General features: G+C 32.6%; 6 protein-coding genes and 1 long non-coding RNA gene across 9 annotated transcripts; 3 read left to right on the top strand and 4 right to left on the bottom strand.

The window, feature by feature from the left end:
* The first annotated feature begins 21,561 nt into the window (after nucleotides 1-21,561).
* LOC132721463 (dihydrofolate reductase-like) lies at nucleotides 21,562-28,192 on the top strand. Its single transcript, XM_060705770.1, has 5 exons — nucleotides 21,562-21,613; nucleotides 23,090-23,195; nucleotides 24,547-24,667; nucleotides 25,278-25,393; nucleotides 28,114-28,192. Exons 1-5 carry the CDS (start codon nucleotides 21,571-21,573, stop codon nucleotides 28,190-28,192), a joined length of 465 nt encoding a protein of 154 aa, XP_060561753.1. The 5' UTR covers nucleotides 21,562-21,570.
* LOC132721478 (dihydrofolate reductase-like) lies at nucleotides 28,117-37,315 on the top strand. The gene is made up of 7 exons (XM_060705786.1): nucleotides 28,117-28,183; nucleotides 32,305-32,435; nucleotides 33,819-33,877; nucleotides 34,764-34,881; nucleotides 35,452-35,581; nucleotides 35,988-36,097; nucleotides 36,700-37,315. The coding sequence occupies exons 2-7, from the start codon at nucleotides 32,308-32,310 to the stop codon at nucleotides 36,770-36,772; spliced, it is 618 nt and encodes a 205-aa protein (XP_060561769.1). The 5' UTR covers nucleotides 28,117-28,183; nucleotides 32,305-32,307; the 3' UTR covers nucleotides 36,773-37,315.
* Nucleotides 37,316-43,494: 6,179 nt separating this feature from the next.
* LOC132721477 (uncharacterized) lies at nucleotides 43,495-58,882 on the bottom strand. 2 transcript variants are annotated; one of them, XM_060705783.1, is made up of 9 exons: nucleotides 58,474-58,882; nucleotides 53,896-53,989; nucleotides 51,282-51,331; nucleotides 50,214-50,420; nucleotides 49,356-49,416; nucleotides 48,156-48,278; nucleotides 46,925-46,990; nucleotides 45,897-45,995; nucleotides 43,495-45,468 (listed from the first exon to the last, which is right to left on the bottom strand). In XM_060705783.1, exons 2-9 carry the CDS (start codon nucleotides 53,981-53,983, stop codon nucleotides 45,419-45,421), a joined length of 744 nt encoding a protein of 247 aa, XP_060561766.1. In that variant the 5' UTR covers nucleotides 53,984-53,989; nucleotides 58,474-58,882; the 3' UTR covers nucleotides 43,495-45,418. The 2 variants fall into 2 exon arrangements, with proteins under 2 accessions (XP_060561766.1, XP_060561767.1); XM_060705784.1 differs by lacking the exon at nucleotides 58,474-58,882 and adding an exon at nucleotides 57,537-57,650.
* An 8,918-nt stretch (nucleotides 58,883-67,800) lies between these two features.
* LOC132721475 (ankyrin repeat domain-containing protein 34B-like) lies at nucleotides 67,801-85,894 on the bottom strand. Of its 2 annotated transcripts, none has more exons than XM_060705782.1 (3): nucleotides 76,534-76,926; nucleotides 70,124-70,601; nucleotides 67,801-68,775 (listed from the first exon to the last, which is right to left on the bottom strand). In XM_060705782.1, the coding sequence occupies exons 2-3, from the start codon at nucleotides 70,572-70,574 to the stop codon at nucleotides 67,859-67,861; spliced, it is 1,368 nt and encodes a 455-aa protein (XP_060561765.1). In that variant the 5' UTR covers nucleotides 70,575-70,601; nucleotides 76,534-76,926; the 3' UTR covers nucleotides 67,801-67,858. The 2 variants fall into 2 exon arrangements, with proteins under 2 accessions (XP_060561765.1, XP_060561764.1); XM_060705781.1 differs by lacking the exon at nucleotides 76,534-76,926 and adding an exon at nucleotides 85,652-85,894 and having other exon boundaries at nucleotides 67,803-68,775.
* Nucleotides 85,895-89,389: 3,495 nt separating this feature from the next.
* LOC132721474 (deleted in malignant brain tumors 1 protein-like) lies at nucleotides 89,390-104,425 on the top strand. Its single transcript, XM_060705780.1, has 16 exons — nucleotides 89,390-89,506; nucleotides 90,523-90,562; nucleotides 91,731-91,902; nucleotides 93,311-93,489; nucleotides 93,912-93,976; nucleotides 94,484-94,566; nucleotides 94,948-95,114; nucleotides 97,219-97,369; nucleotides 98,203-98,387; nucleotides 99,151-99,298; nucleotides 100,343-100,518; nucleotides 100,967-101,117; nucleotides 101,886-102,058; nucleotides 102,573-102,723; nucleotides 103,603-103,775; nucleotides 104,316-104,425. The coding sequence occupies exons 1-16, from the start codon at nucleotides 89,480-89,482 to the stop codon at nucleotides 104,342-104,344; spliced, it is 2,070 nt and encodes a 689-aa protein (XP_060561763.1). The 5' UTR covers nucleotides 89,390-89,479; the 3' UTR covers nucleotides 104,345-104,425.
* A 2,997-nt stretch (nucleotides 104,426-107,422) lies between these two features.
* On the bottom strand, nucleotides 107,423-112,182 carry LOC132721473 (uncharacterized). The gene is made up of 4 exons (XR_009624465.1): nucleotides 112,051-112,182; nucleotides 109,103-109,237; nucleotides 108,407-108,607; nucleotides 107,423-107,572 (listed from the first exon to the last, which is right to left on the bottom strand). It is a non-coding gene; the product is annotated as an uncharacterized LOC132721473 (long non-coding RNA).
* Nucleotides 112,183-122,923: 10,741 nt separating this feature from the next.
* On the bottom strand, nucleotides 122,924-129,397 carry LOC132721472 (uncharacterized). The gene is made up of 6 exons (XM_060705779.1): nucleotides 129,240-129,397; nucleotides 127,013-127,150; nucleotides 125,937-126,113; nucleotides 125,101-125,193; nucleotides 124,348-124,481; nucleotides 122,924-123,726 (listed from the first exon to the last, which is right to left on the bottom strand). Exons 1-6 carry the CDS (start codon nucleotides 129,358-129,360, stop codon nucleotides 123,439-123,441), a joined length of 951 nt encoding a protein of 316 aa, XP_060561762.1. The 5' UTR covers nucleotides 129,361-129,397; the 3' UTR covers nucleotides 122,924-123,438.
* Nucleotides 129,398-142,343: the final 12,946 nt, after the last annotated feature.

Genomic DNA, 142,343 nt, shown 5'->3' with positions numbered 1-142,343 from the left:
TCTTGTCAGTAGCAATATTTCAAAAAATGTTTACCCATTCACTCAGTTATGGACCATTAATTATATAAATTAATGTATTTGATTGGCTTAAATTTAAATATGAACATGAACTTAATTGGATAATATTTATAGAACTGAAACAGTCACTGACATTTGGAATTATTTGTTTTAATGGTTTGAAATTTGTTATGCTTGTTACAAGAATTTGATTGGATGAAACATTGCCAAAAAATTGTAAACACAAGTTATATAGCTTGACAGAGTCATGGCATTTTATAATTGTGAAATATATAAGTTGCCAAGTCATTGCTATGACTTGTGAAGTGATAAATATTCAACTTTATCAAATATATATAAATGTAATAAATCTATACTTGGCACCCTTGACCTTGACCCACTGACACCTATAGTATATCATGCAAGTTATCTTCCTACCAAATATGAAATACACCTGTCAATAAATAAAGGCTGTATGGGCAAAAATGTTAAAATCTATTTTGAGCATTGATGACCTTGACCAAACTGACCCCTAACTCCATCCAAAGGAAGAATACCATGCAAGTTATCTTCCAACCAAATATAAAATAAATCTGTCAATAAATAAAGGCTGTATGGGCAAAAGTGTAAAAATCTTTTTTTAGCACTTGTGACATTCAGACCCAACTGACCCCTAAATATGCAAGATATCATTAAATAAATTAAGCAGTTAAGAGAAATTTAAGATAAATCCAACTTGCCGGAATAGGTTAACCAGACAAGGCCCTATTTTCAAAGTGAAAAAAGGGAAATAACTGGGAAATATGGATGACACAGTTATATTACTTGGCAATATCATGTACTTTAAATTGATAAGTAAGTGTGGAAATTATAAAGCCATTAGTATAGATAGAACTTAAGATATTTCCAACTTGCCGTTTTAGGTTAACCATTATTCATTTTCTAAGTGCTGAAAAGGGCAATAACTTGGTAAATATGGAAGCCATAGTTATGTAACTTGACCAGATCATGTACTTTGTATTGATTAGTAAGTTTGTAAACTAAGAAGCCATTGGTACAGGTAGAACTTAAGAAAAATCAAACTTGCCGTTCTAGGTTAACCTCGTACGGACAGACGGACGTTCCAACATTTTGGGTTTAGGGGCTATTTTCTTTGTTATTTTCTTTCTTTTCTTAAAGGCTACTAGCCCCCTAAACCCTTTGATCACGGAATGAACCTATTGTTCTCCTTTGTTCTCTTTACTGTTATATAGCCCCTAAACCCAAATTGTTTGCTTGGACAGACGGACGGACGGTTCAATTACAATATGCCCGGGGGCATAAAAACAGAGAGAACAAAATTACAGTGACGAATATAATCAATCAAAAAAAGATTTTCCCCTTTCCAAAAAAAATTAATTAACTTTATCAGGCATGATGCCTTTATGTTTATTTAACAGACACCCATTTTTTTTGTGTTTATTTTTATTTTCACGCTGAAAACTGATCAAATTTCTGTTTAGGACATGCTGCGTCATCTGCCTGCAAGATACCAATGTCACTCAATGAAAAAAATATTACAACTTTTCACTGATCAGTGACATTTGGTCTAATTAACCCACTGAAAATCCGTGGCTTTAAGTAAGAGACAATTCTAACTTGCATATAAATTAAGGATACAATAGGACACTTTCCCGCTTACTCTGAGGTGACAGATCTCTAAAATATCTTGTTCTTTGATGTCTGGTTTTTTTTCCCATAAAGCTGGCCTATTGGAGGCTTATATTGAAAATTAATTTGAATGGCTTTAATTGTGTCTAGACTTTGTGTGCGCTAGACAAAAGGGTTTAGTCTACAAGATCATGTGAACATCTAAGCCTTATATAATAATTATCTGTATGGTTATTCTGTTAAATTTGTGTAAACAGGATAAGCAGCATTATGCAACAGGAAAAGCAGCATTATTTAAAAGGATAAGCAGCATTATGCAACAGGGCAAGCAAAATAATAGAACAGGACAATCAATTAAATTCAGGCAAGAATAGGAATTTTTTTGAGTGTACACTATTTCAGGCAAGATAATTGGTCTAATGTTGGCATTCAATTGTCAGCTGATCAGTTGTAATGTTTAAAACATAAATTTAATTATTTATGCCCTTATTATAAAAGCTAAAATTCTAAAATCTATTAAATCTTATTATTATAAAAACTAAAAAATTGTAATCTTGGTAGATCTAATTCTTTTTTGATAAGTTCAAGTAAAAAACATTTAAATAATAAAGGATTTGCAGATTAAGTTGGACTTAATATTTCACAAATGTTTCTCTCAGTTTGTCATGAACAAAATACTATAATGATCAACAAGACAAAATTGTGACAGTTTGTTTTGTTTGTTTGTTTCATTTTTTGCCTTTTCCCAACAGTATTTCAGTCATATAGGTGGGTAGTTTCCTAACCATCGTTCCTGGAGAGTTTCACCAGTACTAGACTACCTTCCTCCGGCTGAACTACCAAAACATCTCCCTGGGATCAAACCCACACCAGAGAGGTACCTGGATTAGAAGTCATTGACTTTAACCCCTGGACCACGGAGGATGTTATAACTGTTTGAACAAAAAGGTAATGATGGCCTTTAGTTCAGCCTATCCCTTTATATTATGTCCCAGTTTGACTTTGCAACAGTCCAGTTGTAGTACTCATTTTGTTGGGTTTTTTTCAACTTAATGCTAAACTTTTTTAAAAAGCAAGCACATCTTACATTTTATTTGGATTTGTCAATGGTTATAATCAGAGCCTTTATATAAAGACAATACCAAATTTTAAAAAACTTTGAAAATTTCAAAAGTCTGATTCAAAGGAACTAGCTCACCTCTGTCCATATCTGCATTTTTTTAATGAAACAAAGGGAAATAACTTGATCAATCTCAGGAGTATTAGCTGAGCATTAGCTCCCTTGCAAAATAAACATCATACTGGTCATCATATAAGACAAATGATAGACATATTTGTAAACACAGTTCTATTGATTCCGACTTACATCAATGTAAAAAAAATACATGCTTGGGAAAAGATGCTATTTTTGATTGAAATTGTTCAAATATTTCCAACAGATGTGATACATAAATTGGACCTTCAATTTTATTGCATCAGTAAATGTACATTCGTTTTTAATCCAGATTGCTTTAAAATAAAAGTATGAGTCAATAGCAATTCTTTCATAATGAAATAGTTCAACTGAATTCTAAAAACCCTACCATAACTAAAGTTCAAACATAAATTTATCAACTTTAATATGTTCCAATGAAACCTTAAACAAATCGTAACTGTACAGCATTCGTTAGATTTTTGCTATTGAGTTTACAAAAAATATACAATAAGACAACACTATACCTTAAGTTGACACTTACAAAATGCACAAGCTTGTAATTTAGCGTCATAGTGATTTATCATATACCTCCTATTGAGGTTGTTATTTACCAGGCGTGAGCTCTATTATTCATGATGCATTATATTTTAGCTATAAAGACTAATGTCACTTTAATCTAGGTCAACAAACAGTAACAAGCCTAGCATCAAGATTTTAAAAGTTTTCTTCCGAGTTCAGTCTAAAATCACAGAATTTTTATTGGTCAGTGAACATTCGGTGGTAGTAAAATCTGACCAATCAAATACCTGAAATCTAGTTTGAGCTATTTCTATATAACCTCGTACCCAAATTAGCTCACTGCACAGATGAACAGGCTGGCTTAAGTCATTATAACTTTGGTTTATACAGAATTTATTTCAGTTTGACTGTGTAGGAAGCAATTTAAACTTATAGACACACTTTCAAATCCGTTCCCGGAACCAACCTGTACTGAGCAATGAGTGTAAAGCTTCTAGCTCATGAAAATAACAACTTGTCCCTAATGAGGTTAGAACCATGCGGCTAGCAGTCATTAGATTGCTAGTCCAATGTGTTAACAACTCAGCCATGCCGCCACTTTAAAGGGACTCCACTGAGGTTTTTTGACATGGCGGAACTGGAAATATTTTTTTGAGATTATTACTCCATTTAATCTAGATCTATACTAATAACTTATGTGCCAAATTTCAGATCATTAGCTCGCTCCGTTTTTCCAGAATAATTAATATAATAGTGAAAAATGACCAAAAATTGAAAAGCGTTTAAACAAATCGGACTGAGAATAGCACAAACATATGATTTTCAATGTATTTCTTGTATATGTCTCTATTATATTTTATTTATATTTCTGTTTAGAGTGTTCCTGTTTATCTATATGAAAAATTGAAATTTAATGTTTTTAGGCTTATAATTACCTCAGTGGAGTTCCTTTAAAGCTATCATAAGCTTTGAAATCTTGGTTTCAGAATCAAAGCAAGCGATTATGAATTAACATCATAACTTACCTTCAGACTGTAATTTCTGTAGGAAAGCAGCAAAGTTTGCATTCAGGCACATCCTGTTATTCATTGTCAGCGAAATTAAAATAGATTCACTACATATTGTTTTATATTGTAATTTTCAGTTACTAATGACGTTTTTCCTGTCTGCGATATTCACCAAATATACATGTTATTTTCAATGTAAAATTGTTCGCATAGTTTAACAAATTGTTCGCATTGTTTTGACACCAACAAATTGTTCACAAAGACCTATAATTGTCAATACAAAATATCTCAATCCAAGATCAAGTTGACTCATAAAGACCAGCTATAATAACTGGACTTTTGTCATGATGCAAAACTGGCCTTATAATGCAACCAAACTGGACTTTACATTGTAAAACTGGACTTATATGGCAACCAAACTGGACTTTACATTGTAAAACTGGACTTATAATGCAACCAAAGTGGACTTTACATTGTAAAACTGGACTTATAATGCCACCAAACTGGAATTTACATTTTAAAACTGGACTTATAATGCAACCAAACTCCATGGACTTTACATTGTAAAACTGGACTTATTTTCAAGGAAAACATGAGAAAGAATTACCTGCATTATAAACTATTCTTAAAAATTTTTCAGAATCTTACATTAATGCAATAAATTGAGTGTTTTCCCTAATTTTCTTAATTACATCAATTCAATTAATATTGTGTTGTCTCTCAATTTCTTACATTAATCCAGTAAATTGAGTGTTTTCCCTAATTTCCTTAATTATATCAATCCAATAAATTTTGTGTTGTCTTACATTTCCTTAATTACATCAATCCAATAAATTTTGTTATTTCCCTCATTTCCTTTATGTCATATATCAATCCAATAAATTTTATGTTGGCCTTCATTTCCCTTGTTTAACACCAACCACCTCATTTCTTTTATGGCTTATATCAAATAAGTTTTGTGTTGTTCCTCATTTCCTTAATTATATCAATCCAATAAATTGTATGTTGTCCATCAAGCCCCTTAATAACTACAATCCAATAAATTTATAGAATTAACGCAACAAACTGTTATAAAAATCTCTGCAAAAATAATCCAAGTGCAGTGTATCATCCCCAAAGTACCATTGTAATATCTATAATTAAAGTTTCCCTACAAAAAAACACAACACAATAAAAAAAAACTTCCAACGTGAAATACAAAACCATTGGCAGATTCTACGCGATAAACTGTCTTAAACGAGTTATTATTGATTACATACGGCTGCAAGAACAGATATTATTCTATCATCTATGTGTCTATGACAAATGGATTGAGGGAAAAATCAAACACTTTTCCTCTTCTTTTTTTTTGTACCAATGATATTTTTTTCATATTGATAATTCATACATAAAGCTTAGCTAATTATTTTTTATTACACTTGTTTTCCCTTGGCAATACTGATATCTTAATTTAAATAAGAATTGTCTTCTCTGTGAAACAAGCTCTTTTTTTCTTCTTTTTTTTAGTACCAATGTTTTTTTCCCTTCATATTGATAATTCATACATAAAGCTTAGCTAATCATTTTTATTACACTTGTTCCCTTGGTAATACTGATATCTTAATTTAAATAAGAATTCTCTTCTTTGTGAGACTTCTTTGTGAGACAAGTTATCTTAAGAGATGTCTCCCTTTACTATGTTTGTGGCATTTATTTCTGATACTGTGATTCAGGGATTTTTTTTTTTTCAGTTACAGGAAGGGGCTGGCCCAACCCTTAAATTTGGTTGAAAGGAATAACATAATTTTTGCAAAAAGGAGAAGAAAATACTTTGTGTCCATAGAATTTTACAGGAAAACGGAATATCTTTGAAAAAACATGATGTCATGCCTGGAACTAATTCTACACAATTGCCAACACTTATAACAGATCAAGATCTGCCAGTATATTATCTGATCATGGTCTGCACTGTTCACTATTTGGTCAGTACTGGTTTTTGAAATTTTCTCTAAAAATGATAATCAATTTAATAGGATAATGAGCATGATATTAAAGGTTGAAACAATACAATATTTACAATTAACAAATCCGCCTTAAAGGCACTCCTAACTTAAACGCACCTAAGGCTTGCTACAAACAGATATCTAAACAAGAGCCAATGCAAAATTTAGACATTTGACCTTGAAGGTCAAGGTCATTTATACATGAAGGTCAAGGTTAGTGTGGTCTACTAAAAGGTCCTGTCCCAAGGGTTGTTGTGGCCGAGTATGAAGACAATACACTGAGAACTAAAAAAGTTATGATTAAGGTACAAGTTTAAGGATGGCAATGGCAATGCTGCAAAGACTGTAACAAGGGTAACCTTCATTTTTTTTCCCCGAGCGTAACAATCATTGCACAATTCTACCAAGTTGTAAATTTAGAAACATTAATTAACTTTTGTCCAGCTGACAACAACAGACCATTGTATCGATGCAACTAGTACAGACCAAGTTGCGGCCAAGTACATCCATGTCATCTGATCATGGTCTGCACAGTGTTTGCTATTCAGTCTGTACTGAGTTTAGAATTTCCCCTAAAATTGATAAATCACAGGTTTTTGTTCAGAACAAAAAATTGAAAATTTACATTTAAGATATTTTATGGTAAGAGTTAAAAGGTTATAAGCAGCTAGCTACCGTAAAATTCCTATTAAATGCCCCGGGGGCTAAACATTTTCCAAAAGGGGGGCTATTATTACAATACAGTTTTTCCTTAATCCAAAAATCTCTGTAAATACATTTAGTGTTAGCAAGTGTTGTTAATTACATTAAAAATTGTTAAGGTTTTAAAGTTCATATTATACATATTTGTGTTTACTGTAAAATACTATGGATTCTGAATGATTTGAATAAAATTATGGCTTTAATTATGAGTTCAGCACTGATAGATTGTTTTCCTTATCAAAAGGCCTGGGGGGCCTTTATTAGGGGAGGGGCGTTATTAGGAATTTTACGGTATTTATTAAGTATTTCTTGGCCTGGATAGACAGTAGAAATGTTCTCCACTATTCAGGGTTTCAAAAATAGTGGAAGTTTGGAAGTCATTTACTCCTAGCTTTTGGCTTGTGATTTCCAGTATATAATGCTTTTCCTTTATTACACCTTTATTATGTGACTTCTTCCAAATTTTGAAACTTAACTGAATTTAAGCCCTGACTTAATTACTTATGGCAAAGGGTGTTACTTTATTCACCAATTAATCTAGATCAATATTCAAATTTCATCAAAAATTATCTTTTCCATAAAATTTGCTCTTTCCATTTATAATTCAATTTTAGCTTATGTGATGCTGACTTTTTTTTCCATACATGGAGCAAGACTAGAATGTGCTGCTCAGACACGTTTATTATCGGAAATGTATCGCCATGGCGATAAATAATTACAGAAATATAGGGCTGTCATCTCATCAGGCCAGTGAAGAAATAGCCATCATAATCACACTGTCTGCAGAGTAATAACTTTACTCTTTAATAGCACATGTTTGGTGCTAAACGGTTGTAACTCATTTATAACCAATTAATGCCGCTATTGACAGTTCAATGCTAAAGTTTTCCAAGAACAAAACAGCTAGAATTTTTATATTTACTAGAAGTGCACAGTATGTTGGACTAGGTATAATATAATTATATATATTCTTTTTGTTGGGCTTTACTTCTCAACAACACAATATAGGTCATAATGGCAACTTTCCTGCTGTACTAAAGTCTTGTGGAGGAATACCTCGGGTACCCTTCTGTGCATTTTTTGATGCTTAAACAGACACATCCTAAGTAGAACCACTGACGTTCAATGAAAGCTTGAAGCTTATACCTGATTCTTCAACACTTGGGGTCAACTTCAGTACATTTAAGTCTCATAATTATGTTGACATCATTAAATGTGGCCATGACCTATATACAGGGCTCATAAACCCACTACTCACTAGGTTATAAAGCAAACACCTTGACCCCTGGGTTGTAAAGCAAACACCTTGACCCCTGGGTTGTAAAGCAGACACCTTGACCCCTGAGTTGTAAAGCAGACGCCTTGACCCCAGGGTTGTTAAGCAGACACCTTGACCCCTGGGTTGTAAAGCAGACACCTTAATACCTGGGTTGTAAAGCAGACACCTTGACCCCTGGTTTATAAAGCAAACACCTTGACCCCTGGGTTGTAAAGCAAACACCTTGACCCCTGGGTTATAAAGCAGACACCTTGATCCCTAGGTTGTAAAGCAGACACCTTGATCCCTGGGTTGTAAAGCAGACACCTTGACCCCTGGGTTGTAAAGCAGACACCTTGACCCATGGGTTGTAAAGCAGACACCTTGATCCCTGGGTTGTAAAGCAGACACCTTGACCCCTGGGTTGTAAAGCAGACACCTTGACCCATGGGTTGTAAAGCAGACACCTTGACCCTTGGGTTGCATATAAAGTAGGGTTGTATGCAGACAGTTTGACACCCCAGGGCTTAAAGTTATCCTTTCACTGCACATGTTTTAAACTAAACATTCATAAAATGCCGTGAAAATCATGTACTCGTTTCTTGAAAAAAAAATTAGTGGAAAAGGTCACATAAAATTTCACGTGAATTATTTTTTTGTCCACAATATTTGAAAATTTATACGTTTGGCTTTGTAACACTTTTAAAGGGCTGATACATGTACTTTGTTACATTCAGGTTATTTATTTATTTGCCTGAATACTTGTTTTCATCAACTAATTTTAAGTCTTTCATAATTATGGAATTACATAATGTTAAAAATATTTTAGTATACAATATATAAACTCCTGATTATAATAACTGATTATAATAATTCTACAAGTTAATGATCTGAAATAAAAAAAAATAACAATCTAGTTAAATAGTAGTTTAACTAAATATTCCAAAGCAATCTAAATAATTTTAACTTATTTTTAAAACTGTTTTCTAAAAAAAGTCTCTACCTTTTGACGAAGAAACTCTAGGGGTACTGGGCGAATGTTTCAACGGCTTAAAATCCTGAAAACTTCCCATCTTACTTGGTGGCATTGTAAACTCCTGCTGCCCCATATCAGCAAGACTCGACGTTTTCTGCACAGGCGACCCTGACCTATTCTTATTACCATGGTTGCTATGGAAACCAAAGTTCATGGAACCAATCGAATCGCCTAATTCATTTTCTGCCGGGTCATCAATGGGAATTTCGTAGCTATACTCTGTCCCTTTACGCACTAACTGTGGCGTATAATGATGACTCGCACTTCTTTGAAATTTCGCTTTTTTCCTCTCTTCCTCGCTCTCCCCGCAACGGCTCAGATTCTGATGCGACTGGTACTTCCTGTTTATGGCGCCACCTTTAGTGACCTCTCTTGTATGATTTGAATTAATAATCTCACCTTCACCATCGTGACCTTCAATATCAACGTCATCTCCATGAGAACTTCTGTCATAATTATATGAATAATCATTCTTATTTTCCGCATGTTCTTCCGTGGAAGAATGAACATCAACTTCTGTCACAATCACGTCAGGGCCTTCACGCTTATTTCGATGCTTTTCATCCGCATGAGAATTATAATTCCGATCACCTGTCACATCTTGACCTGGTCGTGACCTCTGTCGGTCATGTGACCTTGACATATGCTCATGGTGTCCTTTCATACTGTTCATATCTGCTGCAGAATTGTTATGACTGCTCGTATCACTATCATCAAATCTATGTCCTCCCGAATTAGAATGATTCATGTCGTCATCATGATTTGAATTCACTTTCCTATAAAATCTATTGTCAATTTCCGCCACTTTTCTACCATATTCGTATTCGTCATCATAATAATGGCCCTCACTCGACAGGCGGGTTTCATCGCTTAATTCACGACTGTCAATTCGTGGACCACGCGTAACAGAAGGTCGTGCAGTTCGAACCTCTTGGGAACGTCTCATATTTTTCGGTCAATTTATGAGTCTATTATTACGTCCAATTCTATAAATTATTATATGCTATTCCAATTACTAGTTTTTTAAATTTGTTCCCAAACAGTTGTAAAATAGTAATTCATCAATACCAGTAATTTTCTGATTGTATTTAACAGTGGTGAATTCAAAAAAAATATATCATAATCTGTTATGTTAAAACACTCAGTAACACACTTGATTACTTTAAAATGATCTTCAATCCAGCATTGAAAATGAGTCAGTAAATTTTGTATTGAGTTTCTGTTCAGATTTAAAAAGAAGCACGGGTCCACACATTTCTAGCGTTCCAAAAGAAAATAATCGAAAACATGAAAAATAAGTCACTGAACATCTTTTACACAGCAGCAAAAGAACAATTAAAAGACCTTAGTGTAATTCAACATAAAAAAAAACCTGCGGCAATAAGAATCCCCAACATCTGTTCATTACATGTTGAATAATTAATGTTTCATTGAAATTTAACATTGTTCAATCTAAAATCACAATGTCACAAAAATCGCGATCTTTCAATAATCACAGTGCTTTAAATATAATCAATAAAATCTATATAACATCCTGGATAATGAACCTTTTGAACAAACTTCATGAGAATTTCTTAAATTTTTAATCCAACATTTTTTAAAATATTCACAAAAAAAGCTAGTCAACAATTGACCAGTTTTTTCCACCTCAAACAATTTATCTGAAATCTAAACTCTTCATCAAACAACCATCACACGAAAAAAAGTCACACGAAATTTTTTTTTTACTTTTTCCGTGTTTTATTCCTGACCAGATAGCTGGGTCGTACAATACAACAACAAAACCTCGATCTGCTGTATATAAAAAATAGATCTATATCACTCCATATGTATTCATTAATTCAATCATTTTTTTATCGCATCAGTCAATTTACCAGAAGTCACAAAACTCCCACTTCTGTGTGCCAAAGCGTAATTAACTTATTACATTTGCCGACAATATAGCCGTGCGACACGTCCTGAACTACCCAACCGTGTCTTTTATTGTATGAGAGGGAAAAAAAGAGCAACAGTGTAGTTATTCTCAAACTGGTATTAATTAATTATAATTACCACGTCTCATTCCATTGATACTGGTTGTGTCAGGCAAACACAGAAACTCTTTCGGGACTTTTTGGACCATGTTATATCTATGTGTTTAAAATTACATGGGAGTAACTAATTATTAGATAATTTTGATGTGTATTATATATTTCTCTAAAAAAACAACATCAGAATTAAATAAATAATACACATTTTTATGCATGAAATAAAAAAAAAATTGTACCAAGAATTATAACAATTTCTGTAACAGATGGGTAAGGAGCCTTTGCTAGCCATTTGGGACTCAAAATGTTGTACATGTAAGTCCCAGGATAGTCATTATGTCTCAATCCAGGGACTGTAACAGGGTACCGCAGTTTCCAGGGTATTTTTACCCTTATTATAATCAGGACACATTCCAAAATCCTGAGAGGCTATAAATGACCCCAGATTGATCATAAGGTAAAGTGCAACCAAAGCTGAAAATCATTTGACTCTATCTCAATCCATTGAAAAGTTGCAGCACTTTGAAATCAATTTTGATGGAAAAAATCAACGCCAAATAGTAATTTTTGGCAATTTTGAGATGTCCCCTTGTTGCCATGGTAACAGAAAATTTAAGCCTGAACATGTTGTTGCAAGGGCAATGGTCCAGTCAACATTTGTGCCAAGTTTGATTAGTATTGAAGCAGTTTGTAGCAATTTGAACTTGTAACAGGAGACTTTTCAATGAAAACATCCATTTTTCACAAAATGCTCATGAAGTAATGCGATAATGCAGACCAACATACATTTTTAGCAGATGACATTTTCCCAGCATGCAAGTTAAAAATTTCTACCAATGCAAACAATTAACCTGTAAGCTGCTGAATTTCTTACATAGACTCTTCCATCTTTCAATCTGAACAATACCATCCATCCAATTTAAGGGAAACTTCAAAATTTGTTTTGTTTGTTTTGGGTTTAATGTCACATCGACACAGTATAGGTCATATTGTGACGTTCCAGCTTTACTGGTGGAGGAAGACCTCAAATGCCCATCCGTGCATTATTTCAGGCACAAACTGGCACCTGAGTAGAACCACCAACTTTCCGTAAACTAGCTGGATAGCTTCCTCACATGAAAGAATCCAAAGACCCTGTCGGGATTCAAACCCACAACAGTGAGGGGCAAGTGGTTTGAAGTCAACGACTTTAACCACTCGGCCATGGACGCCCCAAACTTCAAAATACTGAATGGCAAAAAGTGCAGAACACCAATATGCCAGCTAATCTCTTTGTCTGCACTGGTCTGCAAGTGTTGGACTTGTTGCCACAAGTTGAAGCTATTGAGTTAAAAGAGCTCATCTGTTTTGAAATTGCACATCTAGCTATTTTTCTATTTATATACAAAAGCAACCCCTTGTAGTACTTAAAATATTATTGCTATCAATATAAAAAGGGATTTAACTTATTACAGGACTGGAGCGGAACCTCTTGACGCTTGCAGAAATCATCATCATAGATCATTAAGTAGACATTGTTGTTTGTTTTTTTTGCCGATTATGACATTTTTCATTCATTATCATACATAAATCAGTGTAAAAAGATGAATAAAGTTATAAATTTCATTCCATTGGGTGAAAATGCAAGATTTTAGCATTTAATCATTCAAACCCTTTGTTTTGTATGTACAGGAGTATGGTACTTAGTTTGGTGCTCCAATCCTTTTTATATTCTCACGACATAAAAAAGAATTCCTTTTATATCAAATACATTGCACTTGGTATTTATGATTTCACAGTAAAATACATGTACTAGTATTCTAATCGTATCAATAGCTTTACATATAAATATTCAATTTGAGAAACAGAAACATGGACAAACGCCTTCTGGGATATGTAACAATCTAAAATTCAAGCATCTCTTTGAACCAGATGAACACATATCATAATTCCAAGCTTCTAAGCAATGCAGAGCCACATGGCCTTCCACAGAGAGGTTTTGTCAGTAAAATATGCAATTTCAAACAACATCAATAGGAAGATGAGCAATTGAAAAAACCATCAGTGACTCATGGTGTGAGCATAGGTAAACATGTGATTTTATAATGCAAGAACATATAATTACATAGCTGCTGTATTAAAGATACAATTTCATGCACTTTCCAAAAAAAATTTTTTTGTTTGTTTTGTTTAATACAGAGCACCAAGATATTTAGGTCACACAAAAACAGGAAAGGTGATTTTGACTCCATTGTTACATTGAACTTACAGGAATTCCAGGGGTCCAAACCACCTCACCTGCTGGAGCTAAAAGATGCATAGATTCCAGTAATTTAAACCCATTAAGTTGTCTCTATCAAAAATTGAAAGCCCCTGTAGACAAATAAAAGAAAGATCAACAACTCCAATCAAAGGATTTAAGTGCTTAGCTATCTTTAAGTTTGAAACTTTTGACACTGTAACTTGGCATCAGTTAAGTCTACAATATAGTTACATTTGTACACAGTTTGAGTATTTAATATAAGAATGACTACTCAGAATTAAAACAAACTTTAACTTATGTACTCAGTATAAGAATGAAATACATATGTATAAGGATGTACTCAGTATGAAAATCAAGCATAAGTAAACCTGTAATGTACACAGCAAAGTATTATATATATAAGTTTGCACACAGTATGAGCACCAAATAAAAGTAAGTACTCAGTATGAAAATCAAGCATAAATATGTGCTCAGTACTTAGTTTGAACTTAATATGAAAATCAAGCATAAGTATATACTTATTATCATAATCAAGCTTAAGAACGTACTCAGTATGAAACTCAAGCAATAGTATTAACTCAGTTTGAAAATCAAGCATAAATATGTACTCGGTATAAAAATCAAGCATAAATATGTACTCAGTATGAAAATCAAGCATAAATATTAAGGCCCTAGTACTCAGTATGAAAATAAAGCATAAGTATGTACTCGGTATAAAAATCAAGCATAAATATGTACTCGGTATAAAAATCAAGCATAAATATGTACTCAGTATGAAAATCAAGCATAAATATGTAGGCCCTAGAACTCAGTATGAAAATAAAGCATAAGTATGTACTCAGCATGAGAATCAAGCATAAGTATATACTCAGTATGAAAATCGACCATAATTATGTACTCAGTATGAAAATCAAGCATAAGTATGAAGTATGAAAAACAAGCATAAGTATTAAGTATGAAAATAAAGCATAGGTATGTACTCAAGAGACTCAAACTAACAGCACTAATAAAGGGGAATGTACTTCATGACATTATATTCTTAATTACGAAAAATTAACAAAGGGCAATAACTCAAAAAATAAGAAATGAAGAGCAGCAGTTTCTGTGCACCGCAGTACTTCTTATCAATAAGATCTATCATCCTATGAAGTTTTAAGTCTATAGCTTTTATAATTTATGAAAAATGGCCGAGACAAAAATGAAGTGTGAAAATTAACAAAGGGCAATAACTCAGAAAATAAGAAATGCAGAGTACCTGTTCTTGTGCACTGCACTTCTTCTTTATTAGATCTATCATCCTATGAAGTTTCAAGTCCATAGCTTTTTAAGTTGAAGAGAAATGGCCCAGACAAAATTAAAGTATGAAAATTAAAAAAGGGCAATAACTCAAAAAATAAGAAATGCACTGCACTTCTTCTTAATGAGATCTATCATCCTATGAAGTATCAAGTCCATAGCTTTTAAACTTTTGGAGAATGACCCGAAAAAAAATAAAGTATGAAAATTGATAAAGGGCAATAACTCAGAAAATAAGAAATGCAGAGTACCAGTTCTTGGGCACTGCACTTCTCCCTAATGAAATCTATCATCCTATGAAGTTTCAAGTCATTGCTTTTATACATAAGGAGAAATGGCCTGGACAAAAATAAAATTTGAAAATTAACAAAGGGCAATGACTCAAAAATAGGAAATGCAGAGTACTGGTTCTTGTGCACTGCACTTCTTCTTAATGAGATCTATCATCCTATGAAGTATCAAGTCCATAGCTTTAATAGTTGAAGAGAAATGGCCCGAACAAAGTTAAAGTATGAAAATTTACAAAGGGCAATAACTCAAAAATTAAGAAGTGCAGAGTACTGGTTCTTATGCACTGCACTTCGAGTTATTGAAAGAAGCATGCATACCAAGTTTGAAGTCAATCCGACTTATAGTGACTGAGTTATGCTCTGGACAAGCTTTAAGGGATGCTGACACAGACGCAGACAACGACGCTGATACCGACGCCGCCGACGACAACAACAAAAGTAACCCTTATATGTCACCTTTTCAAGGCGACACAAAAATGTGGAGGCATTTAAACACATTATGTAATACAAAATAAAAAGACATCTGAAAAGATTTGCTGAAACTTACCCATGAATGAATCAGAATTTTCTGCAAACCCATGTCAGTGAGGCAGGACAATGTTTTTCCTTCTGTTTTTTTTTCAGCTACAGATTTGCTCTATTCGAGTTAAAAAAGGCTAGTATTGTAGATTTTGTAGACCAGTATCTGTGTCAGTTCTAGCAATGGTCAGACTCATGCAAGTGAATTTACACTGTGCCTGAGCAATGCTTATGGGACTGTTCTATATGTGTTGTTTAAACTTGCCATTCACTGTTCTACTTTGTAATAAAGGCAATAATCTTCACAACTACAGATATCCAGGTTTTAAATAGTACCTGAAACATAAAAAAAAAATCTTGTTAACTTGCATGGCTTTAAAAGTGCATTTGTATAAAGCTGCCACAGATTAATGAAAAAAAAAATCCTTGAATATTGATACTTAATCAAATACAACATTAAAATGTTAAATTTCATATTGTGCATTTTTTTTTACAATTTATCTGTTTCTCACTTTTGTTACTAATGTTTGTTGATCTGATTTTTATGTCCATTTTTACATATTATACTGGTAATATCTTGGCAGTCAGTCCACTTCACAGGCTTTCCTGGATAACTAACCAGTGATTACCAATTTCTCTGACCCAATACAAGTTTACTAATCCCACTGTTACAGCCACATGCTATGCGAGACAAAATGCACAGAAATTGTGATGACCTGACTTATAATCAAACCAACACCTCTATATAACATATCCTTAAATGATGCTCACCATTTTAGCTAACCAAGTTAATCAAAAAAGATTAAAATATTTACCCGTGTTGTTTATAACAAAACAGGAAAAACATTATGAAAGAATTTACTTGTGTTGTTTATATTATATGGGGAAGTCAAAGCCCCGGCCGGACTAGCTTTAGCTTGCCCGGCTATAGACTACACATGTATATTTAAAAGAAAATCAAATAAAAAACAATTATAAGAATATATAGACTTCTATAACTATCAATGAAGTTTTCAGTGTCAGTTCAAGTTGGGCGCTGCCATTTACAATATAACTCAATGATAATTAGCAGGGTATTCTGATAAAGAAATGAATCTCAACTCAGATTAACAATAATTAGTTGAGCGTTCCAAGTGAAAACGGAAGCGGTGCATGAAATACCAAATGACAGCGGAAAAATGAAAATATTTGTTTAACGACTTCCCCATTCATAGGCTTCGACTAATTTCATATAAGTAAATTATTCTAAAACAGGAAAAATATGGGTATTAACTCTTGTTGTCTGGGGAAAATGAGGATATTAACTAGTGCGTCTTGTATTTATTCAATTCAAACACACACATTTTACTACGTTAAATGCTTCTATACGTTACTAACATTCAAAACTATGAATGGGTCGAAATCACTCGAGTGCGAATTTACAATTGTAGAAGAGAAATTCACATCTGATTAGCGTATCTGCGGATTATTTACCTTCTCTATCAGCAATTAAATCACAAGTTATTGACAGGCTATATTTCCCCTACAAAAAGTCTGCATACCGATTCAATTATATTTGGTATTCACACGGAATTGGATAATTATCTCAGTCACTTAATTAGTTTGTTAGTGGTTTCTAGTGAAAGTATATCGCTTAGAACAATGAAAGTTAATTATTTTCAGTTTCATGATTATTGAATTATTTAAAGAACGCCAGTTAGTTTTTGCCAATCATATTATGCTATTGAATTAATGAATTTATCATTCGATGCCAATTAACATGTTTAAAAGATATAAAAAATATTGTATAAATTATTTTTTCATAAAAGCGTCTGCACGCGCTAAGCATCGATAATGACCGTCACAAAACGAACCGTTTCTGTGTTTTTTTTCGCGGGGCACTAACAAATATAGAGCCCTGATAGTTAAAACTTTCGCACAGAATGAAATACATGTAATCGATATCTCCACCATCATTTTTGCGCTATATTGATTGCATTGATTATCATATATCAAAAAACGGATGTAATTATTTGAAATTGGTGTTTTATAAGGAAAAAATATTATAACAATTTTATGTGTTTGAATTGGATGAAAGTGGTTTCGTCGAACTGGTCGCTTTAGCGAACATATCTAATATATGAATAATAAAACAGGCTGTGCTGGTTTTGAAATTTATTTGCCTGTAAAATATTCATAGTATATAAAGGGGTAACACATATATTTTCATAACAATACATAGCTAGATAGTTCATATATTCGAATTCGTTTACGTGTGATCTTATTGTGAAAAAGGGCCTAACTCCGATTCTAATTCCAAGTATCAAAGATTTCATTCATGGTTTTGAAATCACTCTTCTTACTAGGCAATGATATTGCCCAAAGTTCTAAGTTCAAAATGTTGCTTTCAGAATTATTAATGCAGGAAAAACATGTAACAATCCAAATACCATTCCAAAATAAGTTATTTTTGATGATGTAGATGACACCTACTGAGCGGTAAATAAACTTTTTACTGAAAATTTTGGTGAGCATGTTCCTATAAAATATCCTAAAAAGTCATCAACTCCAAATTCAGAAAAATAATTTACCAAACATGCACATGCATAACATATCTGAAACATAAAGCAAGCAAAAAAAATGGAAAAGTATAGGAAATAATTTAAGGCTATTCAGAAATTTCAAAACAAAATTAAAGTAAAACGGAAATCTATTACCGCCTACAATGTATTTCATGGAAAGGTGTAACGGAGGCCATAAGTCTAAAGGTTTCTGGCCAATCATCAAACCATTTTTAGCCAAAAATCCATTATAAATTAAAAGCTCTAGTTACATTATTTTCAAGGAAAATGAGTCAACGCGATAGCTGATCAATTTAGAGTATGTGAAATGTTAATTGACTTTTATGTAAATATAGCCAAAATATTCGGATAAATAATCAGATTGGTAATCAAAATGAACATCCAAGTATTAAATATATGAGCAAAACAATAGTGGTATACAGACTTTTATCTATTTCAGCTGTGAGACATGAGTCTCTTAAGAAGCATCTAAAATCAGTAATCCCAAAGAAAGCAACAGAATATGAAAATATACCAACAAAAAACTAAAATACTCACCATGCAAACCTATATCCAATGAAGTAAATTATATGATCTACACAAATTTATTTAAAGAAATTGGCTCAAGTCACTCCAGTTTTTAAGAAAGATGATCCTTGTATTAGTATTTTATCATCAATTTCAAAACTTTTGGAGAAAGAAATGAACAGTTAAATGACCATTTTGAAAATTTGCATAATTGAACATGTATTTTATAATTTTCTATTCGCTTTCAGACCGGGCTATGCGTGTGGTTGAGGACTAGAAGATGGCGCTAGGCAACAATCCTAATGTCCCTGTCCAAGGCTTTTGACTGTATACCGGATGATCTTAAAAAGCAAAGGACATATTGGTTGTCTGACAATTCCCATACCCTAGTTTCAAAATATCTTTCTAACAGTAAACAAAAATAGGAGAATATGGTGATAGCAAATGGCTTGAAACAATTAAGGATGTGCCTCAAGGCTTTGATCTTGGGCCTTTGATTTTTAACTTTTGTAAGAATGATATTCTATACTTTATAGATAAGTCAACCCCTTGCAGTTACGCAGATGATGCTGGAAAATATAAAATTGAAGCGATATACCTTTTAATTTGAACAACATTAACCAACTGCAAGCTAACCGTGACAAGTTTCAAGCTATAGCTCTTGGGAAAACTACAAATAAACACTTAAAACAATTCCAAATTAATAATGTCATAATAGATTGTGAAGAATGTGTAAAATTCCTTGAGAAAAAGTAAATAGGCCTACAATATATTTTACTTTTATCAAAAATCAAGCCTATAACCAAAGAAGTCCTTTCTGGGTGCACTGGTGTGGCTGTGTTCTATAAACGTCGACTTACCTGGTTTGTCTTCAGTGTTCTCATCTTTTAAGTTCTCGAAGGAGTTGCTATGAAAAGTCATCATCATAGTAAATAATTTAGTTCAATTTAAAAATTCCAAGTATTCTTTTAGGTGTCCAAAAGTGTAGATACACCAATGGTTGGAACAGTATCATATGGTAAAACAATTATTTTAGGTTTGAGGGCGCACAGATCTTCAGCATCCTCCCAGATATCATTCGCAATGTTGAAAATTACAAAGAGTTTAGGAGACGAATTCAGACCTAGAGTGACCAAATATGTAAATGTGCTATGTGTCTTTAATCTAATGTCTTATTCTCTTGAATGTTGATGTTTTTTTTCTCCTCTTTTAGCTTTGTTTTAAATGTTGTATATTATTTTCCCTGTAAACTTTTTCAAGATTTTTATACTTCTATGCGTTAAGTGCCGTGACTGTGGCAGCTGTACTAGTTGCCCCGTAATTCACTTCGGAGTTGTTATATTTTTCTGATCCTTCGGGACTACTAATGCCAGCAGTGAGCACGTTAAGTGTTGAAAATTACCGCTCAAGCCGGTGCTTGGTCCTGTGGGATGTTGCACTTTTTAATTACCCCTCATGTTCAGACTCAATCAAACCGGGTCCGAAATTTAATATTATTTTTTGTTTCTTAATGCGTCAGAGGAATCACTTTTTTCAGATTTTTGTATAGTTTTGTATGCTTATTTGTCCTTGCTGTTTCAGTTTATTTGTTTGTCTTTAATTAAAACCTCTTTTTTTCAAATCGCTACGAGTGTGCATGGAATTTCTTTTTAGTTAATATTTGCCCGTCTGGTTCGTTATCCTCTAAGTGTTTAATCTATTTTTTTTTCTTTTCATGCAGTTTTTACTTTATGTGCTAATTTCAGTTAACTTAATATCATTAATTGTAAGTGAAAAATATTTAGTAATGTATTATACTCTAGAAGTTAACTAGTACACAATTCTCCCTGTTGCTACGTTTGTGATTCTTTACTACAATTAAATTTTCAGGTTTATACTATATAATATAGTATAAACCTGAAAATTTAATTGTAACTGTATAGTATACAGTATTGGATTACATTTGAGCGGTTAGCCCCCCCCCCCCCTTACAATATGCACATGTACACATCATGCTTATTTTTGTTTTAATTGTCATCTTCTTGCATTTTCTTTATTTTCTGCTTTAAATTAATTAATGAATGCTTTAATAATTATAACTAGTAGTAGCATTAATTAAATGCATATATTACTTTCCAGATATGAAATATATTAGTTAAATTTGTATATTTTTATCACGTACTTGAATTACGTTATTAATTAATTACGTGGATTTATAGTACATGCATTTGTCAAATAACTTTTTTAAAATTTAGCTTTTATTTCAAAGTTTTTAGCGAAATTAGCTATTTTTTGTAATCAACTTTCCAAATAAAGAGGGAAAAAGTCCCGGTAAAAACCCGCTTTTACATTTTTCCCAGGCCCCTTTGAAAATTTTTTTTTTGTTCGTTGGGGGGAAAAAATTTGGAAATCAAATATGCTTTAAAAAGCTTCATTTGGTTTTTGGCAGCGTGTAATAAAAAGGGAATTTGGGTTAAATGGAAATTTCTTGCTGTTTGAAGTAATTCACTTTTTAATTTTTTATCATTTATGTAAAATATGTGATTTACATATAATTTTTACATGATTTCGCGATGTTACATGTATAAATTTTTACATGCTCATTTGTTTATGTGTCATGATTTATGTAAATTAACACTAAGTGTGACCAAACAGTACAGGATTTGAATATATAATTTTGTTACTGGTAAAAATGTTTTTATAATGTCTATTTTGATGAAATATGGTGAATGAATATATTTATTCTTAGAAATTCTATAATTTGGGTATATTTTGCTACATTTTGTTATTTTTCAGGAAAGATATGGAATTTTTCAAAAAGATGACATCAGATACAATAAATCCTGGTAAGAGCATGTGTTTTTCATGTCCTGAAGTTATTATAATTTCTTTTTCTTTTCCTAAAAGTCTTTACTGTAACTTGATTAACAATAATCGGCTAGGTCTTATACAAAATATTTATGGGATTCACAATTTTATTGTTACTGTGTTACTGTACATGCATGTATATTGTAGTGTTATGCAAGCATTTTAGACATGTATATTTTTTACGAGGTTGTCATATGACTAAATTATAATATCATATGACTTTACTACTGTACAACCATCATTATTTGTGGGGCATTTATTTTCATGGACTTCACGGATACGTTATTCCACAAATTTTAAGTCTCAACGCAATATCGCTGCTTGTTTTGTTCAGTGCAATATTAACTATAGCGTAACATTATTTAAAGTGAAATAATTTAGTGCAGCAATAAATTCCAGTTTATGTATAATAAAAGTGAATATATATTACATTTTGTAAGTCTTACAATCTGTTTGAAAGTTAATGATTTACAGTCAATTAAATGAGAACAAAATGTTTAAAATGTATAAAAATTGTAGTCAGGTATATTCAATTATATTGAATTATTAGTTTGAACTTGTGTAAAATACACATTAGAAATACATAGAAGACACTAATAGAAATTCCATGTGCCCAGAATAAAAAAAATATTAAAGCTGCATGCCTACAAATGAGCCAAAATATTTCAAGAAAATCAAACTTGAGAAAAGTGTACTAAAAATTTAAGAAAAGTAAAAATAATGAAGATTCAAGTAATGATTTACAAGTTATAAGTGATTAATGAGTGATTTTGCAGTATTCATCACCATATTTGTACTGGGTGACTTACTGCAGTAAGGACTTAACTTTTGAACATTTTGACTTCTTTTTGGTAATTTAATCATATTTTAAGTGCCAATTGCATTTTGTAAATTACTTCCTCTGTTCACTTCACAAAATTTTACTTCTAGATATGTTTTTTTTTTGTTGGGAAAAGGCGTAAAATGAAACAAACAAACAAACAAACAAACAAATTTTTTATGAAAATTAGCATGAATTTGGAGGCATTCTGGTTAACCCTTTAGTTTAAACAAATTTATTTTAGTTCGATTGTGTTTGAAGCTATAACTCTGCTTATTGAAACACTAGTAAGTGCTCGCCAATTTTTTTAAGCCAATCACCGACAAGGATTTTTCAAATTTTCAGGTTACAAATCTTAATAGAACAGATTTTATATAAACTGGATGTTTTATATTATAAAACGCAAGTGGGCGGAGCACTAAGCTGGTTAGAGTGCATATTGGATGTTCTTCGTAAATAAGAAAGCTACAGTCGCTTCGCAAGCTCCGCTCCTTTTTAGCTTTCTTATTTACGAAGAACACCCAATATGCACTCTAACCTATACTTAACCCTTTAATCATGAAAATTTGAATATTTTTGCAATCCAAAAACTTCAAATATACATGTATAGCTTTATACACTTTAATTTTTTCAGATAAACAGAATGCTGTCATAATGGGGAGAAAAACATGGTTTTCTATACCTGAAAAATTTCGGCCTTTGAAAGGACGTATTAACATAGTCCTTAGTAGAGAACTAAAGTAAGTACTATTCATAGCATAAGGTAAAACCACTGCCTCAAAATAAACAAACAGTAAAATCATAATATGATTAGGTAACTAAAATCTAATATTGCTTAGGGCTGTCATTGAATATTTCAATATCTATGTGTCATCAATATTTACCATTCAATACAATATCGCATTCAGTACAATATCCATGCACGATTTTGAATATCATTTCTCTCAAATCTTTTTTCTTCTTATCTTGTGAAAATATTTTTCCATTTTGTGTAAATAGAAAAGTCACTTCTTTTCATATTTTATGGCTAGCTTGAACTCTTATGTTCAGGTTTTAGTCAGTGAGAAATAAAAAGCAAAACAAAACAAACTTTCTTTATGTTAATTGACTCTGTGTAATCCAAAAAAAAAAAATACATAACACCATGAGCATGGTCTATAACATATAAATCTTGAAAGTATGATGGTGAAAAGTCAAAACTACAATGTACGTTGATGAAAAGTCGAAAGTATGATAAAGAAAAGTCAAAATTTGAATGTTCACCATCCATCTAACAAACATTGATGATTGATGACAAACAGTTCCACAAGTGGAATTTGGGACTTGTCCATTTAAGTAATTCAGCAGGAAATGGGTAATTACTATCATCTATGCGAAAATAAGAATTACTGAAGTGAAAATAGAATTACTGATATTTTCGAGCAACCATTTTGTGATACAGAGACTGCTGGTTCAAGCCTGGTGGTGAAATGCAATTTCTCTATGACATTTTATCTTGTATAATGCGTCTAATGAGGGGCGTTCGTGGCCGAGTGGTTAAGGTCGTTGACTTCAAACCACTTGCCCCTCACCGTTATGGGTTCGAATCCCAAGAGGGACTCTGGATTCTTTTATGTGAGGAAGCTATCCAGCTAGCTTACGGAACGTCAGTGGTTCAACTCAGGTGCCCGTTCGTGCCTGAAATAATGCATGGAAGGGCACCTGAGGTCTTCCTCCACCAGTAAAGCTGGAACGTCGCGATATGACCTATACTGTGTCGATGTGACGTAAAACCCAAAACGAACAAACAAAAATGTCCCTAATGGTCATTTGCCTTATAATCACTACTGATGGACAAGTTGTTAGTAATTTGCCAGGGGTTAACACTAACTTTTCAGCCCCAATTCTTGACAGGACATCTGTTCTGCAATTTTTGGAGTCTTTGAACCACATGACTGCGTTACATTAGAATTGGTAACTGAGGGTTATAGGTGGTTACTTATCCAATGCTATAACATTGTATAACCTAAAATATGTTCAAACTTTTGAATATAAACAAGTATCATCAGAAATCCACTATCTGCTACAAAAATACGTGAACTATATTTTCAGGGAGGTACCAACTGGTGTTCATATAGCTAGAAGTTTAACGGAGGCTTTGTCTCTGGTAGAAACAGAGTTATCTGACCTTGTGGAAAATATACATATCATTGGGGGGAGCTCTGTGTATAAGGTATTAAAATCGGTTTTCTACTTTAGGTCTGTGATATCAAATAGTAAGGTCTTATATTTGCATACTGTGCTTGTTGTACTTTGAATATGACCATTATGTAAAACTCATGTGTTTTACAAATCTGTTTTTTGGGGGAAAAAATGTCAATTCAGAATATATTTAAATAATCATGATTATGTTCTTTTTGCTTTATTGTAATTTGAAGCGAATAAATGTTTTGAGTGATTTATTTAAGAATCTCAATGATGAGCATTTTTATATTCAGAGGGACTCAGATGGCCAAGTGGTTAAGCCTTTAAGGTGTATTTGACTCGAGTGTTGTTGGTTCGAGTCCTACTTGTGTTATGGTTACCGTTTTTTACATAATTACGACAGAAGTATGAGCCTTAAGATTATGAATTTTAATTACCAATTTTGTTACCAAACTCTGGATTTTCATTGGTCAATGTTAATTCTGCACTTGTTTCTGACCAATCGAATACTAGAGATTTGAAATTCGAGCTTAGAACATTTCATTATAACCTCAGGCTCTAGTTAGTTTAAATGATTTATAATTTTGTAAGCTAGCATAATTTTAAAACTGTGTTTTTTGCTCCTTATGTTTCTACAGGAAGCTATGGCGGGACCATATCCCTGTAGAATTTATCTTACAAGGGTGTTAAAGGACTATGAATGTGATACTTTTCTGCCAGAAATTTCAGATGAAAAATTCACAAAGATTGCAAAGTAAGTACAAATGAAAAGGGAGACAACTTTGAGTAAGTTTCATGATAAATATCCGCACAGTTGTCTTCCTTGTGTCTTGCAATTTGCCATTCAAGTAGACTTTTTCTTTTCTTTGCATAATAGCCAATGTAAAGATGTTTTTATAATCAAAACAAATAAGAGTTGAACAAAAACAGCATCAATGTTCGGATACAAAAAATTTGATAATTGACTTTAGTTCAAAACATCAAATTTATTTGATATACTGATTATTATGTAAATTTCCATTTCTGTCATTTAGTTATTTCTTAAGTTTAGAATCTGAAAAAATGCCTGGCCATGAACAAAATCAATGTTTTTGTTTGACAAGTAAAAAAAATGACATACTGGCTGAATAGGTCACACTCAAGGTCATGTACAAGGTCAAATTTTGATTTCAGACGCAGATTCAAAATTAATACATTTACAATAATTGTACATGTATTTAAAAATAATTTAGCAACCAGAGAAATTCTTTGATTTATTTGGCTTCTGATATGTCGAAAATGTATTGTGTAACAAATTTGAAGTGGCTGGGTGAGGTTCCCATCCTAGTTGAAAATATTGATCCCTACTAGGTACTATTGAGTATGTATATAATTGCTGTATCCAGTTATATTCCCTGAGATGTCTTATATTTTAAACTATGGTCAGATGATGTGTAAGATTTGATGATGTTGATGATTTGTAAATTTTCAAAATTTTGGCAATCAGTGTGCAGTGGATATCAAAAATTATGGTCTATTACATGTACATCATTGTGTATATTGTGTATGTAAATTATTGTGTGTATTACACGTAAATTATGATATGTTACATGTAATTTATTGTATTTTACATGTAAACTGTTGTGTAATGCATGTATTACATGTAAATTATTCTGTTTTACATGTAAATGATTGAGTTTATATGTAAATTATTGTGTATTACATGTAAATTATTTTGTATTACATGTAAATTATTATGTTTTACATTTAAGTTATTGTGTTTTACATGTAAAGTATTGCATTTTACATGTAAATTATTGTGTATTACATGTAAATTATTGTTTATTACATGTAAATTAGTATGTTTTACCTGTAAATTATCTTGTATCACATGTAAATTTCAATGTCTTACATGTTAATTTTTAGCTCGACTATTCGACAAGAATAAGTAGAGCTATTGCAGTCACCCGAGCGTCGGCGTCTGCGTCCGCTTCGGCGTAACCACTTATGTTAAAGTTTTTGTAATAGTTCAAATATTTTCAAAGTCCATTGACATATGGCTTTGAAACTTTGCACACTTGTTCACCATCATGACCCCAACCTGTAGACAGGAGGAGGTAACTCTATCAAGCATTTGGACAGAATTATGCCCCTTTTTCGACTTAGAATTTACGTTAAAGTTTTTGTAATAGTTCAAATATTTTCAAAGTCCATAGTCATATGGCTTTGAAACTTTGCACACTTGTTCACCATCATGACCCCAACCTGTAGACAGAAGGAGGTAACTCTATCACGCATTTTGACAGAATTATGCCCCTTTTTCGACTTAGAATTTACGTTAAAGTTTTTGTAATAGTTCAAATATTTTCAAAGTCCATTGACATATGGCTTTCAAACTTTGCACACTTGTTCAACATCATGACCCCAACCTGTAAACAGGAGGAGGTAACTCTATCAAGCATTTTGACAGAATTATGCCCCTTTTTCAACTTAGAATTTACGTTAAAGTTTTTGTAATAGTTCAAATATTTTCAAAGTCCATTGACATATGGCTTTGAAACTCTGCACACTTGTTCACCATTATGACCCCAACCTGTAAACAGGAGGAGGTAACTGTATCAAGCATTTTTTTTACTATCAAGCACTAAGAATAGTCGAGCGTTGCTGTCCTACCGACAGCTCTTGTTGTATATTACATGTAAATTATTGAGTATTTATTGAAATGACTGATCACTCTGGGTTCTGGAAGGTTTAGACTTTTCCATGGTCTTGTTGAATTTAAGTTTAAAGCAGCACGCCTCTAGATTCATGCTAATTTTCATGAAAATTTTGAAAATGTATTTGAATGTATGATATTGTGAAATAACCAAAAGGAAGCAATTTACACATTATCAATGGCACTTTACTTACAACCACGTAAATTACCAAAGAGTGTTCAAAATATGTATGAATAGCCCTTACTGTGTTAGTAACGCAGTAGAAATATACTTGTAAATACCGAAAAATCAGTCATTAACTGCACATAACATGTAAAATATTACTTGAATCTTGAATCATTATACTTTTCCTAAAATCTTAGTACATATTTCTCAAGTTTGATTTTATTGAAATATTTTCACTCATCTGGAGGCATGCAGCTTCAAAGGACACAAAGCTTTATCTTATGAAATAATTTTGATATAATGTATCGGTAGTAAAATAATATTGATGCCATTACTTATGTCACGAAAAATGTTGTAGCACATAATGTCTCTGTTATGTAATACACATTGATATTGTACCTAAACAGAATAAAATATTCCTGAACAATGTTTTCAGTAGGGTATTATCAGTTTAGCAATTATGTTGTGCATGCACCATTTGCTTGTAAAGCGATTTAGTACCAAATTTATTTTTAAATTCAAACATGTATTTTTGTTTTGGGTTTGTTACAGGGCAGACTTTGTATGACTTTATACATTTTAAAAACTTGTATTTTTTTATTTTTGTTTTCAGTCCAGATAATGTGCCAGTCGAGTTACAGGAAGAGAACAATATCAAGTTTAGATTTGAAGTTTTTGAAAAGGTGTGCTAAATATATTTGTATTTTTATTGTCTCCCCTGACTTGTGTTGTAATGATATTGTAATGTTCAGTTTAGTTATTTTCTGCAATTATTACCTCCACTGGCGGCCATTTTGAGTGTCATTCTCAATATATATTATGTGCTAAGATAAGATAAAAAAATCGCTCATAATTCTATCATTTTCATGAAAACTAATAAAATCTTCATATACATACATATTTTCATTAAAGGAACTCAACTGCCTAAAACCTAAAAACTTAAAATTTGAATTTTTTCTTTGATCAACAGGGGCATTAAAAATGTGCTATTTTTGTGCCCTTTATATATATTATAATACATATTACTGCTATGATAATATTTTCCTTCATATTGTATAAAAGAACTTGACAATTTATCTACATCAGCTGTTAATATAAGATGCCAATGCTTTTATACACTCACAGCACTTGTATAAATTGCTTAAAGGAACTCCACGGAGGTTTCTTGACATGTCAGGATTGGAAATAATTTTTTGAGACTAATTTTCCATTTGATATTATAGTTCTAGACCAAGAAATAGTGTGCAAAGTTTTATAGATTATTTGCTCATGCAGTTTTTCCAGAAATATTTCTCTAATTGTGAAAAATATCTCAAAATTTAAAAGCGAATCGGAAGAAGAGTAGCACAAAAATAGCACATTTTTAATGCCCCTGTTGATCAAAGAAGAAATTCAAATTTTATGTGTTAAGGCTTTCAGACAGTTGAGGTCCTTTAATGAAAATGCATGTATATACAAATATTGCACATAATTGATTCAGCATATAGATTGCTACTTGCATACAGTCGTACAATACAGGGTGGGTGATCATGCAATGTTGTTTATTTATGTATTGAAAGATATAATGAAAAAAAATAGCCAAAAAACATTTTTAAAGTGCGGCCATGCTGAACTTGGACTTTATGTTACTGTAAACAAACGCCACACGCTGATCGCCCTCCCTGACAATAAATGTTGTTTAAAATATTATTTTAGATCTTAAATCTGCTGAATTTTTGACATCATTAATGGATTTTACCTATCGTTGAATTTAGAACAGTCCATTCAAAGTGAAAGAGATTTCAATACGTAAAAGTATCAAAATACAAAAATATAGCTTACACCAGTAAAGAGCCCGGGTCAGACTACATGGTAAAATGATGCATTATTTTGGTTCTTTTGATTTACAAGGATAATTATGTTTTCATTTTACTTGAAAATTTTGTTATTCTTTTTCTTTTAAGTAAGTTATTAAAAAATGGATTTTGTCTTTATTTGGAATTATGCATTATTTTGGCTTTTGTATCTGATCTAAAAAATAAGTAATAAGTAATCTACAAAATGTATTTGTTTTCAAGTTTACTTGAAATTTTGAAATACAATCAGATATAGATTTTGTGTGTTTTCATCAAGGTTTTCAAATATATTTATTTTCTCATACTCCTCCATTTTAAAATGTGTTCAAATATAGTTTGAAACTCACCTACCATAAGTGTTCAAAATGTTCTGTCTATAGTCTTAAATGTGTTAAAAAAATAATAACCATCAATATGTAAAAATTTGTTCAAATATAGTTGTCTCTCACTTGCCATAAGTTTTAAAAATGTTATGCCTATGGTCATAAATGTGTTCAAAAATAATTACGATCATCATGTTTAAAAGTGTTCAAATATAGTTGTCTCTCACTTGCCATGTGTTCAAAATGTTAATTTTTGTGTCTTTGCCTTTATATATACTCGCCACCGGTTGCCCATATGGGCGAGTCCTCCAGAAGAGTATTAGTCATTTTATACTTTGGAGGATAGTGTAATATACAGATACAAATAGATGCCTCAGTTTCTGAAGTTTCTCCTGCTTCTTTATCACTTCTCAAGCACTCATACACGGGACTTTGATTTAAAGTCTCATCAGAAATACTGATTAGTTATTTTAGTTGGCCAGCCCGGGAATCGAACCCACAATGTCGAGATTACAAGTCTCACGCTCTAACCGAATGAGCTATGCGTCAAAATGTTAAGTACTTGTATATTGTCTTATATGTGTTGACAAATATTTAAAAACACCATTTTGTTAACCATAATTATACCATACACGTGTTTAATAATATTTATCAACTGTCTTAATTTGATATCATAAAATTGATCATGCATGTGTTCAAAAATATTTGTTAATTGTCTTAATTTGTTATCATATAATTGAAATCGCCTTGCAAAATGTGTTCAAAATCAATTGTTGACAGTCAAATGTGTTCAAAAACAGTTGTCTTTCACATGCCATATATATTATTATATTAAAATTGTTTTTCTTCTTGCTGACCTATGTAATGTCAAATATCCTGTAACACAATATTTTTATGGTTTTATATCATAAATATAATGCTCAAATTAAGATTTATAAATTTTTTTAAGATCCAAAAAGCATTATTTATAAAGATATTACTGAATTTAATATTTCATGTAAATAAAGGGAGGTAATAAAAAACATATTTTCTATAAATTCTAAGTCAAATTTTTCAAAAAGAAATGAATGCATATGTTTTAATGATTAGTATAATATGTACAAATATTTGCAGTACATATATAACATATTCTTCGATGTTTGAAAATTGTTTTATAAGCATAATTATATACATACATAATTTCACTTGAGTGTGGTATGCAACCTAAATTACAACATACAGGATCTTTCATGTGTTCAAAAATAAATAATTGTAGATAAAATTGTGAATTTAAAGTATTTGGATGTTTTGACTACAATTATGCATATTATTATGAAAGCAACTGATAATACTCGTATCTTGATATATGTTTGGTGTTTAAAGGCCCATTATGCCATCATTTTTATTTCTAAAAAAACATCCTTTTATGATATTCTGTAACTGTCTCCAAAAAAATACTCATTTGCCATATAGATAAACTATTTTTTGCTTCTTTTGCTCTGTTTGTAATTGGTATATCTATTGTGAATAAGTATTTTGTATGGAAGTCAAAATACCACTTTGTTTACATTTTGCTACCTTTAAAGTTTTAAGACACATTACTTAACATTCACCACTACTTTGCTCATTTGTTAAACTTGAAATAAATAATGCTCTAAATCCATTATTATAACATTATTTAAACATATATTTGACAATTTCTAAAGAATTTAATAATAATGTATTTCTAAGGCATAATGTGCTTTTTTAAACTTGTAAGTTAGCAAGATATTAAGTTATTTTGGTTTCAAACATCAAAACAACATTGTTAAATCTCACACCATGACATGTAAGCTTGCTTTATTTTAAGCATAAATGTAGATTTGGTTTTCAATAAATAACTATTTTGACATTTTGTTTTCTGTACTTTGTTTTATGCTAATTTATTGTATTCAGTTTTCATTTTTTAAATGTAAATTTATGCTTTGCTATAAAATAAACATTGCACAGCTCGATTGTTGTATATACATGTAAAATGCACAATTTAGACTCATTCCATAGCAGCACACCTCTAGCTTTTAATGCTTCTGGTATAAGCTATGTAGACAAGGAGAAGTGGGATTTGCTGGTTAGGTTTTTGGCCTATGCTTTTATTTTGCTTTCAACCTTGATTGAATAAATATGTCATCCATTCTTGTGTCATTGGGCCTTAATCAATACTAAGGTCTTCTCATGTCAAATTTTATGGAACATGCATGTCTATGTTGATTCAAAAAAAATTTAATTAAGGCGATGGATTGTTATCAAGTTTTGCATCGGGGCAATAACATGAATAACTGAATAACTTGAAAGTGATGATTTTGTGTTAAGGGAGGTCAGTAACAAAATTAAGGGAATTCTATATCAAAATAGACAAAACTAAACAACCAGGAGTACAGAACCTAGTCATTCTGCACGGACATACAGGCTGACCTGGCTGTGTAATTTTAACAAAGGTTTGTCAGGACTATAACGTGAAATTTATTTCTATTCATGTATGTCGCTCCCATGAAACCCATAGTTACCCATTCACATTAACACTATAACTCACCATTGTAACAAGCCATTTCCAAATGTTGCTGAAAATAAACTGACAAATTTTAAATTCACATCTAATTTTATTTACATACCTTTTGTATTTACTAAAAGAGCATGCCGACAAATGGACCAGTTGAATGCGCAGCCCCAAAAGAACCAATCAAATTTGACATCATGGCTGCAATGTGTGACGGTAATAGAGGTATAGGTTACAAAATGAAACTTCCATGGCCAAGTCTTAAGTGAGTTTTTTTTTCTTGGTATTATCGTCTATAAGTAAAGGCTACAGTTATTATAATGGCATGTTATGGAAAACATAGGATCGCCTTAACATTGTTGTATTAGCTTTCTGAAACATTTTTATTTTATTGTCTCTCGTACCCTCTCAAATCTATCTAAAACTCTCACAATGAAGGATAAAACGTTTCCATAACCCCTTAAACTGGTGTCGGAATTCTGTCTGTCTAATTACCTCCCCTGGCAGCCATAGTGAGTCATAATTTCAAAATATCGTATGCTAAAGATAAGATAAAATCTCTCACAATACTATCATCTTCATAAATAGAGCTAAATGTAAAATAAAAATCAATATCTAACAAATTATTCTCCAAAACAACATGTAAAAGCCCTTAGATATTTGACATGTATCGCTTTTCCTTAAATTTCGACAATTATATCGTTGTGTTCTCTGGGGTTACCTTGGTAACATTGACTTAAAGGAGGCAATCAGTAGTCTTTTCCACAACAAAATAAAGAAATTAAAATAAATTTGAAAAATCCCAGTGCTTTGATATTTGACTTGTAGCATCACCTTGTGAATCTCTAATAAAAGTGTTATAACACATTTTCCCAGGATTAAACTGGTTCCATCCATGGATGATCTATAAGACATGGCATTTAAATCGATTCTGAAACTACATGTTTAAAACTTAAATATTTGGGATGAAGCATTGCCTAGGCAACATCTACAACAATAATATATATTTTGTCCCTGGGGTCAAAAATGGCCTCTCTCCGGGATGACTTTACGCATTGTCCATTTCGCTTATATGGAAAACAGACTTAAATCTCCCCAGAATCTGTTTTGCCATACGTTTTGCTATGTTACCTGAAGCGTCACCTTGTGGTCCCTTTATAAAAGTTAAAGCAGGATGCTGTATTGAACTTAGTTCTGGGCCACTTATTTTATATCAAAATATGCAGCAAGACACTTTGATTTTTTTGTGTGAACTATAAGCCTTGAGCTTTATATTTGCGATGTAGAATTATTCTTTTGAGGACCTAGAACTACAAGGCTAATATATATCATAGCCTGGCGGACCTCAGGTTAAGGACATATGTCTCTAAAGTTTCAATTGTCGTTTTGCATACGATTCATTTATTGGCTACCATGCTGTACACTTCCGATAAAAATGACAAATACTAGTAACTACTGGGGTTCGAACCTTAAATTACCAGTCTGACGTGTCAAGAACCAAGCCCCCACAATACCCGTACTCGATTCTTTAAGTCTGACTGTATTACAATAGAAAAAATTGATGACACTACAACGGCAAAAATGGAAAAACAAAGGAAACCACTTAGATTTCTTTCTTCTAAGATTTCTTTCTTTTGATTATATACAGGCAAGATTATGAATACTACACTACATGTGTTTCAACATTGAGGAGTCAGTCACGTGATGGTAGGTTATATTATTCTCCTCTTGTTTTAAAATTTAGACATTTTTCCGAATGACAGTTAATCTGAATACAATATTAACCTTATTAATTAAAAAATAAATAATATGAAATGCTGCTCGAATTACGCTTGTGCGTGCTGATAGTCATTTAAATACAAAACGTCCGTTCGTCTTACAATCTAATATCGGCTAAATTCTTCGCAATAGACCATTGGCGTAATAAGGCGTCATATTGGAACTACTTTCGGTCACATGATATAATGTTTGCCTCCATGGCCAAAGTGATAGAGATATATGTTTCTTTTAAACAGTGGAAGAAAGATTAACAGATATATTTTGAAATTGATGACTGTCAATTTCCATTCTAAATCTGGCATAGAAAAAAAGTGTCTTACTTTCTCGCGAACGAACACTTGCCTTATAACCGGTGCGACTTGTTTTGGCGTATTCGTACATAGACGAGTTCTCTTTCTCGAAGTATACGGAAAGAGCCGATGTTTAACGATCCAATGGTCATTTGTCTTTCACCACTGATTCGGAAATTATGCCGTATTAATTTTCTGTCACTTTCGATGAAATAAGTAATTACTGGTTAAATTCCTTCAAAACTTCACTTGTTAGTGTTTTTACCACCATTTTCAATTTGGTTCAATCCTTTTAACGTTAATTGTCATACAAGGCATGCATTCCGAGTTTTAAGTTATTCAGTAAAAGTTCAAAGGTAATAAAATCGTTACATGATGCGAAATATCGAAAAAAGGGTGCACAAATTGTCTTGTTCAATAGTATAATGTCAGCTAAATATTACAACATTTCTTGCAATTTCGTACCAAAAAAAAAGAGAAAAGTTTTGCAGAGTTGTTTAATTAAATGTCATTTATTTTGATAGCGGGAAATAAAAAGATTATTCAAATTCGAGGCAGAAAGACCTGGCTGGTTGCAGGTGAGGCTGAACGTAATGCTCCCAATGTGTACACCATTATTGTCAGCACCACTTGGACGGAAAAGTATAAGTTTTGTTTCTTTACCTTTTCAATCAGAAATATGAGTTGTACCAAACTAATTTAGTCAATAAGGAATCAGTTTTTTTTGTTGTTGTTTTTTATTAACCTTGCATATGTTGGGTTTCCCCATCTAATCCAAGGTTACAAACTTATACCGTTAATGTAAGGTGCACACTTGTTTTCAATAGAGTGGTCAACACGTTTTTAACTGAAAAGCTGGAACCTCTCCATATGACATATATTGTGTCGGTGTGACGTAAAACCCAATCAATTAAACTAACCAAACACACCAGAGCCTACGTAATGGTATCGAACATGGTACATGAAGTATATATAGGTAACCCGACAAAATTCATGACGGATGGCGTGCTCCATAAGCGCCCCCTTTTCTTCTGTCATACATTTTGTGATTATTGTGGTATTAATTTCCCCATTATGATTGGCTTAGGGCAGGCGGTGTACGGATATAAATGCTAAAATATTGTTAAGTATATAATGGCATGACAATCATCCCAAAGATTGTTGAATACATACGAGGTAACTATTTATATCCAATTGTTGTATACTTTGTAGAGATTGTAACAGTCCAAATGTTTTGAAAGTTGTACAAACGTTTCAAGCTGCCATGTCTGAAGTAAATCAGTTAGACAATCAAAATGAAGTCGACAGTGTGTGGATCATGGGAGGTGCTAGCATTTATGAGGTTAGATTATATATATAAGAGGTATATATTGCTGTAAAAAATTACGCTCCCTAATGACTTTTTCGGCCGCGTTTCAAAAATAAAATCAGCGTTGTTCTTCAAATGTTTGTTTATTTTGTATGATTTGCACATGTATTCGCGAAATCAGTGTTTAATTCGATTTTAATTGCTTGGGAATATATTGATATTTTGTTATCATTGTAACATGTTATTCTGTTTGAGTTGAACTTTATGTGTTATTAAAATATCTTTTAGGAAAGACCTTTTGGAAATGTGTTTTTTAATGTGTATGTATTGCATATTTTCAAGGAAGTAGCTTTCCATCAATTGAAACTTCAAAGACATTTCAATTCAAACTTTTTCCCATTTGACGTTCTAAATATAGAATGACTGGTTTATCCAATAGGAGGCTCTCCGTCATCCACAGTTTGGTCGACTTTTTCTAACACACGTGTACAAAGACTTCCCATCTGATGCTTTCTTCCCACAATTTGACGATTCATTCAAGGAAGTTCAGTAAGTAAACACCGGAAAACTTATATGAAATTATATTTAAATAAGAGAATGTTGTCCTCTCTACGCTGTTATCTATTGAGTGGTAATTATATTTGGTTTTGTAAGTCGATTTTTTCATAAAGAGTTATTGCTACAGTCATGTCGTTGACGTAGCCGCTGTTGTTGTTATTGTTTCTGTTGCCGATGCCGTTGCCGTCTGAAACATTTTCACGTTCAGCATATTCTTTTTTTACTTCTCAATGAATTGGCCTTATACTTGGACATATCAACCCTTTGAACAAGACTGACCTTGACATTCATGGTAAAATGTTTGATAGGGCAACTACCTATATATAAGTCTATTATTTCACAATGGATTGTCTTAATTGGACACAGGAAAGTTTAAAACCAAACCTTTAAGTGAATCAAATTAATATTGACTTGACTCATAAACGGTATTGACCTTGAAGATCAAGTAATTGAATTCTTCTAGACTTTTGGCAGAACTTGCTATAATTAGAAGTTGCAATTGATAAATTGATTGTCCACAACAACCATAAGGTCAACACCTTCAAGATATTTTAATCGTGCTTATCTTTTTACACGTATTTTTTTCTTTTCAGGAACCATCCTAATAAAGGAAAGATAATGGAAGAAAATGGTGTGAAATATGAATTTAAGATTTATTCAAAATAAGTCAGATAATTTAACTATTGAAAAAGTTGTAAGTGGAAAAAATTGACCGTCAATGTCTAATTATTGAAATTTGCTGAAGTTGTCGTAACTTTGTCATTTGAGGACAAATTATTCATTCTCGGATAAAATAATGCGTATTTCAAACCCAACATGATGCTTAATTCAAACTTGAGCTTGACCTTGAACTGACCTGTCCACCAGATCCAATATGAAATTTGTGTTTTTTAGTTACAAAAAAATCAGTTTTGTAGGAGTAGTCTTTACTACTATTTTTTTCTGGCGTGGTTGACTTTAGAAATAAGAAAAAGTCAAGGGTGGTCATTGCCTTGTAGTGGCTCCTTTTAGTTTAGAAAGGGTAATTTTTATTTACTTTCGATTAATCTTGAACCTGAATAAGACTTGTACATGATAAAAAATTTTTTTATTGAAGATTTACTTGAATACATCTTTACTGACGTTTTCTTAAGTTTGATGATTTCATATACATGTTGATGAATGCCTACTTTAGTTATAGCTAAGAATCCCGCTTATATATATATATATATATATTGCTTTATGTATAGAATTACTTTACCTAAAATGATATAGTATTTATCTCATACTCTGGGAGGATTAAAAAAATATCGGATAAAAATGAAGAAAACTTAATCCAGGACCATATATCGCCGGCAAAACCGAGGCTACAATTTTCATGTAATTGTGTTGCTTTCATTGGCTCCAATCGAGGAATCTCACATTTTCGAGTTTTTTTCTCACATAAGTATGTTAAGACCAAATGTTTAAACAAAAATCTATAATATCGAAAAAAACATGAGAAATACTTAAATACTGTAATTAATTGTGATAGTTCATTGGAAATACTAAGATACTGAAGAAACTGGATACAATTAGTATGATTATCAATATTAAATCTCAGAATTATAGCGGTGAACGACTCTGCGTGCTATATTTACCATTTTTTTCTTTATGAATCGTAAAAAAAAATCATGGACGCTTTCTATAATTTGATATTTTCTCCCACTGAGCTAAAAAAAATCCCATGGGTGTCATTTTCCATGGCAGGGATATGTCCGTCTGACTAAAACTCGCATCTTATTACATAACTGCATTTAGGAACAGATTTTGTTTAATTTGTGAGCTGTAAATACTCAACGCTGTATGCATATACACGTACTTTACGGGCATTGACTTAATTGAATTATTTAAGTTGTACATTGTCTTTCATTTTTATAATATGTGTAATTGTTTACAATCTCAAAACTTACAAACAATTTGACATTTATTACGATCTCAAAACCTTACTCATTATATGTTTGTTAACTTTCTTTATGCAATAACATTTTTACCATTTTATATGGAAATTTACGTGTTTATTTGACAAAATGTACATGCATTTATGTTATATTTTTGGATAATTGTTTTCGTTTATGAATGTTTTGACGTTGTTTTAATATTTATATACCTGTATATATTCAAGTTGATATGCTATTATGTTTGAGTATTTTTTAGTTCGACTATTCGATAAGAATAAGTAGAGCTATTGTAGTCACCCGAGCGTCGGCGTCGGCGAAATCACTGATGTTAAAGTTTTTGTAATAGTTCAAATATTTTCAAAGTCCATTGACATATGGCTTTGAAACTTTGCACACTTGTTCACCATCATGACCCCAACCTGTAATCAGGAGGAGGTAACTCTACCAAGCATTTTGACAGAATTATGCCCCTTTTTCGACTTAGAATTTAAGTTAAAGTTTTTGTAATACATGTAGTTCAAATATTTTCAAAGTCCATTGACATATGGCTTTGAAACTTGCACACTTGTTCACCATCATGACCCCAACCTGTAAACAGGAGGATGTAACTGTATCAAAGCATTGTATTTACTATCAAGCACTAAGAATAGTCGAGCGTTGCTGTCCTACCGACAGCTCTTGTTTATAATCATGACAGACAAAAAGATGCCAAAAGCATTACTATACCAGCTTTGAAATACTGCGATTTAAAGTGTGGACATGGTCGAGTGGTTAACATGTCGGACTAGCAGTCTAATTATCGCTAGCCGCATTGGGCTCAACCCCGTCAGAAGCAAGTTGTTGTTACCTAGGGCAGGAAACTTTACACTCATTGCTCAGTACTGGTTGGTTCCAGGAACGGGTTCGAAAGTGTGTCTATAAGCTTAAAGTTTCCTGCACAAGCGAACTAAAGTAATTCGGTATAAATTAACTTCTGTGATTTTTGAAATAAGTATATTTACATTGGACACTTATCGCAGGAACGAGATTCAATTCTCATGCTAATTTTAACTCTGGCTTTTATATTTCGCTTGCTCCAAACATTTAAAACTAAATGGACCGTGCTACTTTAAATGTCCCCATTTGACATTCATGTCACATACGCCTTTAAACCGATACATATTGGATTAAATATCAGAATGCTTAAAAAATATATATGCCTTAATATGTCGTTACAGTATGTTGTAAAAATCATTCCAGTTTATTGTAAGACTCATTCCAGTTAATTGTCAAGTATAATTGCAGATAATTGTCAGAATCATTCAAGTTTATTGTCAAGTATAATTCCAGATAATTGTAAGAATCATTCCAGTTTATTGTCAAGTATAATTCCAGATAATTGTCAGAAACATTCAAGTTTATTGTCAAGTATAATTTCAATTACTTGTCAGAATCATTCAAGTTTATTGTCAAGTATAATTTCAATTACTTGTCAGAATCATTCCAGTTTAATGTCAGAATCATTCCAGAGTTTATTTTCAGTATCCTTACAGTACATTTGTCCGTATATTGTGTATCTGTGCACCTAAATTTATAATATTTTCGATGCATTTATTATCTATGTTGAAGAAATTATGACATCACTGTCATTGCGCCATTTTGCCTGACGGCGATGATAGATATACTCGTATTTGTGCATGTATTTTGTATTTTTTGTATTAAGAAAATGTCTTTTGCATATTTTAACTATTTGAATTAATTTACATGTTAACCATATTGTTATTAGTTTATTAATTTATGATATGAAAACAAAAAGTCGTGTTATGCCACGTTCCCGCATTTGGCCTACACAGTGATTTAAACTAAACTTCTTCCCTTTGCAATTACTTTTATTATTACATTTTTTGCTCTTAAGGCTGCATGCCTCAAGAAAATCAGCTTAGTGAAAATAATGTAATAAGATTTTAGGCAAAATAAAAATTTTCACAATTCAAGAAATAATTTACTTGTTATATGCAAATATTAACTAATTTTTAAGTATTTATCACCATATATATGCTGCGTTTCTAACATAGTAATGACTATTTTTGCATATTTGGACTTCTTTTTAGTAATTTACGTGGATTGTAAGGGCCGTTTGCAATGAGTAAATTACTTTCTTTGTTCACTTCACAATATTTTTCTTTGAAATACATTTTCACAATTTTCTTGAAAGTTGGCATGAATCTGGAGGCTTTTTAAAGAGATTGTAAGTTATTGCAAGTAAACAATTTTGCATGTGAATGATTTTTAATTCTTAATTTCTTACTTCCACTTTACCTATACGGCAAATTAAATGCCAAGCCCATGACACATTTTGTAAGATCATTTATCGTATTTGTATTTGTAAACGATATACATTGATTTCATTGTAATAAAACACAAATGTTTTGAATATTTTCATACAAGATTTTCAAATCAAAAATATGTTTAAGCTTAAATTTTCACGCTGACCAAGATTTTTTGAAACAAATTTACCAGTATGTTTTGAAACTGTTATGGTAAATTTACCTCTTTTGTATTTTTATTTTTATATTTGCAATATTTTGACTCTTCTTGCCAATAATTGTTAAAAAAAAAACAGTTGAATTAAATAAAGGCAGGAAAAGAGAGTCAATTATTTCTACCAAACCTCGATCGTAGAAAGAAAACAAATTTTACATCGATATGACAGAATTCACATTATCACACACCCGTGCCGATTTTGCGACTCCGTAAAAATGGTATTGCACGGCCGTGCATATATTTTGACGTGACGTCATTAAATTAGCCGTTATACAAACATAGTGTAAAGACGCGCTAAATGTTATTTCACTTTAAACGGTCTTTATTTTGGGTATGTGATAAATAGAATATTATATCCGTGTAAGTTCCTTACTTAATTTATTGTACTCGTTGTATAAATTAATTTTATGCTCTTCAGAGGCTCGCATAATATAATTTTATTCAACTCGTGCAATAAATTCAGCTCGCCAGAGGCTCGCATAATATAATTTTATTCAACTCGTGCAATAAATTCAGTATTGAACTTACACTCATTCAATAGCCTATCCTCTATTTAATTTTTTCATCAAAACTCGAATTTCGATAGGGGAAAAATATTGATTAGTGTTGTGCCAACTTTCATATCATATAAGATATTACAAAAGAAATTGTCTTTCTACATAAAGAATTATTATGAAAATCAAAAAGAGATTTATGAATATACATGTTTTCTGATTTTGCACGCATTATATATATATGCTTATACACACATGTTAATTTTTGATAATAAAAATGGTAATGGAAACGTTGTATATGATTTTTTTTTGTAAAAAGAACTCGCCTTGCTCTACCACACTATACCCCACCCCGCCTTATTCAGTATTTGACTCAATTAAAAGTTTGATTACATGTATTTGAGTTTTTTTTAATGAAATTTCAGTCATATACCGAACGACAAATATTGAACCAGTGTAAATGGATTTCGTGCCAACTATTATTTTTGCGCAACTGTCTACCACTATTTAGGTCAGACTGTCTTATTGTTAACGTGTTAATCATTATAACCGACTGACAGGTAACTAGAAACACCAGAATCATGAATTTTTGTCCTTCTCGTCTTTTGTTGTTGAAGCTGTTTAGTTTCGAGCAGCAGTGTCTGTCGACTTATCAGTATTGTAAAATGACCGAGCATTGGCTGAAAAGTTGCAGTTGAAGATTCAATGGGACATGAGTGATTGAAGGAAATATATTAAGTTGTAAGTGTCAATTAAAACAACCAATATCTTTCACCGAAGAAATTGAATATTCTCATACTCAGCTATGGATAATCTGTAGACTTGATATTTATCATTGAAAAAAGGTGTATGTCAGTCCTGTGATCAGCAGAAAATTTGAATGAAACGGGTAATCATTTTGCCAAATAATTGGTTGGCTAGCCCTATGTAACAAGATCATTTTTTATGTGTCAGGCATTTCATTCGCCTAGAAAAATCATCTTGCACGCACGAATACTCAATTTTAAGGTAGAATTAGGGACCATTCCTCATAACTTAAATCTATGGGAAAATCCGTACCAGAGTCTGACCTATAAACCACTTGAACAAGCGGTCGTGAGTAATGGTAGTATTCAGTTTTTTTAAATGGTGACTCGTCCCCCTAAAAGGACAATGAATGAAACATTTGGCTTGTACATGATTTCAACGCTCAAATCAGCGTAAATTTACTTTCTCTTCCCTTTCTGTAAAAATCGGGGGCGGGGGAGGGGTGGGGGCTGAATTCTTCCTTCACCAGTTAAGCTGGAAAGTGCGTTTTATTTATAAATAATGGCTTACATGTATTTAATTAAGACTCTTTAGCTTGACAATCTGACCACCACCCAACGGACTTCTTGAACGCAAAATAAATTTTATTTGAATACCAACCTTATCAATCGGAATACAAAACATTTAAAACTAACTAAGTCTTGAGTTAATTTGAAAAAGAAATCTTAGCCCATCTTGTAAAAACGTACAAGATGAAGAATTTCATCAGGGAAGTGTCGAACAAATTACTTAGAAAAGGACTCTTATTTGACCCGTTTGAAACTCCCACTTTTATTTAAAGTGTTAACGCAACTTTGAAGCAATGCTCACAAATATTGTCAATAGACAAGTATATTTGAAATTGCCCATCATAGATATTCTGTATATTAATGAAATCCTATACCGACTTCCTTTTGACAATAAAAAGACTCCAACGAGGTCCAATTGCCTAAAAACTTAAAAATTTCTTACATTTAAAACAGAAAAATACTCATTAGTGAATAGTAAAATCCTTTTAAGGGATTTAATTGCTTTTTGAATCAACTTAGTTCGAGTTATATCAGAACATAAGAAATTTCACCAGACGGTCCGTACCATACTTAAGGCTTTGATTTATTTTTCACCATCCTAAGTTCTCCAAATGTTTTGCCGGAGCCCTGTGCCTTCCTGCGACGTTCAAGCTCCGAGGGGAAGAGAAGAACATTAATACGTTCATCATGTGCTTTATATTCACATTGAACAGCGTCTTTATCATTCGGACGGTTTCGAGTATTATCCTTACTGTAGCTATTTGAAGGATTTATTTCTTTTTTTATCTCGGGCCTATGGTATCAAAGTACATGAGAGACTTACCATAACCGTTTTAGCCTAGCCTAGCTAAACTTATTTGACCTTTAAAAAATTCCAGCGTTCGAGATTACTAGTATTATTGCTGAAATCGAGAAGGGACGTTTCTAAAATAAGAACATGTACTACTGAAAAAATGCACGGAGGGGCACCTGAGGTCTTCCTTGGAACGTCGCCAAATGACATATACTGTGTCGGTGTGACGTACAGCCGAAGTAAAAAAAGAAAACATACATTTAACACTTATAGTATATATTTATTTTAATCCACAATTAAGTCGAATAACTGAAAACAATAACTTAACATAGTCTGTATAGTCTGTATTAAAACGGACAATTAAAATGAATAGCTAATGTTAAAATTGTAAGACTTTTAAGTGAAGATATTCATTTTTTTTATATAAGACTGGCAACGATACAACGATGCCATAAATGTTTAGTCAATGCGTTACACCTTTTATCGAATATGAATGCATATAATTTCAAATTAAAACACCTTTATTTTTATACAAAAATTCTTAATATTAAAAAAAAAAGAATATTTTTTGAAAAAAAAAATTGTATTTCTATTTCGAAATATTTCCTTAAAGCTACAGCCCTCCGGATGAGCCAAAATATTCGAATAAAATCAAAGTGTACTGTGATTTGAGAAAAAGTAAAAAGATTCAAGAATCAAGTAATAATAAGTACATGTATGTTATATTCGATTATTGACTGTTTTTTCCGTATTGATAATTATATTTCAACTCTGTTACTAACGCTTGATTTTACCTTTTTTTGTAATTTACTGGGGTTGTGTCACTGATAACGTGCTAATTGCTTACTTTTGGTTACTTCACAATATTATACTTTTAAATACGTTTTAAAAAATTTCTAAAAATAAGCATGAATCTAGAGGCATGCTGCTTTCAAAATGATGACTAGATTGGTCCATGTATTAACTTTAGCTTGGTACGGATTTAAAAAAAAATATGAAACAAATGTTTACTACTGCAAAGTTCAACAGTTCAAAAATGAAAATATGACGTCAGGAACCGAAACTTTATAAAACAATTGGTACAACATCAACGACAAATAACAATATGTAATAAAGAAGAATAAAAACACACGATAAGATGTATTACCGATATATGTACTAAAATCAGGTACAATAAAAAATTTGTTTTCACAAAGTGAAAATGTAGTAATGTTGTTGACAATTTTGCGTAGTGCAGGAAGACTGGATAAGGAGTGGGCGGGGGAAGGGATGGTGTCGAATGAATCGATAACCTTTAAGATATTTAGATAAATGACTAAAGCAGACGGTTATCAAATACAATTTTTTTGGAAATTGAAAAAAAAGTTAAAGAGTGTCACTCATTTTTGAGTACATTTAAATTTTTTAGAGAGCATTATCTTTTTATCATGTTTATTCATGAAAGGATGCGACAAACTTTCTACGTCATATATACAGGAATGTATATTTTAAACAGCACATTTCTATTATAATGCGTATTTGAAATCTTAATGATTTTTTAATGTTTCATATTTCAAAATACACCAATAATATTTTTTCTTTAAAGAATAAGATAAAATGTTAAGGTATTTGCCCAAAATAACCAAAAGCATTCTTTAGCTAAAAAATTCAGATAAATTTTAATGTTTCTAGTCTAAAGTAAATCAGTAACATTTTCTTTTCGATAAAGGAATGCAGTTGTTTTCAATGATGAAATACTCTAACATGATGTACGGCAAGCAAATTGAATTATACATCAATATTTTATTAAATCTGTCTCAAGTTCAAATCTACTTATTTCTTACATGTAGATCTGATTGCCACAGTATTTGTTAACTTCTCAGTATTGGTTTTTCAGCAGTAAAAACTATGAAAGCTCACCGATGATTGGCTGTTTAAAAGGTCACGAGAAGGTGACATCCTATTGGTGGTCGTCAGATCCTTATGCATAGCGTTTATTAGGAGCTGATTTTAATCAGATTGACATTAATATACGAACTATATAACCAATATCTGTATACATAATGTGGCTTAATCTTCATATTATAGAACTGTCAAAATCATTCTGATGTCCGTAATAAACAAAGTTTTTTTTCCAAAATGAATGCATTTAAACCTAACAATATAATATAAATATTAAAATACAATAGTTTATTCAAGAATTGCTAAAAATTGCACGATTTTTTTCTGGACATTTACTATGTAAAATTGCAGGTAGAAACAAATGCACATGAATTGTAAAACGTCCATCAGTCCCTGTCTCTTTTAGCCCAAACAACATCGGGGCTTCTCGCATTTCCTGTTGGTAAATAAAATATACATGAGCTAACAATAACTCAAAAGTACTCACTTTTTAAAAATAAAAATTATATGACTGTAATTATATCTCGAAAACGATAAAAATTATTCAGTATGAATAATATAAGCAAGGAATTATAATGAAAATGACTACAAAATATGTACAAAACTATAACAGTAACTATAAAGGTAATATTAGATATCGGATTATTTCATCGAACTTTATCGCATTGTACGGGAATATGGCAAGGGGGATCAATTAGTCGTGAACTATTGATTTAAACATACTTCATTGCCAAAAAATAGGACATATACATGCATGTTAACAGTTACAATATAATGACATGACATATTTGGCAATAGGGTTGACCCACAAGTTATCTCAACATTAGCAACGGGTCTTGCCTGGAGTCGTAAACTATTACCTACCTTCTGCGACAAGGTCTTTTAGGATTTCATCTACACTTATGCCACTATGAATGGCCAGAGCAATATCTGTAAGCAGGTTTTTCTCTACGGCATATTTTACTGGAATAAAAATAGCAGATATACAACCAAGCGTTCGCCATTTATACATATTACTACTTATGCATAATGCCTTACTAATGCCATTGGTCGTTTCTTTCAACAACTAATTAAGTGTTTTCTTCGATGTATGTAGTTAATAGAATATAAAGTGTTCACATATAATCAATTAAGCAATGAAGCATTAATTTTATCTTTTCAAATTCTTTAAGTAAAAGTTCCAGTTATGTTGTATAATCTATTCTTCCTTTTTCTTCAACAAATAAGACAGATAATGTATTTCCATTTCATTTTTTGATGCCCCAAAATAAAATAGATGATTTTTTGCAAATCAAACCCAGATGGGCAATTTTTTATTTTTTTAAAAGAAGTTTTTTCCCAAATTTGTTAAGTTTTTTTTTATTCATTTCTGTTAAAAATTTCTTTTGACATGGGTATTTCATCGGGTTTAAACACATATGTAGGATCCTTTCATTACTGTTTGGGTTTGATTTCGCTGTTTGAATAAAAATATCAATCTGTCTTAACATAAATGCTCCCCTCTTATATAGTTTTCTTTCTAATTTAACATTTACTCCTTGAAATGTTTAGATAAACATAATGAAAACATTAGAATAGAAAACAACATTAAAACTATGTAATTATCTTCCGTAGCAATTTGAGTAGGCTGAAAGATAGCTGCACAGTTTATGAAAAAGATCTTTTAGACAAAATTAGTATGACGCTGCACTGCATTATTCAAAATCAGCAAAATAACATGAAAATTGTAAAATCGGTTTTGATTGAGTCTGTACATGAGGGATACTGTAAAAGCGCAACACCCCTCATGCCCTCTAGCACCGGCTTGAGCGGTGCTCAATTTTCAACACATTTAAAATCAAGAATCGAGTCAAATGCCAACAGTAATGCAAGAACATCTGATATTATCTTACTTTCATCTCGGAATTCACCAAACGTGCCTTCTTTAGTTTCTGTCTCTATATGAACTGGCTTTTTATCTGGAAAATTCATTTGTGGTTGTTTATCATTTGTTATTTGTAAATGTTAAAAATGATTAGTGTCCAACTTTATTTGTCATCCAATGAAAACGCTGTATTTCTTAAAAAATATGTGCGTTAATTTTCATAGAAGTACAAAAGCGATACTATATCGAATTCCGTCCATAGTCGACTTCTATTTTTCATAGTACTTCATAAAACCGCATAGTGACGTAATAAAATGAATGATAATGAGGCTAAATAAAGCTTGACACTAAATATGTTAGTATTCATTCGTGCTGTTTTACAGAAATTAGAAACATTCTCCTGTCGCTATCGCTCCCGTCGAAGTTTCTAATTTCTGTAGAACAGCACGGATGAACACTAACATATACATAGACAGGACAATAATAAGTATACATGTATATTGTAATGAACTTAAGTAACATTTATCATACTTAGTGTCCAGCTTTATTTGTCATCCAATGAAAACGCTGTATTTCTTAAAAATTATGTGTGTTAATTTTCATAGAAGAAAAAAAGTCGATACTATATTGAAATTCCGTTTAAAGTCGCCTTCTATTTTTCATAGTGCTTCATAGTACCGCGTAGTGACGTAATAAAGAGCCAAATAAAGCTTGACACTAAATTATGTTAGTATTCATCCTAAGCTGTTGTACAGAAATTAGAAACATTCTCCTGTTCACTACAAATAACAATCATAGTGTAGCTTGTATTATTTAAACAATATTTGGTATGTGGTTTCGGAGTATACTAGTTACATCGGCTTCTCATTGATGTTTAATTTTTGCTTTAGAAAAGGTATTTACAAAACATGATGCCTGCTCTTGTGCTTAATAAATAGGATTTACTAAAATATGCGTCTATTGTGCTTAATATGTGCTTCATAATGATTCTTATCTTACAAAGTTGTTGCCATTCAGTTTTTTTTGTGTGTGTGAAGAACTAGCCAAAAAGGCAAAAGAAATAACAAAATAACAACAACAAACAGACCCCCCAAACCCCCCCCCCCCAAAAAAAAACAAAAAAAAAACCACAAACAAACAAAGAAAAACAAAGAAAAAAAAATGCGCCAAGGGAAAACAATTTAAACAAAGTTATTTACATTTGTCATGATTTATAAAATTTGAAATGGTAGCTTAAACTGTTAGAACAGGTATCTCACCTTGTTTATTGTGTTGCTGATATATGTTATCTGTCTCATCGTTAAGACGTTTTGTCAGATCTTTCCAGTCCACAATATCCGCTCTTTCTTTTGATTCTGGTACTGCAGTATCCGCAAATGTACCTTAGATAAGAGAAGTTAAAATCAGTCTGATACCATTACGATCCTTTTGTTTTGCTTTATTGTTAATCAGTTTCGATTGCTTTTGACTTTTTTATGTGGTTACGTAACACAATAGTAAAAGCAATTTCTCTGATGCCCCTAGCATTTATCAAGACTGGATACAACTTCTTCAATTTTCAACATATTGTTATTGAAAAACAAGGTATAATGAAAGACTAATACAACTTATTTAATGTTCAACATATTGGAATCCGGTATAATGAAAAATTAGATTAATTCAATCTTACTAAGGGAATTCGATAGGGGGCAATTCATTATTGATGACAGGTTATGGTGACATTTTAAATTTTGTCTATTACCTTTAATTTACTCATATCTTTAACAAAAATTTCGCCTAATGTTTAACAAAGAAAGCTTTGAAACCGAAAATGCAGTACTGTCTGAAACCTAAAATACAGTACTGTCTGAAACCGAAAATACAGAACTGTCTGAAACTTAAAATACAGTACTGTCTGAAACCGAAAATACAAAACTGTTTGCAACCGAAAATACAGTACTGTCTGAAACCAAAAAAAACAGTACCGTCTGAAACCGAAAAAAAAATACAGTGCTGCCTGGAACAGAATATACAGTACTGTCTGAGACCGAAAATACAGTACTGTCTGAAACCGAAGTTACAGTACTGTCTGAAACAAAAAAATACAGCACTGTCTGAAACCAAAAATACAGCACTGTCTGAAACCGAAAATACAGTACTGTCTGAAACCTAAAATACAGTACAGTCAGAAATTGAAAATACAGTACTGACTGAAATGGGAAAAACAGTACTCTGAAACCCAAAATACAGTACTCTCTGAAATCAAAAATACAGTTCTTTCTGAAACCGTAAATTCAGTTTTCTGTGTAGTTCTTGATATTTCTAAGTGCAAATTTATGTACTGTATTTATATATGATATTGCTTCTGTTAGTCCCCCCCCCCCTTTGATGATAAGTATGACTCAGTGCTCCCTTCCGACGTTCCCCTAAACGATGGCAATAATATATGCCCCGGAAAAGAAAGAACTACAAATATTTACCTTCGTCTACCATGCTTTCACTTTTTACGCTTTGTGCTTCTTTGACAAGTTCTTTAAGCAACTAAATGAAAAAGGAAAGTAAAATTTAATATGAAAAATAATAATTGAGCCGCACCATGACAAAACCAACATAATTCGTTTGTGACCAGCGTGGATCCAGACCAGCCTGCGCATCCGCGCATTCTGATAAGTATCCATGCTGTTCGCAATCAGTTTCTTTACTTGTTATAGGGTTGGTAAGCGGACAGCATGGATCGTTATAAGACTGCGTGTATGCGCATGCTGGTCTGGATCCATGCTGGTCTCAAACGCATTATATTGGTTTTGTCACGGCGCGGCTCAATTATAATATATCTTAACTGTTCAAGTGCTACATATTTAAGCTTAGATAAATATGTTGAAAATTTCTAGAATTGTATTTTAACTTATTTATAAGTAAAAAGGTGCAAATTGCAATTGAAACCCAGTTTATTTTACTAATATAAATTGAAATCAAAGTATAATGATGTGAGTTGTTAAAAGTAGATACAAATTTGAGCTTAAATAAATGTGACGTCAAAACCTATTGTCAAACATATTGTATTTAAACCTTTTGTTGCTCAGAGTGCCATCTATTTGCAAGCAAAAACAGTACACACGTTACTTATTGGAATATGGAGTTATTGATAATATTTTTGTCAGTTTTGTTTTAATTTCTTCCATAAAAAAGAAAATGTCCTTTCGTATAAAAAGAAGCATTTGTCTGTTAACCTATCTCAGGTAATTTTTAGAAATATTCCCGAGTAAATATATAATGATCTTATAGTTAAAGTTCTGGCTGCGATTGGGTTTTACTATTATGATTTATTTAAGTATTACCTTAACTTTTTGTACATTATTAAGCATTTTTAGGTTGATAATATCGTCTTCAGGTTCACGATTGCCATCATGTTCAGCTTTTGCATTTGTACGTTTATCTGTTCGGCTCAGCCCTTCAACACCATGTTCTATCGGATCCCTTTCACTTTCTTTCATCTTGTTTTCTAAATTAGCTTTTGCTTGCTGGACATCCTCTAGCCTTTCCAGCTGTAATGAAAATCAAATCTTTGCAAAATACATGTGCATATCTTAATATCTTATAATTTACACCGATCTATACCATTTTATGCTGTATCAACATATAAAGGACATATCTATAGATTAGGCATGTGGAAAAATATACGTGACTTGCATTTGACACAGTTCTATCTTTCATTAGATTATAACATAACTAATTAATTTTGAAAAGCCGATGTAGAAGTAGATATGTAAATGCTACCGAACCTTTTATAAGTATTATAAGGTCCATTTGTGCTCATATTTTACATATAAAAGTAAATAATTGTATGAAAAGGTACGTTGCTTCCTTTTGTATGATGTTTTACAATACTTTCCTTCCTTTATTTCGATTTTTACAATTCTTTGATTCATTTTTAATAATTTTTACAATTCTTTGGTCCCTTTTATAAATTTTACAATACTTTGCTTCCTGTATTGTAGTATTTTACAATTCTTTACTTCCATTAGTCCAATATTACGTCTTTGCTTCCTTTATTGGGACTATAACAAAGAAATTCGTTGTATTTTTGAAAGAGCTACATCAAGTATTTTTTCTTCTTTTTCTTGATGGTAAATCTCGATCTTCAGATGCAAAGTTTTAATTTCATTACACTTTAAACTACATGCGTTTTCGTAAAATGAAAATTGAATGCCAACAATACATTCTCCTAGTTACTCATTTCCCGAGATTGCATCAGTGAATGTCATTGGTAAACAGCCATAGTGTAACAAAATGCGCAATGAAAGAAACAGATTCAAGTTTCTGGTTAAACTGTTTATAAAAGCATTTAAGTTCGAATCAATTTGTATTTAAAAAAAAGAATATAATTGCACACAAGATGTACTTACTAGGTTTTTCAGTCTTGATAACTTATCCGTAATTTCTCCTGCGTCTAAATCTAAAATGCAAAATAGGTGTACGTATAAGTTATAAACAAATTTATGACACATGTCAGTTTTGATACTTCTTCCAAACTCATCATTTGAACATAGTACAAAAGATAGAATTTAAAACGTGACCAGTAATTGTCGCTAAAGCCGATCTAAACATATTTATTCAAGCTCGATTGTGAAACAAGTTCTTGCAACTTATATTAATCATTTTCGAGTCCGCTTTCTGGAACCAACCAGTACTGTTTTCATATGAAGAAACATGGTCATGACCCGAGTAGGGCTCGAACCCATGATCTGTGGGTTGAGGGGTAGACACCTTTACCACTCGGCCACCGCTCCCCTTGCCAAAGCCGATGAGAGTGCAGTTTAATATGGATGAATCTTTGAACGGACATAGGATTTTTGGTGCATATTACTTGGCGATGTATCTTAGTTTCGAAAGTATAAAAAGGAATGTAGCATTTATTTCATGTATTTATTGTTGAAGATACAAGTTGTTTTACATTTAGTTTGGAAACATAAGACATGATTTTCATACAGACTTGCAATGGAGTCATCAATATTTCAGATATGTGTCGATTCACGAAAAGAAAGGTATGATTTTTAGAAAACAACAAATGTATGTCTGCGGTGTTTTTATTTATTTATATATTTTTGCGGGACATAATAAAGATAATATTATGATGGGAGAAAATTATGAGAGAAGCACTTTGATCGAAAATAAATGCAAAGGTGATTTGCAATCGTAACGTCCTTGGAATTATTCATAAAAATGATTCAGTCCTTATCCGGGAATTTACGGAAAGAACCGAAATGTTGTAATTGCCCGTACACCGTACGAGACCGTACACCGGATATCAATGTGTTTTGTGTCGTATTTATGTATCAGCAGCGGATCAAATCACCGGAAATCGATTTCTCTGCTCAAATGGCAACAATCTTACCTGGTTTTATTTTTATGTTTCCCTTGATTTATGGCATATACAAGTATTAACAAAAAAATCAATATTTGATGTACTTTTGCTAAAGGAAATATCACCGTTGCTAACAAGAGACTATATAGCCTGGTTCGTTGTCTAGTATACTGCGATTATGTAGAGAATATGTTGCCCAAGTGTAACAAATATCCGGTGTACGGTCATACACCGTGATAAAAGACCGGAAACGGATTTACAGTGATTATTATCGTATATTTTTTTGTAATTCAATTAATTCTAATGACATTTTCACTGACATGGGTACTACGTTTTTATCAATTCGATTTGAAAAAAAAAAAGACTTTCAGAGGAAACCATAAAAAAGGAAATGCATTCGTCTTGTCAATTTTAACAAGGAGTGGGCTCGTGCGTTTTTCTACAACGAGGAAAAAGAGAACGTTACTTTAACATTTCATTGCAGAAAATTAATAGGCCTTGTAATAAAACGGGCTAACGACAGCGTTTCAATCTAATTTTATTGGGAAAAGACTGCGTTTGATTACAAATGTCAAGATCATTTCAAACGGCGATGAAGCCGGAAACTGAATTCATAATTTTCAAAGATGATGTTCTACCCATAAAATTTATAACAAAAATTGACTTTCATTTTTTAAAACGTCAAAATTTGATAAATTGATGATAGCCTTTTAAAAGCTTCTTGCTTGTTTTTATTTAAGTCAATTTCATTTTTTTCTTCATATTTTAACTTTTTGACTAGCTTGTCTTGTCAGGGGCAAGCCGTTGTTTCCTTGAGCAAGAAACTTAACATTCATTGCTTAGTACTGGTTGGTTCCAAAAAAAACGCATTCGAGAGTGTTTCAATAAGCTTATGGCTTCCAACACAATCGAACTAAAATGATTTTTTTTATATTAAACTAAACTAGCTTGTCCTAAACAAGGATGTCCTTCAGTGTCCTACGGACGGACTTTGTATAATATCTTAGCAGAATTTCAACCACAGAAAAGATATTTTTTCTTTTTTTTCCCTAAGAGCAGACTCGGGGCAACTCTTGCCTGAAAGAACAAACACAGGGAAGAGGTCATAGTTATTTTGTTATGTTTCTTTTATTCAAGACCAATTGTGCCTCATATTCGCTATTATTTAAATTTCTTAAAAATGATTGATTTTTGGTATTTTCTTACAGTTTCAAAAAAATCATTTGGCATAGTGTTGACCTATGTTTTATTTCTTTTGATCTGTTGGCAATCAAGGTAATTATAGTGTATTAGTATTTTGTATAGTACTCAAAATACTACTTTGTTTTGAAATTATCACTGAACGTGCAGTAATGTGTCCTATAGGTAGCAAAATGTTAACAGAGTTACTGTAGTATTTTGACTTTCATACAAAATACTAAATACACTTTTATTATACCAATTGTTAAAAGAGCAAAAGAAGTAAAAGATTGGTTATCATCATGGCAATGAGTTTTTGGAAACGGTCACAAGATATCGAAAATAAATCGTTTTTGAGAAATAGAAATGATAACATGATATACTGTGTCATTAAAGTAGTTTGAAAATGGCTGTGAAACGGGGCTCAACAAAAATAGATATTGATAATTCAAAAAACATGGGCAGATAAATCTTACCAGTTGATCGCTTCACGGTTTTCACGGGTAAGCTGTACACAACCGCCAGTGTCACGGCTATCTTGATAAGTAAGTTAATTACACGCATTCTTTCCTTCAATAAAGAATAATAATAAAGAATATTGACAAATGAATGAATGAATGAATAATTAAATAAATGAATAATTAAATGAATATAAATAAATAAATAATTTTTAACCAATTTTCTTCTTTTTTAAACTAAGATTATGGACGGAATGAAGCTCATAACCATTGGATGTACGCCCGGACGAACGAACGAATGGACGGACGAACGAACGAACAAATAAATAAATAAATAAAAATGAATGAATGAATGAATGAATGAATGAATGAATGAATGAATACAAAATGGATGAATGAATGAAAAGATAATTGACTGAATGAATAAATGAATATTGAATAGAATGGAATAATAATAAGATTATAAACCAATGGAATTTTGTCAATTTCCGTAAGTGTACACATATAAATTAAGAAGAATTACTTGCAGGAGAATAATGAGGATAAAATAAGGAAATAGAAAATCATTAGGGGAAGAAAAGAAAAAGAAGAGAAAACATCATAACGGCAATTCACAGTTTCTAAAATAATAATATATTTCATGAATAAATAGTCAGTATATATAATAATACTTTATGATTTTAAAATAAGGCATTTTAGAATTCTTGCTGATTTTGCCCGCGAGAACGCTCTTGTGAACATGATTGTTATAGATGTCATAAAACTGTGCAGTGCAGACAGGCACGTTTGCCTGATTCTCAATTTTTGCTTTGATTGTCACTTTCATTGTCATAACTTAAGGCTAAGATTTTCTAATAGTAAAAAGTGACATTTCATTTTTTTAAAGGCCCATGATGCCTGAGAAATGCTTTATTTTTATTTCCCAAAATCTTTTTAATTTTGTATCATAGTTTGGGGACCTTTCTGTTGAAAATGTGACAGATAAATCGTATACATATACATGCACAATGCGTTATCTGGAGTGCAGGTATTAGTTACCTGCACTCCAGAGCATGCCCATCGATTGGTTCATTTTGTCCGGGTTTACATATTGTGACGACAGAGAAAGGGATAGCGATGGGAATATCCTATTCAGATGCTCGTTCATTGGTTACTTTTTTGTGGGGTTTCATATTTGGTATCAGGAAACGTGTTTTTATGTATGACCAGGGTCTTTCTATTTGAAAGACCCTGGTATGACTATGATACAAAAGAGGAAGAGCATCAAAACACTCGGCAATCTGATTTATACTCGGAGCTAAGCCCCGTCGTACAAATCAGATAACCTCGTGTTTCGGTGCTCTTTCTATTACTTATGCCATTGGAGTAAAATGATTATGTAGCAAGTTTGAGATAATAATGTCGCAAGATTGAGATAATTATTTCGCGGGAACGAGATAATAAAGAAACGCATGTGTCACCACTGTCACGCCCGTTTAACTCACAACGAGTGAAAAATGTCCATCGGTAAAAATGTTGTGAGCAACTTCCGTTCCTCGTTGTGAGCACCCATCTTTGACGTGTGACACGATAAACAAGGTGAGTTTTTCATAATTTTTGAAGATTACAGACATTTATGTAAAAATATCGGAATGCAGTTAGCTAGCGATGTGTTTTCCGAGTATGCACATGTAAAGATATTGCCTGTTGGTGGACAATTTGATGAAATACCGTGCGACGCAGTCACTCGGGGTAGCTGGAAAACTGGAGATAACTTCTCTTTGGACCTAATTTAACATTGAAAACGTCGATTCTGGTGATGTTTTGTGCATTCTAACCTAAAACAGATGCCCACAAGTCTTCAGCGTAAATTATTATCTGAAAGTCTTCAAAGAAACGAAGATATACCCTTTTTTGCTTTAATCCTCGTTGTGAGCACCATAACCTCGTTGTGAGCAAGACAAGCGCAGTGCATGTCTGGTTTTAATATGTAATTAAAATGACGAGAATACAATTTTCAATCTACAAAAAAACATCAAAACGTTTTTGTACAATAGTTTTTTTTTTTTTTTTTTTTTTTTTGAAAATTATTCTACATATTCACAAGTCATCAGATTAACGGAAGAACTAATCAGTCGAGGTAAATCAGGTATTTTATTTCGTATAGTATAGTGTGGCACGACTGAACATCACGGGAAGTTTATGAATATTTCAACAATTTCACAATCTGTGTGATACACACATACATGTGTTTATCCTGAGCTGAAGACCTGACCAAGGTATGTAAAACAAGAACTGTCACGGTAAGTTGACAATGCCCCCGAAGTGGTGATTTGTCCTTTGATTTATGGACCAGATAGATTATTTGTTTTTGGACATTTAGACCTTCAATGTGAAGGTCATACAAGGTCAAGGTGATATAAATATAGGTCAGTTGGAAGGTCTTGTCCAAAGGGGTATTGTGTCCAAATATGAATTCATTCCACTTACTAATAAAGAAGTTATGACCAATGTTAAAGTTTTTGGATGTTCTAAAATGTCATTCAGGGAACAATGTAAAAAAAATACATCTCAGTTTGAAGGTCTTGCCTAAAGGGTTGTGTCAAAATATGAGTAGAATCCGTATACTAATAAGGAAGTTATGACCAATTTTTAAGTTTTTGGACAATTTGACCTTCAAGGTGAAGGTCATTCAGGGTTCAAGGTCAAAAGAATATAGGATAGTTAGAAGGCCTTGTCCAAAGAGGTGTTGTGCCTAAAAATTATGCCAGGACATTATGGCCAATCTTAAATGTTTTTGGACAATTTGACCTTCAAGGTAAAGGCCATTCAGGTGTCAAGGTAAAAAATACAGGTCCGTAGGAAGGTCTTGTGCTAGGGGATGTTGTGTTCAAATATGAATCAAATCCGTATACTAATAAGGAAGTTATGGCCAATGTTAAAGTTTTCGGACGGATTGGCGGACTGACAGACGGACAGTTCAAAACTAATATGCCTCCCTTTGGAGTATGCACAACGTCTTGCAAAGAAATGCTGCTGTGCAAAAACGTTTTAATTGCTATGGTAGATTGAAAATTATATTTTAACCATCTGAATTACATATTAAAACCATACACGCACTGCGCTTGTCTTGCTCACAACGAGGTTATGGTGCTCACAACGAGGATTAAAGCAAAAAAGGGTATATCTTCGTTTCTATGAAGACTTTCAGATAATAATTTACGCTGAAGACTTGTGGGCATCTGTTTTAGGTTAGAATGCACAAAACATCAACAGAATCGACGTTTTTCAATGTTAAATTAGGTCCAAAGAGAAGTTGTCTCCAGTTTTCCAGCTACCCCGAGTGACTGCGTCGCACGATATTTCCATCAAATTGTCCACCAACAGGCAATGTCTTTACATGTGCATACTCGGAAAACACATCGCTAGCTAACTGCATTCCGATTTTTTTACATAAATTTCTGTAATTTTCAAAAAATATGAAAAACTCACCTTGTTAATCATGTCACACGTCAAAGATGGGTGCTCACAACGAGGAACGGAAGTTGCTCACAACATTTTTACCGATGGACATTTTTCACTCGTTGTGAGTTAAACGGGCGTGACTGTGCCACAGTAAAATTAAGCCCACGTCTTTTTTGTTACAATAACTGTACACTTGATCGTATTGCAATATTTACATTTGTGTGTACACAACGCAAATATTTCCATGATAACGTTTCGGACAAAAACTAAAAACTAGATCGATACGCCCAAGTTTTATCACGCCATACACGATGGCGGAGAAACGTAAGAATAATTAGTTGTCATAATCACAATACGGACAGCTGTAAGAATAATTAGTTGCTAAAATCACTTTACGGACATAAAGTTACTTGCACTTGGGTCGTCAATAACATTAAGTTTAGGATTACCATACTGTCTTAGAGCACTTATTATGGAAAAGTTACTCAAACAAAGATTAACGTATAATAAAAATGTACACTGCAAGATAACATAGCCCAATTTACCGAAAAAGAAGAAGAAACAAAATTATTGTAAAATATCATTAATTTCGAAGGTGAAGCGCATTGGATTGCACAGTGAACCAAACGCTATCTTGAACACCATTCAAATCGTCTTTATAAAAAGATGTGAACTTTCATATATTCATTCTTTTATAAACGGTCGTTCATATAATATATTAGAATTTGTAAACAACTATGGGGGCAGATACAATTCCGGTTTGTTTGTTTGTTTGTTTGTTTGTTTGCATTTGTCCGTATTTAATGAATTTATTTTATTAGATCCTGTTCACAATTATTTCTAAACCCTTAAAATGCTAAATATTTGAAATAGACTTGTCCATCATTTAATTTGGACTAAACCATTCATCATTTTAGGGACATTTTAAAAATAAAAAACTGACTGAATAGCAAAAAGTGCATAATAATAATAATAATAATAATAATAATAATAATAATAATAATAATAATAGTGAAATAAAAGAATATGTAACAAACTTATTTATGAAAGATTCAAGCATAAACACAAAGAAAAATCAATCAAAAGAAAGTCAAATAAGTTTAGCTTCAAACATTATTTATATCTCATAGTGTATAATTATTTCAAACATACCTGTTTCGAAATAATTAAATCGCAACTGAAGTGAAAAACTTGGATTTGCCCTCAAAATATCAGTTTATATTTTACTCGTATATCTAAAGGAGGCAAATATCAAAATATCGAGTGATATAGTAAATACACGTATTTTATCCACTCCGTAAGTTTTAAATCCTTAACTTTTACGAGATAATCTTAACTCTCTGCTTTTAAAATAAATCCGAAACTGTCAGAACTATATTCCAGTGTAACCAAACAAAATAACTTCTTTGTCCACCTCTGACGCACATGCGCGATAAGATAGTAACGGTTATAAGGCTAGCGTTCCGTTCCTCCGCCCTACGAATTAATCACAAACGCATTTATGAAAACTGTTTATATAAGTTAAACCATTAAAGGCGTTGGAAAACATTGGAATGGCTTAAGTTTTTATCAAATTTCACTTTATGTATTAAATTGAACGTTATGTAGGTGCGTTTGTTTTGATTGATACAACGTCATCTGTGGGCTTAATTTTCTTTATTTACGTACTGACTGCCGATCATACGTTCCGGTTGCTCGAGTGATAGTGAAAAATGTTTACCGATTTATTAGTATCTAATTTTGTAGAGCTATTTATTTCTTTAGTGAAATGATATGTTTAAATATTATTTTGATGCAATAAAATGATATTAGTTAACTTTTGATTTCCTGTATTACTTTAACAACTTATCTTGTACATGTATTTAAAACATACCATTTTTAGAGAGAGAGGGAGAGAGTCTTCAAAATATTTGTGTTTTATTTTTAAAAGTAAAATGTTATTGTAGTGAAAAAGGACATAAAGAGAAAGTCTTCAGCCCTAAGTCAAATCACAAATTCAAAGATCATTTGGAATATCATTAAATCGATGTAATCGTGGGAATTTGTCGTCTGCTAAAAACAGTTACCAAAAAATATACGAACAATAAAGATTGACAATGATGACTTATACGTCATTAAGAAACTAGGATCGTGTTCACTTCAATTAGATTAAATTTTCAACTATTTGCTTTTGTTTTGCCTTGCTTTCGAGTATATCTCCTTATCTACAAGTCGCACCGCTCAAGCCGGTGCTAGGGGGGCGTGAGGGACGTTGCACTTATTCATTATCCCTCATGTACAGACTCAATCAAATCGAGTCTGCAATTTATATGTAATTTTGATGTAAGTAATGCTTCCGAGTGGTCACTGTTTCCAGATGTTTTCTTCTATTCACAGCTTATGTCAATAACCCTATTGTTACGACAACTATGGGCTGTGTTGTTTTCTGGTCTTATGGAAGCATTTTTCCATAAGTTCCTATAGTTTATAGGATTAAATACCACCGAAGCCGTTGCTTTTAGTTGGATGTGGTTTGGTCAAGGGGAAGATTGCACTTTCCTCAATCTTGTTTGAACTGAGATAAACAAACTGAGTCTGTTATTTACAATTATTTGTTTTAGTTCGTATAGGCTTATTGAAACACATTTGAATCAATTTGTTCCTGGAATCAACCAGTATTAAGCAAAGAATGTAAAGATTCTTGCTAAAGGAATCAACAGATCTTTACATATTGGGAATTTTTATGATGAAATATAACAGACAAATTTAGAATTCAAATACATGTAAAAGTATTTTTATTCTACGAAAATATATAAATATAGAGTCATTATATTAACTTAAGGTCTATGTCAAGATGGTCCATGGTCAAATCCTCTAGAAAAGCTTCATTTTTCTCTGTAGTTTAATGCTCGTAAATGAACTTTACATATAAAGCAAATTCGGGAAACAATGATAAAGACACGTTAAGATGAAGATAAATGGTGTTATTTCTAACAATGTGACATTGGATTCCTTGTAACGAATTGGTAATGATGATGTTTTAATTGTTATTATGTTTTAGCTCGCGACAAATGTGAAAACATATTACAACAATTAACTGATCTCTGTCAGAGAATGCATAAAGTTATCCCATTTTAGCAAGAGCAAGCATTACCTAAATGATTTTTGAGCATGTAAAATGAATGTTTATAACCTGAAAACAATTATGAATATATGCCATTATTTGTCGGACAAGCAACAAAATATAAACAAAGTAGTATTCTGACTTCCAAAGAAAATACATAATCACTGTAACTGTACTAATTGACAACCCGAAGCAGAAGCAAAGAACTTTTTAGGAAACAATAACAGAATACTGAAATGAAAATAAAAGAGTTTTTGAAGTAACAAATAAAATAATTTTTTGTCATACTGGGCCTTTAAGCATGACCCCTTTCTTAAGCTGTGAACATTTGAACTACAAATTTATTTTTAAAATTTATAGAAACTGGTATTGTTTTGATGTTAATTAAAACCTTCATTTAATTATAACTGTTGAAGTAAAGCCAACTTTTATGTAATGAGCCAGTTCTAAAGTTTTCAATTTTTCTTCAAGTACGTGTGTACTTAACGTGCAGGAAAGTAGCAAATCTTATAATCAAATTTTAATACAATTATATTCACAATTCTTACGAATTTACATAGTTTCTTTCATCTTAACACTGTTATCGTAGTCACATAGGAATATAGTTTACTTTTTGTAGCTTTTAAATCTAATTGGGACGTCCTGATACGACCTTATGTGTTGATAAAGTTACTTGGGTTAATTGCTAACAATTTGTGTTCAACGTGATGAATTTTTTTGTTCCTCTTACATAATTGTAAGTAGAATAATAATAGACTTACGGAGAAATTAGGAAATTTGTACAATTAAAATAGTAACAAACGAGGCTTTAACGGCACATTATGCACTGGCAATCAATGATTTAAAAAAAAAAATCTTTAGAAAGGTCAAAACTGTATTTACAAAATACCTACTCACTATTATATTACAAATTGCCAAAGAGCAAACAATGAGAGAGGGAAATAGTTCATTTATATGGATAATGAGTATTAATTTGGAAAATTAAATGAGATACAAAAAAAAATAGTTTTGAGAAATAAAAAGGGATAGCCTTTCGGGGGCTAATGGATCTTTGATGTATAAGATTTGAATATAAACCATGCTTCTATTGCCTTGAAAGGAAAATATAGTCTATCTTGGTACACTTTTGATTGAAAATATGTCTGACAACCATTTCTTCTTTAAATATGCCCATTGATGTACAATTATAAACAAATCCGACTTAATGTCAACTGGCATTTTGTACTTTCGGTTTCTACAACCATAATAATAAGTATAGAAATAATGTATTGTTTACTTTTATATCTTTGAATTTGCTTATTATTTTAGGCAGACTTTTACTTGATATATTGATTAAAAAACTTGTCAACAACGCACAACAATAAATTACTATTTGTTAACATATTTAGTTTCTTAGCGTAGGTTAGACCGAAATACTGTATCCGTTCTATTGCGTCCGAAGACTTACGGAAAGGGCCGAAAAGATGCGATTGTTTGGCGGATCGCATACATGCTCATTGGCATAATTTTGACATATATTTCATGTCAATGTGTCCACGTCTTCGTGATGTTAAGATGTATGGTTAACGCAATCTGGTGACAAAACTACATCACGCGACTTACAAAAGCAAACGAAATAGGTACGTATCTTTAAAGATCCTGTATGTTTTGTGATTAATATTGTTACTGTCTGTATACCACACTTGCAAAAGAATATATATGTATATAATTATGCAAATAAAACAATTTTCAAACATCCAAGAATATGTAAAATGTGTACTGCAAATATTTGTGCACATTATATGTAATCAATAAATTGCATGCATTTATTTCTCATTAGAAAATTTGACTTGGAATTTATAGAAAATAACTTTCTAATTACCTCCCTTTATTTACATGAAATGTTAAATTGGGTAATATCGTTATAAATAATGCTTTTTGGAACTTACAATATTGACAAATCTTAATTTGAGGATCATATTTTTGAAATAAAACCATGAAAAAATTGTGTTAAAGATCTTGTTGTTACTACACTTAAGTGAAATTTTATATATGTATATAATTATGCTTCAAAAACAATTTTGAAACATCGGAGAAAATATAAAATATGTACTGCAAATATTTGTCCACATTGTAATAATTAAAACATATGCATTTATTTTTTATTGAAAAATTTGACTAAGCCTTTATAGAAAATAAATTTCTAATTACCTCCCTTTATTAACATAAAATGTAAATTCGGTTATTTCTATACAAATAATGCTTTTTAGAACTTACAATATTGATAAATCTTCATTTGAGCAATATATTTATGATTTAAATCCATAAAAATAAGTTACAGTATCTGTAGGGTTATCCTTCACTCATTTGTTTGCAGTTTACTCATGATGCTCAAAAAGAAAACTTTTCACGTCAATGTCCTTTGACATATAATTAAAAATCTAATTTATATATTTCCTTTATGGCAAGGCCAAATATGAATAAATTAATTGATTTATTTTCTTCCAGTATTGTACATCTTTTATAATATAGACTGACAAAATATTTAATCAAAGTGTTTGAAGAAAGAAAGACTCGCTTAAATGCAAACTAGATAATTAAAATACTGAATTAAAATATTTTGTCATATCAAATAACGATGTCTTACATTTTCATAATCATAATTGCACATGACTAGTTAGAGATATCAAAGCCAAATATCTTAGATTTACTACATATGTAAGCTATGTTTTTTTTTTATCTTCATTACATTCATTTCTTATATATCACGGGGGAGGAAGTGTTACACGAGGGATGGAGTTGATAATTTGTCAAGGAGTTCTTGTGATAATTGTCACGGAGTTCGTCGGAAAACTATTGTATATACTGCAAAAAATCTCGTCAAAAATGGTAATTTTCGTCTTTAAAAAGTGAGTTTTAGGTGCTAAATTAAACATTCATGATTAAGCTTGCCTTACATATTGTATTATGTTTCAAAAACTAATTCATAGTCCATTTTTCATCGCCTCTTGCCTAAAATCTGGTAGTTTTGAGTAAAATTTCCATTTTTTGTTGCCAATTTGCAAGTATTGACATGTTTATTTCAAGTCTTCATCCTTGCCATACATAATTACCTAATGATAATACAAAATTGCAAACATAAAGCCCCGGCTAACAAATACATACCCGGTTTTTCAAATGTCCCGGAGTTCTTGTGATAACTCAAAATATGTCCTGGAGTTCTTATGATAACTTTTGTTACTGCCAATGTGTTTCTTGTGCTAAATCACGGCACGTTTTAACGTTTTTTATTATTCAATAAGGTTGTAAATTATTATGAAATGAAGTAGGCTCATTTTTTTGCACCAAGAATGAGGATATATTATTTTGGTTTTGAGTGTATTTAAGTTAGAGATATCTTATCCTTGTTTCTTTTTATGGTATTAATTTCAAGTCTTCATCCTTTGCCATACATAATTACCTATTTGCAAAATATTTTTGCTGACTCAGATTTCGTAGACTGGAAAAAGGATTGATGTAGAGCATTGACTTTCATGATATAAATGCGCTCAAGTATGGTGTCTTTATGCATATTTTTCTGCCGATGTTTGATGGGTATTTCCCCTATGTAATCTTAGTGGAGATTTGCTGTAATTGATAAGAAAAATATATTTTAGGCTCGAACCCGGAAGGACTTGCAAATTTGTTCGAGAGATCAGTAGTTGAATTTTTATCATATTGTCGTATTTTTTGGAAACATAGGTTTGAAGAAATTATCCTGGTTTTATAAGTGTACTTGTTTATTATGGTATAAAATGAAACAAATTACATAGCCCTTAGATAAGCGAGGCACAACTATATCGTCCGTGGCCGAATGGTTAAGGTCTTTGACTTCAAACCACTTGCCCCTCACCGCTATGGGTTCGAATCCCGCCAGGGACTTGGATTCTTTCATGTGAGGAAGCTATCCAGCTAGCTTACGGAACGTCGGTGGTTCTACTCAGGTGCCCGTTCGTGGTTAAGATAATGCACGGAGGGGCACCTGAGGTCTTCCTCCACCAGTAAAGCTGGATATGACCTATACTGTGTCGATGTGACGTAAAACCCAATCAAAAAAAATATATATATATTATCTGCTTAAGAAAGATGGTTGAGAACAACGTGTAAGTTTTGAGACATTTTTGTTTTGTGGTTTAGGCCATAATGGTGCAGCTGATTCAATCTTTACTGTAGATGATAGCCTATCACCTGTTTATCCTTTGCAGACACTCAAGACCAACATTTTATGAAAAGGATGAGCGTATTATATTTCATAATTATTTACAACCTTATTGAATAATAAAAATTGCTAAAACGTGCCGTGATTTAGCGCAACAAACACATTGGCAGTAACAAAAGTTATCATAAGAACTCCAGGACATATTTTGAGTTATCACAATAACTCCGGGACATTTGAAAGATCGGGTATAAATCAATCTTGTATTATTATTAGGTAATTATGTATTGCAATGATGAAGACTTGAAATAAACAGGTCAATACTTGCGAATTGGCAAATAATTTGAAATTTTTACTCAAAACTACCAGATTTTAAGCAAGAGGCGATGAAAAATGGACTATGAATTAGTTTTTGAAACATGATACAATATGTAAGGCAAGCTTAATCATGAATGTTTAATTTAGCACCAAAAACTCACTTTTTAAAGATGAAAATTACCATTTTTGACGAGTTTTTTGCAGTTTATACAATAGTTGCACGGCGAACTCCGGGACAGTTATCACAAGAACTCCATCCCTCGTGTAACACTTCCTCCCCCGTGATATATGCTCTCACTTCATATTTTTCTTGCATGCATGCATGTAAAACCTTATTGTTGTTCGCATACAATGTATTTAAAAACGCGTACTGTCACAGGATGATATCTTGAGCCTTTGTATACATAACAAAGATTAATAACAATACAAATAATATTTTTTTCGTATGTTCTGTTTTGTTTATGTGATTGATTGAGGACTAAGCCTTTGCTTCGCTGGTCAATATTTCAAATTTTCCGCTATTTTCCACGGCTAAGACTGATGCATTCAACAATAGAATAGCCAATAAATGGTTACAGCTAGATAAATGCGTTATAACAGATATTTTGTAATAAGACCTTTTGCAAATCACTCCTATAGATATATTTACAATCATTAATTGGAACACTGTTATTGGTCAACAATCTAATAAGGGTATAATTGTATTATGTGTATCAAGCTAACGTTGAATTATGAGACAAAAATCTCACTTAACCCAAAATTGTTTCCTAAGATTCTCCCGAAAACAAATAAAAATCTCATATAGAGATATTGGGATACATATGAATATTTATTATAAAGAAATTTAATCTAGCTATCTCTACTGAACTGTAAGTAAAGAATTAAGTTTTTTTTCTGTATCAGTAACTAGAGGATTATTTGAAAAAATTGTTTATACCAATACAAGATTTATATCTAAAAATAAAGATGTATAGGATACCGATAATTACTGGAAAATAATCCGATTGGACCTCGAATTGGGGATAAAATCCTAATGGAGTCACCCCTTTGGAACTGACCTCTATAATCGTTTCTTCGGTAGTTATTTTTTTAAATAATTTGACCAATGAAAGCATAATATAACCAGTATTATAAGTATTATATTGTTAACTGATTTATCTGTCTCTGCATAAAATCAAAGAGTTCGATGAATTTATTGTAGTAAATGTTTACTATTAAACACTAGTGTTTGTAAAAATCTGGAAACAAAGTGATTAATCGGAAGCATTAATCACGACACAATGATATGAAAATTGCAGTCTCGGTTTTATTGAGTCTGTACATGAGGGATAATGAATAAGTGCAACATGTGTTATGATTCATTTGAAATATTGCAATTCTATTTGACAAAAAATAATTTTAAACACTAAATTAGTGTTTAAAATAATTGTCTTTCCAATAGTATTGCAGTTTTTCAAACTAGTGTTTGATATCATATTTTGTCCAATGAGATCGTTCCATTTTTTTCAAATTCTGTGATACTGTTATATATCATCATCATCATCATCATCATCAACAACAACAAATAAAAAACAAATAATATTAACAACAGAACTGTATAATATATATTCCACATAGAAAATTTATCTATTACAAAATACATGTATTTATTTGACAATATCCACATTTGAACATTTAAGATTTTCAAAAGTAAATTTTAAATATACACAAAGATAACAATTTAACAATAATAGTTAGACATCCCTGTCTAGCCCTTGGACGCTCGGATATTTCCGTTCATTTCCGCCATATTAGGAATAATCTCGGCCTTTTTCGCTTATATTCGATAAAGTTCGTCATACTTATATGTTCCAGTAGACAAGTTTATCGTTACCCTGATTTTACTTACTTGCAGGCTTTTGTTTGCTTTAGGAATCACAATATCGAAATCGAAATATTAAAGGCCCATTTTGCCTCAGATATTATTTTTGGTAACTTGTTACAGTTTCTAAAAAAATACTCATTTGCCATATACATGAATCTTTTTTAAACTTCTTTTGCTCTGATGGCAATAGCTATAATTATAGTGAATTAGTATTTTGAGTTGCAGTTAACATTGTTCACATTTCGCTACCTATACGGCACATTAATGCACATTCAGCGCTACTTTCTTCAGCTATTAAACATCTAATATGCTCTTAATTCATTATTAGAACATATTTAAACACGTTTTCGCCGTTTCTTTTTTTTTTTTTTTTGAATGGTCTGGTGCTGTACTGTACTGTGCTTAAGACTAGACAGATTTTTAATACATTGTATATTTTCACATTCCCGTGCCGTTTTGCGACTCCGTAAACATCCGTATTGCACGACCGTGCATATCTTTTGACGTAACGATATTTGCGTTATACAAAATATTGTGTCGCGCTTAATGTTATACTATAGGCGAGTCAATGAATTTTTTTCTTTGTAAACAGTCTTTATTTTGGGTATTTGGTAAACAGAATATCATATCCGTGTAGATTCATTAATGCATTTATTCAACTTGTTCAATAAATTCAGTATTGTACTAACACTTATGCAAAATTCTATTTATCGTATGGCATCGCTTATTTTCTATTAATATAACAGAAACAGTATTTCTTAATATGACACGTGTAAACAGCATTTCGCAGAAAACAGCTGTGTCGAACGAAAGCAACATACATTTTCTGTAAAAAAAATATATAAATAAATAAATAAATAAATAAACGAAAACAATTCGTCTTGGAAAAACACGTGCCACGCCTTGACATCGGACACCTGTGAATTGACTGACTGGTTTATGGCTTTGCTTTTCTTAATATACTTAAATTATCTTCAATATTGACGGGTTAAAAGTACGCATTTTTGTAAAGTTTTCCTTCTCACAATGAATAATTAAAACGGTACGGGGCCAAGTCATCTTTTTGTCTTAAATTGTCCTAGCTGTTAAAACCTGGTCTGTGTAACTGATCATCGCTATTCGAGTACTTCCTGTTTCTTGCAAGGGAAACAACCGCTTTCCTCATGTTTGCTGGGGAAGACAGAGTTGTGTTTCCTTTATTTATATCCGGGAGAACCACGTGTTTCTCGCTAGTCTGCCGTTTAAATATTGGCTTCGATTTTGATCTATAACTCGGACAACTTTGTGAAAAGACATCGTCGTCATCGCTATCGTTCTGAACATTTTTTGTCGGGGTACTTCTTTTAGATATATCACCGCCTTCGGTTGGCGTGCTGCTTCCGGAATTAACTAAAAATCCCGACACATTGCGCAAGTCCGGAAGTGATAAAGATGGCCGCCTCTGTTTCCTGAAACTATATTCCGGAAGTTCAAGTTTATCTTCACTTCCGTCCGTGAAATTGCTTTCTGCCTTAACTTGAGGGAAGTTTCGTGATTGATTGAGTAAAAGTGTTTCTTGAAGTAAACAATCTTGTTTGTGATGTCTGCGAGCTAGTTTCGGTGATGATAATGATAATGATGAGACTACTTCCTCCCGGCACAATCTCTCACTTCGAATAACAGGCGCGGAGTCACACTTTCCTTTCGCGTCGTTTTCGAAATTTGTAAGATCTTTTGTTGCTTTGATATCTAATTTGAGTTCATTTCCTGTACTTTGTAGCCGATCATTATTGCACTGATATTTTGAGACATATTGCACTTCTTTCCTCTCGGACGGATTTCTCGCGCTTCTTTCAGGCGAAGGTGAGTAAGTAGGCGGAAGTTTGATTACGTCACGATTTCTTGGTTTCCGTCGTTTTTTCTTCTCAAGACTGGCTGTATTGTTCATATAAGAATCAAACAATCGTATCACGGACTTGTCACCACTTTTCTGTGCGATTGTGTACGGTGATTGTCCTATAAATAGAAAACTATCGAATTTAAGTGACAAAGAAAACAACAACAGGAAGTGCAGCCGAAATAATAATGTACCTGTGTTATTATTTGTACCTGTATTTGTCCCGGTCTCCCATATTCTCGAAACCCATAGACAAGAGTTATGCATTACATAATTATATAAGGCTGTGATTGTGAAACTCGTTTTAGTTTAGAATATACAGTTCTTTTCTAATCCCAGAACGTATTTTAAATTTCTATTGAAATCTGAGCCTTCTTGAAAATGATTTCAAAGTTTAAGGTATTTGCAGGTTTCGGAAGTTTGTTTAGGAAACATTCAGCTTAACTGACACAGGAAGACCTAAAATGACCCGACATGCATTGTGTCTGAAATTGACACCATTACAAAGTTTTGTCACACAAGAATTCGGTGCGGATTAAAACTATCATCGGAAGGGGGGGGGGGCGGGGGGTGGGGGCAAAAAAGTTTGTTCTCTGCGACCACAACATAGATCTACTTTGTTATGACCAAAGATACTCTAAAATAATTTGGTAAGTTGTCTGTCTGACTTTAATTTGAAAAAAAAAAAATTGAAGATTACTTAAATTGATATATTTGCATGCTAAGAATATATTTATGTCATTAGTTATAACGATTTTTGACAGTTAATATGCCACTATGGAAACGGTTTATGAAATATATCCCCGAGCCGCAAGGCAACGGTTAAATTGTAAACGACCGTTTATTATATAATTATGTTCATATAACCTGCCAGGAATGATTATAACGAATTTATATTACAGCAAACATCCCTTTATTGAGAAAAAAAGAGATTTATTCATAAATTGATAGCACCCATGTTTAAAAAACTTTATATAAATGTCAGGATTAGCCAATGAAAAGCGACGTTACAAAAGTGCAGCATTATAAAATTATACATTAACTTCATAATGCTGCTGTATCGTCGTTTTTCATTGGATAATCGTAACATACGTATATACGTACATATAATCTATATATACAGGGTTGCAATCGATTTATGAATTTATTCCATAATTTATCTCTTTATAAGAAAGTTTTCAGAATCATAAATTCGTTATAAAGAATCTTAACAGGTTATATGGTCGATTTTAACGGCTATTTGCAATTAAGCCCGTCTAGCGGCTCAGGATAAACGTGAAAAAAAAAACAACAATAAAAACAACCGGTTATATAAGGCCATATAACCTGCCAAAAATCTTATAACTTATAATACAAAAGTCATAATCATCCAATAAAAAGCGACGTTACAAACGTGCAATGTTATAAATATTAATTTGTCAATAGGAAATGATATTAGTCAATAGGAAAAAATACGTAACTCCCTACCTTTGAAGTTGTGAATTGAAAGTAATTTCGGTCCACAAGAATGTTTGAGAATATCCTCTAACGTAAAAACATCACAGTTCTGTACAGCAAACGATAGCACTGAGTTTCCTTCAAAATCAACCTGAGTGACGTCAGTATTTTCATATTCAAGAAGTCCTTCGATGACGACCGGTTTATTTGCGATGCACGCATGCATTAGTACAGTCCTACCCCAAGAGTCTTTGATATTAACATCCGGACTGTGATCAAATATTGCTTCAAGAATTTCAAGTAATTCCTCTGTTTCAATATTTACGTAGCACACGCGCATTAAAAACGTCTGAAGATCATGTGTGACGTCACGATAATCAATATCAACGTCATTGTCACGTAAAAGGGACACAACATCTCCGACGTCACCGTTGTTTAGTGCGTCACATAGCTGTGCGTAAATGACGTCACTGTCCACCATTATATCTCAGAGTTGGCACGTTCTTCACTGAAATAGACAAGCGTATAGTTAAGTTTTCAATACAATATCAGGCGTTGTTATCTTTGTAACGAAAATAAGATTAATCTAAGAAAGAAAATAAGATTTTTGAATCCATTTCATACAGCTTAGGTCGAACTAATCGGTTTAACTATCCATAAATTGTGCCGTATTTGGACAAGGTTAAACAACTAATTTTATAACACAAACGAAGGGCAGCGTTAAGCATCAAATCAGTCGCACGACATCGTTGATTTTGCATGATTACAATTCGTTGGGTCGATTAATTTCAATTATCGGTGCAGTGGTTGATATGTACGCGCACAAATGGACCTATACACCACGTGTAATTAATAATTCAAAAGTGATGGTAATCTTAACAATAAATGTAATTATATATTCACCCATCGTCAATAAATGATATAGTGGGGTCAAGTGCTGGCATTATATTCATGACATATAGTGGCATAGTTTAGACCCATCAAAGGAACATTATGCCTCAAAAACGATTTTTTTCTCTCCTTGGGAAAGAGCAAAACTTGAGTTTTATAATGTTCAGAAAATGATTTTAGAGCATGTTAGATGCTTACCACCAGAAGAAAATATCACTGAATGTGAAATTGTTTGTCATAAAAATAGCAAAATGTTAACTAAGTAGTATTTTGACTTTCTTACAAAATACTGAATTACTATACTAGTATTTGTACTAGACTAGTTAATTACCAAAAGGCAACAGAATAAAAAAAAGTTTCAGGTAATTGGTCAATGAATAACTTTTTTTTGAAAACTATCATTGGATAGCAAAAATAAATGCTTTTGAGACATAAAAAATAAAAGCATTTCTAGGGCATAATGGGCCTTTAACGTCTCGAAAGTTTTACAGCTACTTTTGGCATACATGTATTTGGCTGCGTGGCAATAATTTTTGATTTTATCATGAAAATATATTAAAGTTATTCGAGTTTTTTAAAAAATAACCTAAAAGAGAACATATCTTGAATATTTGGTTTTAACCGGAAACACAATTACAAAGACACTGTTGGTTAAATGTGTTAGAGAAAAAAAGCAAACGCAAAGAAAAGCGTACATTCAATTCGATAGAGAGAGATATCCTTAAATATAATGCTTGTTCTAAGTATATATATCGTGTATGTCAAATTTTGACAAAATAAACATGATTATGTCATAACATCCAACGAGATTTTAACATTCGAGTTCAATGAGGTCGAAAAAATAATGTTTCAATATTTTCATAACAAAAATTCAATACATACATTGCATACTGGATTGAGTAGAATGCTTAAAGCAGTACGCCTCCAGATTCATGCTTATTTTCATGAAAATTTCAAAAATGTATTAAAAAATCAAATATCAAATCAAACAAAGAATATAATTTACTCAATGCAAACAATACTTGCAATCCACGTAAATTACCAAAAAAGAGATCAGAATAAGCAAAAGCAGCATTTACTGCGTTAGAAACGCAGTAGAAATATGGTGATAAATACAGCAAAATCAGCCCTTAATCGCATAATCCCTTATATTATGTAAATCATTACTTGAATCTTAAAACATTTTACTTTGCTTTAAATTGTACCCTTATTTTTCTCAAATTTAATTGTATTGATATATTTCGGCTCATCTGGAGGCATGCAGCTTTGAAGCATACATGAAACTATCTCTTGAAACTCTAAGAATTAGATTTAGAGTGGATATATAAAGAAAGAATAACAAGGTGGTCTTGAAAAAAATATATACATGTATTAACACTTACAAAGATCTTCTTCTTTGATCGCATATAATATATACATATACTGTAAAATATTGATTTTGAACATACTTAATATTATGCAAAAACACATAAAAAATTTCACGTAACATAATGAAATATGGATAACGACCTCATAACTAGCTGATATATTAGTCAAAATGATCATAAAATATTATACAATTATTGACTAATGAGCCATTGAATATGATAAGATATTCACCGGCAGATGACATATTGACCGAGGCGATAGCCCAATTCAGCAAGACTTAGTGCACATGATTCTTCACCCAATGAACATGATATTATAAATCGTTCTGTTGATAAGTGTTTGGGACAGTGAGATTGCAGCTATATGTAGATCATATATTAAAAAGGTTCTATTGACATTTTTACATACAAAATGAAATGATATGTTAACATAAAATGAAAAAGTGAGTTCACAATATAATGATAATATTATATCAAAGATAGCAGTCATGATAATATGAACACACAATATAATGCTATATTTATATAATATGATAATGTGAACACATGATATAATGATATATAAACATATCATGTTTATATGATCACACAATATAATAGTATATTAACATAAAATGATAATGTGAACACATAATATAATGGTATATTAACATAGTATTATGATGTGAACACACAATATAATATCTATATAAATTCAAGATAATCAAATGCTAACAAAGATATGTTCACTATACTATTAATTATAAAAAAAAATTTAAGTTATTTGGGTCAGTACAAATGATTAAAGGTTATTTATTTAGAGAACCATATAACTTTTAAATCACTTTTTTAACGAATTTTTGATATAGCACCATTGTGTTCTCTGAGAAAGAAAAAATATGATAAAAATGTAGAGGATATTTGTTTGTTTGTGTGTAAGATGAAATTTTATTTCATCAAGTGGGCTTTAAAAACAGTATTCTCACGAGTGGCGTAGCCACGAGTGTGAATACTGTTTTTAAAGTTAACGAGATGAAATAAAATTACATCTTACACAACAAAAAAAAAATTTCTTTTTATTTTATGCTTAAAAACAAGTTAAAACGAAATTTCCACAATATTAACGTTAATATTAAAATCTGTTTTCCCCATTGAGAGCCCATTTAGTCGGAATTTCGCATTAAATACAAGAAGTCTTGAGCTGAAAATTAGTTCAACAATCAACGTAAAATGACGGTGATATTATTCATTTTTTTAGAAAAAAATATGAATGATCGCTTGTTTTAATGATAAAAACAAACAATTCTTGTAGGAGAAAAAGTCCAACCCTTTACCCATATTTCCGTTACTTACTGCGAATTTATATTAGACCTGGCTTTGTTAAATGTTAGCGGCAGCCATTTTTTAAAGTTGTGTTTTTTCACGGGAGGAAAATAATTGTGTTTGATTCAGAGGGATATAATTTGGATTTGTTAGTCATACACCTTTTTAAAAGAAAGAAAACATATTTGAGGATTGAAACAGACAAAAAATAAGTGTTGACAGATGTCAATCATTCAAAAAGCAGCAAGGAAAATGGAAAACTTCAAAGGCTGGCTCCGGAACGCTGGGTTGTTTACTTATTCTACGACGGAGGATGACTGTCATTGCTTTTCAAGCTTCATAAAGCATACGACAGTTATTGCTCGTAGGATACTTTAACATGCCCAAATGTCATCAAGAGCAGTTTTGCATGTGGAAGGAATGTATTTTTCAGACTGTAAAATTGAAAAAAAAATTTAGAGACGAACTTTGGTGATTGGAATTTGAATGAATAGAAGTAAGTTTTCTTCTTTTTATTACTTTTGACATTTTAAGTTATTTATCAATTTCAACTTTGCTTTTCTTTAAACAGCCTGACATTGTCAGAATTGTCAGCAAAAATAAAATTGAGGTATCACATGGGGAAAATCTCAAAAAGTAGTTTCGTCATTGAAAAGTGTGAAATTATATTTTGATAACTTTCACTGTGAAATTATCAAATATAATTTTCACGGATAAATCAGTAATCCACTGAAAAGCATAAAATAAAACATGATAAAATGCTGTAATCAATTATAATTATACGGGAAGCGAATTCATAGTTTAACTGGTTATATGGCCATATAGAAACGCTTGTTTGCATATATAACCCGAGCTGCTGTCTTTGCGAGGGTTATATTTAAAGCAACCGTTTATAAAAAAATCTATAAACGTCACGATTATCCAATGAAAAGTGACATTACAAACGTGCATTATTATAAAAAACTATAAACATCACGATAATCCAATGAAAAGTGACGTTACAAACGTGCAGTATTATAAACAAGAGGGCCATGATGGCCCTGAGGTCGCTCACCTGTATATAGGGCCCGGAGCGGGGCCAGTTTAAACCCCAGGGCTTTTATTTGAACAAACTTGGAAGACACTCATTAGAAGATGTTTCACAATGTTAAGTTTTTATTTCACAATGTTAAGTTTTTACTACACACATATAATGAAAAACAATGATCTCTCCTCCCCCACCCCCTCCCCTGGCAGGGCCAATTTTCACCCGAGGGCTTTTATTTGAACAAACTTGGTAGACATCCATAAGAAGATATTTCATGCTAATCATCTAAGCTCTAGCTCATTGGGTTTTTTAAAAGTAGATTTTTAAGTTTTTACTATACACATAAAGTTAAAAACAATGACACCCCTGGGGCGGGGCCAGTTTTGACCCCAGGGCTTTTATTCGAAAAAACTTTGTAGACACTTACTAGAAGATGTTTCATGCTTAATATCTAAACTCTAGCTATTTGGGTTTTTTCAAAGAAGATTTTTTTAAGTTTTGCCTTTACGCATATAAGGAAAATCAATGACCCCCGGAGCGGGGCTAATTTTGACCCAGGGCTTTAATTTAAAGAAACTTGGTAGACACTCATTAGAACATGCTTCATGCTAAATATCTTAGCTCTGGCTCTTTGAGTTCTTTACAAGAAGATTTTTTAAGTTTTTACTATATGCATATAGGGAAAATCAATGACCCCCTTGAGCGGGGCCAATTTTGACCCCAGGGCTTTTATTTGAACAAACTTGGTAGACACTCATTAGAAGATGTTTCATGCTGAATATCTTAGCTCTAGCTCTTTGGGTTCTTTAATAGAAGATTTTTAAGTTTTTACTATATGCATATAGGGAAAACCAATGACCCCCTGGGCGGGGACAATTTTGACCCCAGGGCTTTTATTTGAACAAACTTGGTAGACACCCATTAGAAGATGTTTCATGCTAAATATCTTAGCTCTAGCTCTTTTGGTTCTTTAAAAGAAGGTTTTTTATGTTTTTACTATATGCATATAGGGAAAACCAATGACACACGGGGCGGGGCCAATTTTGACCCTAGGGCTTTCATTTGAACAAACTTGGTAGGCACCCATTAGAAAATGTTTCATGCTAAATATCTTAGCTCTAGCTCTTTGGATTCTTTAAAAGAAGATTTTTTTTCAGTTTTTACTATATACATATAGGGAAAAACAATGATCCCCCCGGGGCGGGGCCAATTTTGACTCCAGGGATTTAATTTGAACAAACTGGGTAGACACTCACTAGAAGATGTTTCATGCCAAATATCTCAGCTCTAGCTCTTAGGATTTTTTAAAAGAAGATATTTAAAGTTTTTTCTTTCGGTTACCATGGCAACCAGAGTTCTGCATGGAATTAAATTCTTTGAACAAAATTTAAAGGTGACCACCAAAGGAACATTCCTGTGAAGTTTGGATGAAATTGGCTTAGTGGTTTATGAGGAGATGTCATTTAAAGTAAAAGTTTACGGACGGACGGACGAAAAGCGATCACAAAAGCTCACCCTGTCACTTTGTGACAGGTGAGCTAAAAACTAAAAACGTCACGATTATCCAAAACTATAAACGTCACGATTATCCAATGAATAGTGACGTTACATAAATGGTCATACAACCCGTTAAGAATATCATAACAAACGTGCAGTATTATGATTATTAAACAACTAATATATCAAGACAGAAACTCAATAATAATACACGTTACACTGCACATGTTAGTATCATGTTAACTGACTATTTATTTTTATCTACAACTTTAACCATTTAAAAGTAAACGTACAAAATTAAACCGCATTTAAAATTGCGAAATACGACGTCTTTTTATTTAATAAACTGAACTTACCATGTGTATTAAACCAAGTTACTAGCAAATGAAACAAAGTATATCAATTAGTTATTCCAAATTGTACACACAAATTACACACTATTTTTTATTTTTATTTTCACAAAATGTAATTATTTTATTTCTATTCCTTATTCCGTATATGTGTCAACAATTTAACAGTACGGTCTGCTGTTAATGTTCAATACAAAAAGACAAAATATATATTTATCTTTTAAACTTATTGAAAATGAAACAATGGATAATCCAGATTAAATTTCGAGTGCGTTAAGAACTAAACAATTTATTGCATTATGATAAATAATAATTATAAAGAAATTAATCCCAGTTAAAAGTCAACTGGTTTCGTTTGCATTGTTACATTTATCCGTAAATCCAGGGCGATTAAAAGACGTAAAGTACACCTACACAAATACGACCCTTTAAAGGATGGGATAAAGGAATTATAATACATAAAAACATTTAATGAATAAGTATAAGTGTGTTTATTTCCGAAAGAAATATTTTGAATTGTTTCTCTGTCACAATTTATAAGCTTTGTCCCGGCAGAAATAATTATAAACTTCAAATAGTTTAAATCACGCATCCGTATAAAAAGTCACGTGACGTGTTTCAATTAATGAGTGACCCCAGGGTTTTAAATTTTACATGCATCCAGTAAACCGTAATAGTTCAATGACCGACAAGAACATATAAACATTTTAATATTACCCGTGGGAAGATCTTAATGACGTTCAAGGTACACACTGAAATATAAAATCCCGTTTGATACGAAACAGACAATAATACTAACAGCAATATACGGCCGACGATGTGTTACGGTTTACAGCAATACGGTAAAAGGAATGTTGCAGTAATGCCGTCAGCGTTATTTTACAGCAATACGGTAACGGTTTGTTTTCAGCAATACGGCTAACAAAATGTAACAATGATACGGCTAATGGAAAATTACATCAATACTGCGGGTATAGGGTATATTGTGTATATTAATGATTACGGATAACGAAATTTTACCGCAACACGACTCACGGTATGTTCTATCAATACGGGTCGAATAACGTTTTACTAATTACGACTGACGAAAGTAATCGCTATCAGCTTACATATGTTACAGCAATACAACTAGGACCATGTTACATCTATACGGCTGGCGAAACGTAACAAAAATAAGGCTTAAACAATTTAATAACAATACGGCTTACTAAATAGTAAAGAAATACAACTAATGAAATGTTACGAAACGACTAGCTGTTCATTACAGCAATACGGCAAGAGGTACATTACAGCAATACGGCCAGAGGTACATTACAGCAACACGGCTAGAGGTACATTACAGCAATACGGCTAGAGGAACATTACAGCAATACGGCTAGATGAACATTACAGCAATATGGCAATAGGTACACTGCAGCAATACGGCTAGAGGAAGACTTTACAACAGTACGTCTAGAGGTATATTACAGCAATACGGCTAGAGGAACATTACAGAAATACGTCTAGAGGTACATTACAGCAATACGGCTAGAGGTATATTACAGCAATACGGCTAGAGGAACATTACAGCAATACGGCTAGATGTACATAACAGCAATATGGCAATAGGTACACTGCAGCAATACGGCTAGAGGAACACTTTACAACAGTACGTCTAGAGGTATATTACAGCAATACGGCTAGAGGAACATTACAGAAATACGTCTAGAGGTACGTAACAGAAATACGGCTAGAGGTATATTACAGCAATACGGCCAGATGTACATGACAGCAATACGGCTAGAGGTACGTTACAACAATACGGCTAGAGTTTAATCAGCAATACGGCTACAGGTACATTACAGCCATACGGCCAGAGGTACATTACAGCAATACGGTCAGGGGTACATTACAGAATTACGACCAAAGGTACAATATAGCAACACGACAAGAGGTAAATTACAGAAACAAAGGTTAAAGGTACATTACAGTAATACGGCAAAAGGTGCATTACAGAAATATGGCTATAGGTACAATACAGTTAAACGCTAGAGGAACACTATACAACAGTACGCCTAGAGGTACATTACAGCAAAACGGCTAGAGGTACATAACAGCAATGCGACCAGAGGTACAATACAGCATTACGGCAAGAGGTACAATACATTACGGCTAGAAGTACATAAGAGGTACATTACAGCAGTACGACCAGATAGACATTTCAGCAATACGGCAAGAAGTATATTACAGCAATACGGCTAGAGGTCCATTACAGCAATACGGCTAGAGGTACATTACAGCAATGCGGCTAGAGGTACATTACAGCAATACGACCAGATGTACATTACAGCCATACGGCCAGAGGTATATTACAGCAATACGGCTAGAGGTACATTACAGCAATCCGGCTAAAGGAACACTATACAGCAGTACGGTTAGAGGCACATTACAGCAATTTGACTCAAGAAATTTTATTTACTAGAGATGATCATTATAAACAACATTATAACGTTTTAAACAAGTGCAATAACATAAGAAAAACAAACATTTAAAGATGTTTCAAGAAAAAAATAATAACATAATATTTGAAACATTCGTACGTGAAATGGTAGCCCAGTCGGATGAAATGTGGAACAGAACACTTCCGGGTACGAATCGCATACTGTGTACACCAATCTCTCTTTCACGACAATATTTTAGAATGGTTTTATGTTTTCGCTGAGTAAGACATTCGTCCGCATTTCTTTAATCACAGACACGGTCTAGTTACTTTCATCAATAAATCGTTGTACAGCACGCAAATGCTTATCTTCAGTTTTGAGCTGTACGCTCGTATATATCGACCTGCCTTTCTCAGTTCATTAATATTGAATACTAAATATACCAAAGACAACGGTCTCTTTTTAATTCTACAACCAGATGAAAGGTATTTCCATTCCAAGGGAGAAGCCATTAAGTGAATGTTTACCAGGGAGAAGTCGTTTTACGAATAAAAAGCTTTACGCTCATCAAACATCCGTTCCAAAATTGATTCTCCTTCATGTTAAATGCATGAAGGGTGTGTAAAGATACATATTCTGCTCTAAATAATGTATCATCAGAAACCTTTCTTCTTTGAAGCGTTTTAAAAATTTGTTGCCATTTTTAGAAAGCCAATGATAAATTGTACAGGAGTGCTATAGTTTTGCACGACTGATTAAAAAACAGGTATTTTGTAATAGCCGGATAGCGGATGAAGCTCACTAAATACTTCCATTTTTTTGAATGAATGGAACAGACTTACAAGCAACTTTTGCAATGTATACGATTTTTTCTCACACCATTTTCCCATTACTAAAATGCATTTTCAGCAATAGATAGATGGATGGATGGGATGGATGGATGGATGGAGGGCCATAAGGTAAACTACATATTTTAAAAGCTCGATGGATGGATTGGTGGATGGATGGATGGATAGTGGATGGATAAATAAGTAAATAAATAAATGAATAAATAAATAAATAAATAAAATTAATAAATGAATGAATGAATAAATGAATAAAAAGCTTACACATATTTTGTTAACTCATTCATTCATTCATTCATTCAATCATTCATTCATTCATTCATTCATTCATAGCTTAAAAGTTTCATTATTAGAACGAATCAACAAGTTTGAACTAATGTGGCTAAAAGTAACCAATGTATTATTGAGTTAAAATCTATGCCTATAGAGATTTCATCCGATGATATGGAACGCTTATTAAAAGAGGCGTACTGGATTCATAAGCTTAACACATGATCTCCTAATGGTATGATGTACAATATATTTCAAGCATATTATTGAGCTGGTATACATATAGTATGTTTTTTTTCTCTCTCATATTATGTTGTTTTTTTTTATTTCTAGAACTTTAAAAGCCCACAAACTTATACTTTCAGTAAAGTACACACAACATTTTTACAAACCTGTTTTCAACAAGCTCTTGTCCGAAAATACGGAGATTCATTCACGTAGCTTTAAGGCACAGTATGTCCATATTTATAAATGTATATTAATTCATAAGCAATAGCAAACATGTGTTTAATAATGTTTAAATATTTAGGGCATGTAAGATGTTAAACAACTGAATACAGTTGGTCTGAACGTGCAATAAAAGTATCAAACTGTAAACAAAGTAGTAATTTGACTTCCATACAAAATTCGTATTCACTATAATCATATCAGTTTCGAACAGAGTAAAAGTAGCAATAAAGGTTCCTGTATATGTCAAGCCGCCAGGTTAGCTAAATAGGTAGAGCATTGGACTGTGTATCGGGCGACCCAGGTTCGATTCCCGGACGGCACAGGTCACTTTTGTTGTGATTGATCATGAAATCCTTTCTACAGTCATTCGCACTGTACCTCTGCTCTGGCATGTACAGAAGTTTCAGTTCCTTGCGAAAGTGAAGGCAACTAGTACTGGTAAACTGCTTGACAGCCTGCCCAGGAACGATGCGGTGGTTGAACTGTGCTCTGATGAATTTAATGTGGCTTACTGTCGTGATCCGGAGTGAAAACTACCAACACCAACCAACCAAAAGATATTAAGATAACTAAAATAAAAGGTATTGAGATATAAAATTGATAGCTTTTCTGAGGCATAATGGGCAATTAATTACAATATGAATATGAAAATAAAGCGGTCCATCATTCAATACTTTTTTAAAAGAGCAAATCGATTAAGAAATGCAAATAAATCAAATTTTGAATAAATTTAATCACAGTGTAAAAAAAGAACATCAAGGTTTTTTTTAATCGCGTGATAATGTAAACAAAAGGTATGAAAAGGTAGGGTTTTCAATTTAAAGTACACAAGACCTGGATTGTATTTCAAGCCCAAATTTTAACGGTTACCCCCACGATGGTATTTAAGTATAGTTTATGGTACTACATTTTACAATTTATTACGTCATTTTATTGTAATAAAACTGAAATTAACTTTGAAAGATTAATCTCGAAATAGATTTAATGGTTAACATAAAATACATTAAATCTAAATTTAACGTTTTTCTACGTAAAGATGTTTTTTTTTCTAAATGCAATGAAATATACAGAATTTGAAATTATAACTTTTCAGTACAGATTTTGACTAGTATTTTGGGATCTTTCTTTATTTACATCTACATGTCCATTGTTTATTTCTTGAAAGAATAGTGTAACATAATAAAAAGGAGATGATATAACATAAAATAAATAAATAAATAAATAAATAGATAAATAAATAAATAAATGAATGAATAAATAAATAAAAGAACGAATGAATAAATAAATAAAAAAATAAATAAAAGAACAAACAAATAAATAAATGAGTGAGTGAGTGAGTGAGTGAGTGAGTGAGTGAGTGAGTGAGTGAGTGAGTGAGTGAGTGAGTGAGTGAGTGAGTGAGTGAGTGAGTGAGTGAGTGAGTGAGTGAGTGAGGAATGAATGAGTTAATAAATAAATAAATGAATGAATGAATTATGAAATAAAATATAATAAAATGAATGAATGAATAACATATAATAAAAAAATAGATAAATAAATAATCAAATAAAAAAAAAACAACCAAAAAAATATACAAAAATTGAATAAACGAACGAACGAATCAAATAATTTGTCGATCTTAATGAATCAACCAGTATAGTTTAAGTGAAACACTTATATAGTATAACTTGTAATTATTCATAAGAAAATAACCACTGTAGAATCAGAACATATGTGTGTGTTACTATAGACTGTGTGTTACTATAGGCACTAATTTGGAAACAGAACGCTTGAGCAGACGATATTAATTGCTTTAACAACGAGTATCTCCCCGGAGAACGCGTAAGAATTGATTACCGTGAAAATTGAGTTGTTCTCATGAAATTTTATCTTTACTAACATCGGCTGCCTCTTGTTGGGTATATTCTTCAGGGACCCCCCCCCCCCTTTCACCCAAAGGTCATATAATATTCTCAAGATTGCAGATAACCGATTGATGGCTCAATCTCAACTTAGTGAAAGCATTACAACACTATATTAATATATTATTAATAACTTCTTATTCACTAAGGTGTACATTCAGTCAGACGTCATTTCCGACCATTGCCATTCCTTTTACGAAGTAGAGCGGAAATGGCTGAGAAGTTGCGATGGAATATTACTTGCACATTATCTCTGACGCAAGACTGACTAAGAAAACCTGCAGATACTAAATTATTTAGTAAAACGTAGCAAATGCATGCTTAGAGCATGCGCATTCCGTGCATTTTAGTTCGTAATTTTCTGCAAATAATGTCTTCCTTTCATCTTGAACTAGGAATTGATAATTAAAGTTAAAACTAAACACCCGGCTTATTTGCCAATAAAATCGTCATGGGTATAATACAAAATAATAAAAAATAATAATTTCTTCACCCAATTTCTTCAAAATATTACAAAAATTATTAACTCTAATTATTTAAAAAGGAGGGGAAATAGCTTTTTTTATATATAAACACGATATTCATAAGCTTTATCTAACAGATACGCTGTATGTGAAACACGTATGGACACATGTATCATACAGGCACTTTCGTCTCCTGGCGAAACAATTACCTATTGATGGCCTTTATGTGTTCCATACCATAATGCAATCATATACTCGTAAGTTACATTCTTTCATATATTCCGTACAATAATACAATCACGACATAATTTTATTACGTAAAGATAAGATCACGGAGATTACTGTTAACCGCGTAATAAAATTTTCACGTTCTATAGACAAGTAACTGTCTTTTCGATCTGCCGTACCAGAATACGTACAGTTACGTAAATAGACGTAACGCACTTTTCTGTCGTCGCGCACTTATGCATTCACGTATTGATGGCATTTTGGTCTGGCGAAAAAGAAAAAAATACGATTATGCATGTTTAACTGATAAACTCGTATCTACCCTCCGTATGATAAAATAATTGAATACTTCGTATATATAAATATACGTAACGACCGTTTCTGGATTCCGTATCATGAAATAATTTCGTAAAGACAAGTCATGCTCGCTTCTATCTTACGTATAGTCATAAATTTCGTATAAATACGTTACAGTCATCATTTCTGCCTTCCGTATAAAATTAATAAATTAATTTCGTATAAATACTTTACAGTTATTTCTGGCTTCCGTATAAAAAATTGCATGCAGATACGTTACGGTTGTTTTTATCTTCCGTATAATGAAATAATTTCCTACGAATACGTAACGGTAGTTTCTGACTTCCGTATAATGAAATAATTTCATATAACTACGTAACGGTAGTTTCTGAAGTAATTTCCTATAAATGCGTAACGGTAGTTTCTGACTTCCGTATAATGAAATAATTTCCTATAGATACGTAACGGTTATTTCTGACTTCCGTATAATAAAATAACTGCACATACTCGTAAGTAGTTTCTGTTTTCCGTATAATAAAATAATTTAGTACAGGTAATTTTAACTTACGGACGTTTCTAGCTTCCGTATAAAATGACACTACGATAAATGCAATAACGTATACATGGCATGTCTGTCTTCCATACATTAACTTTAACACTATAATGTAAAAATCTAGCACAACTGTTCTTTTCATCATAAAATTTTTCAACCATGAATTATAAAGATGCATTGAAATCTCAATCCAATATATAGCTTAATACATCGTTTACCATTCAATACATCAGACTTTATAGAAATATATCGACCTTGCTATTGTGTTGTTTATATAAGGGAAAAGATACACTGAAAACATAGAGGGTGAAATATTTTGAATACATACTGTATTGGCAGTAATAATTTTACTGGCGTAATAGATTTTTTACGACCGTATAATGTGTTTGTTAATGGATTCTATATGAGATAAGATTTAAAAAATGTCATCACGAAAGCAAATAAAATAAATCACAGGAACATTATTTGTAAATGAAGAAAGCTCAATATATAGCGTATTCTTAACTATAGATTTACGAATGTATTTACGATTATAAAAAGAAAGAATTCAGGAGTGTATTTGTGTATGAGGGTTTCGTAGAGGTGTGGATAGAAGTGTTTTTGGAGTAGTGGGGAGTGGGAAAGGGGGGGGGGGGGGAGGGGGGTTTAGGAATAGACAGAGGCTGCATGAGACAACAATGTTTTTGTATGATTCAGTTTAGTTTTGAGATGGAATTTCACACGTCTTTAGTTATCATTTAGACGCACTTATTATAATTATTAGCACTTATTATAATTATTATGATTCACAAATACTTATCTAGCAATCAATTTGCAACAATACTGATGCGTTAAAAACGCTATAATATGTAGTTTTTTTTAAGATTAAAAGAAAAAACAACAGCACCTAACAACAAAGTTCCTAGCTGGTAAAATAAGCTGACATATGTCGCTAGAGGGTTGACGTTAACTAACGTTACATTACGTTTACTTACGTTATGGGAATAGTCATAAAGGTGGTCCGCAAGTTATTGTCAGAATGTACTATCATATAAATGTCCACAGCGTGACTTAATGCAGTGTGATAAGTATGTAATGTAACAAGCATATACAACATACGTACATGTTTAAAGTTCCTTAAATTTCTCTTCAGTTGATATGAAGAGCAGATAAAAAACAATATCATACATGTATGCAATCATTTTAAAACAGTGAGAAGGAATAATAATAATAATAATAATAATGATAATAAATATAATAATAATAATAATGATAATAATAATGATGATGATGATGATGATGATGATGATGATGATGATGATGATGATGATTATAGAAACACGTGATGTTGATGTCTTATACAAGTTAATGGGTGACGGAGGCGAATAAGTAAATCGCACGTGCACATTGTTATGATGAAAAAGAAGCGGTCAGAAGAAATACAAAAAATCACTGCAAATTTCGGAAATTTCATTCAGTATACAGTAAACATGAATTAAAATGCGATTTTTCTCTCTCCCCCACCCCTGTCTCTCTCTCTTGAGAATTATATTGTATGATAAATAGTATAATATAAACTTTATCATGAAAGAATATGATCTCAAAAATTTATTTCGATATTGCACTCATTATATGGCAACAATACCAAACTAGGTTAATCAAAACAGTAAAACCTGTTAAATATATCAATCAAAGGAAAACAAATAAGCATACGTACCTCGGATGATATTAATTAGATAGCATAATTAATTTTCTATGCAGAAAGTCCGTAAAGTAAGTCTCATTTTATACAAGATTCCGTTGCCCTGTATTTAATCTGTATTAATAAATGATCGATCTTTAAAAACGCGTCTTAATCCACTCTTTCCACTCCTTTATTAGCTAAACTCTACATGCGTTCAATTAATTGCGCACGCTGGTTATGAAAATGCATAAATATAGGTTTTCACGACAGCGCGACACCGTATTTCGCTATATTGATTTATTCAATATAAGACGGTAGATGTTTTTACGGAAACACCCGAGTGGTTACGGAGTTCCAGCCGATCAATGAGAATAGGTGTATCGATTAACCGACCTGGCTTAAAGAGAGGATTTTAAATTCCCTTGATACGTATTTTCTTTCTATAATTTATTAGGCAATTTACATATTACATATAGCGTATACTCTTAAAAGTATTGTTTATTCGGAGTGCTTTGTACTTAACTCGACTTCACAATACGAGATAAATTTACGTTCCAACGATTTAAATGATTTGATTTATTGGGTCCTTAGTATTTATCTGTTATTTGTAGTGTCTACGGTGAGATAACAAAAACACCAACTAACGTATTATTTTGCATCCGGACAGGGAAAAAAATGTTTTCTAAAAAATGACGACAAAAGATTTTTTGCCGATATCTTAGGCTTTTGTAATATAGTATTATATAAGAGGAGTGATTATTATTTCAGTGGTAAGTATATGGCTTGCTATGTGGAACTATAGTCGGTTTTCTTATTAGACTTAGAAGGCCAATTTAACCCCTCATTTTAAGTTATGAATACTTTTTATCTTTGGTTTCTTATTACAGTATAAAAAAAATTGATAAAAATAAATAAAAATAAAAATATATAAATAGATAAATAAATAAATGTAAATGAATGAATAATAAATAAATAAATTAATAAATAAATAAATAAATAATAAATAAAAATAAACAAATAAATAAATAGATAAATAAATAAATAAATAAATAAATAAATAAATAAAAATAATTAAATAAATCAATAAATAATTGAATAAATAATAAATAAATAAATAAATAAATAAATAAATAAATAAATAAATAAATAAATAAATAAATAAATAAATAAATAAATAAATAAATAAATAAATAAAGCGACATGCTTCAATAAAGCCCACATAAAAGGTAAAATCTTTGTCGTATTCTGGCGACCCGCTGAGCGAAAATAGCACAAATCGGCCACCATAGTTTTATAGGTGAATGTATAGAGTTGCACTCGCAATCCGTGAAGTGGAATATGCACGGTTAAAATGTGCTCTATAAGAAGAATTATTTATATGATTTCCATATATCAAGTGATTTTTAAAAGCTGGATCGAGCATTTTGTTATAGTAGTGAAATGTTTTAGTAAATCTTAACGCGACTGGACTCAAGTTGGTGTTGTGGAAATTGAATATAAAAATAAAAATGAAAGGTCTGTGGCCACAATATTCGCGTTCTGTTTTCAATATTTGATAATGTAGAAAAAACTTAAGATAGTTTATTTTACATAATTTACGTGTTGAATTATCGGTAATTGCCTTAGTACCCTTACAAAGTCCGGTATAACACAGATGAAAGAGTTGCTACCTGTTACGCAGGTGCGACCTCACACCGGAAATGACGTACAAATATCATAAAAAATATGAAAATTGTGATAAGTGTTATTGCAATCATAATTCAACCAATCTACTAACAGAATAAACAATTAATGCATATTCCGATACATTTTGAAACAGTCCTGCGGTACGGGTAATGGTACTACGTTTTGCCAGTTATGGAACTGATACCGCATTCCACCCCACCCGTACCACTCGCTTATCCCCATCCCCGACAAGAAAGTCACTTATGGTGCTGATATTGTTTTACTGTCTGAAAAATGTGGTACTATAGTACTGCAGCGCCGAGGTAGAACTTTGATTTTTTTAGTGTGGATATTTAGTGCCCTATCCCAACTTAAATTTAACATGAAATAGCTGTTTGTTTAAGCTCAAGCTTGAATCACATTTTCGAGTCATGCTCGAGGCCATTTTCTGGAACAGACCGGTACTGGCGTCATATGTGAATGCATGGTCGTCACTATTATATATAACGTAGGGTTCAAACTCACGATCCTTGCGTTGAGAGGCAAGCAACTGATTCAGCAGACCATCCGGCTGTTTATTTGACACCTGAAACCAATTCTTAAAGGACCATTATGCCTCAAAAATGCTTTTATTTTCATTTATCAAAAACTTTTTAATTTTGGTGTACTTTTACAGTATCCAAAACGTTACTCATTGGCCAATTACTTGAACTATCTTTTTCATATGTTGCAATTAGTACAGCTATACTGAATGGAAGTCAAAATACTACTTTGTTTACATTTTACTTCTTATTATCTCACATTTATCGCTAGTTCTTTCAAACGACAAGCATCTTACATTCTCTGAAACCATTATTCAAAAAATTATGAAATTCCTGTCGGCCCTTCCTTAAGAAGAAATGTTCCTTTAAAATTTGTTATAAGTGAGTAGGTGTTTGGTGGCATGCGGCATTGAACCCTTGAATCTATGGCAATATCCCTGCAAGACCTTTGAACTCAAAGTACGACGGACCAAATAACCTTTGAAGAACGTTTCAATTCACAGAAAAACAAAACTGTTGAATTTTAAGAATGTTGTGTCACTAAACATAAGTTGATATATAGACTTGATAAGAGATTAATCGTCATATGTTGACGGATCTTTCTTATCTTTTCTTATTCTTTTCTTTTCAACTACCGTAGAATCAGAAAGTTTCGAGAGTTGATGAAATCCAGTAATGTGGATTGTACATGAGTTAAATGTAAGACCTTTACACGTTTTTACGACAGAACAGCATGAACTTCCGGTGCGTACGGATTAACGAAATATATCTTAATAGGAGTATGGTGTTTCAAGAATGAAACACGACTTTCATTTTTACGACATTATTCATCATTCTACAACAGATGTTGTTTTTGTTTGGATGAATAAAAAATTAAAACGTGAAATACCTAGCAAATAAACTTTACACTGTGGTTTAAATAGTGCATGCTTTCTACGCAAGAAAATATAGTCCCTTTTCGAAAAAAATTAAGTTTAAGTTAACACGCGTATTATAGGAATACGATAGCACAGGGGTTACAGGTACACTTATTTCGTGGCCACGTGACCGCCAGAAAATATTCCGTACTCATAGGATAACATCTCGTTTCAATGAGTTAGCAATATACCGTGAGCCACAAGATTTTGTCACTTTCCAACAAATTATCATTTTGTTTCCTCGAAATAACTATCCTGCGGGGACCGATATGAATACAGAAGTACATATTTCACCGGATCTCTTTGTACTGGTAGACCGTCAACATGTTAGCCATAGACAACTACGGTCCCTACTACTCAAATGAAACCAAAGTCCATTGTTACATTATGCCAGCGTTATACATCACCTAAGCGTTACAACAGTCCCCACCCAAGATTGTGCTGGAAATAATCTATGTGTTTCCTTCAATATGTCCCCAATCTGTCCTACATTGCAAAACCCGCCCCCCCCCCCCCCCCCAAACAAAGCGGCGGTTATTTTCATGATTTCTTTTCAGCTTTAGGGTATTTTCCTGTGAATTTTACATCTGGTAAAAAAAAGTTGCGCACGAATACAATTCGTTTTACAGGACCTAGAGTACTAGAGTATAAAAGGCCTCGATTAAATTAAATGTTATAACAAATAACAAAGAAAGGAAGAAAGTAAGACAACGCTGTCTGTGAGAAGGGAATTTAGCATGTATTTATTTCAAAGAACACTTATTGTAAGTAGTATTCATTGTATATGTTAAGTTCATTACGCATTTGATGACATAACGATATACGTCACGGTTTACTTACCGCAAAGCTTAACAGGGAAACTGAAACATGGTTGACCGTTGAAGTGTAAACGATCAGATAGTATTTTGACTTTCATACAAAATACTTATTCACTATAAATATAACAATTACCAACAGCGCAAAAAACACAAAACAAAAGAGAGTTCATGTATGTGGCAAATGAGTAATTTTTGGAAACTGTTTTAATGTACAAAAGTACTAAAATTAAACAGCTTTTGAGAACTGAAAAGCTTAATGTGAAATTTGTCAATATAAATTTGGAGTCATAAAACTTTAAGACTAATTAGGAATTATTTTACTCTGAATAAGGGTTTTTATATTGAGTCTTAATTTGGATTCGTTATTACTAATCAGGAGTTTGAAAAGCCTTATCAGTCGAAATAAAATCCTAATTTGAACTGCGTAGCTATTGATTAGTTTTTCATAAAAAAGTACTTTATTTCTCTTTTAAAAAAATTCTGATTAGCACAGAATTCATAATATGAAATTTCATGTCTCTTAATTAAGACTTAATAATCCAAAATTGTATATAACCCTTATAATTATGTCCCTTATACTTTGAACTCCCTATTTAAAGTAATAAAGTCCTAATTTGTTTTTAGTCCTAATTAGGCTATAATAACTTCTAATTAATAGTTACCATTTCGTGGAACAAATTTGTGTTCGCGGTCCTTATCCGAAGATTGACGGAAATGGCCGAAAGTTGCGATTGTAGTCACATAAAGTTCGCATCTTTTCTTTTTGACACCTTTTTTTAAACAGTTCCTTTATATCTGGATATATATGGAAATATTTGAAAATAGTCTTAGGCGGAGATAAGCAGGTCATGTGAGACATTTATAAAAGCACTGATCTAATTTTTTTTCCGATGTATTTTCCTACCATTTACAGTACCATTTGAAATTGAAATTCTGGCTGTTTATTCTTTTTATTTTGATAGGTCTGTGTTTGTGCATGGATTGTTCGTCAAGGAACATTAGGTAAGACTTCATTGTAAAATTAAGAGATTCACTTCCGACTGTTTGAATTATGTAACCTATGCTCAGTACTCATGTTTTGTTGTTTAAAGACAAATTCAAATATTTATTATTGAAAATCAAAGCAATCAGCTTTTTGTTAAATACTTTATATACTTTTATTAACACAAACTAACAACTGTTATCAGTTGTTATTTTACCTAAAAAAGCAAAACAAGGGAGTAAAATGCACGCTCACGCGTAATGAAATTAAACTCGGGAGTAAATAATAACAGCTTTGTTGTATTGTGTGGTAGCTATTTATGCGAGATAATACAAATAACAAGAAAAACAGAGCAATAAATAAAACTGAAAAGGGTCTTTAAACACTTTTAGGAATAAAATTGTAGAACTGGGCGCTTGAATTCATTTTTTTTTTGCATGATAAGGTTTCATATTTAATATATGCGAAATAATCACAAATCGATTATAATTACAAAAGACCGGTAGGGCCATTTCAACTACACGAATTCCCAATTTCATCTTCATGACTTCACAATTTTAACTTCGTGAATTTCCGTTTTCAAAATACGGAATTCACAAATTCACGATTTCAACTTTAGAATTCCCGATTTCAACTTCATGAATTCACGATGTCAACATCGTTAATGAATTCACGATTTCAACTTCGTGAATGAATTCACGATTTCAACTTCTTGAATTCACGATTTCAACTTCACGATTTCAACTTCATGAATTAAACATCGTAAATTCACGATTTCAACTTCACGAATTCTAACTTCACAAATTCGTGAAGTTGAAATCGGAAATTCATGAAGATGAAATCGGGAATTCATGAAGTTGTAATGTCCCAACCGGTCTTTCGTACGATTACATCTACCAATTGATTTGCAATGTACCACTTGTGTCGAGTCGGAGTTTAACAAATTTCATAATGCTATGTGTTATAGCTTAGAACTGCCTTTTAATCAAACTTGCGTAGAAAACGTTTTGCAGCCGGTTATTTGTGGCTCGTACAGCAGCGTGAGGACAAATGTGCAGACTGTTACTGTTTTGAGTTTAAATCTATTAAAAATAATCAACATAAAAAGCATTTAGTAAATAATTACATAATTACCAAAAATGATAAATTATTATAATATTATGGTTGTAAATAATGTTTTATACGCAGGAGCTGGACAGATTAGCCGGGCTCGGTTAGTGGGAGGAAATAGTAATGGCACCGGCAGGCTTGAACTTGAATATAACGGCGAATGGGTAACGATTTATGGAAGCTATTCATCGTCATATTTCAAAAATATTGACGCAAAAGTCGCGTGCAGGATGCTCGGATTTGGCAATAGGTATAAACATATTTGAGCCGCGTCATGACAAAACCAACATAATGGGTTTGCGACTAGCATGGATCCAGACCAGCCTGCGCATCCGCGCAGTCTGATCAGGATCCATGATGTTCGCTATCAGTTTCTCTACTTGTAATAGGGTGTGTAAGTGAACAGCATGGATCCTGATCAGACTGCGCGGATGCGCAGGCTGGTCTTGATCCATGCTGGTCGCAAACCAATTATGTTGGTTTTGTCGTGACGCGGCTCATTTGTTCTGTATCTGAAACGAAAAGAAAAGACAATGTTACCGGTCTGTGTAGACAATTTTCCTATTAAATTGTTCTGTTAAATACATAGGTGCTCAGTCAAGGTGCAAGAGCTACACATGAAAGAATGTATCTTGAATTCAATCCTTGCTTTCACCAGCAACAAATGGAAGTCGTGCAATGTAAGTCGAAATTTCGAGTAAGTCGAATTTCGAGTTTGTAAGTCGAAATGTCGAGTTAATAAGTCGAAATTTCGAGATAGTTAGTCGAAATTTTGAGTTAATATGTCGAAATTCTGGGTTGGTAAGTCGAAATTTTGAGTTGCGGAAGTCGAAATTTCAAATAAGTTAGTCGAAATTTCGATATGTGACTCGAAATTTCGAGTTAATAAAAACACACATATGACGCTAATGCTCTTCTTTTTATGCTAGTTATTAACGTCAGGTTGTTTAGATTTTTTCGACGCGCAGAATACATTTTAAATGAACAATGCCAACATGTAGTGAAACTAACATTACGTCATTACAGGGGCAAAGACACAATGGCTTTAACACGATTCCTTGGCTCAACTTTTATTTCTAGTGTTAAAAAAGGGAAAAGAATGTACATGTATTATAAGAGGAATATAATAAAAAAGATTAAAATTCACATTTTCAGAGAAATTTGCCTGAATACTAGTTATATGTGAAATAGTTCTTATTACGACATTGTAGATTGTAGAATTTTTAATAACATCTCGGCAAGCATTTTCATCTAAAGGCACATTATGCCTCAGAAACAAATAAATTTTACTTCTTAAGAAAGGGCAAACATGTTTTTTTATAATGTTTATATTATGGTATAATAATTATAATAATTATAAAATGTAAGATGCTGTCTTACCTGAAAACAGTTACGATACTGTTAAAAGACAAAGTAGTATTTTGACTTCCATACACGATACTTAAAATACTTTTTCTTTTCACTATAAGTATATTTATTAAAAAAAAAAAAAAAAAAAAAAGGAACGGATGATTTAGTTCATTGGCAAATATGGTGACAAATATGTAATTTTTTCGATTTTTTTCGATATCATAAAAGTAACGAAAAAACTATTGATAATAAAAAAGCAATTTACAGGCATAAAGGACCTTTCAATACTTATTTAAAATTTTTCACAGCGGAGTTGCCTTTGTTTACACAAATGCACCGGACCTGTTTGGAGAAGGGACAGGGTCAGTACTGAATCACAGGTTTCAATGTAAAGGCAACGAGACGAATTTACGTCAGTGTGACACGAGCTCTTGGAGTGTGTCGCCATCAACGTCGCACACTTATGACGTCGGTATCAGTTGTGAACGTAAGTGTGTTGAAAAAAGAACTGCGGGCAGCAATCGCAACGTTTCGGCACTCTCCGTCAGTCATCGGAAAAGGACTATTTTTTCATTATGAATGATAGCCAAGGAAGGATGTTCCGATTCCTGCGAGCAGTTTATAGTGATTAAATACGGGTCAATGAAAATGAGATATAAATCGTATCAGACATAGTACATGTATATAATATGTTTCGGAAAAAATATAGTTTCTGCATTATGACGGATTAAACAACATAATCATTTAAGTTCCAAGTTTTTATGTTTCATTCGCATGACTCGCACGTGCCCCACTTTTGATATTTGTGACAACAAAAAGATTCTTTTCCGTTAGAAATACAAAAATTAACATATAGATATGTATATACTTTGTAAAAAAAAGACAGAAAAAGATCCTACTCTATTCCAGCAACACAGCTGAGGCTAGCCGATGGAGACACGCCGCAATCAGGTCGAGTGGAAGTCTTTTTCAAGGTAATATCGTATAATTTCTAAAACATTAGGTGTATTGTTAACAGGACAGTAGCTTAGCTATCGGAGAGGGGGTGGGGGGGGGGGGGGGTTCGGGGATGTACCTCAAATGTGCGTTTGACGCATTTTTAATACAATACTTATGTTCGTGTCAATATAATTTTTATATATATAACTGAATTTTCTTTTTCCCCCGTTTCTTTGAAAAAAGTGCAGACCGCCAGCAATTTTGCATTGTTTTCTGAATAACTTTCAGAAATGAACATTAAAAAGGACTATAATTCCTAGAGGTAATCTAAACCACAACATTGGCACAATGAATTTCCATAATCAATCGGTCAGCATAAAAAATTAGCAACTATAATGCCCTCCTGGCATGATATATTCAGTGTCCATTACGACCAAATATTTAAAAGGGAGTTAACCTAAACAAGTAATGTTTATTTAATTCAGTACTAATTGTCTCCCATGGATAGCGAATTTTGTGAACATCGTATCTTTTAATTTTAGGGACAATGGTCATCGATTTGCGATTCGGGTTTTGACAACGAGGACGCACGTGCAATTTGCAATATGTTAGGCTACCATGACACGTGAGTAATACGTCAGAATCAAAGTACTTAAAGTATTATAATAAGCTTGGTTAGTAGAGAATTATAATAATACCAGGATTTCCTGTAGCAAATATTTTCATGTTTAATAAGAAATTTCATTGTAGAAAATGCTTGGAATAGATTACTCGATAAATGATGAAAAAGAAGTCGAGGATATTTGTTTGTGTAAAATGAAATTTTATTTCATCGAATGAGTTTTAAAAAACGGTACCGGTATCGTGTGTTATTCCCACGAGTTGCAACAGGTGTCTTATAAGGAAACAAAGATCATGTCCCGCAAACGGGGCCGGATCAAACCATCTCTAAGCTCTAACGAAGACACCTTAACCACTGTGCTATTGCCGGTGCTTTACTTTTCAGAGGCATTGCGAAAGCATTTACGGGATCTCACTTTGGCCAGGGCGCAGGGGACATGATTCTGTCTTCAGTAAATTGTAAAGGGACAGAAACTGATATCAAAATGTGCGCTGCGACATGGGGGAAGAATAACTGTAATCATCGAAAAGATGCGGGCGTAAATTGTGATAGTAAGCAGTTTAAATTTTCTTATGAATTTCCGGCAAAGTTCGTCACTTTCCGTGACCCTGCCTTGATATGATGATATAAACGTCTTAAGGTGACTTTAGATATAAAAACTATCGTTACCTTCGTTTTGAGCCAATGTTTTAATATCTAAACAACAACAAGAAAAAAAAAAACAACTTATTAAATACACTACCGCTACCAAGGTTTAAAAAAACAAATCTCATGAATTTCCGGAAATGTTTCCTTGACTTATAATATACGAGGGCTGTTCAATAATTACGCGGAAAAGTGTCGCTATTTCCTTATTTTCTAAGTTAGCTGAATAAAACTTATACAGTAATAGAGACAAACATATTTGAAAATATACAGCAAATATTGACGTTCTGGCATGAATCATATGTTAACAAACGGTCGTTATGGTAACCACATGTAGCGATTACCGGCCCACTTTTGTTCATTTTTACAAATAGTCACTGGTTAATAATGACGTCGCATTTTAACGTTTACCGTGCGATTTTCACCAAACTTTGCATAATTTACGCGCAATATGTTGGCGTTACGCACATGATGTCATGTTAGTGTGTGTCGTCATATAGGCGTTCAGCGGCCATATTGTTTAGTGCGTATGCGTATGGCATCGGAACAACGATCTTCAATAAAATTTTGTGTTTTGAACGGGTTTACAAAGAATGAACCAATGTTAAGATTACAAAAATCATATGGTGATCAGGCGATGAAGAAAACAGCAATGTACAAGTGTTATGCCCGATTTCTAGGCGGCCAACAAAGCATCCATGACGACAAACGCAGGTGACGTCCCAACGTAACGTCAAATCACGTCGCTGTGATAAAGGAGCTGATTGACAAAGATCGTCGCGAAATACACGAAAGATCGGATTGTAGCATTGGCACAGTGCATCGCATTATTCACGATCAACTCAATATGAGACGCCTGTGTGCCAGGTGGATTCCTAAAATGTTGACGGACGAACAAAAAGCGATTTCTTTCTGTTCCTGACACTGAAGAACGTCCTGCGGGGAGAACACTTTGATGATGTGGACGAGTTGTCCTACGCGGTGCAAGGTGCAATTTCAGAGATAAATAATGGCTCCTACTTCAATAGTTTAATGTCATGGATCAACCGTTGTAAAAAGTGTGTATCCTTTCACGGAGAGTATTTCGAGAAGGAATAGGTGCGTGTTTTAAGTGACTCTCATACATGCGTTGAGCGTGACGTCGTTACGACGCTGGGCCGGTTTCACTGCGATTACCTTAGAAATACTTGAAATTGTACTAATATTTTTTTCCGATTTTATTGAAATTTTGTGTACATATTTATTATATGTTTATTTACAAAATGTAAAGAGAACATCAATTTCCCATGAATATTAAAAAAATCGCAGCACTTTTCCGCGTATTTATTGAACAGCCCTCGTATATATATAATTATGCAGGATTAATATAACAAATCGCTCTCGAATAAATTTACGCTGATATGACACTGGTGGCTGATTTGGAACACTTTTGTGTGTCTAGTGACGCTAGCGATAGCACGACAAAGCGCCAAAACGGCGCGTTGTTGGATTTTTGATTTGTCGTCCATTCGCTGACGATGCACGCCAAATGGCGCGTTTGTCGCGATGTCACATTATCGCTCGGCTCAAACCGAAGGACTGGCTATTTGTATATATATCAGTTAAACTACGGTGGCATAGAGGTGACATTGGCCGTATTTTTTTTTTATCTCGTGGCCCCGACTTATTATCTTGAGGACTCAAGATGCTATCTTGAGTCCTCAAGATATTGCCTCGTGGCTATACAACTTATTAATTTGTAGCCACGACTTATTACCTTGTGACGTCAAGATATTATCTCGTGGCCACAACTTATTATAACCAATAAAACAAGTAGTTCTATCCTAAACACAATTTAATAACACACTCTCCATAGCTTGTGCAGAAGTGGTTGGTCAAATGCTACGGCAGTGTTGCATTAGACACAGAAGCAGTGGGAAAATACGGCTATGGTAGTCACCTATGAGAATAAACACATTTTGTTACCTTTTATTACCCTAGTGTTCTGACTATGCTCTCTCATTTAAACAGGCACGCCCATAAGACTTGTAAATGGACCAACAAATAGTTCTGGTCGCGTAGAAATACTTCATGGAGGGCAATGGGGAACTATTTGCGGAGACAGTAATTTTGACAAGTATGATGTGACGGTAATTTGTAAAATGTTGGGAATATATAGTCCGTAAGTACGAATAATCATATATAACATATTTACTGTTCTTGTCATTTCTAATAAAAATCTGGGAGAAGGGTGATCCTTCGGAAGCATTCATCACAACAAAATTACATGAAAATGACATACTTGGTCTGATTGAGTCTGTACATGAGGAATAATGAACAAGTGCAACATTCCATGCGCCCCCCCCCCTAGCACCGGCTTGAGCGGTACTCAATTTTCAACACTTAAAAGTATAGAAAGTAAAAAATGTCAAATATGTGTTCAAAAATGTTATAATAATGGATCTAGTTAATTTCATTGTACTACTACTACTACTGCTACTACTGCTACTGCTACTGCTACTACTACTACTACTACTACTACTACTACTACTACTACTACTACTACTACTACTACTACTACTACTACTACCATTACCACTACCACTACCTCTACTACTACTACTACTACTAATAATAATAATAATAATTATAAAGAAATGATAATAATAATAATAGAAGAATAAAAGAAGAAGAAGAAGAAAGATGTTGATGATTATGATGTTGTTATTGATGGTGTTGATTAAAATGATGACGATGATGATAATGATGAAAATAGGGTTATCTTTATGGTTGATGTCGTTGTAGAAGATGATGTTGTTGTTGATGATGATGATATGATAATGATGATGATGATGATCATTATAATTATCATCATAATCATAATATAGTAATCTAAAAAACGTATATTATGAAACAGTTATTTTCTTTGGTATCATCTCAATATAACATGCACAATAACAAAGACTTGTTCTTGTTTTTGTAATCTTAACAAAAAAGACCCAACGTTTCTTTCAGAAATGCGTTTGGTCATCGCAACGCATTCTACGGTGAAGGGAACGGAAATGTGATCGTATCAAGCTTGAATTGTGATGGTTCCGAGTCAGATATTGCCTCGTGTCAATCATACGCATGGTCAGTGCCCGGATCGAGTTCTAGCTCGTGCAGTCATTCAAATGACGTAGGAGTAAACTGTGACGGAGGTAACGATTTTTAAATAGCGATTTAACTTGCGAAAAACTTTTTTAATGGGTTGCTATACTAGCAGTGTAACCCGTGGGGTCGGTATTGGTAGTTTTCACTCCTGATTACGACAGCAAGCCACATTGAATTCACCAGAGCACAGTTCAAACACCGCGTCGTTCCAGGGCAGGCTGTCAGAGAGTTCACCAGTATTAGTTGCCTTCACTTTCGCAAGGAACTGAAGCTTCTGTACATGCCAGAGCACAGGTACAGTTCGAATGACAGTAAAAAGGATTTCATGATAAATCATAATTTTTATTTCTCAAAAGCTTTTTAAATTTGGAGTACATGTACTTTTAAAGTACCAATAAAATTAACCATTGGTCAATTACTGGAAACTTCTTCTTCATTTGTTGTTTTTGGCAGTTAGTACACGTATAGTGAAGAAGTATTCTGTATGGCAGTCAAAATTCTTCTTTGTTTACATTTTGGTTTCTTTTATGACCATTTATTTCACATTTATCGCTACTTTTTTCAGGTATATATAACAAACATCTATAATTTCTCTAAAACCATTATTTAAACATTATGAAAATCATGTTTGCCCCCTCTAAAGAAGTAAAAAATCTATTTGTTTCTGATGACAATGTGCCTTTAAGGTCACTAAGAACATAAGGTCAACCCATCTTATATGCTTAATGTATAAACCACGGTTATATACTTATATACCATTGACGATGGCCCTAACGGAACGCCATACATGTACGTCATTTCCGGTTACAGTTACTGGAATTCGGCTTATGGATGGCACGTCAGAACAATCTGGGAGGGTTGAGATCTTCCACAATGGACACTGGGGAACAATTTCGGACAATTATTTTGATAACCACGATCTCACCGTCATCTGCAGAATGATGGGTTATGAATATTCGTGAGTAACTACTAATAAAACAGTCGTATTCATATTCATGAGTTATCATTAATAAAACAGACGTATGAATATTTATGAGTTATTGTTAATAAAACAGTGGGGTGAATATTCATGAGTTATTTTTAGTAAAACAGTAATATGAATAGTCATGAGTAATTGAGTAATTATAAATAAAACAGTTGTATGAATCTTCATGAGTAATTATCAATAAAACAGTGGTATGAATATTTATGAGTAATTAAGTAATTATTAATACAGCAGTCGTGTGAATATTCATGAGGAATCATTTATAAAACAGTTGTATGGATATTCATGAATAACTATTAATAAAACAGTCGTTTTCATGAATATGTTAATCGTGTTGTTGCTTGCGTCAATGGTGATGATAATGATGAAAATGATGATGTAGGAGGGGAGGGCGATGACGACGACGATGATGATATTTATAATGATAATTGTGATACTAATGCTGCTGCTGCTGCTGATGATGCTGTTGTTGTTGTAATGTTGAAGAGGATGATGATGATGTTGTTGTTGTTGTTGTTGTTAATGTTGTTGTTGTTGTTAATGTTGATGATGGTGTTGTTGTTGTTAATGTTGTTGACGAAGATAATGATGTTTTTGTTGTTGTTGTTATTAATGTTGATGATGTTGTTGTTGTTGATGATGATGTTAATGTTGTTGATGATGATGATGATGTTGATGATGATGACAATGTTGATGATGATGATGTTGTTGTTAATGATGATGATGATGTAGGCGAAGCAGGATGATGATGACATTGATGATAATACTTAAGTGATTATGATAATGTCCCGTGATGAAAAGATAATAATGATTGTGATAATGATTATGATGATTTTATTATCAACTATGATATAAATATGAATTTTAATAATATATGTACATGTATTAAACATTTAACGTTACAACAAACTAATATTATGCGTATACATGTATATACATGTATATATCTATATATTTGTCTTGAAGATAGCACTAATACTGCCGTGTTTTCAGTTTTCTTTTCAATTTCTTTTGAAGGTCAAAGTCCTTCTTCATGAAAGGAGGTCACTATGGAAACGGAATTGGAGAAATCGTTGCAACCCGGCTACAGTGTAACGGAGCCGAAAGCGATATTGGCCAATGTTCGGCAACTTGGTGGCCGCAAACTAAAACTGAATCGCACACGAATGATGTTGGAGTGAACTGTGACGGAGGTATGCCGAAAATATTGTGTATGAAGTATAAGTTTGATATAGTATGGCCTGTCATAAAAGCTGCAAAGATATATTTTGGGTATTTTCTTATGTAATAGCGTAGGAACAAAAACACAGGACCATTAACGGATCCAGGGAAGGGCTTAAGAAACCCTTCTAAGATTTGGATACTAACTTACGATTTTTTAAGCAAAAATCACAAGTAAGTGAAGATAAGCAAAAGTTTGACTCGAAACCCGTCTGGAAAATGAAAAAAGGAGTATGCATGATCATTTGTCGGCATTATGCAATCCCTCTGGTAAAAAAAAACATCCTGGATCAACACCTGAGCACGTACGCATCTGAGTTCCATTATCGGTGAAGAACCGACCCATATCTTTCCGGCTTGTAAATGCACATTTTCCTCGTAAACATTTTTTAATTAAGATTAAATGATATTATTTTACAGTGATTCCTATTAAACTCCTCGAGGGAGATAATAAAACAACAGGCAGGGTAGAAATTCTTCATAACGGGAAATACGGAACAATATGTAGCCGGTCATTCAATCGCCTGGATCTGACAGTGGTGTGCCGAATGATGGGCATAGAAAATATACCGTACGTGCTTCGTCTTTCTTTGACATCAGTTCTGTTATGTTTCAGTCCCAAAAATTCATTGAAAAATAAAACCTCATAATATCCATAAATTCTCCAAAACTGTTTTAGAAAATTGAAATCAACATCCTATTTAACGTCATTATCAATCGGAAAGTCCTCGGCTATTATCTATAACAACCTTGTTCAAAGGCTGACGGAAAAGGGCCGAAAAGTTGCGATTGTGTCATTATGTCGCAAAATGATACATTATAGTATTTTTCCACTTAATGACACCATTTTTTTGAATTTCAAAACTGGCGTTTTTTTTCTTTAATGAAAATGGCAGAAACAAATGGTAGACCCAAAACGAATAGGCACAAGAGACATTATAGGCATTGTTCACAGTTTGCGTATCAACATAGAATTTACCTCATGAAATAAATGGATCATGCAAGTTTATGTAGGAATAAGCGGTAACTCATGACAAACCGTTTATCTTTCCTAAGGTTGTATTTTTCCCAAAGAAAACCAACGCTTCATTGACTTTCTTGGTCATCATGGTGTCATGGACGCCTGATCTTAATGAGCAATATCCTAGCAGTGATCTCCCCTTCATTATTCGGTTCAATAGTATGTACTGCAATGTAATATCAAGGGAAGTAACTCTTCTGGCCACGGACAGTCTGCTCGTTTAAAAGTTACAAAATACATGAGCAGGAAAGGAATGTCTTAGCTTATTCAAATGGCGTATGACAGACTTTCGTAATAACCATTGATTCTGTTTTGTAGACAAGACGCTTACTGGTACCCGGCTGCAACCTATGCCCAAGGTCTTGGTGAAATAGTGGTGTCCGACCTTAACTGTAACGGGATCGAGCACAGTGTTGGACAGTGTAGAGGCACCTGGCCGGCTTACAGCAGCTGCGACCACAGCATGGATGTCTTTGTCAGCTGCAATGGTGGTAGGTAGACATTTATGCCATAAATTGTAATACTCTTTTATTTTTTTTTTTATTTTCAAATATGACTTGTCAATGATGTTTTGCTTTGGGTTTGGTGTCTGTTTGTAACAGTCATTGTTTCAAATACTTTATATATCAACGCTCAGTTATTATACGGGTCCATATTGTTTCTGTATCAAAAGTGACCGTTTGGTTGAATTTAAGAAAACAACGACAACAACAGTTGAAAAAAACACCACTTTTGTAACACTCCGGGTATATGTTCTACATTTAATATGTAATCTCGCGAATTCTCACCCGGTACCATTCTCAGCGAGATTCCAACATGTATAATCAAATTCCACACGTTATCGTAGCCAGTTTTACAATACATACTTTGGATTTCCCTTAAACACTTTTCTTTGGAAACTTTATTAGTTTACACACGGATTTATATTACATCCGTGGTTTACATTACATATTACATTATATTCATACTGTTTAGTATTATTTATAAATTGTCATTCTTACGCAGCACCGGAAAAGCTCCGCCTGGTGAACGGAAAGAACAGTTACACCGGAAGAGTTGAGATTTTCCACGCCGGTCAGTGGGGTACAATATGTGATGATAGTTTTGACAGGGCGGACGCTGTTGTAATTTGCAGAATATTAAAGTTTAAGAACCCGTGAGTATATGCAATTCACTAACTTGAGTTTAACATGAAATTAGACAAAGCCTATGAACGGTGAAGTCGGTTAAAAATCGTTCATTTTTCCGTTTTAAAAGAGTCATTCACTCGGAACACTCGACGATTATTATTAATCCAAAAGGTTGCGACTTTCCGCTATCGGAAAACATTGAAAATGGCGGCACCCAACTTGAACTGTCACGAAAATTTCATAGATAGGTATAGAATTCTATACATTATTTAATTGTGTTTTTTATTTGATTGCTTTTTAAATATACACGTATAGTCTATAGCAAGGCAAGCCAAAGCCCGTCCCGGTCTTTGACTTCCCCGTATTATTAGAACGAAATAGCCCAAGTCACAGTATAAAATTTGTTTAAATGTAAGACAAATTTGTTATACTTTGACAGTTTTTGGTGTCAACTAAACTGTAGTTTTATCTTTAGAAATTTTATTCGTGATTAAATGAGTATGTTTACTATAGAAAGTTCCAGTTTGCTTCAATTTGAATTTAAAGTAAAATCTGATCTGATTTCATTACTTTCATAAGCTTGACTCTCTGTAATCTTTCTTGGACTGTCTGTTATGAAGCCTTTTAGACTGAAACCTTTATTTGACTGTCTGTTATAAGGATTTTTAGACTGTAAATTTGTTGCACTGTCTGTTTTGAAGCTTTTAAGAGTGTAATCTATACTGGACTGTCTTTTATGAAGGTTTTATAGACTGTAGTCTTTCTTGGAATGCAGTTTGTAAATTATTTTCTTTGATAACTTTACATTATTGACATTTAAAAAAAAAACATGAAAATTAGCACGAATTATGGGGAGTGCTGCTTTAAAGTACCATGTATTATTTTGGAACTTTTATTGTCAATAGGGAAAGAGCAGTAGCCTATTCACAAGCACATTTTGGGCAAGGTAATCAAACCACTCATATAGTTGCCTCTCACCTGCACTGTAATGGGTTGGAGACCAATTTAGGTCAGTGTACTCCATCATGGAACCCTACGGGTTGCGGACACAACGAAGATATCGGCGTTGACTGCTGTCGTAAGTATATAATCTTTAAATATAAATTTTACATGAGTTGATAAGATTGGTGATGTGAAAACCGTTTTCAGGATAATATACGTCAAATATACATGTACTTTGTTATTTTTTCAATGCATTTTCGCGACATTGCAATCTTGCCAATTCGTAATCTTTTTTCCATTTTGTATCATAACCAATTATGTTGAAAAATGGCGCTTTGACTGATACTGAGTCGTGGTTGACAATGTAATCCTTGCAGAGTTATTGCTGCCCCCGCCCACCCCTAATGGTCCGGTTTATAAGGAGGGGGGGGGGGGTAGTCAAGGAGGGTGCTTTTAATAGTGCGGAATTTTGTTATCAGCTTAAGTCTATGATAAAATTTTTAGGGTTTTCATCAAAATGTCTGTAAGAATTGTAGATTTAAGTTGAGCGATTATTGTAACATAAGCTTTTCTTAACACTTTTTGTTGTATTTTTTCTAAAAACTTATTTTAAAGTGAATATACATGACGTGTATCTTTTCAATGTATTAATCATATTTTTTTTATTTACTTTCAGCCGGTTGCCAAGATATTATTATAGGATAGTGAGGTGCTTTTCCAGTCGTTCGTTCATCCGTCTGTCTGTGACATGAATATTTTAATGTATAAATATGACTTTCTAGAATTCATTGTTGTTTGTTTATATTCTGTTTTTTTTTGCAATTTTAGCATCTTGTATTTTTCTGTTCATTTACTTTACATATAGATCTATATGTACATGCGTTCACTCTTATCATTAAGTAAAGACAATTTAATTGATAATGTTACTTTCATCAAAGTGCACCTAGCACTTTCACTCACTTTACAGTCTGTAACCATGGTTTTAAGAACCCAATTTTCAGTATTTTCATGGGAAAGTCCTTCTCTCCTACATTGGCATCCACAAATTTGGCGCCAAATTTTACAGCGCCCTCTACAGTTACGTCAGGCTGAAAAAAGGCAACATTTTTTCTCATTGTCATAAGCAGCAAATTTAATCAATAGTTCTCGAACGCTTATGCTATCGAAAATAGCTATATTTTCTGTACTTGAATTTTGTATACCTTGTCTATATAAAATTATAAATATAACAAAAGAGCAGATTTTTTCTTTAAATGATACATGTATTTGGATATTATACTGCATGAAAAACAATAGTGTATAATTATAGCATGATAAAGTCACTTCATAGAAGTGAAACACTTACCCCTTGTGTTAAAGATCCTGTATTTTGTAATTAAGGATATAACAACATTAAAGTTTAATTTTATATATGTATATAATTACTCTTCAAAAATAATTTCCATACATCCAGAACTATGTTAAAATGTACTACTAATGTAAGTAATCTTTGAAATACATGTATATGCATTCATTATTTATTGAAAATGTGGCTTAGACTTAAACGAAAATAAATTTCTAATTACCTCCCTTTATTTAAATGAAATGTAAATTCGGTATTACCTTTACAAATAATGCTTTTTGGAACTTACAAAATTTATAAATCTTTTAACTTCTTTAGTAATGTAAAATATGTGTTAATTAATATTTTAATAATCGATTTAGAGTATTTGTGGCGGAAGTAGCACTGAACGTGCAGTAATGTGTCGTAAAAAGGTAGAAAAATGTAAAAAAAGCATTGTGATTCCATAAAAAAATATTTATTAAATTAAAAAAAATCCCACAAAGAAAAAAGGGAAAAATAGTTCATCAATGGAAAATTATATTTTTTTAAAAATCTAAAAATATTAAATTGAAATTTTTTGTGAAATAAAAAAGAAATTTCTGATGCTAGTGTCATTTTAAAAAATGGAAAAAAAAATGGCTGATAATTTACTTTTTACCCCTTTAAAAAATTTTATTCCTAAGGAAATATTTTTTGATTTGGATTGCACTGTTTCAAGACATTAAAAAAAAAATTTTTTAGAAAAATTTTAAAAACTCTTTTAGTTTAAGATCTAATATATATAAAATAAAGTATTAAAACCCAATTTCAATAAAAGCATATTTTTCTTTTTATATGAATTAGGAATAAAATAATCCAAATAAGTTAATTTTTGTTTTAAAAATTTTTAATATACATATTTTAAAAGGAAAGTTTTGAGTGGTTATTAAAATAAAAATTATACGTACTGTAATATTTTAAACTCGTCCCCAGTTAAGTTTAAAAAATCAAAAATAAGATTATAGAATCTGGATATGAGAATGATATTTAAAAAGTATATTCAGACTTTTTTTAATGTTATTCTTGTTTAACATTTGTCTTTTCTTCTTCTCCTTTTGTTTTTTTCTCCCTTTCCCCGCGAATTAACTGCTTTTATTACCCTCTTTTTTTTGGAGTTCTAGAAAATCTATAAATCATTGGTTTTATTTCGCGCACGTATCAGACGCTTGCTATGGTTGAGAAAGTCTTTGGCTTGAGAAATTTTAAGCGTTTTCGTCCATCATCGGATCCCGAGGCCTAATTTAAATGTACATGGGAAACTTCTTAATGAAAAATATTTTCATATTTAAGTTGATAAATTTAAAATAAGGGAAAAAAATGGGCCAAAAATAACATTTTTTTAAAATATTTTTTATAATTAAAAAAAGGGCGACAAATGATAAAGAAATAACGATATCGCCCTTTCCTTTTGTTTTCTTTTTCCATTGAATGGTAATACCATTTCCAAAGACTCGATTACAAAAAAAGTTTGATGTCTTTAAATGAAGAAGAAAAAAGATGAAAAAAAATTAAACCTTTGACGGAAAATTCCTATAACTAAAAATTAAAAATGTATTTAAAAAAAATAAAAAAGATAAATTAAAAAATAAAAAAAAATAAATTAAAATTTAATAATAATTATAATAAAAAATAAAAAAATAAAAATTTTAACAAAAGTAAATATTAATGTATAAAAAATAAATTTATAAATAAATAAAAATAAGTTCGAATTAAAAATTATAAAACCTTTAAATCAAATTCCATCAGCTGGACAAATTTCTTTGCGACAGGTTTATGTGTACTTGAAGGTATTTTGCAAAACTTTTTAAAAACCCGGCACACCAAAAGAGTGTGGGGATGTCTAAAAAAAAGAAATAATCCCTAAGATATGTGGGAGTCCACGAAAATAAAGAAAAAAAAAACCTAAAAAGTACTGGGGAACGTTCTTGAAAATAAAGAAACAAACAGTAACATTGCTGGGACGTCTCATAAAGAAATAATAAAAACACGTAACATAGTGATGGGGGAGTCTCACGGAAAAAAAGACAATAAACACGTGAAATAGGGTGGGGGCGTCTCCTGAAAGAAAAGACAAAAATACGTTGACATAAAAACGGGGGGTTCAAATGAAAATAAAAAAATTAAATCATTAATATAGGCTGGGGGCTTTAGAAAAAATAAAGACAATAAATCACGTTGACATAAAGCTGGGGGAATCTCACTGAAAGATAAGAACATTAAATCACTTTAATATAGCGCTAGGGGACGTCTTACCGAAAGATAAAGACAATAAATCACGTGAACAGAGTGCTCGTTTGAAGAAACAATACCCGGTGCTTTTGAGTCCTTCACAAACCATATGGCATTTCAACGTTGTTTAATCCAAATAATACTATTGGTGTCTGAACTTAAGTTCACGAATAATGAGCTTGGCATATGGTTAATTAAAATTTTTAGACTAGATACATTTCATGAAATAGGAAAGAAATTATACATACATGAGTATTCTTTGTGTAGCAGACGACGTCCGTTCAAGGTGAAGGTTATTTCAAAACCGTGACATCTCTGTAAATAACGTACCTCTAGACAAGCTGAAATACGTTTATACACATTTATATACATTTGTACACTTTTATACAAATATATTCACATTTATACACATTTATTATTAAACACCATTTCTTTATTCTTCAATCTTATAAAACAATTAAAAATCTAAGTATTGCTCTATTTCGATAGACTCTTAAGTATCTAAAGTTGATTGATACACATGTCAGTTTCACAGCAAGACATATTAATTTTTTGTTGTTGTTCCGATGGCTTTGAAACGTGAAGTTTAACTTTATTTTTCGAAATACCAAAATACGACACACACTAGCCTAGCCTGTGTCACTTATGTACATGTATATCTAGGCCACCTTGTACATTCGGTTCGAATTATGATCATCCAAACTTCTGGTTGAAACCGAACCAGCGGTTCGAATCCTGATTCAATTGAACTTCCGAAGCGAATCATGATTCATCCAGACTTCCGGTACGAATCATGATTCATCAAAACTTCCGGTGCGAATCGTGATTCATCAATAATTTCAATGCGAATCATGGCTCATTAAAACTTCCAGTGCGATTCATGATTCCTCCAAACTTCCGGTACGAATCATGATCCATCCGAACTTCCGGTGTGAATCATGATCCATCCGAACTTCCGGTGTGAATCATGATTCATCAAAACTTCCGGTGCGAATCACGATTCATCCAGCAATTTTCACTGCCAAGAGTGTTGCATTTCGATGCTCACTGCTGACCCCCCCCCCCGCCTTTCAACAAACACCAGGCAAAACCAAAATTTAAGCAGAACGAATTCAAAATTATAAGCGTATGCAGGTTAAAGGTTAAAATGCTCACGTGACGAAAGACAGACTTACCACGCAGACGAAATTTCACCTTGTGGAAGCCAAGGTTGACCTTGAAAGTATGATGCAGGCAGCACTTACAACTGTAGTGCTTACAATGACAGCTGACGCTCGAGTGGTGGTGGTGATGGTGATGATGATGATGATGATGGTGGTGGTGGTGGTGGTGATGATGATGATGATGATGATGATGGCGTTCTATCTCACTTGATTCTAAAAAAAGAAAAAAAAAGAGATGAAGTACCACTAGTTATTACACATAAACGAAAAACCTTGAAAAAGGTTACAAAACTACAAAAATTACAAAATAGTTACAATACCCCATGTGCTTTATCTATAAATAAACAATAGTTATTATATACTTATTCAAATACTAGTATGCTAAATGCGAGTCCTCTCATTGCATACTAGTATTGAAAACTACCAACATTGTCAAGATTTACAAAAATCATTATAATTATAATAAAAACATAATTCTGCTTAAAGTGGGATTCTTACCCATTTAACCTGAATGAGGATAATACCCGAGCTTCCAGCCCCGTACCGCATAAACAGGACAATATATGAAATAAAACAATGTGATACTAAAATAAAAAATTGCACACTAGTATGTGGCAAAACCGAAGGGTAAAAAATGGAAACACTCCCTCCTGATCGAAGGACAGGGATTATATTCGACAACCGTGCTAGATATAAATTCTGACCTACCTGCAGGACGTTTTATCAGACCAAGTTTGTCTGCTAAAAATTCCAAATCGAGTTCATCATCCGGGCCACCAGGCAAATTAATGACGTCATCATCTTCTTCGCTCTCAGTGTCTCCATATGGCTCGGTTTCAACGTCTGTAAAATAAAAACAAAAAATGTCAAGGAGGTGAGTTTAGATTTTTACTTAAAATGTCAGTGTATAATCATAACTGCATTAAAAAAAAATCTTATGACCCCAACAACACAATTGCGCCAAATGACGTTTGAAATTTTGACTTTACCGGGACATCATGGATATACATGGTACATAACACAACTTATATCGTTATCGTCTTTTCGTCTTGTCGATTGCGACAACACGATAAAGTGCCAAACGGCGCGTTGTCGCGCTGTCGTTTTGCCGTCCTGTATCTAGCGAAGCACACCAAACGGTGCATTGTCGTGCAGCGCGTTGTCGCGAAGTCGTCCTGTCGCTTGGCTTATAAGCCAAGGATTTAGCTCAATACAGGATTGGAGCAGTACCTCTAGACGCTTGCAGAAATCATGATCACAAAATAGACAAATATCGTTTTTTTCGCCGATTTTTACATTTTTTCTTGATTATCGTACTTGATTCGGTGTGAAAAGATGAATTAGACCTGTTAAAGTTCATTCCGTTGGGTAAAAAGACAAGAATGTATCATTAGACAAACTCCATAGTGAAGTTCCTTGGGAATCCTTAGAATCTCGAAGAAATAATCATATGCTTATCTTACTTTATAAAATGAAAAATGGCTTAACACCAGATTACTTGTGTTCTTTACTTCCACCTACTGTAGGCGAAAATTCAAGGTACGATCTACGCAATGCTACAAATATTCAGACTTTTCGAACACGAACTACTCTTTATCAAAATGCTTTTCTTCCAACTGCTCTGAATAAATGGAACGCCCTTCCAACTGAAGTGCAAAATTTACGTTCACTGTTTGCTTTCAAATCCCATTTGAGACGAAGCAGCTCTAGTTGTCCGATTTATTTCTATGAAGGCGATAGAAAATGGCAGATCTTTCATGCTCGACTTCGTACTGAATGTAGTTCACTAAATCAGCATCTATTTAAGAAAAATATTTCTCCATCTCCACTTTGTCAGTGTGGCATAGTGGAAAGTAATTACCACTTTTTCTTTGAATGTCATCGCTATGCTGACAGCAGGGCCTCTTTTCTTAACAGCTATATCTACTATTTGTTCAGCAACTCTCCAAAAGTTATTAAATGGAGACCCAAACATTAGTGATGATGCAAACAGAAGACTGTTTGAAGCCGTTCATACCATACATCCGAGAAAGCAGGAGATTCTCTTAAGCATATTCACATCAGCTCAAATCAATAAATACTTCCCATCTAAATCGCCGAACTATCGCGAATGATCCACATTTAATTTATTTCTTCTTCTTTTCTATTTTGCTGAAAGCTTCTTACTTCATTTCATTTCTATCTTAATTTACGTTATTTCTCTTTAATTTTATATAACAAATGATGCAGTCTTGTATTCTCATTCATTTTTTTGTATTAATATTTGCTTTACATTATAACTAAATGTTAGAAACAATTTTGACTTTAACTTCTTAAAAAAAATGTAAAATCAGATATATTTCAAGCAAGTCACATATACTGTCATACCGTATTTTATGCATTGTAAATCTATAAGGAGAAGGCCTTTATAAGCTCAGCTTTCGGACCCAATCCTTTTTCAGCATATTATGTTTGTATTGTGTACATTATTGTCTGTATATATATTGTGAATTTGTTCGAAATAAACTATGTTTAAACTAAAAGACAAGATTTTAGCATTTTATCATTCAAGCGCCTTGTCCGGTATATACCGGAATACGGTATTTAGTGTGGTGCTCCAATCCTTTTTTTAGTCACAGCCATAAGCCAATCCTTCAATTTGAACCGAGTGTCAATGTGACATCTCGACAACACGCCGCACAACAATGCGCCGTTTTGCGTACATCGTTAGCGACCGGACGACAAGACGAAAGTCCGACAACGCGCTGTTTGGCACTTTGTCCTGTTGTCGCTAGCGCCAACACGACGAACAAAAGTAGGCACCATACATAATCTTAAAATAATTGAATTTCTTACGTAGATAACCTTGGGCAGTTTAAACAGAACTATATACAAAATTAAACATTATACACAGACAATATTGTAAATCGTATTGACCCTATTTTAGTGAAAAGCGTTACAATGCCTTTCAAGTTTAGGCCAGTTTTCACTAATGTTATATAAATATGCACATTAAAGTAAATTTGTTATGAGAAATAGTATCAACTGAATTTATGACAATGAATTAAAAAAGCAGAAATGTGTTTTAATACTGACTTAATTAAAAAAAAGAAGAATATAATTCATTTGTTATATACTTTATCAAAATACATGTATTTTAACCCTTTATCTCCCGATTGTGAGGACTTTTCAAAGGGACACCACTATGGTATATCTGACTTTCAAGACGGCAGTTGAAATCTTTTTTTCCCAAACTTTTGTGTTTCATTTAAGAATCTCATGACCAATCACTTGTGTACAAATTTTCATTTCCAGAATAATTGTTTAAAGTGTGCAAAAGGACCCAAGAAACTAAAAGCGTTGCAAACACTTTTCACAAAATAATGCTTAGAATCGCAAAACAAATCAATATTCGATTTAATTATGAGCATATTTCATTAAATTTAAATGTCTTCTGCTGATTTTTTTTTCAGTTTTAATTTTTTTTCATTTTTTCTATGTAAGAATTTCAAATTTCATGTGTTCATCATGCTTTGTCCTTAGAAGAGATCATTTTCTTTTTTACAATAGTATAAGTGCCGCTAGATTAAATTACGTTTTTGCAAGCATGACATTATTTTCTTCAAATTTACAGAAATGTTTACAATTCTGGAGATGCGCTACTATAAAATAATTACCTGTTACATAATCTTTGATTAGTTCAAAGAATTCGGCGTTCGTTATAAAACCTGTATCCAAATTCTTAGCACGCGCAGGCGCAACAACAATCGCGCAGCATGCAGAAAAAAATTAAAGCGCGCATGTTCGGACGTGAAAGCAGCGGCTTCATTAGTAAGCTATGATATGCCCGAGTTTTCGCGGCTTATATATTTAATATACTTTTCACCATTTAAGTTTCCCGGGAACGAAAATGAAATTAAGGGCAACAATAGCCAATATATGTCTTTATTTAAGACGCCGGGATGGCAATCTCTTTTTCCAATCACTTACTGCGCCACAGATATTAATCTAACCCAATACGTTTGCAATGATCTAAAAGGACTTTCAAGAAATTTAAAGTGAAGCAAACTGGCCTGTTTGGGCAAATATGGTTTAAGGAATTGGAAAAGTCTGAAACTGAAAAAAAAATAGTATGAGGAGTTTTATCGTTTAAATATCAATGCTAGTTTGTGAGTTTTATTTATTCTATGTTTATCTGTCAAAATTATCACTTACAGGTGTTTTACATTGAAAAATAAAAGTGTGATAAAAACATATACGAGTTCATGAATGTTTTTATAAGATGAAAAATGATTAATTTATTCAGAAACATAGCTAACTTTTGGTCGGCATTTAATGTATATATACATATATTTACTGAAAATGTATGAGGCAACAGTTACATTCTCATTGACCTCATGTTATAAACCCGGATTCGATCTTTATCGATTTTTGATAATCAATTAATTGACGAGTCGGTCAGTACAGAAGGGTGTCGCTTAAGTTGTTATTTCCTCATAAATTTGAATGAAACTTGACTTTACAATAAGTTTCCGAACGATTAATAAAGGGGAAATACAGAAAGTACATATGAGCCGCGCCATGACAAAACCAATATAAAATGGGTTTGCGACCAGCATGGACCCAGACCAGCCTGAGCATCCGCGCACCTGATCAGGATCCATGCTGTTCGCTATCAAATTTCTCTACTTGTTATAGGGTTTGTAAGCGAACAGCATGGATCCTGATCAGACTGCGCGGATGCGCAGGCTAGTCTGGATCCATGCTGGTCGCAAACGCATTATGTTGGTTTTGTCGTGACGCGGCTCATATTTTATAAATGCCGGCAGTGGAAGGTTAAACAACTGTATGATATACATGTACCTACTGATATATACAAATATTGCTTAGTTTAAACAAATTTATTTCATCTGGATTGTGATAAAAACGAACTTCTTTCAACCAAATGTCTAGTTTGCAAAACTGGTACGTGACATATACAAAACATGGGCGAACCGAAGGCTCATAAACACTCGGCTGGGAGGCAGATCATGATCAATCACAACGAATGTGACCTGCGCCGTCCGGGAATCGAACTGGATTGCTCGATTCATAGTCCAACGCTCTACTTTTGAAACTATTCATTTAATTATCTTTATTCATGCAACTTATCAGCACATAGTTTTCGGGGATTGATATCAATCACTCTAAAGGTAACTTACATAGCGTGAAATGTCCTAGCCAACATTGCAACAATGATACGTATGTGAGAAGTTAGCAGTTAACAGTGCGCTAAGCAAAAATGCATTATGAGTTATATAGGGAAATCAATGATCTGCTGTTATGCTCAGCTGGGTAAGCAATCTAGCAGGGCATTCCAAAATAAAATGTAGAAATGCATTTGCTCGTATGCTCAGCTGGGTAAGCAATCTAGCAGGCCATTACTAAATAAAGTATAAAAATGCTCTGCTGGTATGCTCAGCTGGCTAGGTAATCTAGCGGGGCGTTCCAAAATATAGCTTAAAAATCCTCTGCTGGTATGCTCAGCTGGCTAGGCAATCTAGCAGGGCATTCCTAAATATAGTGTTAAAAATTTTACTCTGCCTGTTATACTCAGCTGACTAAGCAATCAAGCGGGGCATTCCAAAAATATAGTGTTAAAAGCTCTGTTGTTATGCTCAGCTGGCTAAGCAATCTAGCTGGACATTCCAAAATATAGTGTAAAAATGCTCTGCTGTTATGCTCAGCTGGCTTAGCAATCTAGCGGGGCATTCCAAAATATAGTGTAAAAATGCTCTGCTGTTATGCTCAGCTGGCTAAGCAATCTAGCGGGGCATTCCAAAATATAGTGTAAACATGATCTGCTGGTATGCTCAGCTGGCTAGGCAATCTAGCAGGGCATTCCTTAATAAAGTGTAAAAATGCTTAGCTGTTATGCTCAGCTGGCTAAGCAATCTAGCGGGACATTCCAAAATATAGTGTAAAAATGCTCTGCTGAATTGCTCAGCTGGCCAGGCAATCTAGCAGGGCATAAAAAAGTGTTAAAAATGCTCAGCTGGCTAGGCAATCCAGCAGAGCATTTCTAAATATTGTGTAAAAATGCTCTGTTGGCAGCTTAGCTTGGCTAAGCAAATCTAGCAGAGCGTTAAAAATTATATGGCGAAAAATGCTCTGCTGGTATGCTCAGCTAGCCTAAGCAAAGTCCAGCAAGGGGGCAAATCCTTAAATATAGCAGTATTAAAAATTAGCTCAGGATGGCTAGGCAATCCAGCAAAGCATTCTGAAAATTAGTGTAAAAATGTTCTGCCGGAATGCTGAGCTGTCTAGGCAAAGTAGCAGGGCATTCTTAAATAAAGTATAAATTTCGTTGGTCTGCAACTGATTATTTGGCATTCGTAGACTTTCTGAAATATTTAGTGCCAATGCAGATAATGACATTTTTGACTTCTACGGGACCCTCTATTTCTTTGGTCTCCGACTGATTCTGGGACGATCGCAGACTTTCAGGAATTTTTGGTGTTAATGCAGATAATGACATTTGTGAATTTTTAGGACCATACAGAGTCCATTTCGTTGGTCTGCGAATGTTTCTGGAACACTCGCAGACTTTCAGAAATGTTCGGTGCCAATGGAGATAATGACATTTTTACTTCAAAAGGACCCGCCTGAGTCTATTTCGTTGGTCTGCGACTGATTCTGAGTCACTCGCAGACTTTCAGTAATTAAGGTGTCAATGCAGAAAATGATATTTCTGACTTATTGGGACCTTTCTGAATCCACTTTTTTGGTCTGCGACTGATTCTGAGGCACTGACAGACTTTCAGGGATTGTTGATGTCAAGGCAGATAATGACATTTTTTTACTTCTAGGGACCATCCAGGATCCATTTTTCTTGGTCTGCGACTTAATCTTGGACAGTCACAGACTTTCAGGAATTGTTGGTGCCAATAGAGATAATTACAATTTATAACATTTTTGACCATCTATTTCGTTGGTCTGCGACTGATTATTGGGCACTTGCAGACTTTCAGGAATTTTTGGTGCTAATGCAGATAATGACATTTTAGGGTGAAAATGCTCTGCTTATGACTTAGGGGTCCTTAAAAGTAAAAAAAGTCATGATCTGCAATGGCACTAAACATCCTGAAAGTCTGCGAGTCTCAAGGAATCAGTCACAGACCCAAGAAATATACTCTGGCGGTTCCCTAAAAGTCAGAAATGTCATTATCTCCATTGGCATCAAAATTCCTGAAAGTCTGCAAGTGACCCAAAATCAGTCGCAGACCAGCGAAATGAACTCTGATTAGTCGCTAGAAGTCAAAAATGTCATTATCTCCATTGGCACCAGAGATTCCTGAAAGTCTGCGAATGTCCAAGAATCAGTCGCAGACCATAAAAATGGACTCTGGCGGGTCCCTAGAAGTAAAATTGCCATCATCTCTTTTCGCACCAAACTTTCCTTAAAGTCTGCGAGTGTCCAACAATACGCTGCAGGTCAATGAAATGGACTCTTAAAGGTCCCTAGAAGTCAAAAATATGATTATTTCCATTGGCACCAAACATTCCTGAAAGTCTGCGAGTGTCCAAGAATCAGTCGCAGACGACCAAAATGGACTCTTCAGGGTCCTTAGAAGTCGATATTGTCAATATCAGCATTGGCACCAAAATTCCTGAAAGTCTGCGAGTGTCCTTCAAAAAGTCGCAGGACACTGAAATAGTCTCTTAAAAGTCCTTAGAAGTCAAAAATATCATTATTTCTATTGGCACCGAAAATTCCTGAAAGTCTGCGAGTGCCTCAGAATTTCCTAGAAGTCGAAAATGACAATAAAACTTTGGCAACAATAAATCCTGAAACTCAGAATCAGTCTGCCAACTGAGCATTCCACCAGAGCATTTTTTAACTATATTTCGGAATGCCCTGCTAGATTTCCTAGCCAGCTTAGCATTCCACCAGAGCATTTTTACCCCATATTTAGTAATGCCCTGCAAGATTGCCTAGCCAGCTGAGCATTCCATCAGAGCATTTTTTCACTATATTAAGGAATGCTCTGCTATTGTGCCTAGCCAGCTGAGCATTCCTGCAGAGCATTTTAACACTTTATTTAGTAATGCCCTGCTACATTGCCTAGCCAGCTTAGCATTCCAGCAGAGCATTTTACACTATATTTCGTATTGCCCTGCTAGATTGCCTAGAAGCTTAGCATTCCACCAGAGCATTTTTTAACTATATTTAGGAATGCCCTGCTAGATTGTCTAGCTAGCTTAGCATTCCAGCAGAGCATTTTTACACTGTATTAAGTAATGTCCTGCTAGATTGTGTACCCAGCTTAGCATTCCAGCAGGGCATTTTTACACTATATTTAGTAATGCTCTGCTAGATTGCCTAGCCAGCTTAGCATTCCACCAGAGCATTTTTTCACTATATTTAGGAATGCTCTGCTAGATTTGCCTAGCCAGCTTAGCATTCCAGCAGAGCATTTTTACACTATATTTATTAATGCCCTGCTAGATTGCCTAGCCAGCTTAGCATTCCAGAATAATATTTGTACACTGTATTTAGTAATGTCCTGCTAGATTGCCTAGCCAGCTTAGCATTCCAGCAGAGCATTTTTACACTATATTTAGTAATGCCCTGCTAGATTGCCTAGCCAGCTTAGCATTCCAGCAGAGCCTTTTCTCACTATATTTAGTAATGCCCTGCTAGATTGCCTAGCCAGCTTAGCTAGCCAGCTGAGCATTCCAGCAGAGCATTTTAACACTATATTTAGTAATGCACTGCTTGATTGCCAGGCCAGCTGAGCGTTCCAGCAGAGCATTTTTTCACTAAAGCTAGGAATGCTCTGCTAGATTGCCAAGACAGCTTAGTATTGCAGCAGAGCATTTTTACACTATATTTATTAATGCCCTGCTAGATTGTCTAGCCAGCTTAGCATTCCAGAATAACATTTGTACACTATATTTAGTAATGTCCTGCTAGATTGCCTAGCCAGCTTGGCATTCCAGCAGAGCATTTTTACACTATATTTAGTAATGCCCTGCTAGATTGGCTAGCCAGCTTAGCATTCCAGCAGAGCATTTTCTCACTATATTTAGTAATGCCCTGCTAGATTGCCTAGCCAGCTTAGCTAGCCAGCTGAGCATTCCAGCAGAGCATTTTAACACTATATTTAGTAATGCACTGCTAGATTGCCTAGTCAGCTGAGCGTTCCAGCAGAGCATTTTTTCACTAAAGCTAGGAATGCTCTGCTAGATTGCCAAGACAGCTTAGTATTGCAGCAGAGCATTTTTACGCTATATTTAGGAATGCCCTGCTAGATGCCCAAAACAGCTGAGCATTACAGCAGATCATTACCTTCCCTATATAAATTGAAATGCCTTTTTGCTTAGCTCATTGTTCACTAATAACTTCTCACATACCAATGATACACCAAAAAATAGTAGTATCAAATGTATGGAACTATGTCTTGTTTAAATATTTTATTTAAAAAAAGAAAACAAAAAAAAAACAACAAAAAACAAACAAACAAACAACAACAACCAAACAACGATAAAATTAGGTTGTTTTTATAACCATATGGGTGTTTCTTGAAAAAAATGTAGCATGTAAAGTATAAGTGAATTCATATGTATAAGTATTATACAAAAATAGAAGAAAAATGTTCTGGAACAAAATATATCTCTGCTATCTATAATGGGTTTGACAATGATTTTTTCACATGCCTCACACACTTTCAAATAAATGTACTGATATAATTCTTTCATTCTGTGCATGCCGAAATAATTTAAATTCCATTTTAAATAATAATGTCACAATCCATAGGCAGTAAATTTATAGTTTTAAAGCAGTTTTTTTTATTTTCTGTTGTAAAAACAATTCTTTGCTGTTTCAAACTAAGTTTTTTCAGTTATTTTATATTGTAAAAACCACACAACCAAAGCACCATCTGTCAAAACCACAGTACCATTTATCAAAACCACAGCACCAATTATTAAAACCACATCACCATTTATCAAAACCACATCACCATTTATCAAAACCACATCACCATTTATCAAAACCCACAAAACCACATCACCATTTATCAAAACCGAGCCACCATATTTCAAAACCACATCACCATTTATCAAAACCACATCACCATTTATCAAAACCGAGCCACCATATTTCAAAACGACAGCACCATTTATCCAAATTACAGCACAATTTATCAAAAGGACATCACCACTTTAGAAATATAAGGCAGCTATGGCGTTCCATAGGGAAGTGCGGCGGAAGTTGACAAAAAGCACATTTCTCAGTGTATAATTGTTCTCGTATTTACACAAAATAGTTTTACATAAAATATGAATATGGAATTCGTATCTGCATTATTCAATTGTTTATATTATCAGAATGCATTGGTTTAATCAACTTCTGGTTGATGTTGCAGTCCCTCTCTTATTCTGTATAAAACCATGAATTATTTCAAAAATGAAAATAATCGAAACTGAAACCATTTAATATATAACTTTGTACGGGCCATCTAAAGATCAAGATATTTTTAAGTTCGGCCAACTTGGTCATTTTCCGTATGATAAATGTTGTATTCGGTGAACGTCGTCACTTTCCGGATGATAAATTTTGAACTTGGCTTCTATGATAAATTTTGAATCCGGTGAACTTCGTCATTTTCCGTATGAGACATTTTTTTCGTCAAAAGTAGAATAAAATATTTACCATTCCGGTCAACTTCATCGTTCACCGTTAATATGTTATTAAATTATGACTACTTTAATTCAATTTTGTCAACTTCGCCTCTTTCCGTATACATTGTTTTCAACTTCTGTCAACTTCGCCTGTTTCCGTTTTGGATAATTCTAAAAATTGTTTTAGTTCGATTGTGTAAGTTTGGTTTAAACATTTTTATTTAAGCTCGATTGTGAAACAAGTTCTTGCACTTTATATTAATCACTTTCGAGTCCGTTTTCTTGACCAACTGTACTGGTGTCTTATGAAGAAACATGGTCGTGACCCATGGGCTCGAACCCATGATCCCCTGTGTTGAGAGACAGACACCTTACCCACTAGGCTACCGCTCTCCTTAATTATGTAGGAAGCTTTAAGCTTATATTCACACTCTTAAATCCGCCCCTGGAACCAACCAGTTCTGAGCAATGAGATTTTCTTGCTTAAGGAAACAACGGCTCGCCCGTTATGGGGTTTGAACCCAGGCGGATGGCGGCCCTCAGAATACTAGTCCTATGCGTTAACCGGCCGGTCACGCGTTTGATTATGACCCTGTTTTACGTGATGGTCTGTAGCAAAATCTACATTGTTGTTAATCATGTACATACATGTTTATATTGCGATATTCACAATTTTCAATTCTTAAGGAACACCAGAGACTTCTACATTATATTTTGTATGAATACAATACTATAATAGTTACACTGTTGCTGAGTTTCAGTGAATGAAATTCCGGTTTCTCCTTTCTATTATGGTTCTCATATAATTACGCCGGACAACAGTCAACGCTTCCGTTTTCAATCAGAGTACATCGGTTTTTATCGTTATCTTGTAATTCGAAAAGTTGCGATGTGTCATTTTGGTACTTCGGACGAAAGTTTTCAAAACCAACACCTAGCAGGTACTCGCGTTACCGTAAAGCTCGCTTTGCGAGCAGGCCGCTCGTCGAGCTCGCTATAAATACGACGCACTTATTTTACGGGAGAACACTCCCGGTTTAGCAATGACTTTCTTCCGGTTTAGGAATTACTTTCTCCCTGTTTGTGAATTATTTTCTAAAAGATCGTCTAGATGTAGAATCTTTCTTAAAATACACGCACATTAGACTCAGTGTTGCTTTTTTATGAAATGCTATAATTTACAGTATAACTTGACAGGTGCGGAACTTAATTTCCCCTAAGGTCATTCAGTTCACTGATGAAGCGTAAAAAAATAGATGTCAATTTCGTCATTAGAATATTTGACAAGGGTGATTAACCAATCAGGGCAACATTGTGCATGATCAAAAGGTCTGTCGATCGGCACAGAGGCATACAAGGAGCAATAAAAATCGTCAGTACACAGTGTGACAGGAACATTTATTGCAAATTAGGAACAATTAAAATGAATAATGCACAGTATTAGGAACCAGCAATTGTGTGAATAAATTATGCAAATTAGATTTTTGAGCAGCCAATAAAAATGTTTTGCCTGCAGTTAATATTAGGCTACGATTACAAAGTAAATAAATGCCACGCAGCATCATACGTTGACAGACATGTTAACAATTTACTTTTCAAAATAGTTGCTTATATTTTTGAAATGTGTACATCAATTATAACATATGTTCACACCTTTTAATTTGAAAGTCAGAATCAAAATGCAAAAATTTAATTACATGTACTATTAAAAACACGTTTTAGTAGGATTTTTATGATAATGATAATTATCGCCGTTCAATAATTAACGGCCAATTATTCGTTGGTGCGTTTGTTTATTTAAGTGCATTATTTGATTGTGAAACTTTGTTAAATAATAACATGTGTATTAATTAAATCTGAAAAATATTGTTTAATTACATTTAGATGAGGCTTAAATGAACATAGCATTGTTTGGAGTAACGGGCATCACTGGCCTATGAAGTGGTGCGACCGGTAGACGTTGATTTTTTATTTGTTTCTTTATTTTTTTTTTTTTTTGATATTGTTACGTATTTTGAACCATTAAAAAACTCCTCTACACCTCCTGTGAAAATTAAATTGTCTGGTCAATACTTTATTATATTAATATTTCGCTACGATTCAACTAGATTTATCATAATTCTAAAGATGTGGGGAAATGACATCACGCGCACCTGTTTTTATACAGCCAATACACAAACATGGCCGCGCCTACTGATTTGTAGAAATCGGTGATTTAGCGATTTAAATTTTGTTATCATTCGTTTAATATTATTATTTGGCGGCAGAAAATTTGCAGATTTATTATTTATAGTATTCTTTTTCTGAAACCAAGTTTTTATTCTAATCTTGTCTTTCCCTTTAAATCAAATTCTACCGATAAATAAATATATGTTCCTAACTGATCGCTGATTTCGCTAACAGTTTCGAAAACGCCAGAGTCAAAAACATGGATATTATTTGTTATGGCAATTGGATCGAGCAATGTTTGCGTATTTGGAGTAATTCGTGTAGGGCATTCAATAATGTTAATCATGTTATTTACTAAAAGAACATCTTTAAAATTTATGATTTGTTGTATTAATTTGATCTTCATTTTATATCCCCTACAATTATTAAACGCTGGTTATGTTCTAACGCTATTTCTAAACAATTATTTAATTATCCCAAAAGTCAACCTTATAGTGGGGAGGCCTATATATTGTGGCATAATAGATAAGATTGATTTTTATCTTTGAATTCGATCCAAATAGATTCAGGAAGAAGATATTCTAAGTTAAAAAGTCGCCTTGGTCTTTATGAAAGAAGAAACATAAACAAGCAAACCTCCAGAATGGCACGTTAAATCTTTACGATAGAAATTGTCAAAACCCGAAAGTTGTAAATTACTGTCTAAAAAATTTGCATCTAGCTTAGTTTCAGTAAAACACAAAATATCCATATCTGAAAAATTTTCTTTTATATAGTCCAGTTTGTTTCTTATGCTTCTATATTTTGATGAAAAATGGAAAGGCAGTTTTCTTTATTAACGATTGGTCCCGGGTTTAATTCAACATCGCCAGACATAATTATATTTGTTTGTACATGAATTTTGCATACCTTGTCTATATATAATTATAAATATAACAAAAGAGCAGATTTTTTTCTTTAAATGATACATATATTTGGATATTATACTGCATGAATAACAATAGTGTATAATTATAGCATGATAAAGTCACTTCGTAGAAGTGAAACTCTTACCCCTTGTGTTAAAGATCCTGTATTTTGTAATCAAGGATGTAACAACATTCAATTAAGTGTAATTTTATATATGTTTATAATTATTCTTCTAAAACAATTTCCAAACATCCAAGAATATGTTAAATATGTACTGCTAATGTTTAAACGCATTATAAGTAATCTTTAAAATATTTGCATTCATTACTTATTGAAAAATTTGGCTTAGACTTTATCGAAAATAAATTTCAAATTACCTCCCTTTATTTACATGAAATGTTAATTCGGTAATATCTTTACAAATAATGCTTTTGGAACTTACAATATTGATAAATCTTCATTTGAGCATCATATTGATGATATAAAATCATAAGAAATGCGTTACAGGATCTTTAAAGGCATATTATACCTCCTAAATTCATATTCTTTTAAATTCTTTAGAAATGTCAAATATGTGTTTAATAATATTTCAATGATCGATTTAGAGTATGTCGTTGAAGAAAGTAGCACTGAACGTGCAGTTATGTGTCGTAAAATGGTAGAAAAATGTAAAGAAAGTAGTATTTGACTTCCATACAGAATACTAATTCATTATAATTATACAAATTGCCAACAAGGCAAAACGAGTAAAGATAGTTCATCTATATGGCAAATGGGTATTTTGTTGGAAACTCTAACAAGATATCAAAAAATTAAAGTTTTTTTTTGTGAAATAAATTTAGTAGCATTTCTGAGGCATAGTATGCCTTTAACAAAATGGAAAAAAATATGGTGGATATATTTGCCTCCAATGCTATCTTGCCTAGAGGAAAATATTTCTGTTTTTGTAGTTGCACAATTTCAAGGGCATTAAAATTAAAGAAAACTTATTTCTCAGAAAATTAAGAACTTATTCAATTGAATATTATTATATAATATTAAAACAAAGTTTCAACAACGAGAAATATTTTCTTTTTATATAAATAAAAAGAACAAAAAATATCAAATATAAGTTAATCATTGTTTAATATATTTGCTTTTTATAGGCCCACATACGACACATTTAATACGGACTTAGTTTCCAGTGGCTTATAAAATATAAACATTTATACGTCATATATAAAACTCGTTCTAGTTCAGTTCATAAAGTCAAATATACGTTGTAGAATATATGACATTGCTGAATAAATATCTAAAAATAGTATCAGTATCATTCTAGACTTCTAAATGTATTCTTCGTTCAACATTTCATCTTGTCCGTCTTTCTCCTTTTCGTTCTTTTGCTCCAATTCCTCTGAGAATTCTAAGCTGTTTTCATTGCCATCTTTTGTAGCGTGTTCTAGAAACATCTCGATAAAGTCACGTGGTTCAATTTCGACGCTATCGTCATCAGACGCTTGCATGCTGGCTTGCAGAAAGTCTTTGTCATTGAGAAGACTTGTAAGCGCTTCTTCGTCCATGATCGGTATCCTGAAGCAGCCTAATTTCAAATGTACTCGGAACTTCTTAAACTGAAAAAATAATAAAACTATTTTATATTAGACGTTGATAATGGATATATAATGAAGGGAAATAAATGACGCCAATTACTAAACACTATCTTTAAAAGTATTTGTATTCTTATAGAGGAGCGACAAATGGATTCGTGTATTTGGAAAGCAATACCGACACGCCTTCCTTTGCCGTTTTTTTACTTCTCCAATTGCAAATGGTCACCTACCACAACTTCAAATGACTCACGTAACAAAATATTTTGATGTCTTAAAGAAATTAAAAAAAATTAACCTTGATGTACGCATTTTCTTTTAAGTTAATAAATTAATACAATGTTCATTAAAATAAATAAATAAATAAATAAATAAATAAATAAATAAATAAATAAATAAATAAATAAATAAATAAATAAATAAATAAATAAATAATAAATAAAAATAAATGAATGAATAAATGATAAATAAATAAATAAAATAAATAAATAAATAAATAAATAAATAAATAAATAGATAAATAAATTAATTCATAAACTAAAAAATAATAAATAAAGAAAGAAAGAAAAATTATGTAACAAAAAAAAAATAATAATATAAATAAATAAATAAGAACGTACAGTTAGAAAAAAATATATATAATACCTTCAGGTCAAGTACACCAGTCAGCCTGGCACAAATTCTCTTTCGCGACAGGTTGATGTTGTACAGTTGAAGGCATATCTTTGCAAATCTTCTTAAACCAGGCACACCATAACAGAGTGATGGGGGATGTCTCACTGAAAGATAAAGAAAATAAATCACGTAAACATAGTGCTGGGGGACGTCTCACTGAAAGATAAAGAAAATAAATCACGTTGACATAGTGCTGGGGGACGTCTCACTGAAAGATAAAGACAATAAATCACGTTAAAATAGTGCTGGGTGACGTCTCACTGAAAGATAAAGGAAGTAAATCACGTGAACATACTGCTGGGGGACGTCTCACTGAATGATAAAGAAAATAAATCACGTTAAAATACTGCTTGGGGACGTCTGAGTGAAAGATAAAGACAATAAATCACGTTGACATAGTGATGGGGGACGTCTCACTGAAAGATAAAGACAATAAATCACGTTGACTAAGTGATGGGGGACGTCTCACTGAAAGGTAAATAAAGATAAGTCACGTTAACAGAGTGCTCGATTGGTGAAACAATACCCGGTGCTTTTGAGTCCTGAAAAATGAAGTCACAAACCATATGGCATTTCCACGTTGTTTAATCCAAATAATACTTTTGGTGTCTGAAGTTAATTTCACGAATAATGAGCTTGGCAAGTTTGCATATGGTTACTTTAAAATTTTAGACTAAATACATTTCATAAAATAGAAAAAATATATATAAAAAATATACATACATGAGTATTCTTTGTGTAGCAGACGACGTCCGTTCATGGTGAAGGTTATTTCAAAACCGTGATATCTCCGTAAATAAGCCACCTGTAGACAAGCTGAAATTCGATTATACACATTTATATACATTTATACACATTTATACAAATTTATTCACATTTATACACATTTATTATAAAACAATTAAAAATCTAAGTATTGCTCTATTTCGATCGACTATAAAGTATTTAAAGTTGATTGATCATCATGTCTGTTTTACAGCAAGACATATTACAAAATTGTTCCGATGGCTTTGAAAAGTGAATAAGTTTAACTTTATTTTTCGTAATACCAAAAGACGACGCACAAAAGCCAGCCTGTGTCACTAGTTAATATCTAGGCCATCTTGGACATTCGGTTTGAATCATGATCATCCAAACTTCTGGTTGAAATCATGATTCATCGGAACCAGCGGTGCGAATCCTGATTCAATTGAACTTCCGGTTCGAATCCTGATTCATCCGAACTTCCGGTACGAATCATGATTCATCAAAACTTCCGGTGCGAATCATGATCCATCCGAACTTTCGGTACGAATCATGATCCATTCGAACTTCCGGTGTGAATCATGATTCTTCTAAACTTCCGGTGCGAATCATGATTCATCCAAACTTCCGGTGCGAACCACGATTCCTTTAGTAATGTTCACTGCCAAGAGTGTAGCATTTCGATGCTGAATGCTGTCACTCCCCCCTCTTCAACAAACACCAGGCAACACAAAAATGAAAGCAGAACAAATTCAATTTTATAAGCGTATGCAGGTTAAAGGTTAAAATGCTCACGTCACGAAAGACAGACTTACCATGCAGACGAAATTTCACCTTGTGGAAGATAAGGTTGACCTTGAACGTATGATGCAGGCAGCATTTACAACTGTAGTGCCTACAGTGACAGCTGAAGGTCGAATGGCGGTGGAAGCGATGGTGTTGATGATGATGGTGATGATGATGATGGTGATGGCGTTCTATCTCACTTGATTCTAAAATTAGAATAAAAAAGAAATGAAGTGTACCACTAGTTATTACACATAAACGAAAAAACCTTGAAAAAAAAGATAAATAGTTACAATACCCCATGTGTTATATCTATAAATAAACAATAGTTATTATATTCTAATTCAAATACTAGTATGCTAAATGAACAATAGGTATAATATTCTTGTATCATAGTCTGGGGACCTTTCTGTTGAAAATGTGTCAAGAGTTAAATCGTATACATATACATGCACAGTGCGGTAACTGGAGTGCCGGTATCAATTACCCGCACTCCAGATAATGCCAGTTGATTGGTTCATTTTTGCTGGGGTTTACATATTGTGACGGCAGAGAAAGGGAAAGAGGCAGAAATGTCATATTCAAATGCTCGTTCATTGGTTCATTTTTTCTGGGGTTTCGTATTATGACAACAGGGAACGTGCTGTCATGTTTGACTATGATACAAAAGAGAAAGAACACCAAAACACTCGGCAATCTGATTTATACTTGGGGGCTACGCCCCCTCGTACAAATCAGATAGCCTCGTGTTTCGGTGCTCTTTCTATTACTTATTCAAATACTAGTATGCTAAATGCAGTCCTCTCATTGCATATTGAAAACTACCAACATTGTCAAGTTTTTCAAGAATTATTATAATCATAATAAAAACATTATTCTGCTCCAAGTGGGGTTCTTACTTATTAAATCTGAAAGAGCAGAGTCTCGACCCCGCACCGCATCAACAGGACAATCTAATATAAAATAAAACCATGTAATACTTAAATAAAAATGACACACTAGTATGTGGCCAAACGGAAGGGTAAAAAAAATGGGAACATTTCCCCCTGGTCGAAGGACAGGGATTATATTTCGACAACCGTGATAGCTATAAATTCTGGCCTACCAGCAGGACGTTTTATCAGACCAAGTTTGTCTGCTAAAAATTCCAAATCGAGTTCATCATCCGGGCCACCAGGCAAATTAATGACGTCATCATCTTCTATTTCACTCTCAGTGTCTCCATATGGCTCCGTTTCAATGTCTGTAAAAATTCAAAAAGTGGTGTTTTTTAATTGTTTACATTTTATTTAAATTTCAATGTACAACCGTAGCTACAGTAAAAAATCTTAAGACAACAACAAACAATTGTCTCAAATTTAAAAATGACTTTACCGTGACCTCGTGAATATTATGATATCATATGTTTGCGGATTTTTTCCTTCCAATATTCAAAGGAACTACACTGAGGTCCATAAGCCTAAAATCATGAAATTTTGAATTTCCTACAAAGATTACCTTTGGCACTTTAAACAGAAATACATACATAATTAAACATTATACAAAAACAAAATTGTAAATCGTATTTGTGTGCTATTCTTGGCCCGTTTTTAGTGAAAAGCGTTGTAACGCTTTTCTAATTTAGCTAATTTTTCACGGTTACAATAACATATTCTGGAAAAACAGAGCCAGCAAATGATCTGAAATTTTGCACACAAGTTAATAGTCTAGACCTACATCAAATGGAACAATCTCTAAAAGTAAATTCAATTCCCGAATAACAAATCCAGTGAAGTCCCTTTAACACGGGCACCAACATTCTATATTTCACTTGATCAGTTTCAAATAACATGATATGATTTATATTTCACCGATTAATAGTGTGTCTAATCGAAGATCATGTTTTCTTTTATTTTCACTATTTTTTCAAATCTAATTTTTCTTGCAAACTTTTTTTTCACCTAATTTATGATGGCTTAAAATCTTTTCTTTACTTTTTTTTCGTTTGAATATTTATCTCACAAAGATTTTCGAAATAATAACGTAATAAATTGTCCTTTCTTGTTAGTATGTCTTTATACAACCAATGCTTTTAAAGATCCTTTATGTTCTGATCAAAGTGGTAAACCACACTAAATGCAATTATATGTAAGTAGAAAATTATGCAAAGAAAACTATTTTTAAACATCGAAGAATATGTAAAATATGTACTTCAGATATTTGTGCGTGCGCATATTATATGTAATCATTAAAATATATGCATTCATTTCTTATTGTAAAATTTGACTTAAACTTAATTGAAAATAAAAGTTTTATTGCCTCCCATTATTTACATGAAATGTTAAATTTGGTAATATCTTTATAAATAATGCTTTTTGGAATCTACAATATTGATAAATCTTAATTTGAGCATCATATTTATGATTTAAAACCTTAAAGTGACATTATGCCCATCCATGGGTAGATATAGAGTGAATTAACAGGTGACAGTCAAAATAAGTTAACATTTTCCCATAATTCATTTCAATTTTATAATTTACTTCACATGAACGATAAATAACTCGCTAGGCCCTGTGAAATGTGTGTAATTATCCGTCGGAATGTATCTGTAACTTTCAATTTATAAAAGAGTGGGGCAGTCTTTTTATATATTTAGGTAGATTTATTTTTTACCCTTAACATTTTCAAATATCATGTGTTGGTCAATCACCATTATAACGACCAGTTTACTGAAATATATAGTCAATTTAGGTCAGTTTGACAATGAAAATAATGAGCATAATGTCACTTTAAGAAATTTGTGTTACAGGATCTTTAAGCCGTATATGTTATAATGTACACATTATTAGCAAATAAGCAAATTTGCTATCAGAAATAGTGTCAACATGATTTTTTATTTTATTTTATTTTTTTTGACACGAAAGGACTAAGAATATTTTTTCGAGACTTGTATACCATTGTATCCTCCCACGTATTTAACCAGAATTTCATTTTTTATTATGCATAAAACCAAAAACTAAAAGAGTTGAAAACGCTTTTCTCAAAAATAGGGCTTAGAATCGCACTACAAAACGATATTTAATTTAATTATTGAGCATATATCTTAATTATCTTTTGCTGATTTGTTTTCCAGTTTTAATTTCTTCAATTTTTTAATGTAAGAATTTCAAATTTCATGTGTTTTTCATGTTTTGTCGTCAGAAGAGATCCTTCACTTTTTTATAGTAATTATTTATCAATAGTAAGTGCCTCTTGGTTAAATTACGTTTCTGAAATCATGACAACATTTTTACAACTTTTTAACTATAATAACTATTCAAAATTCTGGGGATGCGCTACTGTAAAATAATTACCTGTTACATAATCTTTGATAAGTTCAAAGAATTCGGCGTTCGTGATTAAACCTGTATCCAAATTCTTAGCACGCGCCGGCGCAACAACAATCGCACAGCAGAGCAAAATTAAAGCGCGCATGTTCGACGTCCGACACAAGCTATTAACCGATTTTTCGCTGCTTTCTATATTTATATATTTTCACCATAAAGTGTCCGGAAAATGAAAGTCAGACAACAATAGCCAATACATGTCATTACTTAAGACAAGGGATAGTTATCTCTTTTTCCAATCACATACGTGCAAAGATAAGTATCTAACCCTATACGTTTGCATGATCTTAAAGAAATATCAAGAAATGATAGACAGATGAGTAAATACGGTATAAGAAATTGAAAAACCCTGAAAAAAGACAATGACGAGTTTAATCGTTTGAAAATTAATTTAGTTTGTGTGCTACTCACAATTTTTTTGATTAATTTTTTGCTTGAAAGATAAAGTATCTGTCAAAATTATCATTTACAGATGTATTACATTAAAAAAAAAGATCGTGATAAAAACATATATGTTTTGAGTGCATGTATGTTTTCATAAAAGACGGAAAAAAAGTTTTTCAAATAATTGATTTATTCAGAAAAATTGCTACGTTTTGGTCGACCTTTAATGTATATATTTAATGAATATATATATACGAAACAACAGTTACGTTCGCATTCACCTCATATTGTAAACCCGGAGTCGATCTTTATCGGTTATTGATAATCAATTGTTTGACGGGCGAGTCGGTCACTACAGAAGGGTGCCGCTTAAGTAGTTATGTCCTCATTAATTTGAATGAAACTTGACTTTATAATACGTTTCGGAACGATTAATAAAGGGGAAAGTCAATATAAGTACATATTGAGCCGCGCCATGACAAAACCAACATATACAGTGCGTTTGCGACCAGCATGGATCCAGACCAGCCTGCGCATCCGTGCAGTCTGATCAGGATCCATGCTGTTCGCTATCAGTTTCTCTACTTGTTATAGGGTTTGTAAGCGAACAGCATGGATCCTGATTAGACTGCGCGGATGCGCAGGCTGGTCTGGATCCATGCTGGTCGCAAACGCATTATGTTGGTTTTGTCGTGACGCGGCTCATATTTTATAAATGCCGGCAGTGGAAGGTAAACAACTGTATGATATACATGTACCTACTGATATATCAAATATTGCTTAGTTTAAACAAATTTATTTCATCTCGATTGTGATAAAAACGAACTTCTTTCAACCAAATTATACAAAACATGGTCGCGACCCGATTTGGGCTCGAACCCATAAACACTCGGTTGGGAGGCAGATCATGATCAATCACAACGAATGTGACCTGCGCCGTCCGGGAATCGAACTGGATCGCTCGATTCATAGTCCAACACTCTACTTTTGAAACTATAAATTTAATTATCCTTATTCATGCAACTTATCAGCACATAGTTTTCGGGGATTGACATCAATCACTCTAAAGGTAACTTACATAGCGTGAAATGTCCTAGCCAACATTGCAACAATGATACACCAAAAATAGTAGTATCAAATGTATGGAACTATGTCTGGTGAAATATTTTATTTAAAAAAAAAAACTACAACAAAAAACAAATCAAAACAAATACAAACAAACAAACAACAACAACAAAACAACGATAAAATAAGGTTGTTTTTATAACCATATGGGTGTTTCTTGAAAAACATGTAGCATGTAAAGTATAAGTGAATTCATATGTATACAGGAGTATTATACAAAAACAGAAGAAAAATGTTCTGGAACAAAATATATCTCTGCTATCTATAATGGGTTTGACAATGATTTTTTCACATGCCTCACACACTTTCAAATAAATGTACTGATATAATTCTTTCATTCTGTGCATGCCGAAATAATTTAAATTCCATTTTAAATAATAATGTCACAATCCATAGGCAGTAAATTTATAGTTTTAAAGCAGTTTTTTTTTTTCTGTTGTAAAAACAATTCTTTGCTGTTTCAAACTAAGTTTTTTCAGTTATTTTATATTGTAAAAACCACACAACCAAAGCACCATCTGTCAAAACCACAGTACCATTTATCAAAACCACATCACCATTTATCAAAACCGATCCACCATATTTCAAAACCCATCACCATTTATCAAAACCACATCACCATTTATCAAAACCGAGCCACCATATTTCAAAACGACAGCACCATTTATCCAAATTACAGCACAATTTATCAAAAGGACATCACCACTTTAGAAATATAAGGCAGCTATGGCGTTCCATAGGGAAGTGCGGCGGAATTTGACAAAAAGCACATTTCTCAGTGTATAATTGTTCTCGTATTTACACAAAATAGTTTTACATAAAATATGAATATCGAATTCGTATCTGCATTATTTAATTGTTTATATTATCAGAATGCATTGGTTTAATCAACTTCTGATTGATGTTGCAGTCCCTCTCTTATTCTGTATAAAACCATGAATTATTTCAAAAATGAAAATAATCGAAACTGAAACCATTTAATATATAACTTTGTACGGGCCATCTAAAGATCAAGATATTTTTAAGTTCGGCCAACTTGGTCATTTTCCGTATGATAAATGTTGTATTCGGTGAACGTCGTCACTTTCCGGATGATAAATTTTGAACTTGGCTTCTATGATAAATTTTGAATCCGGTGAACTTCGTCACTTTCCGTATGAGACATTTTTTTCGTCAATAGCGGAATAAAATATTTACCAATCCGGTCAACTTCATCGTTTCACCGTTAATATGTTATTAAATTATGACTACTTTAATTCAATTTTGTCAACTTCGCCTCTTTCCGTATACATTGTTTTTTCAAACTTCTGTCAACTTCGCCTGTTTTCGTTTTGGATAATTCTAAAAATTGTTTTAGTTCGATTGTGTTAAGTTTGGTTTAAACATTTTTATTAAAGCTCGATTGTGAAAAACAAGTTCTTGCACTTTATATTAATCACTTTCGAGTCCGTTTCTTGACCAACTGTACTGGTGTCTTATGAAGAAACATGGTCGTGACCATGGGCTCCAACCCATGATCCCCTGTGTTGAGAGACAGACACCTTACCCACTAGGCTACCGCTCTCCTTAATTATGTGGAAGCTTTAAGCTTATATTCACACTCTTAAATCCGCCCCTGGAACCCAACCAGTTCTGAGCAATGAGATTTTCTTTTGCTTAAGGAAACAACGGCTCGCCCGTTTATGGGGTTTGAACCCAGGCGGATGGCGGCCTCAGAATTACTAGTCCTATGCGTTAACCGGCCGGTCACGCGTTTATTAATGACCCTGTTTTTAACGTGATGGTCTGTAGCAAAATCTAACATTGTTGTTAATCATGTACAATACCATGTTTATATTTGCATTTCACAATTTTTTCAATTCTTAAAAAACAACAAGAGACCTTCTACATTTATAATTTTTGTATGAATAAATATAGAAGTATTACACTGTTGCTGAAGTTTTCAGGAATGAAATTCCCGGTTTTTCTCCTTTAATATTATGGTTTTCATAATAATTACGGAGGACAACAGTCAACGCTTCGCGTTTTCAATATCAAGGAGTACAATCGGGTTTTTAATCGTTATAATTGGTAAAATTCGAAAAGTTTGGAATGTTGTAATTTTTGGTAATTTCGGACGAAAGTTTTGTCAAAAAACCAAACACCTAGCCAGGGTACTGGCCGTTTAAACCGTATAAAGCTCGGCTTTTGGGCGAGCAGGGCCCCTTCCTGGGGTTAGTAATCTCGAAGCTATCGTTAGCATAACGACTATCGTATACCTCTCGTTAAGCACTCATTCTCACTTAAGTACGACATTTCATAAATTCTAGAACTGAAAAATGAACTTTCTTGTATATTAAAATTTTATTCCATTCCAAAATTATAAGTATCTCGACATCTTAAATATAAAATATTACCAGTACAGATGTCCTTAGATTTTCCCTATGACAGGTTTTCTAGATAGAACACAAAATAAATTTCGTCATTTTCGAGACCACTGGTCCATAAATTTGTGCATATGGTATGGCGATTTCATTTTGTCTCTTTAAATAAATTTTCTAGGGCATCTATTTATGATGAACATCTGGAAATGAGAATCAATCATTGAACTGACAAAAAATACATCATTTTAAAAACAAATCATGGAAATGCATTTTATATCGAATATGCTTAAATCTCATTTTCAAAATGAATAACCTTACAAAATCCACAGATCCATACAATGGACGAGTAAGAAAATGTGAAAATTACTGACGAATTCTTAGAAGTACCTACTTATTTATTATTCAATTGTCAAGTGTGAAATAATTTACGACATCTCATATATTGATAATTTATTAAAGACTCGTAAATGATTTTTCAATTGTCCCGTAAGTGACCCAGTCTCCAGATGCTATGGATTGACAGAAAGAACTGTAAATACTTTGAATTATATATTTATTTAATGATTGAAGATTAACTTATATTTATTTATGAAATGGAGCAGATATTCTTTGGCAAGGTTGGGCTTTATTATCAATATTTAAACAATTGAACTGAAAAATAGTAAATAAATGAGTAAGAGATTCGTATAAATGGACTTAGAAGTTCAACAAAATCGCTAGATTTGCATAAAAATCCAAGTTTTAGTGTAAACGAAACAACTAATAGTACGGAATCAAAACAAACATTTTTTCTAATAGAAATATCACAATCATTGAGAAAATCACTGTTTTATAATTTTTCTTTCGCTCTGGTCATTTACGGGACAAGTCAATCTTATTACTATTATCTTATAATTGAACTGCAAAACAATGTACAGTATGTTTGTTTAAACAGATATTAAGTATCTAGATAAACTAAAATATTTTATATCAAGATGCATGAAAAGTCATTGTCCATTTAAATGAAACATCTATGAAAATGTAATAAGGTTTCAGAATGTATTTAATTAAGGACAAATTACTAGTTTGTTCTCACTATATCTTGCTCCAAAGAACCTTCTATCTTACAATTAATACAAGATACTCCAATATTATTGCGCGTTTTCATTGAAATGCGTGGACTTCAAAATTTCCTATTACTCGAATGAATATTCAAAAATTAATTTTTACCATTTACGGGACAGTTCAGCCAGATACGGACACGCGCTGTTTTCATGTTTTACTTCATTTTTGTGATTAAAGTATAAGTTTGAATGTATTCGTATATGAAAGTTAGTATCCATTAAAACTCTATTATAGTCAAAACGTCTGATACCAATTACAATATCAAAATTATGATTTTTAGAAGCTATCTGCAAGTGAAAAACACATTTCAGTTGCGTATGTTTAAAAAAACATGGATACTTCTTTGTTTTCGTGGAAGAATATTCATTCCAACAATACCAACGTCCATTAACAAGTTGAAATAATTCAACAAACTTAGCAGAATAAATCACAACAAGAGAATGTGAAAGAGGGTTGAGTCCCGTAAATGATAGGCTCGTAAATGTTGAAAATTTCTGTTTGACAAGGGAATTTTAGTTGTGAAATTGTGAAATGGTTTCATGAATGACAGAATTATAGAGTCTTAGACATTATATCGCTCTAGATATTTATCTGAAGTACTAATAACATTGAAATAATGAAAATATATTGCAAGCATGGTATTGATGAGCCTCGTAAATGATTTTTCTACAAATTACACGCTTGTAAAAATCCAAATTAACGTGAAACCATTACAAAATGGTTACAAGATACTCTTAATTTCATAATTTTACTGTAATACTATATTCTGTAGACTTAATTACATGGCTATTGAAAATAACCATTATAAGTTACCATGTATAATTAACATTCGTTTTGCAATTAAGATCGTAAATGATTTTCGATTTTTGACAGACAAGAATTCAAAGTTGAATTTTGAGAAAATTATTTTCGTAATATAAAAACGTTTTATATGTAATCTGGCAATAGAATAGAAAAATAATCTTAGTTATGTTAAATAAACCGACTGTTTTGTAAGAGATAGTGCAGCATGAAACTATTCGATATTAGTTGAAAGACATGCTGTTTTTCGTACTCTTCCTTTGCAAAGCGATTGTACTAGCAAAATCAAACCAAAGGTCTAGTAACTTGCGCTCAATTAATATTTTAATGCAGTACCCAATTTTAAACATTTTTAAAGAATGTTCGGCGTTTTTCTCCAAATAATTTCCTAGAACATCAGACATGGAATGTCGTACTTTGAGAATGAGTGTTAAGGTTGTACAGCTTTCGACGCTCTCGTATATAAGAATAATGCGTTTACATGTTCAATTATTAACGTGCCTAGAGGGTGTCGTAAGGCTCTCGTTAACTAACATTTTGGACACAAGTAAGAAAGGTGCGATTTTAAAGTAGATAAAAATGAGAATTATAATCATTTATTGTAAAATGAAGAACCGACATAATATAGTATTGTATTTCTTTTTTCTCATGAATTTTCCACAGGCCCGTAATAGATTTTTATTGTGTAAAATTCACACAAGAAACTCATTTAATACAATTCCATAAAAATATATCATTGATTATTGTGAATAGAGATAAACTTGTATTCTTTGGGATCTAATTGGCTCATTTTTATATTGTCATTATACATAAGTTTTACATAACATTTTAAGTCCTATTATACAGAACAGAAGCAGAATTGAACATATACAGATTCGGCGACGATATGGCCAGCTGCCGTTATGTGTTGTACGACACGCGTAAAAATCAAACAAACAAAATATTTTCTCACATATATCAAACATATATAACGGTTCTTTACAGTTTAATTATAAGACTTATATTTGAATGCGCGGTTGAGAAAAAAACATATCATACTTAAACAGCGCAAAGGAATTAATCTCGCGTTATGTTGTATTTTGCACAAGAAAATATTAATAAATATACTGATAGCATCATAGCTGCAAATTAACAAAATTCAACACTTGTTAGCAGAATTATTTTCGAAAAAGTAACTGTGACGTATTTAATTACATCATGAGAAATGCTGCAAAATCGGTACCAAAAGGGATGTATATATAATCTTGTTGTTTATCATCCTATCATAGTACAATATTTCACTGCGCGAACACCCATTGTTATAATATTAACATCGTTAATATTTAAATTTAATAAACAGCATCCTTTTGTTTAAAACAAATGAAAAAATTTAATTCATATTAATTAAAGCAGGCAGCCATGTATAATATTTAGTATACAGATGTTTTGACAGGTTATCATGGCGTAATATAAAACGAAAACCGAGCGCAAGTGAGATGTTATATTGCAACAATATATCGGCCATAATACATCCTGATTAAAATCTTTATAACGAATTTACAATACTCCGAAAGAAAAAAGAGGATTTCTTGATAAATTGGACAGCAGCTGTCGTATATAAACTATATAAACGCCAAATTAAAAATTGAACGTACCAACTTGCAGTAACAAAGTGCAGTATATAAAAGATTTTTATAATACTGGCAGTTTGTCACGTCACTTTTTCATGGAAAAATACGTGATATTTTTAATAGTTTTTATATTCACTGTTTCTGGCAATTTCCTAAAGGATCTCACTTTTTTTATCCTAAAAAAGAGGGAAGTAATAGCGTTTATAATAGATTTTAAAATATTCCTGATGTAATGGTTTTGTAGCAATATAACATCACTAGGGCTGGGTTCTATTTCAACGTCGTTTATCATAGGGAATATTACTGTCAAAAATTTTATAATTATGTATACGCTATAATTATCCAAATGAAATCGAATTTACATATTTAATATATTTATGCTTTGAGTCATTATGTTTTTGCTGCATGCGTCATTGTGGGCGCATGGCGTCTTGCAGCTGTGTAACAGTGGGATTTTAGAAAGAGTCATTTTGCTGATATTCTATAGTTTCTTAAAAGACCGGTAAAAGTTTTATTATATTTCGTGAAAATATCGTCCACATTCACTCAAACGGAAAGAAAAGAAGCAACATTTTCTACGTTGAATATTGAAGTATACTTACCCTAAAACAATGTTGTTTAGCCTGAAAGATGAGGGATGGTTAATCCTGTCCCAGATGATTTGACTGTAATTGGAAGCTCGCAAGAAATTTTGCTTTTAACTATGTAAAGTGTTTTTAAATATATCTGACTTCATTGGCAGCGCTGCTGCTAAATCTTCGCGTCTCTGCGGTTTATATACAGGTAGTTTTTCCTCTTTTTTTAGTAATTCGAAGTTTCTATGTAAGTTCCCGGCCCGCCCTCAATTTAATACGCTGTTTTCATTGAATTTCAACTGACTGTTCTCTTTTTTTAAAGGAATGTTTTCGTAGGTTTACCACTTATCACAGGCAATCGGGATTTTCATCGAAAACAATCTATAATTGCTAGAAGACAGACGGCGGTTTTTCGGAATCTGCACGTGTCGTGTGATGTGTTTTTCCGGTTATGATGATCGTTTAACTTATATTCACCTTTTGTCTACGCATTTAATAATAGTTGGTGAATATTAAACAAGAGCTGTATCACAAATTTCTTGGCGTACATTGTATCTCATTATGATATAACATTACGCGCACTCGTAATAACTAACGAGTAAGCAACGAGCGATGCTTTAACTACTGCTTTCGAGATACCCGCGCTAGTCTCGCGTGAACCAACCCTCCGTCAATCGTAAGCACGTTCGTAAACGCAAATATAACGATAGCTTCGAGATACTGGCCAGCTCGCTCGTCGAGCTCGCTATAAATACGGCGCACTTATTTTACGGGAGAACACTCCCGGTTTAGCAATGACTTTCTTCCGGTTTAGGAATTACTTTCTCCCTGTTTATGAATTATTTTCTAAAAGATCGTCTAGATGTAGAATCTTTCTTAAAATACACGCACATTAGACTCAGTGTCACTCGTCGGACATAAGGCCATTAAAAAGTAAGTAAAAAACACTTGTTTGTGTGTACATGTTCGGCTCTATTGGCCGCATTTCAAGCGTAAATGTACAAGTCATGCGGGTCTTATCTTTCGGACCTGCTGGGTGGTTTCTTACTTTCGAGCTTTATTGCGGTTAGCTGTGTGTGAATTAGGATCACACATAGTCAATTTTCATAGAAAAATACATATTAGCCACGTCATGATTAAACCAACATAATGGGTTTGCGACCAGCATGGATCCAGACCAGCCTGCGCATCCGCGCAGTCTGATCAGGATCTATGCTGTTCGCTAACAAACCCTATTACAAATAGAGTAACTGATAGCGAACAGCATGGATCCTGATCAGACTGTGCGGATGCGCAGGCTGGTCTTGATCCATGCTGGTCGCAAACGCAATACGTTGGTTTTGTCGTGACACGGCTCATATTTTATTGATACCACGTAAAAATCCGACGATATTACCTTCGGATGAATAATTTCTGACACCGAAGCTGGCTAGTATTTTCGTTTGTAAAATTAAAATTTTTCAAAACCTTGTTTATTTTAATTAAAAATAAAACAAAAGAGCAGATTTTTTTTTTTTAAAATGATTTTATTTTGGTTTTAAAATACTGCATAAAATAAAAATTTATTTGTTTTTAATTTTAAGAAATGAAAAAAAGTATTGTAAAAGTAAAACTCTTACCCCTTGTGTTAAAAAATCCTGCATTTTTTTTGTAATAAAAGGATGTCAACTTTTAAATTTAAAAGTGAAATTTTTAAATATATTTTTTTAAAATTATTTTTTTCTAAAAAAAATTTCCAAACATCCAAAAATATGTTAAATATGTACTCCCAAATGTTTAAAACGCATTATAAGTATTTTAAAATTTGCATTCTTTTAATTTTTTTAAAAAATTTGGCTTAGATTTTTTCGAAAATAAATTTTAAAATTTTCCCCCCTTTAAATTTAATAAATGTTAATTTCGGTAATTCTTTACAAAAAGGGTTTTTTTTGGAAAAATTTTACAAAAAAAATTAAAAAAACTTCATTTAAAGCGGGATATTGATATATAAAATCATAAAAAAATGCGTTAAGGATCTTTAAAAAGGGCAAAATTAATATCAAAATTCATATTTTTTTAAAATTCTTTAAATGTCAAATTGGGGTTTTAATAAAAATTTAAAATGACGTTTAGGGGTTGTCGTTGAAGAAAGTACATAAAACGTGCAGTTAGGGTGTCTAAATGGTAGAAAAATTTGTAAAAAAAGTAGAAAAATTTGCTTCCATACAAAATTTACAATTCATTATTTTTTTTAAAACAAATTCCCCAAAAGGGCCCAAACAGTAAAGATAGTTCATCTATATGGCAAATGGGATTTTTTTTGGAAAATTTCTAACAAGATATAAAAAATTTAAAATTTTTTTTTTTGTGAAATAAATTTAGAAGCTTTTTCTGAGGCATAATCCCTTTTAAAAAATGGAAAAAAATATGGGGGATATATTTGCCCCCAATGTATTTTGGGCCTAGGGGAAATTTTCTGTTTTTGTATTTGGCAAAAATTTTCAAGGGGCATTAAAATTAAAGAAAACTTTTTTCTCAAAAAAATTAAAAACTTTTTTAAATTGAATATTATTATAAAATATTAAAACAAATTTTTTCAACAACGAGAAATATTTTCTTTTTATAAAATAAAAAAAAAAAAAATATAAAAATAAATTTAAATCATTTTTTTTAATATATTTGTTTTTTTAAAAGGCCCAAACCTTTTAAATACGGATTATTTTTCCAGGGGTTTTAAAAAATATAAAATTTATAGTCATATAAAAAACTGTTTTTAGTTTTTTTTCAAAAAAGTCAAAAAATACTTTGAGAATAATGCTTCCCTGAATAATATCAAAAAATAGTATAAAGTATAATTTAGATTTTAAAATTTTATTTTTTCTTTTAAACATTTATTTGGGTCCGTTTTTTCCCCTTTTCGTTCTTTTGCCCCAAATTTTCCTCTGAAAATTTTAAAAAGTTTTTCCCTTGCCATTTTTTGAAAGCGTGTTCTAGAAACTCTAAATAAAGTCACGGGGGGTTCAATTTCGACGCATCGTCATCAAAAACCTTCCCAATGCTGGCTTGCAAAAAAAGTCTTTGTCATTGAGAAGATTTTAAGCGCTTCTTTCGTCCATGGGTCGGGATCCTGAAGCAGCCCAAATTTAATGTTTCTTTTGGAAAATTCTTAAACTGAAAAAAAATATAAAAAAATATTTTTTTATTAGAACGTTGATAAAGGACATACGTAATAAAGGGAAAGGGGAAAAAAAATGACGACAATTTTAAAACACAAACCTTTTTAAAAATATTTGTATTCTTTAGGGAGCCCACAAATGGATTGTTTTATTTGGAAAAACAAAAACCGACAGGGCCCTTTTTTCCGTTTTTTTTTTTCTTTCCAAATTTCCAAAGGTCACCCACCAAACTTCAAAGACTCACGGGAAAAAATATTTTGATGTTTTAAAAAAATTAAAAAAAAATTTAACCTTTATGTAAAAGCTTTTCTTTTAAAGGGTTTAAAAAATTAAAACAATGTTCATTAAAAAAAATAAATAAAATAAATAAATAAAAATTTGATAAATAAAAAAATAAAAAAATTAATAAAAAATAAATTTAAAAAAATAATAAAAAAAAATAAATAATGAATGATAAATGAATAAATAAATAAAATAAATAAATAAATAAATAAATAAATAAATAGATAAATATTAATTCATAAAAACTAAAAAAAATAAATAAGAAGAAAGAAAAATTTTTGTAACAAAAAAAAAATAATATAAATAAATAAATAAGAACGTACAGTTAGAAAAAAATATATATAATACCTTCAGGTCAAGTACACGCAGTCAGCTTGGCACAAATTCTCTTTCGCGACAGGTTGATGTTGTAATTTGAAGCATACCTTTGCAAACGTTTCTTAAAAACAGGAACAAACCGAAGCAAAGTGCCGGGGGGAGCGTCTCATGAAAGATAAAAGAAAATAACTCAGTAACTAATGCTGGGGGGCGTCCTCACTGAAAATAAAGAAAATAAATCAGTTAAAAATTGTGCAAGGGGGCGGTCGTCACTGAAAGATAAAGAAAATAAATCACGTAAGTATAGTGCTGGGGGACGTCTCACCGAAAGATAAAGAAAAAATCACGTTGACAATGATGGGAACTCTCACTGAAGAGAATTTAAAGACCCAATAAACGGCGTGTTTAAAATAAATAGTGCTGGGTGACGTTCTCACTGGAAAGATAAAGGAAGTAAATCACGTGAACATACTGCTGGGGACGTCTCACGAATTGGATAAGAAAATAAATCACGTTAAAATACTGCTTGGGGACGTTCTGAGTGAAAAGATAAAGACAATAAATCAACGTTAGACATAGTGATGGGGGACTCTCCCTGAAAGATAAATCAATAAATCACGTTGACAAAGTAATGGGGGACGTCTCATGAAAAAGGTAAATAAAGATAAGTCACGTTAAACAGAAGTGCCGATTTGGAAAACAATACCCGGTGCTTTTGAGTCCTGAAAAATAAAGTAACAAAACGCATATGGGTATTTCCACGTTGTTTAATCCAAATAATAAAAATTTTGGTGTCTGAAGTTAATTTCACGAATAATGAGGCTTGGCAAGTTTGCATATGGTTACTTTAAAATTTTTAAGAAATAAATACTTCATAAAAATAGAAAAAATTGTATATAAAAAAAAAATACATAAAACATGAGTATTTTTTTTGTGTAGAAAGGCAACGAGTCCGTTCATGTGAAACGGTTATTTTCAAAAACCCTGATATCTCCGTAAATAAGGCCCCTTCTAGACAAAGCTGAAATTCGATTTATAACACATTTATAACATTTATACACATTTATACAATTTATTCAATTTATAACCCCTTTTTATAAAACAAATTAAAAATCTAAAATATTGCTCTATTTCGATCGACTAAAAAAGTAAATTTAAAAGGGTTTATTGAAAATCAAAATTTTGGGTTTTAAACAAAAAATAAATTTCAAAAATTTTTTCCGGGTGGGTTTGAAAAGTGAAAAAAGTTAAATTTTTTTTTCGAATACCCAAAGAGCGCACAAAAAACCCGCCCGTGTCCCAGTTAAAACTAGGCCAAACTTGGACCCTTTGGGGTTTTAATATGATCATCCCA

Source organism: Ruditapes philippinarum, unplaced genomic scaffold, assembly GCF_026571515.1.
Source record: "Ruditapes philippinarum isolate M1 unplaced genomic scaffold, ASM2657151v2 ctg227_1_1_1_1, whole genome shotgun sequence".
In the NCBI taxonomy this organism is placed as follows: Eukaryota; Metazoa; Mollusca; class Bivalvia; order Venerida; family Veneridae; genus Ruditapes; species Ruditapes philippinarum.
Note: the sequence above shows the minus strand (reverse complement) of the source record. Positions and strands in the feature narration are given on the sequence as shown.

Coding starts and splice junctions, on each gene's coding strand:
- LOC132721463 (XM_060705770.1), top strand. CDS start 21,571: ATGGAATTTTTCAAAAAGATGACATCAGATACAATAAATCCTG. Junction 23,196..24,546: donor GTCCTTAGTAGAGAACTAAA/GTAAGTACTATT, acceptor CTATATTTTCAG/GGAGGTACCAACTGGTGTTC. Junction 25,394..28,113: donor AAATTCACAAAGATTGCAAA/GTAAGTACAAAT, acceptor TTTTGTTTTCAG/TCCAGATAATGTGCCAGTCG.
- LOC132721478 (XM_060705786.1), top strand. CDS start 32,308: ATGCCGACAAATGGACCAGTTGAATGCGCAGCCCCAAAAGAACCAATC. Junction 33,878..34,763: donor GAGGAGTCAGTCACGTGATG/GTAGGTTATATT, acceptor TTATTTTGATAG/CGGGAAATAAAAAGATTATT. Junction 35,582..35,987: donor GAGGTGCTAGCATTTATGAG/GTTAGATTATAT, acceptor TTTATCCAATAG/GAGGCTCTCCGTCATCCACA.
- LOC132721477 (XM_060705783.1), bottom strand. CDS start 53,983: ATGCGTGTAATTAACTTACTTATCAAGATAGCCGTGACACTGGCGGTT. Junction 51,332..53,895: donor AACCGTGAAGCGATCAACTG/GTAAGATTTATC, acceptor TTTGCATTTTAG/ATTTAGACGCAGGAGAAATT. Junction 46,991..48,155: donor TCAGCAACACAATAAACAAG/GTGAGATACCTG, acceptor TGAATTTTCCAG/ATAAAAAGCCAGTTCATATA.
- LOC132721475 (XM_060705781.1), bottom strand. CDS start 70,574: ATGGTGGACAGTGACGTCATTTACGCACAGCTATGTGACGCACTAAAC. Junction 68,776..70,123: donor TTCAATTCACAACTTCAAAG/GTAGGGAGTTAC, acceptor TTCTATTTATAG/GACAATCACCGTACACAATC.
- LOC132721474 (XM_060705780.1), top strand. CDS start 89,480: ATGTATTTATTTCAAAGAACACTTATT. Junction 95,115..97,218: donor TGCGGGCGTAAATTGTGATA/GTAAGCAGTTTA, acceptor TCATTTAAACAG/GCACGCCCATAAGACTTGTA. Junction 102,724..103,602: donor ATATTAAAGTTTAAGAACCC/GTGAGTATATGC, acceptor TATTGTCAATAG/GGAAAGAGCAGTAGCCTATT.
- LOC132721472 (XM_060705779.1), bottom strand. CDS start 129,360: ATGCGCGCTTTAATTTTGCTCTGCTGTGCGATTGTTGTTGCGCCGGCG. Junction 127,151..129,239: donor TATCAAAGATTATGTAACAG/GTAATTATTTTA, acceptor GAATTTTTACAG/ACATTGAAACGGAGCCATAT. Junction 125,194..125,936: donor GGTGAAATTTCGTCTGCATG/GTAAGTCTGTCT, acceptor ATCGAATTTCAG/CTTGTCTACAGGTGGCTTAT.